General features: G+C 43.7%; 2 protein-coding genes across 2 annotated transcripts; both read left to right on the top strand.

The window, feature by feature from the left end:
- Positions 1 to 1,111: 1,111 nt before the first annotated feature.
- Positions 1,112 to 48,081, top strand: LOC307225922 (V-type proton ATPase subunit S1-like; the record flags this gene model as incomplete). Its single annotated transcript, XM_079994325.1, has 10 exons — positions 1,112 to 1,513; positions 12,796 to 12,925; positions 13,037 to 13,105; positions 15,433 to 15,626; positions 21,743 to 21,783; positions 22,707 to 22,792; positions 36,268 to 36,515; positions 40,479 to 40,532; positions 44,355 to 44,592; positions 47,872 to 48,081. The coding sequence occupies exons 1-10, from the start codon at positions 1,401 to 1,403 to the stop codon at positions 48,079 to 48,081; spliced, it is 1,383 nt and encodes a 460-aa protein (XP_079850451.1). The 5' UTR covers positions 1,112 to 1,400.
- Positions 48,082 to 55,990: 7,909 nt separating this feature from the next.
- SLC13A1 (solute carrier family 13 member 1) lies at positions 55,991 to 143,900 on the top strand. Its single transcript, XM_079994230.1, has 16 exons — positions 55,991 to 56,156; positions 93,353 to 93,477; positions 102,884 to 103,012; positions 103,951 to 104,087; positions 111,872 to 112,059; positions 112,173 to 112,230; positions 112,319 to 112,376; positions 116,591 to 116,754; positions 125,544 to 125,663; positions 127,378 to 127,476; positions 127,575 to 127,676; positions 135,158 to 135,261; positions 136,728 to 136,837; positions 139,590 to 139,751; positions 140,558 to 140,695; positions 141,754 to 143,900. Exons 2-16 carry the CDS (start codon positions 93,379 to 93,381, stop codon positions 141,889 to 141,891), a joined length of 1,806 nt encoding a protein of 601 aa, XP_079850356.1. The 5' UTR covers positions 55,991 to 56,156; positions 93,353 to 93,378; the 3' UTR covers positions 141,892 to 143,900.
- Positions 143,901 to 144,179: the final 279 nt, after the last annotated feature.

Here is a 144,179-nt window from a genome sequence, read left to right as displayed (position 1 = left end):
TGTTGAACTGTATTATTGTACACAGGCTATTGTGGGACATAGGAAGAGCTTTATTAGATAGGACTCTCGGATAGTGACCCAAACAGTAGCAGACAAAATTAAGGTTACCATTAAGGTTATCGATAATTAAGGTTATCCATAAAGGTTGCCTTTATGGATGTTCTGGTACCCATACAGACATGAGATAAGAACTGGCTTCACCCTCCTTCACAAACAATAGGTTACTTAAATCAGTTCTATGTCTTCAGCTGATAAAAGCTTGCATTATTCTCTTTTCATCGCCACCCACAAGGAAGGGTGTGGTGTACAAATATATGCCATAGTTTCAACTTGCCAACATCCAAAATGTGTGACATGAGCTTTTGGAGGATGTGTGAAGGAGAACAAAAATACAAGAATAAACTAGAAATGAGTTGAGTTTAATTTCTGGAACCAAAAAGGACGTCCCTGTTTTCATCAGAGAAATGTTGGAGGGTATGGAATAGGGCACCCCTATTTTCTGAGAAATGTTGGGGGGGGGGTTGTACTTCAAGTAAGAAAACGATTGCTCAGCTGAGCGATTTGTGACTGTGAATGTTAAAAATCCAACAATGGAGAATTTCCGTGGTGTCCCTCTTTCCCTTGATGGCCCTAAGCACGTGCTTATTTTTCTCAGTAGTTAATCCAGCCTTGCCAATGGCTCCCAGCAAACTCTGCTTAAGTTATAAGGTAAAGGTAAAGGGACCCCTGACCATTAAGTCCAGTCGTGACTGACTCTGGGGTTGCGGCGCTCATCTTGCTTTATTGGCCAAGGGAGCCGGCGTACAGCTTCCGGGTCATGTGGCCAGCATGACTAAGCCGCTTCTGGAAAACCAGAGCAGCGCATGGAAACGCCGTTTACCTTCCCGCCGGAGCGGTACCTATTTATCTACTTGCACTTTGACATGCTTTCGAACTAGGTTGGCAGGATCAGGGACTGAGCAACAGGAGCTCACCCGTCGCGGGGATTCGAACCGCCGACCTTCTGATCGGCAAGTCCTAGGCTCTGTGGTTTAACCCACAGTGCCACCCACGTCCTTGCTTAAGTTATAGCTGTGGGAAATTCAGACAAGGTAAGCATGAGCCTACTAACTCAAAGCAAACTACTAACTGCTGCCTCCAAAAAATGTATGTGAAGCCGGATAGAATAACACTTTCCCTTGACGTCAAAGTGATCTGAAAGTTCACACCCACGTTAGACCCGGTTTGCTTTCTCTTGTTATCATACAACAATTCCACCTTTGTTGGCTCAAAACAGTCCTGCTGGAAGCCAGAAGCTTCAGTACCCAGCCGTGTCAAAATCTCCCTTCCTTCCCTACCTTCTCTGACTGGCTATAGTTTCCTGTTCAAGCAGCAAACCACACACAAACCCTGCCGGCATCATGGCAAGATGCAGCGCTGTTTCGTGGATACAACTCATCTGCTTCTCCAGCGTGCTTTGCAAAGGATTTTTGTCCTTGGGTCATGTACCAATGCTGCTCTGGTCGACACACAGGTGAGACTTTCTGATTAGCCTCAGTACAGTCCATTTTAGAATGCTGCTCCTTACCTTTAAAAAAGGCCTAAAACTAAGAGGTGAGAAATTGTGGTCCTCTAGATGTTGCTGGATTCCAACCCCGCAGCAACCTCAGCTGGCATGCCCAATGGTCACAGGTGGTAGGAGTTGGGAACTAGCATCATGTAGAGCAGGGGTAGGCAACCTAAGGCAATGGGGGCCGGATGCAGCCCATTCGCCTTCTCAATCTGGCCCACGGATGGTCCAGGAATCCAGCATGTTTTTACATGAGTAGAATGTGTCCTTTTATTTAAAATTCATCTCAGGGTTTTCTGTGGGGCATAGGTATTAGTTCATTCCCCCCCCCCAAAAAAAATAGTCCGGCCCCCCACAAGGTCTGAGGGACAGTGGACCGGCCCCCTGCTGAAAAAGGTTGCTGACCCCTGATGTAGAGGACCATAGGTTCCTTACCCCTAGCCTCAACTGTTTTAAGGCCAGGATATTTGAAGGTCTTAAATCCCTTCCTCTGGGCTTCTGCCTACCTTGACCATTCAGCTCTTTAGCACTGTTTCATGACAAAGGTTTGGTTGGTAGGTATGCAGGAGAGGGGCTCTGCAATGGCATGCAGTCTCTAAGGCTATGCTGAGGGGGAATCTGTTTATCCCCCCCCCCACCTTGTGCTGATGGCCTTGTTCTAAGACATTTCTATTATGGCACGTTTGATTCTTGAGCCCTGATAATTTAGTATCTGTTTTGGCCAGATGGCTGCCCCGCCCCCACCTCCATTATGATGTTTGTGTGTGTGTGTGTGTTGATTTTAATCTGGCACTACTATTCAGTCACTATATGCACTGGTAAGGTATCAGGTTGGGTAGATATACAGTGGTACCTCGGGTTAAGAACTTAATTCATTCTAGAGGTCTGTTCTTAACCTGAAACTGTTCTTAACCTGAGGTACCACTTTAGCTAATGGGGCCTCCCGCCACCACCATGCGAATTCTGTTCTCATCCTGAAGCAAAGTTCTTAACTCGAGGTACTATTTCTGGGATAGCGGAATCTGTAACCTGAAGCGTCTGTAACCCAAGGTACCACTATATGTATATATTGCCTTGGACCCCATATTTTCAATGGAAAAATGCATCGGAACTGGAAGAACTGAACGTGTGATTCCCAGGAGGTTCTCCATCCTTGCAGTTCTGAAATGAAAGGGACAGTCCCTTTCAGTGTGGGCAAGAGGGGTTCTGGATGCCTGCCAGAGCTCCAAGGCCCCTAAGAAATAACTAGATGGGGACAAAATGCCATAAGGAAAGGGGTGTATCGCTTCTTCTTTCTGCCTCTGAAGAAGGACGCTTCTCCTCTGTGGAGACCTCAAGCACAGTGTGTGCTCGCAGGAGGATACGTTTTCTGGAAGAAAGCTAATCAATACTTTCTCAGGATTTGTGGGGTGAGGGGCTTGGGTCTGGCACCTTCCATGGGACCCCTAAACCTGGAACACAGAGGGCATGGCAGCATAATTTTATTAAGCTGTATTGACTTGCCTTCTTTGGCACGTTTGGCTGTTAACCAGAATACATCTTCTTAGATATTTTCTGCAAAATGGAAATATTAACAACTGTTTAGGGCAATGTGCCCTCTGCTGGTTTGGAGGCCCTGGAAAATGGCTTACTTAGCTACCTGATTGAGCCAGCCCAGAGCTTGCTTGTGTGTGTGTGTGTGTGTGTGTGTGAGAGAGAGAGAGAGAGAGAGAGAAAGAGAGAGAGGCTAAGTGCATTTTTTAAAAAAAACCTAAGTTCTGTAATTTTGAAAGAAAATAGTCAGTTGGGAAAAACAATAATGTATTCTGAAATAACACTGCTTATTAAAAATGAAAATGCTTTCAAGTCCCCTTCGCCCTTTATCCTTATCTGATAATGGCTGCACCTGTTGTCACCACAAACAGGTGAAACAGGAGCTCTTCTCTGTAGAAATAAGATGACCTAGAATTAGAAAACTTCAGTTCATGCAGGTAATAAAGCCAGGCTTCTCCCTGAAGAAAAGCCAGAAACTTGCTCCGTGCAGTTTCTTTCTCCCCGATTCCATATTAAAGCTGGTTTATGTTTGTAGTGTGATGTAATCAGGAATCCGTGAACTTTGAATTTCAAGAATCCAACAGCCTGACCTAGGAGGTGTTTGACAACAGGAAGGGGGAAGGTGAAGAAGGGTGTGGTTGTCCTTGAAGTATCTCCTCTATTATGGTGTCAAGAAGCTCTGTTGAGATAGGAAATGACTGCTGTGGTTTGAACTGTGATTGTGGGTTGCACAACCATTTCGTGCATAGTTTCAATGTGCCCATAATGCAGGTCTGGACAGAGGATGTCCAGATGTCCTATTTCTATTTGAAGACATTATTTAGAAGTGGCCTGTGGTCCTCCAGATTCTTTCGGACTCCAGCTCTCATTATCCCTGGCCCACATGAAACATCTGGAGAGCCACATGTTCCTCATCCCTGCTCTGTTTGAAAGGCCAGTCAGTCCTAAATCTGGTTCCCTAGTTGGTCAGGGAGCAGATTGGGGCAGAGAAATCTTGTTGGGTCAAGCAAGGGAAAATCAGCAGTTGAAGACCTGCCAGATTCATGCATCTTTCCTCTCTTCTCCTTCCATCACAGTTTTTTGTTTTTTTTAAATCCCTTCCAATGCTTCCAATGGAAGGGGATATCGTTATGCCAGCTCCCCAGCTGTTTGGGGAATGTGGCAGGGAAATTAAATAAGCCACACTAACCCCTCCCTCAGAGCACACTCACACATCCTTGCTGTTGGTGCAGTAACAGCAGAGTGGCAATAGCTGCAAGTCCTTTTCATGCTACCTGGGCAAAGAGGATTCTCCCTCTACTACCATGGCCACAGAGATCCACAACATGTCATGGCTCCTGAGGGACCACAGAGTTGCACCCTTAATTACTTTTTTGCAAGTACCTTACAAAACCAGCAGAGAGCATGCACCACCTGAAAAGAGGGGGAAGAAGGAATGCCTTTTTAAAAAAAATCTTGCATGGTGAAACAAACCTGGTCTGCCATCTAAAACAACAACACACATCTCTCCAGAGGCAAATGTGTGCAAATTCAATCAAATCATTAAGCAGCTAAAACTCATACGGTTCATTGACTAAGGTCCCCCCGCCCTAGTTAGATAGCAGCTCTAAGAAATGCTCACTACCACTTCTTGCTCAACCTAGAAAAGGTCAGTTTGTTTATTTTTTAAAAATGCTAGTTTGCTAGCAAGGGCGGAGGAAGGGGGGGGTGAGGTGGGTGTGGCCCACCACGGGTGTCACCACTGAGGGGGGTAACAAAATGATGGGTGGCGCTCATTGCGGGGCCTGCAGCATGCCTAAGCCATGTGTCTCTCCTGGAATAGATGTGGAGGCTTGGGCGTGTGCAGGCGCCACACTGCCCAAGCGGTCCGCCCGCTGCCTCTCCCCCTGTCATGGTCCGGTTTACGGGCAGTCAAAGTCCTGGCGGAGGACATCGGGACTGGGGGCAAGACAGTGGAGTAGGAGCAGGAACAGGAGTCTGGAAGCCAGGAAGCCAAGGGTCCGAGATCCGGAAGTAAAGAAGCCAAGGGTTCGAGGATCAAGAAGCCAAACGTAGCAAGGCAGGAAGCATGTTGCTGTGGCAAAGAGCCAAAGGGAAATGCTGACCTTATATCCCTTCCCGGCTCTTGCAGCCAGGTGCTGTGAGTTACCAATCGGCCTCACCTGTGTGGCCGCGCCTTGTCTCTTGAGAACAAACGTAGGAAAGCCCCTGTCCTGCGAAGCCCTACTGGTCACAGGGCCTGGCTTCTGCACGCACTCCTGACACCCCCAGCCCTATGGGTGGCTTGCACCGCCCCTGGGTGTGCCGCCCCAGGTGCCCGAGCAGCTTCCTCCACCGCTGTTTGCTAGCCATAGAGTAAAGGTAAAGAGACCCCTGACCATTAGGTCCAGTCGTGACCGACTCTGGGGTTGCGGTGCTCATCTCACTTTATTGGCCGAGGGAGCCGGCGTATAGCTTCCGGGTCATGTGGCCAGCATGACTAAGCCGCTTCTGGTGACCCAGAGCAGCACACAGAAATGCCGTTTACCTTCCTGCCGGAGCGGTACCTATTTATCTACTTACACTTTGACATGCTTTCAAACTGCTAAGTTGGCAGGAGCAAGGACCGAGCAATGGGAGCTCACCCCGTCGCGGGGATTCGAACTGCCGACCTTCTGATCGGCAAGTCCTAGGCTCTGTGGTTTAACCCACAGCGCCACCCGCGTCCCTCAGCCAAAGAGTAGGTAGGAGCAATTGTAAGGAAGGCCACATGCCTGTTCTTTTGAAATATCAGAGGAAACCTTTGACAGTTTGTATAGTGACAGCCGGCTTTTGTGCCCAGATTGGGAGTGAAAGAAGCTCGTAAATGATTTCCCCTGATTTGACAGTGCCACTCTGACCAATATTTTCCCCTTCCTGCTTAAAAGAGAGATGTGGGCTGTTTTATTTGGCATATGGAATGATCCGGTGAATACAAACAAGGTGAGCTTTCTGACTGCATGGGCAAGAGATTTTTCTTTGAGGAATCAGATGTGCTAAATTTGAAGATGACATTTCATATCAGACCATTGTTGGGTTGCCACTCCAAATAAAATTCCCTCGGCTAGAAGTGAATTGGGCTGTCACAGTCATATCACTCAGCGAGATGTTTCGGCACCTGTTTGAAATTCCACTAAAGCAGCCGCTGGTTTTAATTATGTAGCTCCAACTGCCGCCATCGGCAACCAGAGCATCTTCCATCGGTTTCTAGCAGCTGAATGCAGATCCTGAAATTGTTTTAATTGGGGCATCTGTTTACATGAGACCGAGCAGGAGAGGAGTCTTCTTGTTTGTTGGCCTCCTCCTGGTTGAAAACCATACCAAAAATGATCAAAACTCAACAAATCTGCCACTGTTTGGGCTGATAGATAACTTGTGGGCTTGCAAGCTCTAAATGTTTGGTTGGCAAATTGTTTGGCCCGAAGTGACTATGGACAGTTGCAGAATGGGACAGTGATGGTCCTTACCTTTCAGCTGTTTTCTAGATGCCAAGAATAGTATTCCTTCTCCTTTTCTCTCAACTAAAGCAGGTCTGCAACCAACATAGATCAGCTTTCCTCATCCTGGTGCTTTCAATGTGTCTCTGCCTACAACTCCCATCAACTCCAGCCAGTGAAGCTATGCTCTCAATAGCCTCACTATCGTATGCCCATGCTGGCAGTGGCTCATGGGCGTTGTAGTCCACAGCATCTGTCAGGGGTGGACTTTAGTAATCTTTCATAATATGGAGCCATGCAAGACAAAAACTTGGCGCCCGCAATATGGATCTTCTCAATTATGGATCTTCTCAATTTTGTATCTTCTTGGCTGGGCACCCTGTGGGGGAGATCACCTGCACCACCCAAAATCTAGAGGGCACCAAGTTGAGAAAGGTTGACCTGGAAATAACAACATGGGGGGGGGGAGGTTGGTGAAGATTGGTTCCACCATTCGTCTCGAAAATGCAAAACAGTTCTGAAAGAAAACCAATTGTTCTAAGAGAAGGATTCTAAATAGGCCATGAACCCATGAGAAGTAAAATGAGCTGCATTTTAACAATGAATCCTAGCTTTCCAAAAGTTTTCTGTGCTCATATCCCTTCGAATGTAATGCCATTTATTATTTTTGTTACATCTAATTAATTCTGATTCATGTTTCACATATTATTTTTAAATTAATAGCAGATTTTTTTTAATTAAATAAAAAACCCTTGGAAAAATCCATCTGTGAGTATTTATTTCACACAAACTTGTGCTATTTTCACACATTATTTAAAAGAAAATAGATGGGTGTTTGTTCTCTACAGAATCATTTTAGGTGGTGTTTATTTATTTCTCTGCTCTGATGTGAACCACGTAGATAATTTAACAAAGCCAAAAATGCTCAAAACACCAATGAGCCCTCAGAGATTCTGCTAATTAAATTAAAGGAAGAACTTACATCGATTTAGAGAGCTTATCAGATTTATAAAGCCACTTACAGAACCTGTAAAATATAATTATATTATTCTAAATTATATATTTTTAGGACATGCAGATAAACATAATCCCATGTAACCACATATAATTAGCTCCTTCAACCTGAAATCTTATACACATTTAGGAGTAGGGATGGCCGAACTAATTTCAGTTTGCCTCAGTTTTTTTTTTTCCCCATTTGTTCATTCTTCAGTGCTGTTTGCCACGTTTTTGCATCTGTTTATTTTATTTTTTAAAAAGAAACCACACATTTTCATGTACATTTCTCCCGCTAAACAATTTCCCTATATCTACAGATTTTTTTCTAAGCATTTCCCCTCAATATGATGCATTTTATTTGCTTTCTTTTTGGAGAAAGTGTGAATTAGATAGGATGTCACAGAGCAAGCTTGCCAGTAAACCACCCAGTTCAAAACTAGCGCTGACTCTTTATTAGCGAAAAATGATCGCCACAGACTTGGCTGAGTGTCAGGCCTTAAGGAGCACAGCACCTCATGCCCTGTAGGCCCTACGCCATGAAATCAGTTGCCAAGATTAAAGGTCCCTGCCTCTCCACAGCCATCTATGTCTCCTCCTCTCTTTCCAAGCAGTCGGAGAGTGCACCTGCATGCCTGTCTTTGCTCCTCGCATTTCATGCCTCTTCTGGTTCTGGGAGTCAGTCAGGCAAGTAGGGGAGCTTGTCACAGTGGGGTGTGGGAGACACCCGTGACTCTTCACCAGCCTCTCTGCTTCTTAACCTCCTTCCTTCCACTCACCTGCTTCAGCTTCTGCCTCTGATTCCGGACTTCTTTCTGCCACAGGCTCTCCCAGCTCACTAAACTCCGTTACCCCTTCAGCTTCCAACACCTCCTCTTCCTAGTCTTCTCCCTCTTCTCTCTTTGACCACTCATGTGCTGAATTCTTCCAGGAACAATGCATGGAGAATCAATTCTTCTTTCTTTTTCCTTTAAAGTACTGTGTCAGTTTCCTAGATGTGACCATTTCCACCAAAGAGCCAAAGGGCGACCTACAACAGAACTGCGGTGACATGATATATTGAAGGAAGTCTATCATACAGTCCATTTTTGAGTGAAGGCCATGGCTCCTTCTTCCTCTAGCCCCAGAAAACAGCAAACTATTAAAATCCAAAGGCTTTATGTGAGCAAGCACAGATGTGAAAGCTGAATAGATTGTAAAGAGGATTATTTCCAAAAAGAGCCCAAGTGTACTGACATCCAGTGGTGTCTGTGAATAACAAGAAGAGGACTTTGTGGGTGCCATGCTACTGTATGTTTCTTCTTCTTCTTCTTCTTCTTCTTCTTCTTCTTCTTCTTCGGTGACTACTCGTAGCCACGTAAGATTGTCTTCCATGAACACGGTTTTAACAGTGAGTCTATAAGTGAATGTGGAGGCCAATTCTGGATCCACACATCCTTCCACAGTGGGGACATTGGTTTCCGGGCGCGATCTGATCATGGTGAGGGTTTGCCAAACGTGCCTTCCTCTTAGCACATTTCTCCCTTTTGTCCTCAGTTTGAGCGTCTTCAAAGCCCATGACACCTTTGGTAAAGGCTGTTCTCTAATTACAGCACTCGCAGGCCAGTGATTCCCAGTTGTTGGTGTTTATACTACATTTTTTTAGATTTCCCTTGAGAGAGTCTTTAAACCTCTTTTGTTGACCACCAGCATTACGCTTTCCATTTTTAAGTTCGGAATAAAATAGTTGCTTTGGAAGACAATAAGCAGGCAACCGCGCAACATAACCAGTCCAACGAAGTTGATGTTGAAGAATCATTGCTTTGACACTGGTGATCTTTGCTTCTTCCAGTACACTGGCATTTGTTTGCCTGTCTTCCCAAGTGATGTGGAATTTTTTTTGGGAGACACTGTTGTTGGAATCTTTCAAGGAGTTGGAGATGGCATTTATAAGCGGTCCATGTTTCACTTTGTGTATGCCATGCTTCTATATGCAGAGGAGACCAGACTGTGTTATAACTGTAATGGGTTGAGAGAGAAAGTTTGACTCTTTCGCCCTGTTGCAGCTCCCCCCCAAATTGTGTGCAAACACACCCCAAAGCTGCTATTTTACTTGGGGGTGGAGCCTCCACTGGCACCATGCAATAGTTTAAGAACCCAAAGTCAGCATCTGGCTGCTTAGTAAATGGTGAGATCAGCAGGGCTTGGCAGATTGTACTAGCTGAAAAATTAACATCATTTGGTAGTTTGATCAGAAGGTTAATGAAGAGAAATCAGTTCATGGCTAAACTGCTCCCATTCACCACATGTAAGGATGATGGGACAACTGAATGTCTGCCACCAACTTCTTTTGGGACTGAGTTAAAACAAGAATATATTAACCAAACTTACATTTCTAATACACAGAAATAATGGTGCAGCCACAGGAGCACCTGTTATAGGGATTTTGTTTTGTTTTGTTATATGCTGTTATTGCTCTCTGGGCTTTCATTTTATACAAAGCTTAATTTTAAAAATCAGCTTGCTTCAGTCTCAGATTTGCTTCAAAGATCAAGAGATTAACCTAGCCTTTGTCAACCTGCTATCGTCCACATGCTTTGGACTACAATTCCCATCAGCTCTTGCCACCACCTGCTGGCTGGGGTCTACAAGCATCTTATCCAGAGAGTGGCAACACAAGAACGGACCTTTTCTTCAATGGCTCCCCTTCTGTGGAATGGTCTTCCCAGGGAGGTTCACCAGGCACCAGGCAAAAATGTTCCTTTTTAACCAGACCTTTCTTTGTTTGAGATCCTATGCCCTTTTAAAATGTGTGTGTGTGTGTTTGTGTGTGTTTTATTGGGTTATTTTTTGTTGTTGTTTAGATTATGCATTTTGTGGTTTCATATTCTGATTTTATCCTGTGAACTGCCCTGACACCTTTGGGTATAGGGCGGTATACAAATTTAATAAATCACCATCATCATAGAGATTCCTTGCATTTTCCTCTGTAACCAGTCACTTAACTATCTGAAGCTGCCTCAAGAGTGCAATGAAGGAATGTTTTCCTTCATCCTCGAAATGACGGATCAGGAAGAACGCACAATAGCTCTCTGCTAGGAAAGCCCTGGTGTATTTTCTCCTTACTCTCCTGTGCACTGGGGGGGGGGGTCATCCTTATGCAAATAAAGCTAATATATGGTTTGTACATTGATTAAGCAAAATGTGCTTTGCAATACCAGTTGCATAATGTTCAACAGTTTCTTCCGTTAAGAACAGAGAGCAAACAATTCAGAATTATGATGGCTTTCGCTGGTGAGATTTTACAGGTTTATTTATATCTTCTGCTCTGAACACTGTGATAGTAGATGTTTCTTTGTCTGCAAGTTCTAGACATAGCTCTGAAGTAATTTCTAATCTCATGGGCTATGTATGTGCCTATTTAATGTCACCTTCAAGACACAAATGAATTTGCAGACGGTAAATGGAACATGTTTTAAAATGCTTATGGAAGCAGCTCATGAGAAAACAGCTTCATATTGTGTTACGTAACTCCCCTTGCACCCTCACATTAAATGGCTGGAAATCATTTCACCAACAGAATCAAAAGAAGATTTACAACATTATATGCATTCATGTTTTTTTAAAAAATATTAGTTTTTCAAATATATAAATAGTGCTCAGCTTATGCGTTTGTTTTCATGGATCCTGCCACAAAACTAGCCTACTTTAAAGTTGCACGATGTGTGTGAGAGAGGGAAAGACATACCTGAGCAGAGAAGGAGACATGGATTGTATGGTTGTGCACAAGTAATGAGAAATAGGGAAATGTATGTGTGTCTGCAGTCTCTGTGTATGGTGAGTGCATGTGTGTGCTCTCTGTGTGTGCAGGAGAGTGTGTGGAAATAATAATAATAATAATAATAATAATAATAATTTATTTATATCCCACCCATCTGGGTTATGTTGGGTGCTCCTGAGAATTGTGGGAAATTTAAGATGGTAGGTGGTTTTCTGCATTCAGTTGATGCTCTATCTGGAAAGCACCAACATTGTGAACCGCCCTGAGATCGGTGGCTGTAGGCATACATTATTATTATTATTATTATTATTATTATTATTATTATTATTATAGCACCAACATTGTGAACCGCCCTGAGATCGGTGGCTGTAGGCATACATTATTATTATTATTATTATTATTATTATTATTATTATTAAATATAATAATAATAATTTATTATTTATACCCCACCCATCTGGCTGGGTTTCCCTGAGTGGCTCCCAACAGAATATTAAAAACACAATAAAATATCAAACATAAAAAACTTCCCGAAACAGGGCTGCCTTCAGATGTCTTCTAAAAGTCAGACAGTCGTTTATTGCCTTGACATCTGATGGGAGGGCGCTCCTCAGGACAGGCACCACCACCAAGAAGGCCCTCTGCCTGGTTCCCTGTAACCTCACTTCTCGCAGGGAGGGAACCGCCAGAAGGCCCTTGGAGCTGGACCTCAGCGTCCGGGCTGAACGATAGGGGTGGAGACACTCCTTCAGGTATACTGGACCAAGGTCGTTTAGGGCTTTAAAGATCAGCACCAACACTTTGATTTGTGCTCAGAAATGTACTGGGAGCCAATGTAGGTCTTTCAGGACTGGTGTCGGCCACTCCCAGTCACCAGTCTAGCTGCCGCATTCTAGATTAATTGTAGTTTCCGGGTCACCTTCAAAGGTAGCCCCATGTAGAGCGCATTGCAGTAGTCCAAGATGGTTGGGCATCTTGTATATTTTCTTTGGTACCAGGAAATGCTCCCTGTTGTTAATAGGTGTCAACAGCATCAATATTTTGTGATTGTGAAGACCCGCAGGACCTAGTACTGACTTCCCATGGTAGTGGAGCTGTGGCAAGCACCAATGACTCTCTCATTTTGTGCAATCCTCTATCCCCGTGACAGACATTGTGTACTAGGCCACACACCTCACGGTGGCCATTTTGTGACTGGGACCCTTGGCACCGGTCTCAATTTTTAAGTCTTTATAGCTCAAAGTGATAAACATCATCTCTAAAATGTTGTAAATAATATTTTTATTGTGTAGAATTCAGTAGAGAAGCGGAAGGGGCAGCGGTAAGAAAGCCATTTTCTAATTTATCAACATGCAAGCATCTGCACCTCTCTCTCTTTTACGAAAAGGAATACATACACACGCACTTCACAAACATCACACACACGTACAAGCTGCTGTGCGAAATTTTCGATCCCGTTAAAATAAAAGTAAACAGCCCTTTGAAAAATTAATTTCTTTCAGATCCTTCCAAGACTTGGCAACCACTTTACATGAAGGGCACGTTATCTCAGAGCAGGAGCTGCATGCATTGCTGAAGCAAGCTCTGGCTTCTCCAGACCCCAGAAATGTCGCCTTGTTTCTTCAAGATGCGGTAGGTGTCAGCAATTTGTCTTGTCTCATAGCCGAGGAGTGCAGCTTGTGTCTAATGAGCCGAGATGTCCCCCCCAGCGACCTATGCTATCTTTTGGTTTTTGTTTTTCAGCTTAGTGTGGATGACTTCACACATTACGCCAGCTCCTCTGGAAATGAGACACCGTTTCGCAATGTTCAGGCAAGCATAACTATCTCATATGGCATCTCCCAGCAGTTTTCAAAAGCAAAACAAAACAACACCTGAAAGGAATGACAGAGACATTGCAATTCTGGTAACAGGCTGAAGGCTCTTTCCAGCTTGAGAAAGCAATAGTCATAAAATAAACTTAAGCACCTGCAATTTTCAGGAAAGTGTTTGAGGTTACCCAAGACTTGCTGTTTCTTCTGTGTGTGGATCTTTGGCAGTGTGGGAGTTCCTCGGCTTCTGAGGGGTGGTTCAGTTAAGGAGATTCTGTCAGGTTCAGGGGAATATTTTGTGAACTAAATTATAGGTGATAACTAAAGGTCGTATTCAACTTAATTTTACTCACGGTAGACCCATTGAAATGAATGAATTTACTCTGAGTTGAATACCTACCTATGAATGATTGGTAGAAGAATTCTCATTCCAGCAATAGGGCATATGTTAAAAAGCAAGCAAACATGGATGATAAGCAATCTAAATGCTTTAAGGAATGCAGTGATGCTAATTATCCATTGATTTGATGATGCTCACATAGCCATTACCTGAGAGGAAACAGATGGCTCTTTGATCTCCTTTTAATAAAGAGTACTAATGGGTCTGTGTTTTGGAAAATGAACATGTACTGTAACTAAAATACTTATAATCAGGAATGGGGAACCCCAAGCCACGGCCAGATTTCATAGGGATGTATGGATCCACTCCTGGCCATCAGTTGTACAGTGCGGAGCAGATTTAAAAGGAAAGGACTTTGCTGTTGTAGAATCATAGGATTGTAGAGTTAAACAGGACCACAATGCCCTGCAATGCAAGAATCTTTCACCCAACATGGGGATTGAACCCATTGCCCTGAGATTAAGAGTCCTATGCCCTATCAACTGAGCTATCCAGCAGTTGAGGCTGGATAAGATCACCTGCGATAAATGTCTCAGAGGTTTTGTGTTCCTTGTAAATATGGAAAAAGTAGTCCGTGCATTTTGCAAGTGCATGCAATTTTGGGGATACAATTGCATCCTGAAGCATGAGGCTTTAAATACAGTAAAATAGGACCTGGGCCAGAGAGATGTGGAGATCTGTGTTATCACCTGAACCGCAGGTCACTTCACTGCCTGATGACTGTAATAATCATCGTGAGAGAATTACGTGGCGAGTACCCGCCTCCCCCCTTGGAAAATAAAGACACAAGACACAGCATTTAAGGTTAATGGGCAAAAAAAGGCCACAACTTTATTGATTGCAGGCTTAGGTATTGGTCCTATCGACTAACCGTCTTCAGCCTGATTGCTTGAAGGGTTAACCGCCAGCAGGGGGAGTCCTGCTGATGTATATCAACTAGGAACTCCCCCAGGGTCACCACTCGGGGGCGTGCCTTAGGCCCACACCTCCATAGTCTTCAGACAGGGCAACGCCCCCCGGAATCCTTTACCGGACCACCCTTCAATTTGGGGGAAGGTGATGGCGCTTCCTCCCCCCCCATCTGCATAACAATACCCTTACCAATGCCGAGGAAGTTGTGACGATTTGCTATGAGGTAGGTGAAAAACCAAATGGCTGGTGCCAATTTGCCAAGTGGAAAAAATTCCTATCAGGCCCCTTGATGGCGACCAACCGAAGTCCATTGCAATGTCAGAGAGCCAAACCTAAGGGCGGGCAGGGTGGGAAACCGGAGCAGCTGGAATGAAGAAGAGAGGGAAATCCTCGGCCGTGCCAGCCCTAAATTGCCCGGGCCGATTGGCTGGCCAGGGAGATGACGCGTCCGAGGATTCCCCCAGTCTCGCGAGGGCTGTTACTCAGCCCCCGCACACGTGGGGAGGGTGTGGAGCCCGCAACCCCACCTCCTCTCCAGCTCAGAAGTGGCTTTGTGAGGCTTCCTTAAAACTGCTAGTATGCCACATCATAGGACAGGACCATTCGTAGTTCTCTCTCTCTCTCTCTCTCTCTCTCTCACACACACACACACACACACAATATTTTAAACACAAGGTTGACTTTTTCATCAACCTATAAACTGCTTGCAAATCAGCCAATTTTCACATGTACACACAGAGATTAATTAACCCCCACGCCAATAAAAACATTCAGAAAATTGTGAACACTTGAACATTTTTTGTGTGTGTTCAGCTTGATGATGATGATGATTATCGGGTTGTTTATATAATGAAATTGCATGTCAAATTCTTGTTGAGGATAACAGAGTTTATTTTGCATAATGGAGGCTCTAAAAGACTGTAATCAAGCCTATCAGAGTAAAAAAGAAAAAGAAAGCAATCATTCCTGCTTTAATCATCCAATTCATAATTAACTGTGCTTTGTGCTTACTACAGGAACTTCTGAGGACTTCATCATCTTCTTTAGTCTTGCCAGCTGTGGACTGCCAGGCCGTGAGTCACCTTTCAGGGTACCTCCAAGAAATGCTGAACTGGGCCTTGGTAAATGTAGACGGCAAAGAAACATCCCAGCTGATGGTTAATGGATCCAAACCCAATGTGTTTGTGATAAAGCTACCACTGACCAGCAGGTATGAGGCTATTATTATTATTTATTAAATTTGTATGCCATCTGTAGAAATAAGGATGGACGACGCGGGAGTTGAATGCATGTGAGCTGTGCAGGAGCAACCAAGCAACCAAGCTGCTGGCTAGCTTTGCAGAGCCTCTTTTTATTAGCAGAAATCAACAGTTGGAAACAGTAGTGAAACCACTCTGAACTTAACAAATTTCCAGCAAGGCACATTTCCAGTGTTAGCGATTTACATGTCAAACCAGGTGCTTCCCCCAAATGTTCCCTTGATACTTGATAACAGCTGCTTCAGCCAGTGTGGTGTAGTGGTTAAGAGCGGTAGACTCATTATCTGGTCAACCGGGTTCGCTTCCCCGCTCCTCCACATGCAGCTGCTGGGTGACCTTGGGCTAGTCACACTTCTCTGAAGTCTCTCAGCCCCACTCACCTCACAGAGTGTTTGTTGTGGGGGAGGGAGGGAAAGAAGAATGTTAGCTGCTTTGAGACTCCTTCAGGTAGTGATAAAGCGGGATATCAAATCCAAACTCTTCTGGTTCTTCTTCTTCTTCTTCTTCACTCGTCATGCTCCAGCCAAGTGGAACATTAAGCAAAGCTTTCTGTGAGGGAGGCAAAGGTCAGAGACTGGGCATGGCGGCTAGACATGCTGTGGCATGTCTTATGCTCAGGTGGGGGTGTGCCCCCATGCTGCATCCGCCATCCCCACATCACCCTTCATCCAGAAATCTCAGGGAGTTCACAGCACTCTTGCATGCATGTACAAAACTCTTGTGGCTTTTTACGCAGGCCTTATGTAAGAATCATACATGTAGCAGACTCACTGAAATGAATGAAACTAAGTTAGTCACATTTATAGGCATTTTCTGTGTAGGACTAGCATTGGATACAGCTCATAGATACAGCATCTCCACCCCCTATTGTTCAGCCCGGATGCTGAGATCCAGCTCCGAGGATCTTCTGGTGGTTCCCTCACGGAGAGAAGAGAAGCTACAGGGAACCAGAAGTAAGCACTCCAATTGGAGAACAGCCTTTACCAAAGGTGTCATGGGCTTCGAAGACACTCAAACTCAGGATGAAAGGGAGAAATGAGCTAAGAGGAAGGCACATTTGGCAAACCCTCACCATGATCAACTCCCACCCAGAAACCTACACTGCCACTGTGGAAGGACGTGTGGATCCAGAATTGGCCTCCACAGTCACTTATGGAATCACTGTTAAGATCGTGTTCATGGAAGACAATCTTACTCGGTGACGAGTGATCGCCAAAGAAGAAGAAGAAAGACAGGGAACCGGGCAGAGAGTCTTCTTGGTAGTGACACCCGCCCTGTGGAACACCCTCCCATCAGATGCCAAGGAGATGAGTAACTATACAACCTTTAGAAGACGTCTAAAAGCCCAGTATACCTGAAGGAGTGTCTCCACCCCCATCGTTCAACCAGCGCCAAGGGCCTTCTGCGGTTCCCTCACTGCAAGAAGCAAAGTTACAGGGAACCAGGCAGAGGACCTTCTTGATAGTGGTGCTTGTCCTGTGGAACGCCCTCCCATCAGATGTCAAAGAAATAAACAACTATCTGTCATTTAGAAGACATCTGAAGGCAGCCCTGTTTAGGGAAGTTTTTAATGATTGATGTTTTAATGTATTTTTACTCTTTTGTTGGAAGCTGCCCAGAGCGTTTGTGGCAACCCAGCCAGATGGGCAGGGTACTACTACTACTACTAATAGTAATAGTTTATATGATGATGATGAAAGGTTTTGACCACCAGATACTGCCTCCTATGATGTTCCAAAAGTCCAAGACTGCCGCACATTATGTTATCACTTCTTTAATTAATGTTAAGGCACTCTGGTTTCTATATCCTGGGGTGGAGAACCTGTAGCCCTTCAGGTGAGGTTGGATTCCAACTTCCAATTCCCATCAGCCAGCATGACCTCTGAGCCAGACAACTCCCATCATTCTTGACTACTGGCCATGCTGCCAGGGGCTGTTTAGAGGTGTAGTCCAAAACATCTGGACTACAAGTTGAAGAAAGCTGATCAAGGATTTTGGGAACTATAGTCCAACAAGTTCCAGAGAGTCACAGGCTCCTCCAGTCTGTGTTATGGTGTAGACATGACCTTTGAGAATCATCTTTCCAAGCTTCCTGGAGATGACGGATATTGAACCTGAGTCCTTGCACATGCAAAATTTATGTGCTATGATTGATCTATGGGCCTTTCCCTAAGGGGAAGAACCCATACCACTGAGGAACAATGTTAGGAAAAACAACAGCCAAACACATTCCATATAATTAAATTTTCCAAGTGCATCATTTGAATAAAGCTGGGAGGTGAGCCATTCATCTTGACTCCTATTGCCCGACACCAAGAAACCCGCAAAAATAAAATAGGTGGCACATTTGCAAATGATAAATGGATTTTTTTAAAAAAAGGAACCCTGAGCAATTCTGCGAAATCCAGTATCGTCTGAGTAAACAGAAAAAAAGATATTGATATAATAAAAATGTTTTAGATGTGCTGTGTCTCTTTCATTATCCGTAACCTCCTAAGGTTCTGTTTACCTGACTTACGCCATCATTTGTTGTATGTTAAAAGTCAGCACAGAGCGATTTTTCACCTTCATAGTAATATGGTGAACCTGCCTTCTCAATATTTTATCCTCTGGGACAACCACAGAAAAATGAAAGCACTCCAACCGGCGGGTAAAATTATTGCCTTATCATGTAGCATCATATTCAGAAGACAATTTCATGTCTCACATTTTCTTAAAGGCTTTTTGGAATGAGAATTCACACACACATGCATGTATGCTCGCATATACACAACTCTGAATGGTTTGAGAGTGTTTCTTGTGATTTTTATCCAAATGCAAAGCAATCGCTTAAAAACCTCACCTATGCAAGCAATTCCACAGGTATTGCCCTCTACCATATCCCAATGCACACGACACACAGATACCATACAGCCGGTTTCCTCCAGAGACACATGAATATCTAACATGCGTGCTAAAATTCAACAACATCCTGTGAGCACACAGCACAGGATCCTCACCTCTGGCTCCAAGAAAAGGCGGCACAACTTGAGAGAACCAAGTGGCAATTTAATGCATCTTTAGCATGAGGTCAACTTGGCTAAAGTTTGGCAGTTTTGCTCCCCCAAGCAGCTTGGCTAGACCTGGCTAGTTTGGGAGGTATGCTTGGGGATAGTTGCATTGTCCCTTTCGGAACAACTCATGTAGTTTCGGTGGCATGTGGAGAGGCATTTCAGCGCCAGTCTCCCCTTTACAGAGGACAGCATTTCCATTGCAAGAGTTATCGGGAAGTGCAGTTCTTGATCTAAAGTCCAAATATGGTTTAAATGTAGAGAACTATAAGACAGGAGAACAGCAGGGGCCTTGAGGTTACTAATCAACAGGACACCTACCCAGCGGTGGAGGAAGCCTCTCAGGCACTTGGGATGGCATGCCCAGGGGCAAGGCGAACCGCCCATAGGGGCGGGGTGAACTGCCCATAAGGATGCCCATAGAAGAAGAAATTTGGATTTGATATCCCGCTTTATCACTACCCAAAGGAGTCTCAAAGCGGCTAACATTCTCCTTTCCCTTCCTCCCCCACAACAAACACTCTGTGAGGTGAGTGGGGCTGAGAGACTTCAGAGAAGTGTGACTAGCCCAAGGTCAACCAGCAGCTGCATGTGGAGGAGCGGAGATGCAAACCCAGTTCACCAGATTACGAGACTACTGCCCTTAACCACTACACCACACTGGCTCCCTCCCACAGGGAGGGACAGGATGGGCAGCGCCCATAGGGACGTATGGGGCACACGGCACCCATAGGGATGGGATGGGACGGGGGTGTGGTGCCCATAGGGACAGGGCATGCCATGGGGCCTCAGCTGTCCTACATCTGGGGGTAAGAGGCAGTGGGCGGACAGCATAGAGTGTCAAGGTCCAGTTTACAGGCGGTCAAAGTCCTGGCGGAGGACGTCCGGACCGGGGGCAAGATGACGGGGTGGGAGCAGGAACGGGAGTCCGGAAGCCAGGAGTCCGGAAGCCAAAGGTCAGAGAGCCGGGAATCAAGAATCCAAAGGTGCGAGGATCAGGAAACCAGGAGTCAAGAAGCCCAAGGTTGGAAGCATGTTGCTGTGGCAAAGAGCCAAAGGGAAATGCTGACCTTATATCCCTTCCCGGCTCTTGCCACCAGATGCTGTGAGTTACCAATCAGCCTCACCTGTGCAGCCACGCCTTGCCTCTTCAGAACAAATTTAGGAAACCCCTAGTCCTGCAAAGCCCTACTGGTCACAGGGCCTGGCTCCTGACATAGGGCCCGTGGGCACTGGAGACTCATGGCTTGGGAGTGCTGCAGGCCCCACAGTGAATACTGCCCGCCATTTTGTCACCCCCGTCAGTGGTGAAACCCAGGGTGGGCTACACCTATCGCTCCCCCTTTCTACGCCCCTGCACCTATCTGTTCAAGGGCGACATCATGGCCCCTATTTTTTTTGGACTAGATAAACTAAAATTACGTATTATGCAAGATACCTAGATTGCATTGAACGGCTCTGTTGGACTACCCTGAATGGAATTGTTAATCTAATATAGACATTTCTGCCTCCCTGTCTTGCTCTTCAAACATGATCTCTCATTATAGGCTGTCCTATAGGTGTTGTCAATAGTCACATTACGTAAAGTCATTCAATGGAGGCATAAATTATTGAGTCTGACAAGGATCTGATTATCTGTCTTATCCAATACCAGCTTGTTCTTCTGTCAGTTTACCCATCGTTGGATTTGTTTTTTAATCAGCTTTTCCTTACTCAACAGCAAATTACCCTGAAAACATTAGATCTCTTAGGAAGGCAATCATTGTTAATAACAAATCTAAGTTTTAAGGGGCCAGCCTAAACACAACACATTCATTGTTTTTCCCCATGGAAAATTTTATTAATTTTTTAAACAATAAAACAAAAATTGCAAGGCAACCATTTCATCAAAAACAAGAAATCTGGTATTAACATTTACATCCAGTTTATGTAATTTATGGGTTGTGCAACTCTTTCTACAATATGTTATCCATAAGAGTTATCAATGTACATATCCTCTCCACAGGCTTTATTGAGATAAGGGGGGAGAAAAAGACCCCCCCCCTTATTAACATATGCAAAAAAGGGAAGCCATATGTTGCCAAAATTGCCATTTTTTGTTATCCCTTTCCATACCCTCCAACATAAAACAAAGGAAAATCGGGGTGCGCTTTTTGGGGGGCTGTGCTCCTGTGTAAGTTGTGATTTTTTGAGAATGCACCTCCACCAATTGCTCACATGTCGGGGCTGAGTTCTCGTGGGAGCCAGGTGACTTGTGTGAGAGCACGCCCCAGACCCCAAAATAGGCATCTTGGAGAGCTGTGCTTTAACAGGAGACAAAACAAGACATCCCAGGATCCAATCAGAAGCCAGGATGGCTCCTGTAATTCCAGGGTGTCAAAGTGCAACAGTTGAGGGGCATACCTTTCATAGCTCTTCTATGTCACAATGTGGCATGAGGGAAAAGGTTAGCCGCTCTTCCCAATGCCATGGTCCCAATCTGGATAATCCCCTCCCCTCACTAAATAGCCTTGGGACCGTGATGTTGGGGGGCAGGGGTCATTAACCCTTTATCTCTCCCCACTGTCCAGTTCCCATTTTGTATTCTCCATTTTGCAATCTCTACCCAAGACAACTGGCATCTTTCGGAATTAAATTCAACCGCTGATTGAATATTAGATTTCCAGCCCTGGAGTTATCCTTGCATTCTATATGTGATCTGATTTTGCAGCCCGACCCTCTTTCTGGAATACTGTTCCCTTACTGAGTCCCCTGGATGCTTCAGTTTGGAACATGCCCTGTCTAGGAAAGCTAAAATCCTTAATTAATTTTTTTTTTTAAAAAAAAAAAACACCCCCAGAGCTACCGGTAAGTTGTCCAGTTGTTATATTTCTGTGCTGTTCTTTTTTATTTCCTGTGTTTTCATTTTCATTCAAATCATTAGTAGTATTGTTGTTTCAACTGCAAGTGGTAGGCCATGTCAGTATTCTTCCCCTTCCAACATTTTCATTTTCTTTCTTTCTATGTTTCCCATGTAGGACGAATGACCTATCCACTCGAAAGGAGCTCCTGGAAAATGGTAAGTGAAACAATCCACAAGTGATCCAGGTTGTTATTAACAATTAAGCATGAAAGATCAGCATTCAGGGGGGAAAGAGGCTTTCATGCATATTCCCTTGCTAGAGAAGGAATAACGTGTACAAAGTGAACAGAGATCTAGTTGCAGTGGATCCACTGTGATCCACACCTACTCTGTGGATATGTGTCCCATAGCTGTCAATGTTTCCCTTTTTTACAGGGAAATTCCCTTATTCTGAATAGGATTCCATGCAGGAAAAGGGAAAAGTTGACAGCTATGATGTGTCCTCAGATACCATGGTTCTTATAAAAATCCACTAAGTTCTTCTTGGGGTCATATGCCAGTTGAGTTCAATAATAAGCAATTGTACTTTTATTTAATTAATTAGTACATCAATATCTCCATCATAGAGCTCAAGGCATGAAACATTACAGTTTCCAAAAATTCATGGTCAATAGTCAGTGATGTCAGAAGTTGTAGACCAACAACATATGGAGGAATACAGATCTCCTCTTGTTGTAAAGGAATTTTTAAACCACTTCATGTGTTATCACCCCAGTTCACATGTCAACCAGATTCATATCTTAGCAAAAAATTGAGCTGCCTGAATAGTATTTGGGCATTGCTGGTGGTCTGCCTACTTAATCTAATCTTTCCCTCACTTCAACTTACTTTTTAATAACTTTCAATAGTCACTAACCCTCTGGACCTTTTCTGAAACATTGTTTTGATCGGGGAAACTTAGATGTCTTACTTTGCTTTTGTGATTTGTCAAGTACATTGTTTAACGGTTAATATTTCAATATAAATGAGCACGGACACTTCTTTACTACCTGAGAATTGTTGCCTTCCAAGATATCGTAGCAATTTTGGGTGAACTTAATGACATTGTTAAGCAGTTATAATAAATTTTATGTCTACAGACAAAATAATCGGAGAATATACTAAGTCTTTGCAGCAACAAGGAATTGAGTCTGTGGCCATTTATACAGCAAGGCGACCTTCAAAGGTGAGTACTTTCCAGAGCCCAGAGTCCTCAAATGTTTGTCATGTGGTAAGATAGCAGATATAGTGTTTGATTTTCCCCATTTCACAAGTGTTGTGTTCGCTGTATATTATTTTGCTCAGCAAATGGGGTGAGACTCTGTGCTTAAAGTCAAAGCAACCTAGGCTTCTAGCAAGAAACTTAGAATATGAATGTTACTAACAACGATGAACACTTTAAATATAGCACTAATGTTCTGCCATAAGGATTAGGCAACTGTTATGTTTTGGGTGAAGGGACAGTCCCCATGTCATAACTTCAAACAAGATACAAGATTTGGTAAGAAAAATGAAATAAGATGGGTTATGTTTTTACACTGGTAGGGTTATTGGCCACTGGAGTGCTCTCAGACAGAAAAACAGATGGCTTCTGATGTGCGCACACAGCTGTGTGGAAACAGGAGCCGCTCGTTCATTTAAATATTGTGGAGACAACCATTCACTCATTGCCGTATTGTAATGCGACATTTTATGAAGTTAATTGGTTAGGCCAAGGCTGGGCTCCCTGATGGATATCCTCCCATCCTTCTTTACCATTGATGATGATGAGAGGTGAAGTTCAACAACACTCGGAGGACCAAAGATCCCTCAGCCTTGAGCTGGGCCCTGATCCTGCAGAGTTTCCTGTGCTCATTATAATATGCAGAATTCATGGATTTAGCAACTTTCTCTCACCCCCTGTTTTTCACTTGTCCTTCTGCAAACCTGAAGGTTTCCCGAAGCCTGCTGGTACCTCCATTTTGTACATAGATGGTGCTGTTTTGTTTTTCTACATAAGGATACAGACTCAGAGTGAATTAACAATTCGTCTACAGCAGCATTCTCCAACCCAGTGCCCTCCAAATGTTGGATTACAACTCCTATCAGCCCTAGCCAACATGGCCAGGGGTCAAGGATGATGGGAATTGGCGTCCAATAAAACTTTGGAGTCCATCAGGTTGGTGAACTTCAAAACCTGCAATGGATAATCCAAAGTAACACACAGTACAGTGGTACCTCGGGTTACATACGCTTCAGGTTACATACGCTTCAGGTTACAGACTCTGCTAACCCAGAAATAGTACCTCAGATTAAGAACTTTGCTTCAGGATGAGAACAGAAATCGTGCTCCGGCAGCACAGCAGCAGCAGGAGGCCCCATTAGCTAAAGTGGTGCTTCAGGTTAAGAACAGTTTCAGGTTAAGAACGGACCTCCGGAACGAATTAAGTACTTAACCCGAGGTACCACTGTATCTGGTTCCAGAGACCTAGTAGTCTCTTAGCAGAAATCTCTCAAAAAAGGTTGGTGGTCCTTAATTTAAGTGATACTGCAATGGACGGAAACCAGAACCTTCATTCATAATCCATTACTGATGTACATATTTTATTTCCCCTTCCGATGAAGGCATTGTTCAGTGCCTGAAGAATTGGAAACGCAAAATTAAACTTCAAGTCTTTGGTTAAGTGATCTTTACTGAGCATCACAGACCTCACAAATTTTATGTGCAGCTGAGGTCAAGATGGGCATGAATCGTCTGATTCGTGGGTCAAAGATAATGGATTAATTCCAGAGTAACAGAGTAGCATCATGGAGAGCTGGTGAGGTGACTCTCTGTAGGCTCTTTGAATATACTGCAAAGAGTTCTGCAGGCATATATCTGCTGCTGGTGATATTTTCCCCAGTAGTGTGATATGAAGGTGGCGCTGTGGGTTAAACCACAGAGCCTAGGACTTGCCAATCAGAAGGTCGGCGGTCTGAATCCCCACAATGGGGTGAGCTCAGTCCCTGCTCCTGCCAACCTAGCAGTTCAAAAGCACTTCAAAGTGCAAGTAGATAAATAGGTACCACTCCGACGGGAAGGTAAACGGTGTTTCCGTGTGCTGCTCTGCCAGAAGCGGCTTAGTCATGCTGGCCACATGACTCGGAAGCTGTACACCGCCTCCTTTGGCCAATAAAGTGAGATGAGCGCCGCAACTCCAGAGTCGGCCATGACTGGACCTAACGGTCAGGGGTCCCTTTACCTTTACCTTTAGTGTGATATGAGACACCCGAACAGAGCATTCTGAGGGTTGATTGAAGGGAGGGCAGAAGTGGCCTTCAATCCACGGGGTTTAAAGCTTCTTCATCCCTCCAACAGGCCCCAAGATTGGGCTTATCACCTACATCAACTTGTAGCTGTCATAGTTAATTTATTAGCTTCAGTGGGTGTGAAATTTTAAAAATGAGATCTTATGGGGCAAATAAGAAAATCCCCACTTCCCATCCTGGTTAGCATGACAGCCAATCTGCCACTTCCCTTTCCTATGTACCCCTTTGGTTTATTCTGCTGATCAGTACAATTTAGTTCTCATTCAAAGGTGGGTGGGGAAGCCCCATTGATTTCAGTGGGAACTATGCGCTTACAATCCTAAGCATGTCTGCTAAAAAGTAAGTCTTATTTAATTCAGTGGGGCTCATGCCCAAACAGGTGGGGTTAGGATTTCAGCCTTAGTTTGGCTCCAACAGATGCAAGGGTAATTCATCTACTGTTATTTTCAAAGCATTATAAGTACTGGAGGGGGGAAAATGAATGCACGGAAGACAGACGAAAGGGAACAAGGCATCCCATCCATCCCCCAGCTTTTTTTCTGTTTTCCTCTCCATTTGAGCACTGCTTTACATTAAGAAACTAAATTTTAACTTGTAGCTGTAGACAATATACTTAATTATTTCCCAGCTGGGTCAGCCAGAATCCTACATGCAAAACAAAACAGAGTTTAAAATAATTACAGCAGAACTGCTTCAAGCTGGCTGAAGCTAGCTGTGCGTTACTCTGGGGAAAGCAAACATCAGTTTGACTAGATAGTAGACGGAACGGCGCAGAGACTGTGAAATATGCTTGTTAGTAGTGTCTTGTTATTCATTCTGTGTGATAGTCCTATACTTGGTAAAAGGAAGAGCACTAGTTTCTGCACTTGAATTTTGTTGTTTGTTTTTCTGAAACAGCATCTCTTTTGATTTTGATAGTACCTTGGTTTTCTTACAGTGATAAAGGGGGATTTTATACCCATTATGCCACCGTACTCTTATGAAGGTTAGAGACAAAATGTACACAAATGGGTAGGCCAGCAATGACATTTGTTCTCATTTCCTAGCATGACACCCGAAAAAAATCCAGAGCGGATACTAAATTGGGGAATTTGTCACTATAGCAAGGAGAAGGTTAGAGACAAGGTCTGCTTCCAGATGAGGGGCTCTTAATTGTAAGCTACACACAGGATTGCAATAGACTTTCAACACTTTCTCCAGGAGTGGGGAATCTTTTTCAGCTCGAGGTCCACATTTTGTTCCCCGACAGGAAACGTGGACAGGAAAATGAATGTAAATTGGAGCAGTAGGCTAGTTTGTTGTTGTTTAGTCATTTAGTCGTGTCCGACACTTCGTGACCCCATGGACCAGAGCACGCCAGGCACTTCTGTCTTCCACTGCCTCCCGCAGTTTGGTCAAACTCATGCTGGTAGCTTCGAGAACACTATCCAACCATCTCGTCCTCTGTCGTCCCCTTCTCCTTGTGCCCTCAATCTTTCCCAACATCGGGGACTTTTCCAGCTAGTTTTACACATACTCAAACAGCCCTCTCTGTCCAGGGCTGCCTTCGGATGTCTTCTAAGGTAAAGGTAAAGGTAGCCCTGCCCATACGGGCCAGTCTTGACAGACTCTGGGGTTGTGCGCCCATCTCACTCAAGAGGCCGGGGGCCAGCGCTGTCCGGAGACACTTCCGGGTCACATGGCCAGCGTGACAAAGCTGCATCTGGCGAGCCAGCGCAGCACACGGAAACGCCGTTTACCTTCCACCAGTAAGTGGTCCCTATTTATCTACCCGGGGGTGCTTTCGAACTGCTAGGTTGGCAGGCGCTGGGACCGAGCAGCGGGAGCGCACCCCGCCGCGGGGATTCGAACCGCCGACCTTTCGATCGGCAAGCCCTAGGTGCTGAGGCTTTTACCCACAGCGCCACCCGCGTCCCATAGCTTGGATGTCTTCTAAAGGTTGTATAATTATAGTGGTACTTCTGGTTGCGAACGGGATCCATTCTGGAGGCCCGTTCACAACATGAAAGGAATGCAACCCGCGTCTGTGCACGCGCGGGTCGCGATTCACCGCTTCTGCACATGCACGTGGCATCATTTTGCGTGTCTGCGCATGCACGTGGCGAAACCTGGAAGTAACCCTTTCCGGTACTTCCAGGTCGCCGCGGGACGCAACCTGAAAAAACATGAAGCAAACGTAACAAGAGGTATGACTGTACTTATCTCCTTGGCTCGGGGGTCGCATAAGTCCGTACGCTCCAACATTTCTCCCATGATAATAGGGATGTCCTTAGCAAAATTGGAACATTCGGGGATCAAATCAGAAACTGGGACGGCTTCTGTAAATCTTGGAAAAATAGGGACACTTGGAGGGTCTTTAAGAAGCTTTGTCAGAGTTCAAGGACATATTTAAACCAGGCAAAGTCACTCAGGGAGATGCAAAACAGGGCTTCTGATTAGCGTAGCAGAGACAGGAATATGGTCTGAGGACCAGAGTCCAGAAGTCCAGACACAGAGGGCTGGAGGGCCACATCTGGCCCCTGGATCGGAGGTTCCCAATCCCTGGTGTACATCCCACTATGTTCTGTCCACACCAATGGGTGTGATTTAGGCTGTATTCTTTGAAAGCACTATGAAACCACTTCAATCAGCCATGCCTTTGCCCAAATAATCATGAGAGCTGTAGCTTGTTAAGGGTGCTGAGGCTTGTTAGGAGACCCCTATTCTCCTCATGGAGCCCCATTTCCCAGAGTTCCCTGGGAACAGGGATTGGTTGCTGAGCCACTCTAGGAATTGTAGCTTGGTGGGCGGGGGGAGAAGGGTGTCCCAAGAACTCTCCGCACCCCTAACAGATGACAAACCCAGGGTTCTTTGTGGGACTGATTATAGTGGTATCATAGTGCTTTCAGTGAATGGTGTGACTCTGACCTTAGTTGCTTTGAAACTCAGCACACTATAGTCATTGCTGTGGGTGGCATTTTATGACACCCCATCACAGATAGGAGTTGTAATTCAGCAGCATCTGGGAGGTCAAAGTTTCCCCACACCTGATGTACACCTGACACACATACAGTCATACAGGTGCAGAGTTTGATCACAGAATCTACTGAACTTAATAATAATTTTATTATTTATACCCCGCTCATCTGGCTGGGTTTCTTCAGCCACTGTGGACGGCTTCTAGCACATAAAAACATAATAAAACATCCAACATTAAAAATTTCCCAATACAAAAAGGTTGAAGAAGACTGGAAGAAATTTAGGATTTATCTACAAAAACACTGTAATTTGGTTGAATGTTAAGAAGGATGCCAGATCATAAACAATCGAGCACCACTAAATTAGATGTAATCTGGATGATAAATGAGATTGAGGGAAATATAAACTTTTTGGAGAATTATTAGACTAAATTAAATGAATGAGACTTAAGAATCTAAACAAGTTGATAAATTGCTGGAAATAGTTTTACAATGATGCAAGTGGGAGCGGGAGACGCGAGGGAGTCCAAATAAGCTTTGAAAATATGTTATGATACATGTCATATTGTTTATTATTTTTGCATTTTTGTATTTAAAAAATCTCAATAAATATTTATTAAAAAATAATAATAAAAAAAATTCCCAATACGGGGCTGCCTTCTGATGTCTTCTAAAAATAGTGTAGTTCTTTATCTCCTTGACATCTGCTGGGAGGGCGTTCCACAGGGTAGGCGCCACTGTTGAGAAGGCCCTCTGCCTGGTTCCCTGTAACTTCACTTCTCACTGTGAGGGAACTGCCAGAAGACCCTTGGAACTGGACCTCAGTGTCCGAGCTGAATGATGGTGGTGGAGACACGCCTTCAGGTATACTAGGACGAGGGCTGAAAAGGTCAGCAGGAACTATCTGAATTGTGCTCGGAAACGTACTAGGAGCCAGTGAAGATCCTTTAGGACCAGTGTTATATGGTCCTGGCAGTCACTGCTAGTTACCAGTCTAGCTGACACATTCTGGATTAGTTGTAGTTTCCGGGCCACCTTCAAAGGACATTTGCACATTGCAGTAGTGCAAGCGGGAGATAACCAGAGCATGCACCACTTTGACGAAACAGCCTGCGGGCAGGCTGGTAGAAAGCTTCCGTGGTACTGATAGACAGCTTCTGTGGACACAGAGTTGACCTGTGCCTCCCTGGACAGCTCTGGGTCTAAAATGACTCCCAGGTTGCGTACCTGGTCCTTTAGGGGCACAGTTACCCCATCAGGATCAAGGAGTCCCCCATACCTGTCCCCCAAAACAGTATTTCTATCTTGTCAAATTCAACCTCAATCCATTGGGGGCTGGGGCTGCCATTGTGATTCCACTCCATCTGAATGTACATGGTTGTCTGAACCAGGTTGCAAGGTATTCCTGAAAGAATAGTATGTGGTTGTTTGGCCAGGTCCTGCTCATAGTAAGCATGCAGAACAAGAAAAACCCAGACTGGAATGCCTCCGGATTCCAGTATTGAAAAGAAAATGATGGCATTGCCTCATGACGCATGGTGGAACAAAACTTTAAGCACTGCAGCCAGGCGCTGAAAGGGCATCAGTATTGTGAGGTTTTCACAATATTAAATAACAATTCGATCACCTGTAGGCAAAGATGACATTCTCACAATGCAAAATTGCTTGGAAAAGTCATCATGCTTTCTGCACGCCAAGATTAAAATCTTGAGCACGCTGGCTCATGAACAGGCCTCGTTGGAGGCAGCAGAACTTCCTTCTGCGTAAACAAGCTTAGACTCAGGTCACCAAAGTTGTTAACACAAACCATGCTCCCCCCACAAAAAAACCCCCAGGGAAAAAAGCATGAGCTTTCCCTCAATACCACACAAAATTCTGTTTTCAAGGAAGTGATGAGAGGCACTATGCGTAGGCATGGGTGAAAGGATGTACTTCCCAGATCCCCCACCTGAGAAAAGTCACACTCATTTATTACTGCAGCAGTTATTTTTTGCAGCTTTACACAGTTGCAAAGCATGTACAAGCCATGGCGTTAGCCAGAGAGGCCTCTAATGATTTGTTACCGGCTGTGATCAAAGTCATCCATGAATGTGAACGAGTGCATTTTTCAGAAGAAGCACATTTCCTGAAAGTTTCATTTCATCTTTGCGAAAAGTCAAAGAGCCCATTCCAGTTTCAACAAGTTAAGCTGAATCCTGTTTTGAAAATACGGTGCCTGCTGTGCACTTGTAAATGCAACCACTGCCTCAATTTTCTCTACTTTCTTCTTGTGAATAGGCTGTAATCTAAGGCTCGCCAGCATCCTCCTGGCTCGTTGATCCATACAGACTGCTGCAATTTCATTTCCTTGTGGCTCAAGTCCTCTGCTTTTATGGATGTGCGCTCTCACCTAAATGCTGATTCCTATACATTGCCACGCCAACCATGTCTTTCCATGCAACAATCTTTTTCTAAAAGGGTATCTTCCGCAGAATCTGGAGTTTTTAAGGCTGCATATTGTTAGCTTTAAGACCATACGTACATTTTTTTGAAGGGAGATATCAATCTTTAATTATTATTTTCTTTCATATTTCAAATGCTCTTCAGGTTCAGCGTGTTGATTTTAACGGTACAAAGAGGTAGCTTGTAGGAATAATAAGACAAACTTTGCATTCTGTTTGGCTAAGCAAAAGGAAATTGCAAGTAACTACCTGGAAGACATATACCTCTCTCTGTTTTAGCTGTTCAGTCCCCAGTTCGCTCACCACAGTAAGCCACAGTTAACTTATCTGGAATATTTTGCTTCTTTCCACTGGTGCAAGGAGGAAACAAAACTGATCCCTGGATTAGTCTTATATCCAAAACCACTGGTTTTGATTTGTTTCACTTTAACCAACAACAATCAGTTACAAGCCCAAAACAAGTCTTGGCTCCAGATCATGGTTTGTTGAGAGAACAGCAAACCATGATTCCTGAATCAGACACAATGCTAAGCCACTTTGTTTCTTCCCACCTCTAATGGGAAGGAGCCAGTTGCACATGACTGGCTTATGCAGTATAAGTAGGGATTGGTGAATAGGTCAGTATCTCCCTGTTTCTCCTTTTTCTAACCTTCACTTCTCCACGTTTCTGTATCAGCTTGCAGTTTTTGTTTTGGAAGGAAAAAGATCTCATGAACATTCACCAGCATTTTCGTGTGAATTTCTCCTACTGTACTTGAATCTGCATGTGATTTTCCTGACTATACACATTTTTGCAAACCTATCTCCTCTAAATACATATTGCCTTTTTGTATGCTATTTTTAACTACTACATGTGTTTATGTACACACTTTACCATAGCATATGCGCTTTTCCACACACTACTTGACTGGAGAACAGCATTACAAAATTCAGATAAGTGTTTCACATTCGGATAATAATTTTGAAGGGTATATGTGTGTTTTGAATTGCAAATGGTTTCAGAAAATGCAGACTTGGTAAGTTTACCTTTAAATATTTCTTCCCCAACTCTAATGTGTTGACATGCCCTCATGTTCAGAAATCACCATATATAAATTCTCAGCCAATATCCCTCCTTATTTCCACTTCCAGCCTTTCTCATTTCCCAAGCTGTTCTTGTATTGGCAATGTTTATTTTTTACAGAGATTTTTAAAAAGTCCTTTCAAATACAATGCTTGGCAGAGGCATTCTTTTAACAAATTTAGTGCTATATTTCATTTTCTGGTTACCTATTAATTCAACTATCCACCTATAACCCCCAGACAATGTCATGGGGGCACATGTCTAGTAGTGCATGGCAGTTCTCGGTTTTCTGCATATATTTCAAAGACATTAACTCCCATCCCCTAGTTTTTGCTTTCAGCTAGCTAGTAGCATCCAATAATTATATACAGAGAGATGAGTAGGTATTAACATCAGTTTTCATGGAACTAAGTCAGAGACTTTTTTTCCTCACACGCTTTTGTTGCCCATATTTTTCACTCTTGTGCAGAGCTGCCAGTGGGCCTGAAAAGACATGTCTTTTTGTGAACTGTTTTGAAAGGTTTTGTAACGTATAAATCTCCAATTGTCATTCCATTTATTCTGACAATCTCCAGTGCTTTGAAAGATAGGCTACATATAATTTGGCCATCTTTAACTATGCCCTCTCTCAATTTTAATATCCCACTTAAGGTGTTATAACTGTTGCCCCTTTATCAAAACTCAAGGAACCACTAAAAAGAAAGAAAGATATAAACTACGCAATAAAATGGTCCCTCTTGTTCATTTTTGCATTTATTGCCCACTCTGTGAATATTGTGCCTTCATTAACCCTCAGAATAGAAGCCAGAAAATAGTGTATCATCAATTCCTGTATCATCATGATTTCATCTGATCTCAACAGCAAAGAAAAAGATAGCACCAAGAATGCATAGCCATTGATTTAACATGTGATGAAATAAAAGAATCTCCCTCCACATGTCTTAAAGGACAAAATGCTCTAAAGGGATGTAGCATTTAAAATGAAGGCTTCATAGTAGGGGTAGGAGACAAATCCAGTTCGGTTTGCATTTAGAGGTGAGCCTACAAAATTCACACTTTCTGTAACGAGACACAAAGCACAATCCTTCAACATTTTCGCTTCCATGAACTTTGCAGTTCCTTTTTCCAGCCTAGTAATGTGTACAAAATCCCACTAGGGTAAACTGTTGAGATTTCTATTCCACCTTAAGGAGCAGACGTGTAGAACTGTTGCGTGTCACATGTCTGTTTACATTCCAGCACAGCTTGCTGGGAACTTCCATTGTGTGTATAGCTTTTCCTTTTCCTGGTCTTTCTGAGAAGACGAAGAGAGAGATGACATGTTTCTTTGTCCTGATTTATGATTAATAAATCTGTAGTTATAGTATGCTTTCACAAGCCTCACACCTATTTTGTGTGTGCAGTTCGATCTGCTGATAGTGTGCCCTGGCTTTGAAGCCCAGGTCACTGATTTATGTTGGAGCAGAGGCCGATGGGTCTTCGCAGCAGACAGCTAGAAGGAGATGGCCCAGCTGGCCTCCTAGCCCTCTGCATGTTGACATAAACATGTATATATTAATAAAAAGGGCATATAGTTAGGGAACTTGTTTTGTAAAAATGTGTATATCGGGGGGGGGTGCACTATAATGCTGGCAATTTTTCCTGAGGAATAATAATAATTTAAAAATTGCAAACAGATGTGGAAGTGAATTTAGGATTAGAAAAAAGAAGCCGAGAGAAACTTAAGTCAACAAAGTAACCCATGCCTACTTCGTAGCATTTCAGAGGGTTGCATGAAATCAAATTCTTTTTCTTACTTTTGCAAAATAATGCTAATCATCCTCACTAGTTGTCAAATGGGACTTCAGTATTGAGATGCATTGGGTTCACCTGCCTATGAAGAAAGCAGAGGTAGGTTTATAGACAGAGAGAGCACCCCTCCCCAGATCTGCAGGTAAATCCTAGCTTTTCTTTTCTTTCTTTCTTTCTTTCTTTCTTTCTTTCTTTCTTTCTTTCTACCTGCTCCCAAAACTATTTGAGGACAAGTGATGCATATGGAGCTCAGGCAGCAGTGGAAAAAAAATTCCCAAAATGACTGCATTTCATTTCTGTATATTGCAGCCACAGGAAGGCTCCATCAGGACCATAGTGTATGGGTTAAGCCTTTCCTTCCCTGTGACCATAACGACTAAAATGATTGCCTCTCAAAGTTATTATTCCCTTCCCCCAGAAATGTTTGCTCCTAAATTTGCTGATGATAACTCATGTCTGAGCAGCAGCAGCAGCATATTGTGGCTTTCAAATGGTGGTAGTAGTTTTTGTGCAACAGCTGGGTTGTTCTAGAAGAGCCATTGCATACTGCAGCTACAGGGAACTGAATCTGACTAGAGCCTTCGCTCCTCCACTCCCTTGAGTCGGGTTTGACCTACCCACCTGTCTATCACCTGAGGTCACCATGACACCTATTTGTTTTTGCATAGCACTGTGCACAGAAGTCCGGATGATCGGCTGATAGTTGATCATATATGATCATATACATGAGATATCTGAAGGCAGCCCTGTTTAGGGAAGCTATTAATGTTTGATGGACTATTGTATTTTAATATTCTTTTGGGAGCCGCCCAGAGTGGCTGGGGAAACCCAGCCAGATGGGCGGGGTATAAATAATAAATTATTTATTTATTTATTAGATGTTAAGTGTAGGGCAGGTGTTTGTGGCATGGCCAAAATGGCCTCTCGGGAGTAATCATAAAGTTTACCAGATCTATGTGCATTGGTGTCCTCCTCTTCTGAAGAAGCATGATAAAAACTGCAGCCATGCTATGTTGTGCAGCTTAAATTCTGCTAACTTCAGTGAGCAGCTTGTGTGTGGGGTTCCAGCCAGCACCTCTAGTTAATCAAAAGTTTGTAATCAAATAGCACAAATCAAAAAGAAGATTAAGCCCTGATTATTGTCATACTGTGCTTTGAAAATAAGTTTCAGTCTACCATTGTCTGCCTTGTTTTTGTGAAATCAAAATTACTGATTGCCAGCACAGCAGTAATGAAGATGGCAAAGAAGTACCGCTTATGTGTTACCCTGCGAAATGATGATTTTCCTAGTTTGACATAGTGAAAAACATGCAGAACTGCGTCTGGAACCTCTAGTTTGGGTACCTAATTATCACATGCACTGACAGCGATTCAGCAATGACCTGAACAGAGCTGCCATCTTCTCCAGTTGCTTGAGGGGGCCCAACATGACATCCTGACATCATGCTCGTGATGTCATGTGATGTCACAAGGAGCCAAGGAGCAGAACTGAACACCCACTGAACATTGAGGGGGTCCAGCCCCCTGAAAAAACATGAGGGGAGGGCATGAGCGAAAGATTCCCAGAGCAATCCTATATAGATTTAGTCAGGTGTCAATCTCACCAAGTGCAACTGGGAAATGTATGCAGGATTGCAGCCTTAGAAAGGAAGGGGATAAATAAAAACAAGACTTGGAGTCTGAATGGTGCAGCTAGACTTTTCCCATAGAGAGGTGCCAGGTACATTCTGCTTTAGGCAGCAAAATTCCTTGAGCGGGCACTATTTTATCTGGATAGGTTCAAATAGGAAGAAACAGGCATCTCGGTATTGCATATCCAGTTGGAGTGGCCACATAAACACTAAACTCTCTCCCTGACTTCCAATCAAACACACACACACACACACACACACACACACACACACTATAGGACGTTGTGCTAAGTATTGTGAACATCACTTTCACAAGATGAATTCCTCTATCATCCTCTCTGCTGCAGCCAATCAGAAAATTTAAGGAGAAAAAGTTTGTGTAGGGATGCAAAACACTTGGATTTGGCAGGAAAGTGCCCTTAGCAGAAATAGCCAAGAATTTAATCTCCTGCTTATTGATACTTCCTGCATAATCCGCACAGCTTTCACTTTTTCGAACGATTTGTTCCCTTAGGTTATACCTGTGTTCAAAGAAAAGTTGTGTTAAAACTTGCTCTCATTTTCTTATCTGGGTAGCTATTTAACCAGACTCTTCGTACTCAGCCAGGATTACTCAGTGCTAGCTATTGCAGAAATTTAAATATGCATCATATACATTCACACATTTGCCAGGGATCTTATTTTAATCTGGTTACGTGGCTACTCACTTCACTTTTGCATGCCATATAATTCAATAAGAAGAAGTTTCATGTAATGATTTTATGTTTAATTGTTTTATTGAAGGGTGGGATACTTCTGGCTAAACTTTGCTAGAGGAGTTGTGGCGCAGCTTTTGGATTCCTGAAAATCTGTTCTTGACTTCATTCTTTCTCCAAAATCAAAGTATTCCCCATAGCTCAGTCATCAGTTCCTCCTACAAAATCTTATTTCTGTTATTAGCATTATGATTCTCCCCAGACAACGTGCTAGCCCCAGTATCCCTTAACATACAGACAATTGATTAAACACAGTATAATTTAGTCTTCATAAGCTTTTCCTTGTGTGAAATAAAACGGCTACACTTTGGGAGGAAGAAGAGAGATTAATTTTTTTAATTAAAAAGTGAAATACTTAACGCTTTTCTTTGCGATATATTGCTTTCTTAAAGGGAATGTTTTCTTCCTTAAAATACCACATTCTGGCAATAATAGTTGCAACTGTTGTTGTTGGCACCTGTCTGTCTCGAGAGACAATGGAGTGCACCTGCAGGGGTGAAAAACTGCTGTGTTAATAGCACCAAAGTGACCTCCCTGAGGCACAAGTCTGGGCAGTGCATATGGAGGTCCTGGGCTGCGCAGATGACAAGACCCCCACTTTTGGCCTTGCTGAAGTGATCCAAAGGAAAGCAGAGCAATACGATCAGCATGTGAACCGCCAGCTTTGACTCAGTATCTGTGTTTCACCTCAAGGTTTTGTTTTCTGCTGAAATAATCTGCAGAATTCTCTTTTAGGTACCAGTGGGACCTGATGTAGAATGGCAGAGCAGAAGGCACCTAATGTCTGTTGAAAAACAAGAAGCTAATCTGTATGCCCCAATAAATATAACCAATGGAACAGGTCCCAATGCCACGTGCATCCTTTTTTATGCCACAGATTTAAACTTTACAGCCGATGGCACTGTCATGAATCTAACCCATCGCACATTTGAATCTCACGAAGTGGATACCAGCAGTTCCACTTGTTCGGGGACCAATGCCACGTGAGTAGCCTGACTTTCACTACTAATTGTCTTTCATGGTACATTGACTGAGGAAGCTGATTTTTTTTGTTCCCAGATAGCATTACCATTTAGCTTTGCCAAGACTTGAAATCAAAGTCCTAGAAAGATCAGATTAAGGTACAGTCATGAAATTGCATAGCTCTCATAGCTTTGGTTATCTCTGTTCTTATGCATTTTAAGTGTCCAAAATGCTTTACAAGCCTTCTTATTAATTTACTCCACGAAGTAGGCTATTAACTACTTTGCAGCTGGAGAACTGAGGCTGTCAACTTGCTAAAAATTAGAGATGGACAAGCTTTCCCCAGCAAATACCTTTTTCAACCCACTGACATCCAGCCTTGCTCATTAAGATGTAGACGTTTTTGGTACAGCCTAAAGATATAAAACTTGCAGTTAATGGATTTTTTCCCCTGTTCAGTTTTCAAGAGAAACAGAATTTTGGGAGGAAATGATAGTTTTTCAACATTTTACAGATCAAAAGTGACTTTCCTGCATTAGAAACATAGCATATATTATGTATAACTTGATTTGCCATTAAATGACCATCTTTGTAACATTTAAAGCACGGTTTATTCGGACAATATTTACAAGTTGAATTAATTCCTTTCCATTTTGGTTACAAATGGAACTACAAGCTGTAGGACTGGAAAGAACCTAGTCTCTCATTGGTTTTACCAGTTCATGAGGAACATGCAAAGCACAATAGAAGCAGGAGAAACCATCAGCATTATAGGAAAAGGAAACAATGTATTGGGGGGGGGGGAGAATAATTCTGAAATACTCAGAAAATTATTATGTCTCCACCAGTGTTCCATAATGCATAAAGCATTTATTTCCACAAAAGGGTCTGGAAAAAGGAGGGAGGAGCACCTGGTTTGTATGCAGAAAGTCCCAGGTTCAGTAGGGCTGGGAATAAAATCTGCTCCTGGAGAGCAACTCCCAGTTAGTGAAGACAATACTGAACTCGATGGACCAATGGCCTGGCTTGCAATATTTTTATGTAGTAAACAGCTGTTGTTCACCTCTATGGGAACAAATAAACAGGGCATGGTTTTGATGGGGAGAAGATCTATCTAAACCCCCTGACCACAGGTGGTCTGACCTAATGGGATGCTCAGGCCATTGTTTGTACCTCTCCCATCATTCTCACACTTGGCATATGTGTGGAAAGGCTGTATGCAGATACTCACCTATGTCAGTATCCTATGTATTCCTGTGCCATTCACAGGAATCGTATCGTTATTATTTATTAATTTTCTATACCACCCTTCATCTAAAGATCACAGGGCACTTTACAATATAAAAACACAAAAATGCATGCCATAATAACAAACGGAAACAATAACTCCCTTCCGTATATATCATAACACTGTAGGAATGACACCTGTGTCAATGTTGGCTTCATTTTGTTGATGTGGATTTGGTACCCCAAACGTTGTCATCCTCTAAAATGTGGCACCTCGTATTCTGAGCTTTTTGAAACCAAAACCAGAATTCCACATGCATTCTGATACGCATCCAAACTTTTGTATGAATTGTGGTCCTTATTCAGTGGCGTTGCGTCCTTTATTGTGCCCGGGGCACGTGAGTGCACCAGGTGGGTCCAGAGGCTGGGCCTGGAGGGTGGACAAAACCCGCTGAACCACCCGAACCCTAGCCACTGCCAGTGCCAGGTGGCCATGGGGCACGGAGGGTTCTTGGGGCCATGCTGTGCTGCTGCCCGCCCACCAGCACAGAGGGAACCTGGTTCACCGATGTGGGCCAGGGGTGCAGCAGCAAGACTGGGCTCTGGGGCCCAGAGACCCCCAGGGGCAGGCAGGGCAGGGATTGTGAAATTCAATGTCCGGTACGCTTCCACTGTGACTCAGTGTTGTCCCGGCATTTAGCAGAGACTGCGCACAGCGGTGTGTGTTCTGTGTGGAGATATTTCAAGCATGCAGAAAAGACTCTGTACGCAGCTTCTTTCCTAATCTAAGAAGCGTTTATTTACAGCAGCAATTAATCAGCAATCTGGGAGAAAACAGCATAACATAACATAACAAAGCAGACAAAACCCCCGTATGTGGGCACCCCCCTCCCAGCATCAGGACGCACACTCTGCGCTATTAACCCTATAAGCTCTGGTTCTCCTCACAGGGATCCCTGTGTGGGGGTACCTGACTCACACCTTCTCAAAACCATGTCCCCGAGGCTACAACCCCCTGGCCCTCCCCATGCTATGCCCCTGTCCTTATTCATATCAGTGCAAGAGCCAATTGTGCAAAGAAATCTGTACATGGACTACCCATTCCTTTTGGTTCAGCCAAAGAAATACCATGCCTTAAATCTCGGGCCGCCACAGCTTGTCACTCCTCAAACCAAACACAGCGAGCAAGCCATTCCTTGTGTTCCATGCTCAGATAGTGGAGTGTGTAGCCATCAGGCATGTCAGTGGTAGGGTGTGCAGCTAGATCACAGATCCCTGTGAAGCCGTGTGTGTGTGTGTGTGTGTGTGTGTGTGTGTGTGTATTCATCTGAATTCTTCTCTTACGTCAGGGAGGCTGTGCATTACATTGGCCTAGGCCTGTCCTTTCCCATTGAAACAAGGAGCATTTCCCTAGCGAATAAAGAGGAGCGTGAACTTCAGAACGCACAGGGTACTTTCCCTTCGAAGCACATACTGTATTTTTCGCTCCATAAGGTACACCTGATCATAAGGCGCACCTAGTTTCTAGAGGGGGAATTCAAGAAAAAAAATATTATTTAAAGGGAGCGCTGAGCAGAGCCTGTATGCATCCCAGGCTCTGCTCAGCACTCCCTTTCACAAGCCGCGTAGAGTGTGTGTGTGGCTCTTGGGGGCTTTTCCTCGAGGAGGGAGAAGGGCAGCCCGTCAGAAGCCCCCACCTCCCACAAAAGCCCACAGGAGCCATGCACCCTTTAAAGAGAGCACTGCTTTGGGGGGCTTTTCCCTGAGGAGGGAGAAGGGACTGACTGGCTGCGTCAGTCCCTTCTCCCACCTCGTAGAAAAGCCCGCAGGAGCCGCTCTCTCTTTAAAGGGTGCATGGCTCCTGTGGGCTTTTCTACGAGGTGGGAGAAGGGACTGACGCAGCCAGTCAGTCCCTTCTCCCTCCTGGGGAAAAGCCCCCAAGAGCCGCACGGAGCTTGAGTGCTGCTCTTGGGGCTTTTCCCGCCTGCCTCCCCCCTGCATTTGCTCCATAAGACGCACACACATTTCCCCTTGCTTTTTAGGAGGGAAAAAGTGCGTCTTGCGGAGCGAAAAATACGGTATCTCCTCCCAGCTAGCTGCTATTTCAGAGCGAAAAACACTGTAGGGCCTTTTTGTACCCCATTTCCAAACTCTTTCTCATCAAGCCAGATTTGTGTCCAGATCCATTATTTTCATGGAAAAGAAGAAGAAAGCTAATAAGCAGTTCAGCTTGTATGTATGCATGAGGTGCAAAAAAGAGAATTGTGCCAACATATAGCTGCTTCTTTTGTCTTCCTTTCATTGTTCCTTTCCAAGAGAATAATTATGCATGACTTCTATTCATCCACATGTCTTCTCTTACTGCCGCGCTCTCTCCTTGCCTGTGCCCTCATTTTATTCAAATGTCTTGGTCCCCACAACCACCATCACGATCAAAACTCCCACTAACATTACGCGAGGCAAAAATTTCATTGTAAGGTGTCGTTGCGGGGAATCCTTGCCACCACTTAAATTTAAGTGAGCTGTAAATAATGCCATAGATCAAGGTCTTCAATATAGTCCCCCTTTTGTTTGAAAGGGAGATAAGGAAACAGCTTTCTGCTCTGCAATATTTTCTGCTCCGCCATCTCTTTGTCTTTACCTACCAATTTAGATGTGCTCCTATATTTTAAAGAAATAATGAAAAAGGTTCATATGAAAATTATATGATGTAACATTTTCTTGCATTTCTCCCTCCTCCCCGACCCCCTTGTCAGGTTGTCGTTAAAATACACCAACCCTGTGAAGGGCATTGAGAGTCTGGAAATCAGGTATGTTTAAGAATTAATTTACTTACAAAAAATTTTAAATGAATGTTGAGGTGCTTTCCACTTACAGAATGGGACATCCTCTTATCTCTCCACAAGTCTACAAAATCCCAGGCAAACAGAAACTAATGGCAATAGTCTACCCACTATTGCTTGTATTCAAGTTTTATTCATGATTAAGACTTGTGATGATTAGTCCAAATATCATTGTACCGGTTGTGGAAACATGGAAGCAGGGCTGTGAGGAGGACCTGCTGGGTGATTATATCTGCAACGGAGCCAGGTGATGTAGCGTACAAACAAATGCCCTGTATACCTGGAGGAGCATCTTCACCCCCATCATTCAGCCAGGACATTGAGGTCCAGCACTGAGAGTCTTCTGGCAGTTCACTTACTGTGAGAAGTGAAGTTGCCGGGAACCAGGCAGAGGGCCTTCTTGTCAGTGGCACCCTCCCATCGGATGTCAAGGACATAAATAACTGTATACAGTGGTACCTCAGGTTACAGACGCTTCAGGTTACAGACGCTTCAGGTTACAGACTCCGCTAACCCAGAAATAGTACCTTGGTTTAAGAACTTTACCTCAGGATGAGAAAAGAAATCGCGTGGTGGCGGTGCAGCAGCAGCCGGAGGCCCCATTAGCTAAAGTGGTACTTCAGGTTGAGAACAGTTTCAGGTTAAGAACAGACCTCCAGAACGAATTAAGTTCTTAACCTGAGGTACCACTGTACAACTTTTAGAAGACATCTGAAGGCAAGCCCCATATTGGAAATTCTTTAATGTTTGATGTTTTCTTATGTTTTTATATGTGTTAGAAGCTGCCCAGAGTGGCTGGAGCAACCTAGCCAGATGGGTGGGGTATAAATAACAAAATTACTACTACTATCAGTGGCGTAACGTGGGGGGTGCAGGGGGGGCGGCCGCACCGGGCGCAACATCTGGGGGTTAGGGAAATCCACGCGTTAGGGGGCGCAAATCCACGGGTTAGGGGGCGCAAATCCATGGGTTAGGGGGTGCAAATTACTTGCCTTGCCCCAGGTGCTGATAACCCATGCTACGCCACTGACTACTACTACTACTACTACTACTACTACTACCCAAAGCCAGCGTTTCTTCTTAAATCACTCTGAATAAGGATGTATTTCACTTGATGTTAGTGCCTCTACGTGTCCTGGGTCTTCAACCCTGCCTCAGAAGGTGCCTTAGCAAATGGATTATACGGTACTTCAGGGAAAAGACAGTTTGGGATTAAGGTCAAGCTAGAATGTCTGGCCAGAAATTTGTAACAAGTAATAAAGACCATCTCGGGTATGAGTAAATAGAATAAAACGGAGATGATTTCAAATTAAAAAGCTTAAATCTTTCCTCACTGCGGTTCAGAGTGCTATTAACCGGGAAGCGAATGGTTCACCAAAGTAAGCAATGCCGTATCACAGCCTCTTCCACTAGAATAGCCTCAGGCACCAGGCCAAATGAAAAACTTGTAATCAACACAATACGATCCTGGGGAAAATAAGTAAAAAAATAACCCTCTGCCGACAGACAGGAGAGCTTGTCCATTGCACAACTCACATTGCAAAAAGTATCATGAGCTGTAAACAGGCTCCTCTAAGCTGGAAAACATGATTATTGTGTTATTTATTACAAATCCACTCTAGCTACCTAGGTTTCCAGTCTGCTGGCCAGGGTGGGGTGGGGAAGCAATGCCTGCCCCTACGTGCTCAATCAAGTTATTCCCTTCACATTTAACATACAGTATATGCTCCTCTGTTTTCTGTTAAGATAAACTTATCATCCCATTTCTTGATTTGGTATAGACCCCCCTGATAATTTCAAAACAGGTGGTGGTTTGTGCTTTATTGCATACAATCACATCAAGTCAGTTGAAAAATCCCCCCCCCCCAAAAAAAATAAACAGAGAAGGGGAGAAATGCAACAGCAGTTGATTTTTTTAATATAAATATTTATTAGAATTGTCAAATTAATACAAAGAAGAAGAAAAAGAAAAAAGAAGAAAAAAAACAAAAATACACAAAAAGTAACAAAAATACAAAGATACAAAATTAAAAAAACAGTTAAAACAAATATAGTTTCCGTTACTTATTTCCATTAACTTGTTTCCCAGACCTCCTCTCACCTCCCCCTTTTGTATTCCAGTTCAAATTCTTAACTCAGCAAATCCTTATTATAACTTATTATAACTTATTGCTCAACCTTTACATTACAGCTGGTAACCACTTAATTTCTGTCCAACATCCCTCTAATGTCCATTAATTTTACAATGCCTCTGCAAATAGTCCTTAAATTTCTTCCAGTCTTCTTCCGCTGACTCTTTTCCCTGGTCTCGGATTCTGCCGGTCATTTCTGCTAGTCCCATATAGTCCATTACTTGCATCTGCCATTCTTCCAGAGTGGGTAAATCTTGTGTCTTCCAATACTTCGTGATGAGTATTCTTGCTGCTGTTGTTGCATACATAAAAAAAGTTCTATCTTTCTTTGGCACCAATTGGCCGACCATGGTCGGAAATGCAACAGCAGTTGAATCATGCAACCAGTGCTGCATGCCTTAGGAACAAAAGAAGTTGCCTTATAGTAAATCAGACTATTTGTTCATTTATCCGACTATTGCCTGCTCTGACTGGCAGTGCCTATCCAGGATCTGAAGGCAGAGGGCTTTCCCAGTATCTCTTACCTGAACCTTTTACTAGAGGTGCCTGGAACTGAATCTGAGGCCTTTGCATCATCACTATTATTATTATTATTATTATTATTATTATTATTATTATTATTATTATTAGCACCATCCAGCCAAATGGGCAGGGTACAAATAATAAAGTTGTTGTTGTTGTGAAACTGCAGGATCGACGACAAGAAATGGGAATCACGTGGCAAGGCCAAAATTGTGCTGCAGTTCTTGGAGGCTTATAAAAGTGCCATATTTTTCGTTCTATAAGATGCAGACCATAAGACGCACCTAGTTTTTGGAAGAGGAAAACAAGAAAAAGAATATTCTGAATCCCAGAAGCCAGGACAGCAAGCGGGACCGCCGTGCAGTGATCCTGCTTGCTGCCCTGGCTTCTTGTTTGGCCGCACGCAGCCTCTCCCGGGCAAGGGGAGCCTTCATTCCCTGCCTGGGAGAGGCTGCACGTGGCTAATGCTCCCCCAAGAGCCGCACTCCCCTTAAAGAGAACCCCCAAGAGCCCCCAAAAGCCCCCGAGAGCCGGACACACGTTCCACACATCTCTTTAAAGGGAGCACTTGGCAGAGCCTCCCGCCTGCATTCGCTCCATAAGACGCACACACATTTCCCCTTACTTTTAGGAGGGGAAAAGTACGTCTTATAGAGCAAAAAATACGGTATTTTCCTCTTATGTTTGGTTCATTCCCGCCTCGTGCACATTCTTTCTTGTGCTTGCCTCAATGGCTTTTCAATGAATTTATCCAGATTTGTATCCGTATTCACACATGGCCCTTTCCATTAAGGAACAGAAGCCTGTTTTCTTCTTCCCAAGGAGAATCAGCATGTTCCCTTCTCTCCATTGCCCTTCAGCAGAAGGCTCAAACCCAGAAATTCTGTAGCCTCTCTGAGAGTATATCGCAGTATGAACCACTGAACTCCACCCTTGTATCCTTCATTTGCTGCAGCACGCGAGACAACCTGGGGGGTCTCATTGTCGCTGCTAAGCCGAATGGCACGTTTGAAGAGACATCTCTTAAACCCAAATGTGCCTCCTTAATCCTATCTCACGGCCACCCGGTAATTCCTAAAGGAAAAGATGCCAACGCAGAATGAATCGATGCATTCTCTGTTTCTCCTTTTTCTAGTTTTTTGATGACCAACAAGAAGTACGTAGGCTCTGCTCGAGAGTGGTTCACTTTAGATTTTGTTCACATTCAACAAGACAACAAGGAAACGGCCATATTTACTGCCCCTTCCATCTCTGGTCCTGCGGAGTATTCATTCCATTGCCAGCTGGTGGGAACAAGCGACCATTATGGGGCAACGTTGACTCCCAGCAATGCTGCAGCGAAAGAATGGCAGGTTGTCATCTCTGAGTTCCAGGTGAGTACACAGTGCAGTTTCAGAGGCAATTCTAAGAGCTATTAGTTTGCTGTCGGAGTTTCTGAAAGGTCTGCCTCACCACTTACTTTCCCCTTCAACCCTAAGAGAAAGTTTTAACCAACACTCTTTTTTGGATCCCCAGTGAGCTCTTCAGTAGCGTGAAGATGAAAGATTGACAGGGTTGGGGCAGCCTATAAATGGGGAGAACAAGGAAAAAAGAAGATTCTCCAGAAAGCTATCCATAGAAAGCAACAGACCAACACCAATCATTATCCATTTTTTATCCAGTCAAACAGCTAAACAAATTATACTGTATTTTTTCGTGTATAAGACGTCCCCATGTATAAGGCAAATCAATATTTTAAACACCCAATATCACCCAAACTTGTTGAGTCCCCCCCCCCAAAAAAAAAAAAAAATTGCAGAACGAGCAGCTGAAGCTCTGGACCGTATTTTTCCGTGTATAGGATGCTCCCTGTGTATTAGATGACCCCCTATTTTGGACTAAAAAAAATAAGCAAAAAAGATTGTCTTATACATGGAAAAAGATGGTATTTTGCCACTTCAGTGAATGGGGTCATTTTTGCAAAGGTATGATGTGTGACTCATGGCTTAGTAATAGAGTATATTCAATATACATGAAAAGCCATAATCTTCGTCAATTTAAAAGTTATTGGGGTGAGCTCGCCGCTTGAGATTTTGGAAAGGTGATGGCACAAGCCAGAATTCTTTTATAAAGACCTTGAAAAATCTTCAGTGAGTTACAGACAAAAAGAGAATATTGTTTTATAGGCTTTTCTTTCTTGTCAACAACAGGATGAGAGGTGGCACATCTTTATTTTATGAGTGGAAGACAACTGCCCCCTACCATTGCTGTGGCAAAATATAAGCAAGGATATTGCCAAGTGCAGAAATTACAATAGGTATTTTTAAAAACTAGAAAGGCACATTGAGACAGTCAAACTTCCAGACCGAAACTTCAGAAGAGACATCTCAGACTGGCGTGTTGCGGGTTTATTTTATTCTTTAAAAAAGATCAATATTGCTGTACCCTGCAAACATTGTCTTCCCACCTTTAGCCTCCTCAGTCTGTTTCAGCTAAAGTACTTTAGCAACATCAAAGCCTTGATACATGCTTCAAGCACTTTGGCACCGAGAACGGTATCGAGTCTGTATTATTTCATAGCCACTCAATGCTCTGTGGGAGCCATAACAACATTATGCAACCTCACCATTTTGTCAGCTAGCCAGCCAGATAATGTGTGTCTTCCCTTTGCAACTTTTGCCTGAAGCCTGAAGAGAACAGACCCTCCATTTTCCATGGACAGTCTCGGATTTACAGAAGCTATCCCAGATTTTTATTAGATCGCAAAATCTCCCGCTTTTCCTTAAAGGTAAAGGGACCATTAGGTCCAGTCGTGACTGACTCTGGGGTTGTGGTGCTCATCTCACTTTATTGGCTGAGGGAGCCGGCATACAGCTTCAGGGTCATGTGGCCAGCATGACTGAGCCGCTTCTGGCGAACTAGAGCAGTGCACGGAAACGCCGTTTACCTTCCTGCTGCAGCGGTACCTGCACTTTGCACTCTACTTGCACTTGGATGTGCTTTTGAACTGCTAGGTTGGCAGGAGCAGGGACCGAGCAGCGGGAGCTCAGCCTGTTGCGGGGATTTGAACCGCCGACCTTCTGATTGGCAAGTCCTAGGCTCTGTGGTTTAACCCACAGCGCCACCCACGTCCTTCTACTTTTCCCTAGGATGTCCCTATTTTCATCTGACAAATGTTGGAGGGTATGGAGTTATGCGACTCCAGAGCCAAGGAGATACAACCTTTAGAAGACATCTGAAGGCAGCCCTGTATAGGGAAGCTTTTTAAAAATGCTTAATGCTTTGTTATGTTTTTAGAATCAAGGGAGTGGGTGGTGCTGTGGTCTAAACCACTGAGCCACTTGAGCTTGCCAATTGGAAGATCAGCGGTTCGAATCCGTATTGACCGAGCGAGCTCACATTGCTCTGTCTCAGCTTCTGCCAACCTAGCAGTTTGAAAGCACACCAGTGCGAGTAGAGAATAGGTACCTGCTGTGGCGGGAAGGTAAACGGCATTTCCATTCACTCTGGTTTCCGTCACGGTGTCCCGTTGCTCCAGAAGCGGTTTAGTCATGCTGGCCACATGACCCGGAAAGCTGTCTGTGGACAAACAACGGCTCCCTCAGCCTGAAAGCCAGATGAGTGCCACAATCCCATGGTCACCTTCGACTGGACTTAACTGTCCAGGAGTCCTTTACCTTTTCCCCTTATATATCTATATCTATCTATCATCTATCTATCTATCTATCTATCTATCTATCTATCTATCATCTATCTATCTATCTATCTATCTATCTATCTATCTATATCTATCTATATCTATCTATCATCTATCATCTATCTATCATCTATCATCTATCTATCTATCTATCTATCTATCTATCTATCTATCTATCTATCATCTATCTATCTATCAATCTATCTATCTATCATCTATCTATCTATATCTATCTATCTATCTATCTATCTATCTATCTATCTATCATCTATCTATCTATCTATCTATCTATCATCTATCTATCTATCTATCTATCTATCTATCTATCATCTACTATTACTATTGAATAAGACATCCCTATTTTCACTGGAGAAATGTGGATGGTATGAGAGAAAGTAAGCAACGAAATGAAATGATTTTGCAAATGCAACCACGGCCTAAATATACAGGCTCCCCCCCCCCCCCAAACACACAAAATGGAAATAGAGTTGCTAAGCTGTGAGTAAACACTCAGCCTGCTTATTTCCTACCCCTGTTTGAGAGGTGCCTTAGCTTAGTGGGAGACCCCCAACTTTGTGTCAGATTCCAAGTTCAGCCTCAGGCATTGTCCTAAGGAGTCTTCCTCAGATAGAAGAGACCTTTGGAAAATCAACGGAGCTGGGTTCAAAGGGCAGCTTGAACTATCACTCTGTGGAGCTGTTTTGTTTTGTTTTTGGTGGAAGAAAAGTTGTTTAGCTACATGAAGGTGGCCTAGCAATGTCTATGTGCAGAAGTTAATGGATGTTGCTTTGCCGTTCTCCCCAGGGCTGTATCCTTAGAATACCCCTCGATTTTCCATCCTTTTAACTTATATCTTTCCTATGCTTCAACAAACAAGATGGGCGTGTGGTTAATGAACACATTGTGAGTGGACATGGGACATAAAGTACAGATTCCTGGCGGCTCAATCCTCTCCCCCCCCCCTTCTCTTTTGCAGATTCAAGCGTTTAGCGTTGAAGGCCACAAATTTTCCTATGCCAGTGACTGCACAACCTTCTTCACCCCTGGAATTTGGATGGGTTTGGTATCCTCGCTAGTCTTATTACTGATCCTGACCTTTGGGATCCACATGATTGTGAACCTCACAACCAACAATAGGTTTGATGACCCCAAAGATCAACCTCTGTCAGTCCCACAAGGAGAATAGCAGATGTGACATTTGTCACGTGGTTGGGCCCTGCTGCGCAAGCCATCTTCATCTTCATCATCATCATCATCATCATCATCATCATCATCACCATCACCATCATTATCATAGCCAGCTGCAGGGCATCCAAACTGGATCAGGTCCATGGCATGATGGGGGTGCTACTCTAATCCTTTTCTTCATTGTAATGAAGGACATCCTTTCCGTCTCCTTCCCATGGGAGAAAAGTTCCAGTAGCATCAAACTGGAGATTTTCTCCCATTGTGAATAGCAGGTGAGAGCCTCCAAATCTGATCAGACCACAGCATGGGGCAGGGGGAAAGGATTAAAGGCTTATCCTTCTTTGAATCATAGAACTGTAGAGTTGGAAGGGACCCACAGGGTCATCTAGTCCAACCCCCTGTGATGCAGGAATCCTGCTCACACCCATTCCTGGGTGGGCTCAAACCACCAAACTTCTTGTTAACAGATGCACTGACCCTCTGCACCTCAGGAGAGCTCTGTCATGGCTGCAACCCAGCTAAGCCCTCCTACACCAGCTAATTGCACACCGGGGCTAACCAGGTGCAACATCTCAGTATCATACCGTGTTAAACAGTCACGGCTTCCGCTAAAGAATACGGAGAGGTGTACAGTCATACCTTGGTTCTCAAACAGAATCCATTTTGGAAGTCTGTTCGACTTCTGAAAACATTCAAAAACCAAGGCGCGGCTTCCGATTCGCTGCAGGAGCTTCCTGCACTCAGTCAGAAGCTGTGTCAGACATTCAGCTTCCGAAAAACCTTCACAAACCGGAACAAATCCGGGTTTGCGGCGTTCGGGGGCCAAAACTGCTGAGTACCAAGGCGTTTGAGAACCAAGGTACAACTGTAGTTTGTAAAGGGTGCTGAGAGTTGTTGGGAGAGCCCTATTTGCCTCAGAGAGCTACAATTCTCAGAGTGGTTTAACAGTCAATCCCTCTTCCAGGGCATTCTGGGAATTGTATCCCAGAATCAATTCTCAGCACCCATAACAGTTCTTAGGACTCTGTGGGGCAAGCCATGGCTGTTTAATGTGGTCTAATCTGTTTAATAGAGACACAGGTGGTGCTGTGGTTTAAACCCTAGCCACTTGGGCTTGCCGATCGGAAGGTCGGCGTTTCGAATCTGCGTAACGGGGTGAGCTCCCATTGCTTTGTCCCAGCTTCTGCCAACCTAGCAGTTTGAAAGCACACCAGTGCAAGTAGATAGACAGGTACCACTGCAGCTGGAAGGTAAACAGCATTTCTGTGTGCTCTGGCTTTCCTCACTGTGTCTCGTTGTGCCAGAAGCGGTTTAGTCATGCTGGCCATATAACCCAGAAAAGCTGTTTGCAGACAAACACTGGCTCCCTTGGCCTGAAAGCAAGATGAGCGTCACAACCCCATAGTTGCCTTTGACTGGACTTAACCATCCAGGGTGCCTTTACCTTAATGTGATATGAGACTGCTTTAAATGCATAGTGCTTGTACTTAGGAGAACTGTGAACTTCAGCTGTATTAATGCAGGAGGAAGCATTGACAAAATCAATAAAAGATGTAAGCTTTTGTGGCAATGAAATCTTTTCCTGAAAACAGGAGGCTTTGGCAGCAGTGTTTATTCTGTCAGCTGTTCATTACTTCTTTTTTAATCACTTCCTAAATGAAAGCCCTCAGGTAAAGCAGAAAACAGCCACAGATGTTGCCAGACTTTAAGAAGACTGGTAGGTGCAGCCAGAAGCTTCACAAATGATTAAAAAATCAAAATACTATTTTGGATACAGTTTGCTAAATAAAGCTTCATTAAGAAATTCCATATCCTTGAGACATTTTTTAAGGTGGGATAAAAATCTTTCAATAAATAGGAAATACTTTTTTTAATTAAAAAAAATCAAGCATTTCCTCCATCAGATAAAGTACAGGGAAATGATCCTCAGATTAAACAAACAAAGGAACGGAAAATATTGCCTAGTTTGGCTCTAAGAGAATATAATTAGTGCATGCTATGCATCTACTGGGACACGGGGGGCGCTGTGGGTTAAACCACAGAGCCTAGGATTTGCCGATCAGAAGGTCGGCGGTTCAAATCCCTGCAACGGGGTAAGCTCCCTGCTCCTGCCAACCTAGCAGTTTGAAAGCACGTCATAGTGCAAGTAGATAAATAGGTACCACTCCGGCGGGAAGGTAAATGGCATTTCCGTGTGCTGCTCTGGTTCACCAGAAGCGGCTTAGTCATGCTGGCCACATGACCCGGAAGCTGTACGGTGGCTCCCTCGGCCAATAAAGCGAGATGAGCACTGCAACCCCAGAGTCGGTCATGACTGGACCTAATGGTCAGGGGTCCCTTTACCTTTACCTTTATGCATCTACTAAACGGCTTGTGCATGAGAAAGTTGGTCATACCTTATACCCACCCACTCAATTATTATAAAGGATAAACCACACATTGCACTAAATACATCACATGTGACTGTGTTTTTTATTTAATTTATTTAATTACAGATGTGGTTTTCAGAGGGAGCAGCATGTGGGGAGGGGAGTTTAAAGCTTTCTCTATCTAGTTGTGATCCTGTCAAAAATTGGCTCCCTTCTGGGTTAGAAAAGAAGTTCCCATTGGCCTGCAGGGGAGCTTTTATTGCTGGGAAGGAAATAGTTGAAACTGTTCTTCTTGCATACTGTGGGTCTGAGAGAAGTCCCCTTGTGCCTGTAATTAAACAAACCAAATCCTAGTTGCTCGCTGCATAATAAAAGTAACTTTTAAATGGAGATTTCCACAACTGGACTTTGCCCTTAACGATTTTCCTTAGCATATTTGGTGTATGCTGAACCTGTGCTTAATGTATATTGAAAATTCTGGCGTAAAAATAAAGTCATAAGCATCATAGTTGATTGTGTTTTCATGGCTTTGCACACCTTATTGTGAGTTGCTGCGAACACTGTCAGTAGAAAGAGAGGACAGAAGAGTTTCAAATGAATGAATCGTGCAGGTGGAAAAACCACATCTCACCAGTTACACGGAGAACCAGGGTTTCTTAAGTGAATGTAGAAACAAGCCCTGTTAGGTTGTTCAGATTTTTGTTAAATAAATGTGAATGGGGCTGAGGAGCATTGCAGTGGAAGATAATGTCCCAGCTATGCACATTCCATCCCTATGCATATATTGGGCTAAGCAAGACCTTGGCTAGATCATCAGGAGTCCTGTCTTTGCTATACATATCTATAGCACATCACTCTCCTATATGACTGGAGCGAATGGTCAGGGGTCCCTTTACCTTTACCTTACTCCTATGTGCATTCTCTCAATGTGCTTCTGAATGACTGAACAGAGATGATTATGATGATGAATTTCTTTTCTTTTTTAATTTTTATTTATAATTTTCAGGTTTATACATTTCATTAATTTTACAATCATTTTAACATTTCAAAACTTGACTTCCTTCCCCTTCTTCCTGCGGTTCCTTAAAGTTATTTTTTAAATACCTTCTGCATATCCAAATTCATTTAATTTGCTCATTTATTCATCTACTTTAAATATATAGTCTCATGAAACTGCAGGTTATTACAACAATCCTGCCCATGTTTTTATCTGTTTGCAATTTATCTGTAAATATTCAATAAACCATTTCCATTCTTTTATTTTAAAAGAACTTTGTTTTCTTGATTTCTTATTCTTCTGGAGAGTTTCACAATTTCTGCATATTCCATAGGTTTTTGTATCCATTCTTCTTTTGCTGGGACTTCTGCTTCTTTCCATTTGATTATGATGAATTTCAGCAGCCTAAACAAGTTCTCTGACCAGTTTACACCAATGATAGAAATATAAAGGGTTGAATCTAGTGAAATTGCCCAGTTTGCATGACATAACTTTCCCTCCCTCCCTCTCCTCCCCATGTGCGTTCCTCAGATCTTTTCTGAAGGTTTCCCCAAGCATCTAGAGCAGATGAGGGAGAGGAGAGGGAGAATATCTGCTGCAGATGTTCTTGTGCGAACTGATGACTACACAAACGGATGACTTTGTCGGGTACAACCCAAAGTACAATTCCCACTAAGAGTTAATCTATGTCACAGTTGTAAACCTCTTTAATGATTGCTCCCTCTTCCCAGGTGATCCTGGGAATTGTAGTTCTGAGAGAGAGGTGTGTGAAGGATCTGGAAGAAGAAAAGCCCAGCTGACTTACCAAAATACAACTGCCAGGATTCATTTGGGGGAAGCATAAAGGGCAAGTTGAATGGAATTAAACCAATTTATGTTTCAAAGCTCCCCAGGCTAGGTAAAATCAGTTAGAGTGAGAAAAAACTACAACTAATATCAGCAGAGAACAATTAAAGGTAGCATAAAACCCAAAGGGAACTATACTGTATATACTCAAAACTATACTCAAATAAACAGGGTCAGCTTAAAGGAAAGGAGTAGTGATTTCTGGCTGAAGTGCGTAAGTAGTAGTAGTAGTAGTAGTAGTAGTAGTAAAACAACAACAACAACAACAACAACAACAACAACAACAACAACAACAACAACACAGTCGTACCTTGGAAGTCAAACGGAATCCATTCGACTCCTACAACATTTGGAAACCAAAGTGCGGCTTCTGATTGGCTGCAGGAAGCTCCTGCAGCCAATCGGAAGCTGCAGAAACCATGCCGGATGTCCGGCTTCTGAAAATTGTTCAAAAACCGGAACACTCACTTCCGGTTTATGATCGTTTGGGAGCCAAAACGTATGACTAACAAAACGTAATACTACTACTACTACTACTACTACTAATAATAATAATAATAATACAGTGGTACCTCGGGTTACAGACGCTTCAGGTTACAGACGCTTCAGGTTACAGATTCCGCTAATCCAGAAATAGTACCTCGGGTTAAGAACTTTCCTTTAGGATGAGAACAGAAATCGCGCGGCAGCAGCAGCAGGCCCCATTTGCTAAAGTGGTTAAGAACAGTTTCAGGTTAAGAACAGACCTCCGGGACGAATTAAGTTCTTAACCCGAGGTACCACTGTAACAATAATAATAATATGGCATTTCTTATACCTCAGCCATCAGACTGGGTTGCCCCAGCCACTCTGGGCAGCTTCCCTCAAACATATAGAGTGGGGGGGGGAGAGGAAAAGAAGAAGAAGAAGAAGAAGAAGAAGAAGAAGAAGAAGAAGAAGAAGAAGAAGAAGAAGACAGAGAGCATGAAATGCTGCTCAAATCAGGGCTGCCTTCAGATGTCTACGAAAATGAAAGACAGCTCTCCCCTTCAGGTTTCTCTTTTGTCTGACCTGACAGGGAGAGAAAGAGGCAGGCGACATGTGTGAGTGGCTTGAGCGGGTTGTGTGCTCTTTAACCTGACCATTAAAATTCCACATCCCACACAACCTGTCATTAAAGCTTCAGTGGAAACTCGCCAGCCCATGCTTGTATTTATTATGCATCAGCAGAGCTGTGTTTGTGAGAGGCCTGCAAAGTTTAGGCTCAGTGCAAGTGGCTGAAAAGTATATTGTGCTGTATAATTGGATCTCCTAAGAGTGTGCTTTAACCACTGCAGATTTGGAAGAGCCTGGTTGGACACTTCCACTTGTTCCGTGTTTAGAAAGTGTAGGTCCAAGCAGTTTTCTGCTTGCCTTGCTCCTTTCCCAGGGAAAACCCACTCTTTGGTGCTAAATCGGGGCAAATGTCAATCTGGAGAAAACCCACGTTGCTGTTTGTTCTGACTGAATGCCGAAGAGCAGATTTCCCTGGGGGGGAGCAGTGAGAGTAGTAGTCGTTGTTGTTGTCGTTGTAATATATTTATACCCTGCCCATCTGGCTGGGTTCCCCCAGGCACTCTGGGCAGCTGCCAACAGAATATTTAAAACACGATAAAACATCAAACATTAAAAACTTGGGCGTTCCACAGGGTGGGCGCCACTACCAAGAAGGCCCTCTGCCTGGTTCCCTGTAACCTCACTTCTCGCATTGAGGGAACCGCCAGAAGGCCCTCAGAGCTGGACCTCAGTATCCAGGCAGAACAATGGGGGTGGAGAAGCTCCTTCAGGCAACATCAAACCATCTAGACTTGGGTTATCCACATCCCCACCAGTAGGTGGCACACAAATAACACCTGTTATGGATACCTAGTTTATTATGCAATGTCTCCTGTCAACTTTTGTCTCATGAGCTCAGGTTTGACAGAGGAAGAAATCCTGCAGATAACCAGCTCGTTCTGACGTGGAAACCTCTGCTGAGGAAGGTGAGGCAGATCTTGTGCAAAGCATTTCCTGAGATGTATCTCAAAATCAAAGATGGCAAGAAAATGGGGGGAATGTAGCGGCTGGGACTCAGTGGTGACTGGAGCCTGCTGGGTCTTGGTAGGATGAAAGGCATGGAGCCCAACTGTAGGTGGTGCCAGAACCAATGACAGCAGACACAACAAATTCTCATCTCCTTCTCCTTCAACAAATTCTCCTTCTCCCTGCTGAGTTCTAGAAGGGCAACACTGAGACTGAGAAGAAGGAAGCTGGCAGGTGGTGCCACCTACATGACTGTCTGTAAGTAAGGAGGCATGCAAGTTGACGCTGGCTTAAAGCAGATTGTTCTTGGTGAGGCAGTACCCCACTCATCCTGCTTGGCCAACCTTCAGTGCTGGTATGGTGAATAAGGATGCATTTTTTATCTTTTTCTTTTTTTTTAAAAAAAAAATCTGCTTCAGAAGATAGCCTATTCTCTCCTGCAATGTTGTCTGCGAATAGTAGAACACTTGTAGAAGCTGAAGACCAAAACAACCAAGGAGTAACTACTCTCATCCCTTCTGCATGATGTACAGTAGGAGGAGTCTGTGCATCTACAGTGGTACCTCGGGTTACATACGCTTCAGGTTACATAAGCTTCAGGTTACAGATTCCGCTAGCCCAGAAATAGTGCTTCAGGTTAAGAACTTTGCTTCCGGATGAGAACAGAAATTGTGCTCCGGTGGTGCAGCGGCAGCAGGAGGCCTCATTAGCTAAAGTGGTGCTTCAGGTTAAGAACAGTTTCAGGTTAAGTACGGACCTCCGAAACAAATTAAGTACTTAACCCAAGGTACCACTGTATTTAGGTGGCCGAAATTAAGAGCCTTTCCCATCTCTAGTTGGCCCTAGGATGGGGGAGCGCAAAATGAAAAGCAAAATGTATCGGACCCCATCCATTTACAGAAAACCACAAGCTCAGGGTAACATTTAAACCATACCCTCCAAACGTTTCTCCAATGAAAATAGGGATATGTTGTTGTTGTTGTTGTTGTTGTTGTTGTTGTTGTTGCATTTATACCCTGCCCATCTGACTGGGTTGGTCCGGCCACTCTGGGCTGCTTCCAGAACATATAAAAACATAATAGAACATTAAAAATCTTTCTTACACAGGGCTACCTTCAGATGTCTTCTAAAGGCTGTATAGTTACTTATTTCCTTGGCTCAAGGGTCACATAACTCCATACCCTCCAACATTTCTCCAATGAAACTTGGTATGTCGTAAGGAAAAGCAGGGCATTCAAGAATCAAACCAGAAACTGGGACAGCTTCTGTAAATCAGGTACTGTCCCCAGAATTTAACTAAGGGCCCTTTAATTACAGTGGGTCTAAATAATCTTTAAAACCCAAGTAATCAACTTGAATTGCTATGTGGATCACAGCCAAAACAAAAAACAAAAGAAAAAACCACTCTGTTCCCTTTTGCCTCATTGTCCAGAGCACTTGCGTTCTGCAGTGATCAGAGTAAATTGGGTACAACAAGCCATTGCCTGTTATGAAGTCAGAAGCTGAAACAAAAGACGTACTTGTTCAGAGAAGCTGACTTTTGGAGGAAGAGAAAGAAAATGGAGCAACAACTTACCAAGAGGTGGTTCCCTCTTGTCCTAGTTTGCCTCTACCACACCTCTCCCTTGACACATAAACCAACCTCCTATTTAATCTCTCTCCCTACGTGGTGGAGACTTCCCTCAAAGACAGCCAAGGCAGAAGCACCTGCTCTTGGTTTACTACTCGGTGAAGCTCTTGTCATCACAGAACAAGCTTCCATGGACATTTCATAAACCTTCCTCTTGGATCTAGCTCCAGATTGGGTCAACTTCTTTGCTGGTAAGTTTCTGAACTTCCTCCCCTGCCCTGTGTGGCTTCAGTAATCTGAATCCCAATGGCTTTCCTATCTACAGTCTTTTATGAGCTAGGAAAGATAGTTAGCTTTGCATTTTATAGTCTCTTTATCTAAAATATCGATTTTCTGCAAAATAGTTATAAGCGGCCGAGAAAGAGCCAAGAAAGTTGTTCCAACTTCGAAGTGTTTGTGTTCAACTGTGCAATCTGAACCATGCTTACACAGAAGTCATGGGGCTTACTTCCAGGTAAGGGGAGTTAGGATTGCAACTAAAACTCAAGATCTCGAAGGGAAGCATTTTTTAAGATCAATGGTCATTCAGCTTGAGCGCAAAGAGGATGCATGTGGTTGGAAAAGAACAAAAGAACCCTGTTTTCCTTAATGAGTGGTGCTTAACCCTACAGAGTTGCTTCTGAAACAGGCTGAAGGATTCAAAAAGATTTGTCATGAGCAGGATGAAGGCACTGCCTCATATCTTAAAAGCCTCATATCTTAAAAGCTTCTCCAAACTGGAAATGGCTGCATTCCAGAATGAATACCCTGCAAGAGTCCCGGAAAAAGCGGGACATCCTGTTTCCCCCCTGCAAGAGCATGGCAGCCATTTTGCGCTGAGAACTTGCCCCAGAAAAAGCACTTTTGGGGGGGGCACGAACTTGTGTGGCACCCCAAAACAGGCATTTCAGGGGCCCTGAAAAAAGCGCCTCTTTGGGGTTCCATGATTTTGTGTGTGTCATGTGACTTCTGCAGACAGGAAGATGCATGTCCCAGTTTTGGAACTCAACATGTTGGAGGGTATGAGATTGTCCATTTCTAATTGAGAATGAGTGAGCAGAAACTGTCGACAGAGGTTATAAATCTTTGCCCACTACCTCTAAAACAGGGGTTGAGCCCTTTTCAAACTCATAGATCAAAGTGGTAAGCATTTTGTGTGAGAGTTCCTTTCCTGACCCCACCCTGTTCCTCCCCACACTGCCATTTTTGTGATGCGTTTAGGGACATTTTCAGGTTACCTTAGGGTTGGAGCCGTGTGCGATTGTGGGTCATTCGACGCACATTAACCAGTCATTGTCTATACTGCAATGGAGGAAGCCACACAGCAGCGGTGTGGAACTAAAGGCCTGGACCCTCAGGCCATGCCCTCACCAGGCCATACTCCTTCCCTCAGGTCACAACATTCCTCACCCCTGATCTGTACCTTCCTTTAATGCTTTCTTCCTTGAATGTTAAAATGTGTCCATGAAATATTGTAATGCTTGTTCCTTTCCTGGATGAAAGTGGAGGGGTGTTTGTAGCTGTAGAAATCTCCGGCATGCAGCCTCCCATACAAAAGTAAGAGCCACATCCATTGCTACACCCACTTTTGTCTGTGGTCAAACCCCTCCCTCCATACACAATTGCCTCAGGCCCCAGCTACAATGGGCCTGCAATCCCCTGAGAGTTCAGTTTAGTCTGTGGCTGAAAAAAGTCTCCCACCCAGAGCAATCTAAAGATAATTCCAAAGATGTATGTCTTTTTATGCACATAGATCCATAATTGAACTAAGGGCTAAAGGAGAGCATGATAATTTATATCTAATGTTAGGTAAAGGTAAAAGGGAAAGGACCCCTGGATGGTTAAGTTCAATCAAAGGCAACTATGGGGGTTGCGGTGCTCATCTGGCTTTCAGGCCGAGGGAGCCAGCGTTTGTCCACAGACAGCTTTCCGGGTCACATGGCCAGCATGACTAAACCACTTCTGGAGCAACAGAACAGAAACCAGAGCGCATGAAAATGCCGTTTACCTTCCCGCCGCAGTGGTACCTATTTACTTGCACTGATGTGCTTTCGGACTGCTAGGTTGGCAGGAGCTGGGACACAGCAACGGGAGCTCACCCCATCATGCAGATTCAAATCGCTGACCTTCCAGTCCCCAAGCCCAAGAGGCTCAGTGGTTTAGACCACAGTGCCACCCACGTGCTTATGTTAACCCTACTCAGAATAGATGGATGGATGGACAGAAACTTTATTTGCAGTAGCCAATTGCCATAGCACAAAGATAAAATATAGTGGGGATAGACATAAATAGTTAGCTACTCAGAGTAGACCCAATGATATTAATTGGCATGATTAACTTAGGCCCATGAATTTCATCAAACCTACTCTGATTAATGAAGAAGTTCTCTCTGCCACCTTTGGGAAATGTCCACATAAATATTACTCTGGAATTAGCTTCCGTGGAACGACTGGGCTGGTAAGCTGCAGGGTGGATTACATTTTCAAGTACCGCATCAGTGTAATCATTATGAGGCACACACACTTACATGGCAATTTCACTGCAATCTGCCAGAAACCCTCCAGCTCAAGGCAAGAACAACCTTTCCTTATCACCCATATTCCTTAACAACATGTTTGCTAAAAAAAAGCAAACCAGGAAACGGATGCTGAAAGGCAATTAAAATTTGGCTGAGCATATGCCTAAACTGGATCTGACAGTTCAAAGCTGAGGATTCAGGAAGAAGTTCCAAAAGAGAAAACCACAAGGCCTGAAATCATTTTGATATAGATGTGTCTTTGGCAAACCCAGTGCTGTTTTTCTAGAAAAAGAGGTGTTGGAACTTGCCATGAATGCCTCCCTTGTTCTCTTATAATGGAGAGCCAACCTGAGAGGCGGCGGAACTAAATTCTGGTGAGTTCCAATGGAAAAAAAATACCTGGGGAAGTTCATGACTAAGATGAAGGGGAGATGGGACTAAGCAAGCCTTAAGTCAGAGATTACTGTGAGAATGGTGAACGTTGGCTATTGAGGAACAAATGCACCTGATAACAGCTTTCTTTCTTTTTTGTAGAATTAGTGGTTAGGTTAGGGAACTTGTGGCCTTCCAGGTATGTCGGGTTCTTGTTCCTATCATTTCATTAAAAAATATAAATAGATACATTTCTATACTGTTCCTTTTTATTTTAAGAAAAAAATTCCAAAGAGGTTTAGAGCCTACATCAAAGCATCAAATCAAACAATCTGAAATTTAAAAAATACAGAAGGAAATCAGATACAGAGCATGAATTCAAAGCCACATAATTAACAGGAAACTAAAAATGTTATCTTAAAGATTTCAAAATAAGACATAACAAAGGAGGTCCAGCATAGAATACACATTTAACACAGCAAAGTTAACACAACTAACTTTTTTAATGTTTGATGTTTTACTGTGCTTTTTTATATGCTGTAAGCTGCCCAGAATGGATGGGGAAACTCAGCTAGATGGGCAGGGTATTATTATTATTATTATTATTATTATTAATAATAATAGAGTTACATTTGTTGTTTGTTGGCATCCATCTGTCCTGGAAGACAACGGGAGAGTGCACATTTTGGGGTGAAGAAAAATTGTTGAAAAGTTGCAGTGCCCTTTGTGGTTGTAGAGGGTCAAGTACCGGGGTCAAGTATAGAATACACATTAAATACAACATAGTAACCCAAAAAACTTAACAAATATTTCAAAATGAAACACTACTAAAGAAGTCAGCTATAAAATACACATTTAAAACAGCATAGTTAACAGGAGAATAACATATTATCTTAAACACAGAACATATCTGCTGCTGCTGCTGCTGCTGCTGCTACTACTGCCAGTGGTGGTTCATGGTGGGCAGTGGCTGTGGAAGTTCGGGCTCAAGGACCTGGGTTTACACTAAGAGACCTGGTACCTGGTGGAGTAGCAGAGGGAATTCAGGGTGATGCTAAGAGTTGCATGTGGCATGTCACTATTTGCTTGCTTGCTTGCTGCCAATCTGTCTAGGTTGCCCCAGCCACCCTGGGCGGTTTTCAAAAAATCAAAACAGCCAACACAGTAAAACATCAACCATTAAAGGCTTCCTTATACAGAGCTGCCTTCATACGTCTTCTAAAAGTTGTATGGTTCTTTGACATCTGATGGAAGGGTGTTCCACAGAGCAGGCACTACTACCAAGAAGTCTCTCTGCCTGGTTCCCCTTAACTTCACTTCTCGCAGTGAGGGAACTACCAGAAGGTCCTTGGAGGAGAACCTCAGTGTCTGGGCTGAGCGATGGGGATGGAAACGTTCCTTTGGCCATACAGTGGTACCTCAGGTTACATAGGCTTCAGGTTACAGACTCCGCTAACGCAGAAATAGTGCTTCAGGTTAAGAACTTTGCTTCAGGATGAGAACAGAAATCGTGCTCTGGCGGTGCGGCGGCAGCAGGAGGCCCCATTAGCTAAAGTGGTGCTTCAGGTTAAGAACAGTTTCAGGTTAAGAACGGACCTCCAGAACGAATTAAGTACTTAACCTGAGGTACCACTGTACAGGGATACCTTTCACAGACACATCTTCTATTTCAACAACTCTGTACATTTCCCCTCCCTTCTCAACTATAGAACAAACCGCTAGCATGTCCATTGCTCCACTAACTTGTTCCCCTGACCCCCCACCCATCCCTGCCACGCAGCCCCCAAACGATTACACAGAAGGGCTGAAAAAGGTTCTGCAGCTCTGATACGACTATAACCACGCAGCGTATCCAAAAGCCGCCGCCAGAAATACAGGGGCAAAATAATTCAACGGGGAAAAGCCAGCAGTCAGCTCAATAAAAGATGAAAGCGTGGCTTTAGCAGCAATACTCATGTAACCCTCCGAGCTAAATAATAAGCAAGGCTACCGCTTTCCGACATCAATGACCCATCATGTCACAAACCCTTCCTTTCTTTTAAATCTATTTTTCACTGAGGACTAAGTGTTCTCTTCTCCAGCATTAGAGGTTTAGAGTGAACAGCTCCTCATTCCCCTTTTACTGTAGTTACACAGTTAATAAGTTGGAGGGCAGCTTTAAAGCTTAGCATGCCTTGGCAGTTAAATGCTTTGGTCATGAAAGTGATATTGAATTTGTACGATTCTAGTAGGACTGAGACTTCTGAATTCTTCAGTACAGAAGCTGACAAAGGGAAGGGGTGGAAACCAACTGAGGAGAGGGTAGAAGTGGTGTCCCCTTTTTTTGGAAATGCATCCTTTTCAAATAATTTATAGGAAAAGCTTTGAGTTAAAATACAGCAGGGTTTCCCAAACTTGGGTCTCTGTCTGTATTGGGACTACAGTTCCCATCATCACTGACCACTGGTTCTACTAGCTAGGGATGATGGGAGTTGTAGTCCAACAACAGCTGGAGACCCAAGTTCAGGAAACCCTGAAATACAATGTGAGTTAAAATACAATGGACTGGATTTAATATTGTTGATAATGTAATGAATGGCTCTTTAGTTATAGATTAAATCCTTTAGCAGAAAACCCTTTTCGGGGTATGGAATACAGTAATCCCTCCTCTTACTGTGATGGCCTGGGATTCGGATTCGGATGCTGAACCTGAGGAATCCCAGCCTGCACAGGATTCCCCGCCTCCAGAACCAGCTGAGCCGGGCCTGGGGCATGAGCCTGAAGGGTCCTCACCTGTCCTGGATCCTCAGGTGCAGGCACCAGCTGAGTCTGCTCTGGCTCCTGAGGGGGTGGAGGACCCATTGCCTGCAGGTGCTCCACTCTCAGCCCTGTCAGGGGAAGCTGAGGTTGCCTCTGGGTCCGGTAACCCTCCAGCCTCTCCTGAGCTGCAGAGGCTCGGAGCAGAGAGGCGGAGGGAACTAAGTTCCTGCAGGAGGAGTGTTCACCTCCAGGCCAGGAAAGGCGAGTCACCTGAGGATCAGGGCCACCCTATGCCTCAGGGCAGATAAAAGCCAGCCAGCCCCAGTCCCAAGTTGCGGGAGCAACATTGCTGGTTGCCAGATCCTGCCTGAACCCTGCCCTCCACCCAGCTTCAGCTTTTATGGACTGCCTCCATATTGCACCTTCGACCACCGACTGGACTTGGACCTCACCTCTAGGTGACCAGCACACTTACACACATTTGACTTGCAGGATTTCAACCATATGTGGTTGATGGTGGGCTCACTGGCAGAGGAAGAGGGGGTGGGGGAGCGCACCGCCCCTGGCAGCGCGATCCTGGTGGGGTTCCATCACGGCTGTTCCCCCGTCCCTGGGACTTGCGCCAGCCCTGCCCCCGCCTGCTTTCCGCCCCCGGTGCTGGAGCATGAATCTTTGCCACTGGTTGGGTTGGTCGAAATGGTACAAGTCAAGTCACAAGTGAGTTGGGGAGCTTGGAAGCTCTTTGCACTGGGCCCACTTGAGGTTACCTGCTACAAACGGAGTTTTTAAGTCCTCTGCCTTGCTTGCCGGTTCCGGAAGGCTCTTGTGAGATCTCACGGGACAATTTGACTTCATCAGAGATCTCACACCTTCTAGAGCCTGTGCACCAAGCAGATCTAGCCTCATCAAAGCAAGGCTTTTTGTGCCAGGTCACCCAAGCAGCCCCAGAATCAAAAAAGCTTTTTCAAGCTCCTGGTTTTGCTTGCTGAGCCAGGAGCTGGTTAGATGCAGAGGGTTGCTGGGAGGAACCTCAGTAAGCTCTCCACCTTCCTGACTCCCAGAATCAGGAGAGGCATGAAATGGGAGGCACAAAGACAGGCACATGGGTGTGGGTGGGTGTACATGTTGAAAATATTATTTAAATTAAAGCAAATATTAAAAATGGCATTTAGGAAAATCATTATTTACTGGGAGGAAGACAGCAAAGGGACAGGACGACAAAGGTGCTTCTTGTCTAACTTGGGATACCATTTGGTCTGGGGATGGTGCTGATTATTGGGCTACAGTTGCACATCTGTGCTAGTGATCTTGCTTATATCCCTGTTAGACCTTTGGTTCCAATAGCTCAGGAGTGTCCAAGCTGGTGCATTCCAGATAGTTTGGACTACAGGCCCTATTAGCCCTGCTTGGCAAAAGCTGCAATAGCTGATGTAAATAAATAAAGAGTTTTGATAACCCCCCCAAAGCAACAAAATAAATTTGGGTCAAATACAATGCCACCTTTTGTATATCCACATTTTTGTGGCTACCTCCAGCTCTTGGAACAAAAGCTGAGGTAATTCGAACCTTGTTGATAGAAGTGAGAGTGCTGCCAAGATACACGTTCGATCTTCTATGCTTCCTTATTAGATTACGGAAAGAAGTTGCAAATAATTACTATGCTTCCTAGAAGGGAAGAAAGGGAAGAAAGAGGAGATAAATTATGGTGATACAGTGGTTAATAACTCTGGTTAATAACTTAATTCATTCCGGAGGTTCATTCTTAACCTGAAACTGTTCTTAACCTGAGGTACCACCTTAGCTAATGGGACCTCCTGCTGCCGCCATGCCACCGCCGCGTGATTTCTGTTCTCATCCTGAGGTAAAGGTCTTAACCTGAGGTATTACTTCTGGGTTAGTGGAGTCTGTAACCTGAAGCGTTTGTAACCCGAAGCATTTGTAACCCAAGGTACCACTGTACTTGAAATATCAAGAGGTTGCAAAACCTCTTGCTTCTCTTTTCATGAAGTTCAGGCCATCTGTCAGTGTCCAAGTAAGCTATAAATGTGGTTTGATGAGATGTCTGGTGCAGTCCACAGATGATTCAGACAGATGAACCAGAAAAGCAATTTGGTTCTTAGCGATGTGAAGCTGAGGCTTCGTATAGACGGAAGAATTGGAAGATAACATTGAACTGGCATCGCGAGCAGCCAGAATCAGAAAGCAGGCAAGGAAATCACCCACCAGTGTAAATCTGTGATGGGGGAAATTGCACCAGTCAAAGTTACACCACCATTAAAGGTGAAGGTGCCTTGCTTTGAATTCAACAAATCTGTTTAAAGAATGTGCCAGAAAATCCAATGTATTAAAGGAAGCACGAAAAGAGTCAAAGGAGTTTTTGAACAGTGTTCCGAGTTCTGGGAAAATGCAAAGTAATCTGAATACTGCACAGGGAGAGTTGCATTATCTTACCATATACTGGTTTGCCATTCTGGTGCGATCAAATGTACCAATGCGGCTCAGTGGTAGAGCATATTCCTTGCACACAAAGATTCCTCAGTTTGACTCCTGGCATATCCAGGTATGGCTGACGTAGACCCTCCATTGAAACCCTGGAGAACTGTTGCCAGTCTGGATGTAAATAATACTGAACCAACAGTTTGACTCCATGTCTCCAGGTCATGAGTTCAAGCCCGATGTTGGGCAAAAAATAAAATAAAAATTCCTGCACTGCAGGGGGTTGGACTAAATAATAATAATAATAATAATAATAATAATAATAATTTTTTATTTATACCCCGCCCTCCCCAGCCAAGGCCGGGCTCAGAGCAGCTTACAAGCAATAATAAAAACAAGATGAATGATTACAAACTTAAAAACAAAAATAAAACACAACATTAAAATAATGGAACATTAAAATATTAAAATGTAGCCTCATCGCAGGAGGAGAAGGAAAAGAAGGGGAAAAGAGAGAGAGAGAGAGAGAGAGAGAGAGAGAGAGAGAAAGAAAGAAAGGGAGGGAGGGAATCAAACTGGCTCCAAGCCAAAGGCCAGGCGGAACAACTCTGTCTTACAGGCCCTGCGGAAGGAAATCAGATCCTGCAGGGCCCTGGTCTCATAAGGCAGAGCGTTCCACCAGGCCGGAGCCAGAGTTGAAAAGGCCCTGGCTCTGGTCGAAGCCAATCTAACTTCCTTAGGGCCCGGGACCACTAGGGTGTTGTTATTTATGGACCTTGAGGCTCTCCGTGGGGCATACCAGGAGAGGCGGTCCCGTAGGTACGAGGGTCCTAGGCCGTGAAGGGCTTTAAAGGTCAAAAGCAGCACCTTAAATCTGACCCTGTACTCCACCGAGAGCCAGTGCAGCTTGAAAAGCACTGGGTGAATATGCTCCCATGGCAGAGACCCCGTGAGGAGCCTCGCTGCAGCATTCTGCACCCGCTGGAGTTTCTGGGACAGCTTCAAGGGCAGCCCCGCGTAGAGCGAATTACAGTAGTCAAGCCTGGAGATGACCGTCGCATGGATCACTGTGGCCAAGTCAGGGCGGGAAATGTAAGGGACCAACTGCTTGATGCGGCGAAGGTGGAAAAATGTCGCCTTGGCTGTTGCTGTAACCTGCGCCTCCATGGAAAGGGAGGCGTCAAGGATTACACCCAAACTCTTAACGGAAGGCAATGGCACTAATTGGGCCCCCGCAAGAGAAGGGAGTTGGTCCCTCATCCCCATGCCATCCCGACCTAGCCATAGGACCTCTGTCTTCGAAGGATTTGGTTTCAATCGGCTCCCACGAAACCATCCAGCCACAGCTTCCAAGCATCTGGTCAATGTGTTTGGGGCTGAGTCGGTGTGGCCATCCATCAGCAGATAGAGCTGAGTGTCATCAGCATATTGGTGACAGCCCAGCCCAAAGCTCCGGATAATCTGGGCAAGGGGGCGCATAAAGATGTTAAAAAGCATCGGGGAGAGAATTGCGCCCTGCGGCACTCCACACACCAAGGAGTGGCGCGACGACATTTCCCTCCCAAGTGCCACCCTCTGTCCCCGACCAGAGATAAAAGAGCACAACCAGTTACGGGCTATGCCCTGTATCCCCACGTCTGCGAGGCGGTGGTCCAGAAGATCATGATCGACCATGTCAAAGGCTGCTGACAAATCTAAATGACCCTCACGATTCATTCCAATTCTGCAATTCTAGAATTCTAAGATTCTAAGGCTGCGTCCTACGTTCTTAGAGTTGCTGCATTTCACAATTCAAGAAGACAGGAAATATTTTCATGTATGTGACAACAGCAGCACGGATGCTATTAGTCCAGAGATGGAAAGAAGACAAAGTGTCTACCAGAGAGGAATGGCAAATTAAGCTGTTAGACTACACTGAAATGGCAAAACTGACCGGAAAGCTCAGGGACCAAGAATACAAAAGTTTCAAGAAAGAATGGGGGAAATTAAATTATTACTGTAAGCAGAGGAAAACATTAGCAGGATTTTAATCTCGCTTGAAATGTTACAAATACTATGGACAATATGGATAGATATAAAATATAGACTATGACATAATATGCAGTTGAAAACATTGACATTAGAACCCATGGAGGGGATGAGGGGGGGAAGTCTCGAGAAATATCTTTATATGGATATGTATTTGGTTTTGTTATAAATTTATATCTGTAAAATCAAATAAAAATGATTTTTAAAAAAGAAGAAGACAGGAAATAGACAGTGCAGGCTACCCAGGCTGTTGTAGAGATTGGGTGCCAAAGACAGCCTTGTTTCTTTTCCCCGTTGTGGAAAAGATGCCTTCTTCTGAAGATAGTTGTTGTTGTTTAGTTGTGTCCGACTCTTCGTGACCCCATGAAGGTTAGCTCAACCATAGATACATTCCTGAAGAGGTAGCACTATGTACTTCTAGATGGGCTTAGAAACTTTTGGTCTGAAATCAAAGCGTCAGAAACAGTATGGGAACATAATGACATAGTTAAAATAATGGGTAGAAACAGCTTATTCACTGAGCTTTGTAGTACAAATTAATCCATCTAAGATAAGATGGGAATTCAGATGCTTGCTCAAAGTGAAGGAGCCTTTGAGTGCTTTCCAGGTGAAAAGTGGTGAAGGCTTCAAAGGCATTCCAAAGGTGGAGACTTTGACCACAATCTGAGTTGCCTACCTCTGCCACCACCTTCCGCTTTCAGTACCCAAACTTATCCTGAGGGATTGGGAGGAAGCAGGAGAAGTAGCAGAAAAGGAGGCCAATCTGTGAATCTGGGATCATCTAAGGAAGCTGAATGGCGGGAGACTCAAGACAGATTCAAAGGCTTCTTCATAAAATAATACATAATTAAACTATAGCAAGGTATAGCAATGGCCGCCATCTTGGACAACTTTAAATGATTAGTCAAATTCATGGAGGATAAGGCTTTCAATGGCTGCACAGCGTGTCTCTGAATATAACTTGCTAGGGTATATGATTGGGAGAATGCTGTCAAGCTCTTGGTCTTGCTTGTGGGTTTTGGATAGGCCTCCATTTGGCCACTGGGGGAACAGAACGTTTTCCTAGATGGACCTTAGGTCTGATCTAGCAGGTTTCCTCTTATGAAATCACTTTCAGATGTTTTATAGGAAGCAATTCATAAATGGAACCTAAATAAATAATAAAAATATTCTCGTATCTTTTTCTCACTGGGCCTTTTCTTGCCTGGAAGAAGAGGTAAGGCATAATCTCAGGCCTCAATGGAGCACCTTTGTCTACCAGGGATTGAGATTAGGACTACTGCTTCCTCCATCCATCATTTATGCCAGAAAGAAAGCCCTGGAGGAAAGGATGCACATAAATTTTCTGCCAGGAATTTTATAACTGGCTGTCCTAGTCCAAGTCTCTGGTTGAGCCCTGAGACTGTACACTACTTCATCTTCCCCTCTGTGCTCCTAAGTAAGGTTCTGTAAAGGACTGGTTGAATGGCGAAGAGCAGTGGGAGACGCCAGCCCAAGGACCCCCCCCCCCGGGATGACACAGACGAAAAAGACTTAGACCCAGGACAGTGGTGGTGAGACACTGAGGACCGGTCTGCGGAAGGGACAAGCTGGGAGGTGATAGAAGCAGGAAGTTTCAGAAGAAGAAAGCCATTCCAGGACAGGGTTGGGTGCTGAGGGTCACAGTGTGAGCACAGAATCTGACAAGGAGGAGTCAAATGCTGCTTCAGTTGCTCAGCAGCTGCACAGCTCCTCTTCAGCTAACTCTCCTCCTTCACTGACACTCAGATCACATTACTGAGCCAAACAGGCCCTGAGTGGGATCCTTTCCCCTCACCAGAGTTTTTGGCTGCTTGTGAGGAGTCCTGAGGGAGAGGGCTAGAGAAGGAAGGAAGGAAGGAAGGAAGGAAGGAAGGAAGGAAGGACCAGACTCCAGTCCAGCAACATCTTCAACTAGGGCAGATTAGCCTAGATGAACTCTGTTGCGTTTTTATTTTTGTGAATAAAAGCTGATTGCACTTCATGTCTTGAGTCCTCTTCCTGACCTGTGGATGAACTTTCATTCCTGACAGCCCCTTGACAGGTTCTGGGCATTGGGACAGAGGATGCAACCGCAGTTTGTGAGCAGGACGGCATTGTGCTTGCTCTTGCCCACAAGTATTTGAGCGGGGGCGACTAACATATGTGAGGATGCTCCCGCCTGAATATTCGCAACCCCCATAAGATAAGTATGCCTGTTCCCACACCACTGTAATGGTCCCTACAGGACCACAACAATGTCTCAGGGGCACCTCTGCCCCACTGCCCTCCATGATCCTTATTTCTAAGTAATGCATTTAGAATCAAACGTGTTTCATATATCCTTTGGCTATGAGGCCGCTGGTTCTTTGCCACACATGGCAAAACACTTGCTATTGACTTTAGCAAACACCTGCTCCTCTCCCTTATGCAAGATCAGGTGGCAGAACAGCAGTCCACTGGAAGCTGAAGCATAAACAGTTATGTTAATATTTCTGGCTCCTTCACCCTCCCTTTCCTCTTTTTGATGATCTAAGAGCTTAGAGTGGCCTAAGAGCTTAAGAGTCTGTCGCTCCAAAGTCACCAGGGGACACAGAGCAGGCGGGAGAGCTGCCTAAGTACCCTTTATACTCCCTTCACACAGGGATAAAGCTGCTTGGTTGCTTGGGAAATAAAGGTCAAAAAGTTTAAGTTGTGTTATTTCAGACATTTCCATGGCAACAGGCTCGAACAAACGGGGCCTGAATGCAAAACTGAGGCATTATTTTAAACACAGTATTAATGGTCCACCCCACCCCCCCATTTGCAGTGTAATGACGTCCTTCTTTCAAGAATGTGCTCATTGTTGCAGCATTTGGGTTCCAGATCTGGGCTTCTTAAATCCTGCAGACCCTGGGCCCAGCGACAGTCCCAGATTTACAGAAGCCACCCCAGTTTCTGATTTGATCCTGGAATGTCCCGCTTTTCCTTAGGACACCCCTATTTTCATTGAAGAAATGGTGGAGGGTATGGAATAGGACATTCCCAGGGCTTTATTCCAGCCAGAACTCACTGGAACTCAGTTCTGGCACCTCTCAGGTGGGCACCATTGCATTATAAGAGAACAAGGGAAGCTTTCATGGTGAGTTCCGGCCCCTCTTTTTCTAGAAAAATTGCACTGAACATCCCTATTTTCATTGGAGAAATGTTGGAAAGGAACATCTCTATTTTCACTGGAGAAATATTGGAGGGTATGGAATAGGATGTCCCTATTTTCATCCGAGAAATATTGGAGTGTTTGGCCAAAACCAACTTTCTTCCTGTAAGATATCTTTCCCCAGTCTGGTGTCCTCCAGACTACAAAACTCCTATCGTCCTTCACCAATGGCCATGCTAGGTGGAGCTGCTTTGGAGTTCTGTTCCTAAACATATGGAAGGCACCAGGTTGTGGAAGCTCATTGGATGGGACAATCACTATTGAGGAGAATGTAGCACTGTGTGGGTGAGGAGTTACTAATTTCTTGACATTTCTGTTGAAATAAGCTGTGCCCAGCCTAGACAGCAAGCTCAGAATCTGAGATCTTGACCAAACAATATGAAAGGCTAGCAGAACTTCTCCACCCTCGAGCCCCGATTTGCACCCAATCCAGCCTTCTTTAGCCCCAAACATGCTATCTGCAACTTTTTGTAACTTACTCCTCCAGACCTTTGTTTCCTCCAAAGTCTTTGCCTATCTTCCCCCATATTTTTGTTTGTTTTCACTTTTAACATAAATCACTTATTGAGCCTACTTCAGCCATTGCCACCTGGAAATAATCTAATCTCTACAATGGCAGAGAAGAAGCATGACGAAACTGAGATGGCCATGGACAGGGAGTTACAACTTGTTAGCCAACCTCTTGACATAGCACCTTGTGGAAACAACTTTTACACTATTTCTACCATGTGGCTAGGTTTAAACCTGTGCTAAATGCTGCTACAATTAAAAGATGCCTGCTTCTTGGGAGAAAGGTGATGACAAACCTAGACAGCATCTTAAAAAGTGGAGACATCACCTTACTAACAAAGGTCCGTATAGTTAAAGCAATGGTTTTCCCAGTAGTGATGTACGGAAGTGAGAGCTGGACCATAAAGAAGGCTGATCACTGAAGAATTGATGCTTTTGGATTATGGTGTTGGAGGAGACTCTTGAGAGTCCCATGGACTGCAAGAATATCAAACCTATCCATTCTTAAGGAAATCAGCCCTGAGTGCTCACTGGAAGGACAGGTCGTGAAGCTGAGACTCCAGTACTTTGGCCACCTCTTGAGAAGAGAAGACTCCCTGGAAAAGACCCTGATGTTGGGAAAGATGAAGGGCACAAGGAGAAGGGGATGACAGAGGATGAGATGGTTGGACAGTGTTCTCAAAGATACAAACATGAGTTTGACTAAACTGTGGGAGGCAGTGGAAGACAGGAGTGCCTGGCGTGCACTGTGGGAGGCAGTGGAAGACAGGAGTCCCTGGTCCCTTATTGATGATGTCCCTTAAATTTCCCGGGTTTCAAAGGAAGCAGCTCCTCTCCCTCCCTTCCTGCCGGCCAGGGAGAGGGAGGCTCCAACTGTGTTGCTTGGCTGCGTTGCTCACCCAATAAGGAGTCTAAGAACGACTGGGGGGTGGAGCTTGCATGCCTTGTGCCGATCAAATCGGCTGTGTTGCCTGGGGACTCGCTTTTGCTCAGCGTTTCCCAGCGGAGAGGTGACGGTGGTTTTCCTTGCTGCATCCCCTTTGCTGGGTTGCTGCGTTGTGGGAACCACCGCTTGAGGCTTCATTTGGCTGCTGGCTGGGCTTTCTGCCTTTGGCACGGAGGGGCTCAGAAGTTGACATACCTGTGCTGGGAAAATCCCTTATTTGGGCTGCTGATCCCTTATTTTGGAGGCTGCTGGTCCCTTATTTTCAAATCTGTAAGTTGACAGCTATGCCCAGAACACTTGATAAAAGGGAAAGGCTTCCAATCTAACTCTCCCCTCCATGCTGTTTTTTTAATATGCGGGGATTGTTTTTTGCCCTTGGGTGAGCTTTCTATCACGAGAACCTTCAACTGCAGTCAAAGGTGGTGTGTTCCAGATAGAGCTTCACTATAACGTCTGCTGTTTCTGAGATCTAAATCCAACGGACAGTTGTTCCTTCTCTAGCCCATACGGGGAAGTTCACACATTTTTGTTTTCTGTGTGGGCAACATACAGAGCATCTATCATGCTACTAACATCTTACGTAGGAATGAAATGGTACAACCATCTTGGATTTTGTTTTTAGTAGAAAAATCATTGTTTTCTGTTCTTGTTGGGAGGTTCAAAAGGTCAGCCAAGGAAGACTTAAGAGGTGGTGTAAAAGCATGCCTATTATGGGGAACTTAGACTTAGAAAAACTCTTATTGCCCTTCTGGTAGGCTGAGAGGTTAGGTTGTGTGTGTGTGTGTGTGTGTGTGTGTGTGTGTAAAAAAAGTGTATATAAGTGAAGCTAGCAAACAGAGACAGTTGCTTGGGAATTCAAGAAAGCATTTTAAAATCCCAAGAAGAAGCCAGGACAGAGAGCGTTACAGAGGCATCAGATGCCAGGGATAAAAGAAGTTGAGCCAGAAGCTGCACTGCTATTAGACTAGGATGAGCTAAAATTGTGTTATTGGCTTAAGCAGGAAAGTGCCTAGATAGAAAAAAGGATTTTTCTATGCTACTTTCATATCCAAATTGCTTATTAGAGTAAACTGTATGGAAAGTACCTTCTAATCTTATGTTTCTTTCCTTCTGTTCCTTTTCTCTTGCTTTCTCTTTCTTCTCTTTCCTTTCCTTGTCTTTTCTTCCTTCTGACTTTGTTCCATCTTAGAGGCAGAGGGCCTTCTCGGTAGTGGCACCTGCCCTGTGGAACGCCCTCCCAGCAGATGTCAAGGCAATAAGCAACTATTTTACTTTTAAAAGACAAGTGAAGGCAGCCCTGTTTAGGGAAGTTTTTAATGTTTGGTACGGTATTGGTTTAAATATTCGGTTGGAAGCCACCCAGAGTGGCTGAGGAACCCCAGCCAGATGGGCGGGGGAATAAATAATAAATTATTATTATTATTAAAGTAGCTATTTTTTCTCAGTATATTATAAAAAAAGATCCTTTGTAATGGGAATGTGTTTTTGTACATCTTTGAATCAGTATCGATAAATACATTTTTTAAAAAAAGAAAAAGAAACGAAAGTGCCTTCCAATCAAAGAAGAGGAATTGCAGATTTCTGCGAGAGGGAATTGACCAGCAAAGTCATTGTCATTGGATGTGAGGGCGATCTGGCTGCGACATCTGTCACCCCATTGATCACCAGGGTTGATTCGGCTGATCTGGCTGGCTAGGTGGGTGTCCCCTTCCTCCCTCACCGCTCCATGTGCATCCCTCCCGAAGCTGCGCGCTCGGTGGAAGAGGACGACCATCCCAGATAGAAGGAGTGTACCGTTCTTCATTGTCCCGAGATATTGTGATAAGCCATTATCTTTAAAAAGAATGATTACCAAACTGCATGGGTGATACGGTCTTTGCTGGCTTCTGGTTACAGCAGCCAGGAAGTGCAACCTCTATATGATACCTTATTACCTGGTATCGGCAGTAGATATCTCCATCATAAAACCTGTATGTCAACTTCCCATTTTGACATTTTGCTGACCACTGTCAGTTGATGTAATTAAGTTGAGCTACCAGGAACATTGATCTAACCCAATATGGCAGCTGACATGTCCCCAGCTATAATCCAGCTCTGAAACAAAAAAAAAGTTTTGGCTCAGACTCTCCCCAACAGCAGATCCAATTAAACTAAGGGCTGAAAAATGTTCCATCAAGTTTATACCTTAACTGAATTTTGCTGTGATTAAGGGAACATTGTTCTGTTTCCTGTTTATTCATCCTTCCTTATTACCTTTTCCCTCATGAACTCCTGATTACTCAACACCTAAAGCCTCTAATATGCTTGTGTTGTTTATTCCCTTTAATTTGTTAAATGTTTCACTGCTTTTCAGAGAATGAATGTGAAAACTCAGTCAAAGCCACCCAAGGATTGATGTGCATTGCTTCTTTCCCAGCAGAGACTGGCTGGCTGGCCAGATCACAGAATTTTAGGGACCCCAATTGTTATGTAGTGAAGTTTCACCCTAGGCCAGCAGGGGGATACTGTATATAGTTTTCACTCAGGTCTGTAGATAGTTTTCACTCAGGTCCACGTCAGTTATTTTAGGCGGGAAACGCTGGACTGTTGTTGTTACAATGTTGACAGCCGGCTGCCTATAAAAGCAGGCCGGCTGAGCTGTTTGTAGTCAGTTCTATTCCAGCTTACAAAATAAAGAGCTACTTGGAGAAATCGCTGTGTGGTCAGAGACTGGATGGCTGGCCAGATCACAGAATTTTAGGGACCCCAATGATCATCTACTCCAACCCCCTGCAATGCAGGAATACACAGCTACCCCGTACGGGGATCGAACCTGCAACCTTCATTATCAGCGCCACGTTCTAACCAACTGAGCTATCCAGGCTGACATACATCAGCTAGCTTTCTATCAGGTTTCATATTGTCGCTCTTCCACATTAATGGAACTAGGTGCTAATAAAGCCATACCAAAGGCTGCCACCGAAAATGACACAAACAGCCTTCATGTGTTTTTCACATTTTGTGTCCTTTCCCCCCTCGTTCAGCAGCAGTAGTACTGAAAAAACCATTTCAACTTTCCCTGTGATTTTATTATTTCCCAATTGCCCTCTGCGCATCAAGATGGGCAGTATCAAAACATCCCTCGTAGATCATGTTTTGTTTTGTTTTCCTAGCATAAGGCATTCCTCATACGATACGGTTCAGTGTACTCTATCAGATAATGAATGAAACAGGGAGTGAAAGAACATTTTATCTAGTAAGATCGCAAACATTCTTCAAGTGCGTGGAACATTTCTCTTGACCCATGAGAAAAAGGAGGCTGTGCAAACTGTCGTTGATTTAGCTCTAGCAGCCACAAATCTATTTTTTTCTCCTTTTGTCTGTTTAGTACTGAAATGTGCTTGGATAGTGGCTGTTGAGTGAAATATGTAGACAATTTCCTTATATCATCAGGCTAATTTTTCAAGAATTGTTTTTTAGCTGTACTTTTAGATTGGCCATCTGCATGGATTCATATATTATTTTTGTCAGGCCTTGGAGACAGGCCACACCAAAAACCTGGTTCCAACACAGGTGGAAAGAGAGCCAAGCCTGATCAGCAGCATCTCCTGAAGAGATTGAGGGGAGTAGCAAACTTAGATGGTTGGATTTTATAGGGCAAGGTTTGCCAGTACCTCCAACAGCACCCACGAAAGAAAAGATTCCCTCAAAACTCCACGAGAGCCTGCTTTCTCTTCCTGCTCGGTTTCTCTTTGACCAGACTCAGCCTCTCCTACATTGAATTATGACCCTCAAAACATGGCAGATGATGCCCCCCCCCATGATGGGGCAGCAGTTAAGGCGGGAGGAATGCCCACACTATTTTGTGGTCCTGTCTCTTTCCCTGCTCTTTCTGATGTGGCAGCCATTTTGTTTTACGCAACACACACTGCATGGCAGCCATTTTGTGACTGGCACCCACAGGGGTGCCAACTTGAATAAAAATGGGGGGGGGCAGGTAAATGTCGCCCTGCATAATGTGGCATGCACACAACATGTGCATGCAATGGCCATCAACTGGGGGGGGGGGAGCTGTTATGTATTGAAGGGCTCACCCTGGCCACCAGGGGTGTTGTGTATATAGTTTTCACTCAGGTCCACATCAGTTTATTTCAGGCGGGAAACCCTGGGTGTTGTTGTTACAATGTTGACAGCCGACTGCCTATAAAAGCAGGCCGGCTGAGCTGTTCAGTTCAGTTCAGTTCAGTTCCAGCTTACTTATAAATAACTACTTGGATAAATTTCTGTGTCGTCTGCTTTGTCAACCCACTACTTGATAGGAGCCCTCTCAAATATTTTATTGGGGGGGGGGGGGCAAAGGGACCTCAGCCCCTAGGAGTTGGCTCCTTTTTTTATATAATAATTTTTATTGATTTTAACATATAAATTATAAAATGTACCACGAAACTTATCACTTATACAATCTTTTTTGACTTCCATCAGCACCTCTGATAATCCATCGTCTTATCCACTTCTTATACATTTCTTAACTTTATATTGCCTTTAAATCTCTTAACAAATTATCCTTCCCCTTATCTATTTTTGCAATACTTCCAATAATTCCCCCCCAGCAAACCTACAAACGTCGTCTGATCTTCACAAATACTTTTCAAATAGTCTGTAAATTTACTCCAGTCTTCCGTGAATTTCTGGTCCCACCGGTTTTGAATTCTTCCTGTTAGTTTATCTAATTCTGCATAGTCCATTAACTTCATCCTCCATTCTTCAATTGTCGGTAATTCTTCTTGCTTCCATTTTTGGGCCAATAATATTCTTGCTGCTGTTGTTGCATAAAAAAGAGCTTACATTCTTTTCTATTTATATCACTCCCAACCATACCCAATAAAAATGCTTCTGGCTTCTTTATAAATGTATATTTCAACATTTTTTTCAACTCATTATATATCAACTCCCAGAAGCATTTCACCTTCTTGCATTCCCACCACATGTGATAAAATGTTCCCTCTTTTTCTTTACATTTCCAACATTTATTACTGACTTTATACATTTTCGCTAACTTAACAGGTGTAATATACCATCTATACATCATTTCCCTCACATTTTCTTTTAGAGCATTACATGCAGTGAGTTGGCTCCTATGGGTGCCCGTGGTGATTTTCTTCAAAATTCCAGCTGCGCCAACTGGTCCCAAATGGTTGGCGACCCCTGTATGTAGATTCAGGTTGGTCTTGATTAGTCCATGGGGTGATCTGCCAGTATGCAGGCTGAGGTATTATTGGGCCGTATTCGGTTTTGGCGTCACCTTTGCACTGCAGCACTTAAGCAGCATTTATGCTGTGAAACAGAGCAACTATTTCACAACCCTCCCCTCACCCCCAGTAAGTCTATTGCATTTTCATTGCTGGGAAGATGTGGTTTGACTGTTGGAGCAGGAATTGTCAGGGGAGGCCGTCTGGTGTGTTGGGTGTTAAAAAGTAATTTGACCACTGCCAGAGGCGGCTCTTTGGCCGTAAAGCTTGTTTAAAGTTCATCTAAGTGTGGCAAACATTCCTCTCTGCACTTTCATGGGCTTTGGAGAAGAAAAGGACCTGCAGTAATAAAATAGAAAACAAGATGTAAAGTCTAGCTTCTGTGCCATAGCATTTTGTGAGCAAACAAGTCCTGGAATAAATAGGATGCGTTAACATCTCTCACAGATTTTTGTCCCTGTTGCTGAGGATTTGTTTTCTTCAAAATTCAAATCACACTTTAGGCAGGGACACTTTTGCCATGTGGAAGCTTAAAACTTTTACATCTCCATTTGATGCACATCTGTTGCGAAAATTGCAGGCGAGGACTCGGGAATGAGAAATGCAGAACGATTTTGGCCGTTTGTAAAAGTCGAAAACCAACTGGATTTATTGTTTGGCCTCTCTCTGCATTGCTACACCTGGGAAACATCTAGCGTAGGAACGTATGCCATTCTGGAAATGGGTGACAAGCTATATCTCACTTTAACACCTTGCAGAACAAAACAGCCTAATCGTGATGGCCATCTGAAAAACAAACAGTCAGCTCTTGTGCCTTTTTGCTACCCTCTGTTGAGGTCCAGCTCACCTACCAACCTCTCTCTGCTAAACGAATAAGACAGGAAAGCAGATCAGGGCAAGCCTGTCTGGAGAATTCCTCAAGACCTGCACTCACTGCATAAATTGATAATCTGAAATTTTGTACCCTCCAAGTGTCCTGATTTTCCAGGGACAGTCCCGGAATTATGCAAGCCATCCCAGCTTCTGATTTGATCCCAGAATGTCCTTATTTCGCCTGCCAGTGCCACTCCTGCCACAATTAGAGAAGAGGGTGAGCCGGTTCTTATTCTGAATGGTGGCGGTGAGGGAGCATCCTCTTGCCTCTGCATGGTTGCTGCTGCCGCCTCCCCACAACCTTGGGCAGTTCATGCCAGCCTCTGGAGAACAGGCAAGAAGAGTTTGGATTTGATATCCCGCTTTATCACTACCCGAAGGAGTCTCAAAGCGGCTAACATTCTCCTTTCCCTTCCTCCTCCACAACAAACACTCTGTGAGGTGAGTGGGGCTGAGAGACTTCAGAGAAGTGTGACTAGCCCAAAGTCACCCAGCAGCTGCATGTGGAGGAGCGGGGAAGCGAACCCGGTTCACCAGATTACGAGTCCACTGCTCTTAACCACTACACCACACAGGCAAGGAGGAGACAAGGCTGCTGCCACAACCCCATGTGATGCACCAGCTCTGAGGGGCAGGCAGAGGGCAGGGTCACTCTGGCCAGGGACAAAGCGGGAGCAGAATGGAGCATGAGGAATCTTGATAATTTATTTTAAAAATGTTTGGTGAGTCCATGTCTAATCTTGCCCCTTTCTAAAATATATTCATTGGTGTGTATTTTTCTTTTTATAATTTGACCAAACCGGTCCTTAAAGACCTACATTGGCTCCCAGTACATTTCCAAGCACAATTCAAAGTTTTGGTGCTGACCTTTAGAGCCCTAAATGGCCTCAGCCCAGTATACCTGAAGGAGCGTCTCCACCCCCATCGTTCTGCCCAGACACTGAGGTCCAGCTCCGAGGGCCTTCTGGGGGTTCCCTCCCTGTGAGATGTGAGGATCTGAGGGAATGTGAGGAAACCAGGCACAGGGCCTTCTCAGTAGTGGCTCCTGCCCTGTGGAATGCTCTCCCATCAGATGTCAAGGAAACAAACTCTCTGACTTTTAGAAGACATCTGAAGGCAGCTTTTAATGTTTGAAGTTTTATTCTGTGTTTAGTGTTCTTTTGGGAGCTGCCCAGATCATAGCTGTCAACTTTTCCCTTTTCTTGTGAGGAATTCTATTCGGAATAAGGGAATATCCCTAAAAAAAAGGGAAATGTTGACAGCTATGCCCAGAGTGGCTAGGGAAATCCAGGCAGATGGGCAGGGTATACATAATAAAAAAAAATTATTATTAAAATACAATTGGGATTATGAGGTTTTCTCAGAAGAGTGGAGGGTTCTGTGTCCCTGACAGGAAAAGTTCTGCAGGAGGGGGGGGGGACAGTAAATGCAGGGTCGAGGAGGGTCAGTTGGAGAGGGCAGAAATGTCCCTATTTTCAACTCTGGAATGTTGGAGGGTGTGAAATTTGTTGATAAAAGAGCATGCAAAGATATTCACAAATAGTTCCAAAGGTTAGTCTTGCTAAGCAAAGCTCCCTCTCAGATGTGCACGTATCTTTTGACATTGATCTTTTCAGAGAGATGTTGGCAAGATACGCTTGCTCTCACTTCCTGGATCTGTGAAATCTTGCCATTCCTACTACAGATGCAGTCCTTAATGTAAAACCCATTTGGGGGAAAATATATATATTAAGGTTGCTGGCGATTCCCAGCAATGAATCATGCTGAGAGTTCCTTGAGGTGCAGTTATCTTTATTGTTATGGAATAGAGGAGGACACACGTGGATTATTTTGGCCACTAAGGCCCCTTTTAATGGCAATATATATCTGCCAGGGCCATTAACACATCACACTGTAGTCTCTCTAGCTTTATTAGAATTAACGAAGTGATCCTATAGAGGGGTGAAGATTGCTTAGTGGAGAAGCTGCCAGTTCATAAGCCCTGCCAGCTCACACCAGCCAAGGTTTTTAAAGCATTGATTGAAGCTAAGCACATGAACGTGAAAATATAGTTTCTCCCAGTTTCTCATTTTGTTCTAGCCTTACATTAAGTTCCTCACATTTCTGCATCAGTCTTGGGGAAGGGAAATTTACATTCTCATGGAAATCTGCCAGATTTTAGTGCACATTTTCCCCAATATACAAGTTAGTTGTTGTTGTTTTAAATACATTTTTATTAAATTTTCACTTTAAACAACAAACAATAAATTTGCATATTCATCTACACAGCTCATTTTCCACAGGTGTGCTGAGCAATGACTTCCCTTCCTCCCGGCCACAGGCTTTCTTTTTCAATCTACATCTCACAGTTTCCTCTCCTTTCCACAAATCCATGTTGTAAGATTTATTTCAGTCCTGCTAATGTCTTCAAACTTCTACAGTTATCACTTATTAGTCAATAAATTTAATCCAATCTCTTTGGAATTTTGATTCTTCCTGGTTTCAGATCGTACAGGTCAGTTTTGCCAGTTCCGCATAATCCATAATCTTCGTATGCCACTCCTCCAATGTTGGTAACTCCTGTAATTTCCACTTTGGGGCTAATAAATTTCTCGCCGCAGTCATTGCATACATAAATAGTCTTTGATCTGCCTTTTGCAATTTGCAGTGGGTGTGGGGGTGGGCCAATATACACGTTAGTTAATGCAACTTTGCCTGGTGTACACATTTTTGCAAGTAATTTCCCTAGCACAATGCATTTTAGGTGTTATTTTTCATGATTATATGCATTTGATTGGGTTGGAGAACTGCAAACACCAAATTCAGAAGAGTGCAAATTTCAAGGAATAGCTGTGCTTCATATTGCACATTGCTTCTGAAAGTGAGAATCAGGTAGGTTTGCATTAAAATCTGAATGGAACCATATTTCTCCCCCAACCATAGCATAGGTGCATCTAATGAAGTTGGAGGGCCATCTGCTATAGATGTGTTAGCTGAGATTCCTGCACTGCAGTGGGTTGGACTAGATCAGTGTTCCCCAACCTTGGGTCTCCAGCTGTTTTTGGACTGCAATTCCCATCATCCCTGACCACTGGTCTTGTTAGCAAGGGATGATGGGAGTTGTAGTCCAAAAACAGCTGGAGACCCAAGGTTGGGGAACACTGGACTAGATGACTCTTGGGTCCCTTCCAACTCTATGATTCAATAGTAATAATAATAATAATAATAATAATAATAATAATAATAATAATTTTTATTTGAATTTTATTTGTTGCCCACCCTCCCCGGCCAAAACCGGGCTCAGGGTGGCTAACACCAAATATATAATACAGTGGTACCTCCGGTTAAGTACTTAATTCGTTCCGGAGGTCAGTTCTTAACCTGAAACTGTTCTTAACCTGAAGCACCACTTTAGCTAATGGGGCCTCCTGCTGTTGCCACGCTGCCGGAGCATGATTTCTGTTCTCATCCTGAAGCAAAGTTCTTAACCTGAGGTAATATTTCTGGGTTAGTGGAGTGTGTAACCTGAAGCGTATGTAACCTGAAGCGTATGTAACCCGAGGTACCACCGTACATTAAAAACACAAAATCAAACAATTGGTTAAAATAGAGTTCTAAATCACATTTAAAATCAGAATAAAATTAAGTGGGAATCCAGAAATCACAACCCTAGGGGTAAGGAAATGTCCACCAGGAAATGAATAACTTACCCTCAGAGTCCATGCTCAGCTCATTCTTTCTCTCTTTGATTGGGAGACTAGCAAAGCAAGGCACAAACTGGCAACATATCCCTGCAGCAACTTTGTCCTCACATCTCCCCAAACAGATCCAAACTGGATAACTTCAGCCATACCATCAGGGCTCATTCAGTTCCACATCTGTCAGTGTGATACTCCATCATCTGTCAGAAATACCCGTCTACTCTGTCTATGTTGATCAACAGGGCAGGCTTTATGCAAGATCCTAATATGAATGCACACAGGCCAGACATTTTTTAAAAAGATAATATTCAGAAAACTGTGACATGGCATTTTGCTGCCAGCCTTGACATCACCATCATTCAACAACAGCATCTGAAAGGAGAGCTCCAGCATGAAGCCACAGAATTGGCATTCATTAGCATTTTTGATATGATGGAACTGGGGTTCAGAAGAGACTTTGGCCACATTCTCAACAAACACTTAATGTGCTATGATACCACTTTAAACAGTTATGGTTCTCCACCCCAATAATTCTGCGAGTTCTGGTTTGTTTATACATTCACTAATTTTATACATTTCATTAATTTTACAATCATTTTGACATTTCAAAACTTGACATGCTCCTCTTTCTGTGGTTCCTTAAATTTATATTTAATTCTTCTGCATATCCAAATTAACCTAATTTGCTCATTTATTCATCTTTTTAAAATATATACTCTTATGAAACTGCAGGCTATTACAATAATCCTGCCAATGTTTTTATCTGTTTACAGTTTATCTGTAAATATTCAATAAACCATTTCCATTCTTTTATAAAAAGTTTGCTATCTTGATTTCTTATTCTTCTGGTAAGTTTTGCCATTTCTTCATATTGCATCAGTTTTTGTATCCATTCTTCCTTTGCTGGGACTTCTGCTTCTTTCCATTTTGGGGCAAATAACATTCTTGCTGCTGTAGTAGCATACATGAATAAGTTTCGATACAATTTAGGTAGTTCTGTCCCTATAATTCCCAAAAGAAATTGAGAATTACAGAGCTACAATTTCCATTTTAACAGTCAATACCTCTGCCTGAGGAACAAGGGGGAATTGTCACCCTGTGAGTGGAATAGTGGGGCCTCCAAACGACTCTCAGCACCTTTAACAAACTACAGCTCCCAGAATTCTTTGGGGGAAGCCATGATTGTTTAAAGTGCTATCATAGTGTCTTAAATGTAAGGTGTGAATGTGACCTAGGAGTTAATCTGGCTTTGAGGTGTGGGAAGCATTGTCCCACTTTAAGCATTTCAGTATTGATTTTGCTAGGACTATTTTGTCAGAAATAGCTCAGAATGTGTCACACTGAGTGCATTCTCCCTGCATGTCTAAACATAATATGTAAAGGTAAAGGTAAAGGAGCCCTGACAGTTAAGTCCAGTCACAGACGACTGTGGGGTTGTGGCGCTCATCTCGCTTTACAGGCTGAGGGAGCCGGCATTTTATCCGCAGACAGTTTTTTCAGGTCATGTGGCCAGCAGGGCTAAGCCGCTTCTGGCGCAACGGAACACCGAAACCAGAGCAGCGCATGGAAACGCCATTTGCCTTACTGCCACAGAGGTACCTGTTTATCTACTTGCACTGGCATGCTTTCAAACTGCTAGGTTGCCAGGAGCTGGGACAGAGCAATGGGAACTTACTCCATCACAGGGATTTGAACCACTGACCTTCTGATCGGCAAGCCCAAGAGGCGCAGTGGTTTAGACCACAGCACCACCCATGTCCGGCTAGGCTACAACCTTTTTCCTCTAGTTTTACATATGGAGGGGATTTGTTATCATCTAGAAGCACCCAGATGTGAGAACACATACCCAGTCTGAAGTGGTGCAGTTCATGCAGAGGTTAACTTTCCTCAGTGAAAATCAGAGCAGCGTTTCTGAAAGGCTCAGACAGCAAACATGAGGATATTTCCATGTATCACTACAGTTTTCAAAGATATAAAAAGGGACGATATATATATATATATTTTAAAAAACCACTGCAGAAATATTGAGACGGCTTGGTAGAAAAGTTTTTTTTTGTGGTTTCAGATATATGAGGCCACAGAATTACTGTTCACCTCACCAGATGGATGACCTGCTCAAATTATGTTGGGGTGAGGAACATAAAAGGCTTTCCAGCCCTATGACAGCTCATATCTGACCTCCTAAGACTTTTGCCCCAGACAGCAGAGCTGCCATGTGGTAACTTATCTATGGCCAGCTGTTCTGGGAGAAAGAGGTGGCTGGGAGACTTCTATTATTATTATTTCCATAGCCCTAGATGATTTTCGGGGGATTTGAGAGGGATGCCACATATGCCAGGAATTATTGCCTCATAATCCCCAAAAGCCAAGTCAAAGATTTAAGATTCCTTTCCAACACGTTCATCAGATCTGTTTGGGCCTCTTCCCCTCCATGCAAATATTTTTGCATGTGGGATGATTTACTATTCAAACCAGCTGAGGCTAACTAGCTGCAGTTGCCATCTGGCCAACTTTAACCCAGCCTGAAATGGACTGTGTGTGCTTGTTTTAAATCTTCTGGCTGCATCTTTTAAAAACAGAGGCAGAAGTGACAACCTATCTGTAGCTCATAACCACCGCTTATGACGCATGTGAGCAGGGCCGGATTTAGGTTTGATGAGGCCCTAAGCTACTAAAGGTAATGGGGCCCTTTCTATGTCCAGCTGTCCTTGTAAACAACCAATTGTCACTGTTTTTTGTGTTGAATGTATACTATATGGTAATTTATGTACCTAATAGGTATCTAAAGCCATTCACACATAACAAAATATGTACTGTATTTTTCGTCCCATAGGATGCTCCATCCCATAGGATGCACCTAGTTTTTTTTTTTTGGGGGGGGGAAATAAAGGAAAAATTTCCCCCCTTTATTTCCCCCCAAAAAACCAGGTCGGGGAAACCAAATCAGGTTGGGGAACAGCGGTATGGCGGTGCTGCGCCTCCCCGCTGTCCCCCGAGCTTGTGGGGCTGGCCGATGTCTGCCCGGTGCACGGGGCTCCCTGCTTCAGGGCGCTCCGCACGCTGGGCGGCAGGCTGCTATCCGCAGCCTAGGGAGCCCTGCGGGAACTCCCGCGGGCTCCCCAGGCTTGCTGATAGCTTCCTGAAGCCTGGAGAGCGAGAGGGGTCGGTGCGCACTGACCCCTCTCGCTCTCCATGCTTCAGCGAAAGCCTGTATTCGCCCCATAGGACGCACACAGATTTCCCCTTCATTTTTGGAGGGGAAAAAGTGCGTCCTATAGGGCGAAAAATTCGGTATTTTATCAAAGTGCATCCAGGTTTTTTTCTTTACATTTCTGGGGGCCCCCAAGGCAGTGGGGCCCTAAGCTATAGCTTGTTTAGCTTATATGTAAATCTGGTGCCTCATGTGAGTTGAAAAGGAAAACTAGCAGATCAGCTTCTTTCCAAACCTTTCACAATAAATCATAGAATCATAGAATCATAGAGTTGGAAGAGACCACAAGGGCCATCGAGTCCAACCCCCTGCCAAGCAGGAAACACCATCAGAGCACTCCTGACATATGGTTGAATTCACATACCTCAGGTGTGGTTCTCCAGGTGGTGCCAAACTACAACTCCCATCATCCCTGGCAGTTGGCTGTGCCTGCTGAGGCTGATGGGAATTGCTGTTCAGCAAAACCTTGAAAGCCAAAGGTTTCCCGCAACTGATATACCTGCTTAGGGGCAAGTTCAGTCTTGTTGGTGGCATCTGTCTGGTGTGCGCCTCCAGGAATGAAGTCAAACCACTGTGCTAGCAACACCAAAGTGACCTCTCCAGAGCACAAGCCTGGGCAATTTGTATGGAGGTCTTGGACTGTCCAGACAGCACGATCCCACCCCCAACCTTGCTGATATGGTCCAAAGGAAGCAGACCAATATGTTTGGCACCAGAATGGCCGCAGTTGATGTGTATACAATATACGATATATTTATTGTCATTGTCCCATACAGAACAATGAAATTGAAAAACTACATAAAACATGGGGTTCATGGATGCCACGATAGGGGTTTCAGGTATATTAAATGAATTAGTCCACATACCCTGTCCATGTTTAATGTGAACTGTCTGTACTGCTATAAACCAATGCAAGCTAAAGCACTTTTCCCCCCTCCACATGTGATTTAGGGTCATCCTGCCAGTTTAGAAGTACAGACCAGTCACAGAATATGAGGAAACCTTTATAAGAGGTGAGGTTCACAGGGAGACCTGCACTTAGAGAGGCCAATAAAATTCCAGTTTGCTCAGACAAGTTTTCCATTCTATGGAATGTGGCTCTTTGCACCTTCTAAGAGCAAAAGGTAGAAGGCAAAAATATATTTGTGCATCTGGGCTTCAGTTTGGCTCATTACTATTATTACCATAGGGTTCCTCACCATTTCAGTGGAATTATCTGTGCAAGGAACCTGTATAAATAATTCCTCTGAAAGCATGGGGAAGCTGAGCCTATTAATGACTCGCTCAAGAAGATGAGCAGGAAGTCAGCCAGAAAACCGGTATTCCCTGTCTGTTCTGTGATGTCGCCCATGAACCTATAGCTATCTCTGTGTATATCTCTACAGAGGGAGAAACTGCATTGTGCAAGGCTACTCTTGAGCTAGTGTGAGTTTCATTAATGTGCAAGCACAACGCTAGATTGTGCAGAGATATAGGGAATGCTATTCCAGGAATGTCTCAGGAATGACTCCCAATCATTCGCCTGAAAGTCTCAGCAGAGCTACATGCATGCAAGTTCCTGTGTATAGTTCAGGAACTATAGAAAAATCAGTATCTCTCATTGCTTGTACAGTTTTATTTGAAAAGACTCAGTTTCATATCTTGGAAATAGGAACAGGGCTTGCAGTCCAAATCCATCTCCCCTGAATTCTCTGAAGGTCTATCTGCTCACCCAGGAACAATTTCACTGCACTTCCAGGCCACTAAAAGTTTGTGCATTTCGGTGCAGATGCCTGAAATCTTCATGCACAAGCTTTTTGTACACCCCCTGCTTTAGATTCTTTGTTTTCATTCCCCATGATTGCAAATTACTATCTAATAAAAGAGTCCTCTCTAGGTTTCCAAGAACTGAACCATAGCAAAAGGAACCCATTCATTTTCTATTCTGTTTTGACACTCCAAAATTAATGCTGCTATATCAAAATTATACAGAGAAACCTGTTACACAATACATTGCTGAGTTCATTCATTGTGACAGCAAGTAAAACAGCTCTGGAGAGAGAAAAGAGCAGTGTGATCTAGGTTATAGTCTCTGCTTTGCATAAGCAAGATTTTTCCCCTCTTTGGTGCCAACTTGTTTGCACAATAGCTCAAATTGGTACAGACAGCCCATTAGATTTTTCATATCACCAGGCTAATAGGAATCTAACTTTAGAAACCATTTTATAATCTGGGGGATGGGGAAGCGCATAGTTTAGTGTAGACATTTTCATTACCTGTTGACAATTTATACTAGCCACAGAATTGTGATCCTCTAAAAAAATATTTTGAAGGCAACAATCTCTTTATTTTCCTACATTCTGCTCTAGTTGGCTGCTTGGGTTGGCCTATCCTAGGAATGAAAATGTTCTATGAATGATATGCTGTGATTTTCATTCCCACATCCCGAAGCACATTACAGGTTTAGCACTCATAGTGACTAATGCAACAACAAACCATGTAGCAACAAATTGTTACAAGGAAAGTAATACTGTTACAAGAACAAACACTTCCTCCTTCCAATCTGTCTTTCTTTGAACATAAGGCGAGGAGTTTAGAAGCTCTTGGTTCTTGTTTCTGGTAAACCATAGACTGCTATTTTGTTCAAAGTGACAAACTATGGTTTCCACTAACTTTTCCATAGTTTGCCTTCAAAACCAGATTCCAAACCATGGTTTGATCCTGATTTGACTCCTAGCTTGAGGGTGACCAAAGGTTAGCACAAACCACAGTTCCCAGCATTCTGATTAAATGGCAAATTAGGAGGCGAACTAATCACTCAAACATGAAGGAAGGGCAAGAGGAAGAAGGAATTATTTGAGCTCAAGCCTTGCTGCTAATCATTCTTGGAATAGTAAACCATGGCTTGTCTTTATGTCTGAATTAAGTGTGATTTCCCAAAGTAACTTAGTTAAGCAAATCCATTCTTTTAGTGTATTTCTATATACATGAGTATATAATTTTTCAACCAGCACACTAGAGATATTTCCTTTGGAGGGATGCAGATAATCACTTAACACATGCATCTATTATCATGACTAAGAAAACATAGATCAGAAATTCTCATTGCAAAATGCTTTCTCTTCCACCTTCTTCAGTTATTCTGATGGTAGTCAAAACTATGAGTTACAGCTATGAGTGATAATATAGGAAGAGCTAAAATGTTGCATGGAGATCCCACATCACCATGGCAGAAGCCTTGGGCAAAAGACATGTTTGCTGCCGATGGCACAACCACCACCCACATTAATTAGAAGATACCAGTAAGACACGCAACAAAGTGTTGCAGTGTACCTCTGAACAAGGAAGGATTCAAAGAGTTTCCTCTGAGCCAGGAAGAGAGCAGGAATATCTGCTTGACCTGGTGCCCAGGTTCAGATAACCTCACAAAGCAGGGAATGGGTTCCCCATGTTGTAAGGGTGTTTGAGGTTGGGTGGCAGCGAGGAAGATTTCCCCATAATTCTCTGAGCTGCGGAATCTGCTCTGGTTTCAGGTAGCCAAAGTTCTACAAGAGCAGTCACTTTCTATCTTGTGCATGTGTGCTTGTGCCACTTATGGTGGCTTGAATTTTATCTACTTCTTCATAACTGAGGGTTCTCCCTGGTATGTAGTGCCTTGTATGACACTGGCTTTCATCTCATAGTGACTGGCACAGGCCACTCAAGTTCAATGCTGGAGTAATGTTGACATACCCTCCCGTGTTTCTCCAATGAAAATAGAGACCTTCCCTCCGACATTTCTTCAATGAAAACAGGGATACCCTCCAACATTTCTCTGACAAAAATAGAGGCACTCGCGGGTGGCACTGTGGGTTAAACCACATAGCCTAGGACTTGCTGATCAGAAGGTTGGCGGTTCGAATCCCCGCGACGGGGTGAGCTCCCGTTGCTCAGTCCCTGCTCCTGCCAACCTAGCAGTTTGAAAGCACATCAAAGTGCAAGTGGATAAATGGTACCGCTCCGGCGGGAAGGTAAATGGCGTTTCCATGCGCTGCTCTGGTTCGCCAGATGCAGCTTAGTCATGCTGGCCCCATGACCCAGAAGCTGTATGCCTGCTCCCTCAGACAATAAAGCGAGATGAGCGCCGCAACCCCAGAGTCGGCCACGACTGGACCTAATGGTCAGGGGTCCCTTTACCTTTACTTTAAGGACCAGCAGGACATTCCGGGATCAAATCAGAAACTGGGATGGCTTCTGTAAATCCAGGATTGTCCCTTGGAGGAGCTGCATTGAATATTTCTCACATAGAATAACTAATTTTATTTTGATAGGAATCTTAAACACTTTTGCCTTTATCCATAGAGATGAAAGATCTGGTAATCAAGTGACCAATTCAGGCAAATATAACTATTAGTGATGGCTATCAACCCGGATGACTTTAAAAAGAATTAGACAAATTCATGGGAAGACAGGCAGGCAGTGGCAACTAACCCTGCTGGCTATGTTCTTGTGGCTCAGTGCTAGCTGCACCAGCAGAAAAAGGGTAGATGATAATTTGACAAAACTACCACGCAAGTGTTGGCAGTGGATCGATTTACAGCAAACGTGTAAAACTTGGAGTGCCAGCTTCACCCGCTACAATATGATCAGGGGATGTTAAATATTGTCAAGTATCAAAGTCAAACAACAAACTGAAATATCATCAGATGTGCTATTGCTATGAAAAATTCAGTGAATATCCTGCAAATGTTTGAAGATGCAGAGAACATCTGGCGAATGTTTGACATCCTGGTTTGCAGAGAGAGAATTTGGGGAAGTAAATTCATTACAGCTGTGGGTTGGGAGAGCGTAACATGAAAAGTGACTGTAGGTGTTTTTCGGTTCTCACCAAAACTGAGGGAATGGCGTTTAAATACTGCCAGCAATGGCTGGATCTATGCTGACCTGTTTAACGTTATTTCCCATTATTAGAATATTATTAGATATGTTGTTCTAAAACATCACAGGGCATACTTGTTAATTAAAAGGTTTTTTACCTTTTCCCTCCCGTCAAATGTACCCAGGTAAGATCCTCCCCCTATAGTGTGGGCAGGGTGCTCGCTCCCACCACCTGGCCTGATCACCTTGGCAACACCTCCCCAGGTGGGATTGGGCAACTGACTGAGGTAGGCGGAGACCTCCAGGTATCCCACCTGGGGAAGGTGAAGCCAAGCCTGTGCTAATGGGAACTGCATAGGGTCCAGGGGGCTGCGTGTGACCACGCAAAGGGCCTCCCCCCATTTAATGTGGGGAGTAGTCATTCCCATTATTAGACTAATATTAGATATGTTGTTCTAAAACATCACAGGGCATACTGGTTAATTAAAACGTTTTTTACCTTTTCCCTCCCATCAAAGGTAAGTAATACCTGGCCACACCATTTCCCAAAATACTGTTTCTTTCCCTGCTGCTGGTCGCTGTTTGCTCTGCTCCACCCTCTGGTGTTACATTTTAATCCTCCCTCCCTCCCTGCTCGAATACCATAGGAGGGGTGTCAGAGTTTGAATGCAGTAAAGAAAGGTAAAACACTGCATAGGGACATATGAGCAGTGTTTCACCGTTACAGTCATACCTCGGGTTAAATATGCTTCAGGTTGAGCGTTTCCAAGGAACGCGTTACTTCTGGGTTTCACTGCTCATGCATGCGCAGACGCTCAAAATGACATCATGTGCATGTGCAGATGCGGCGACCTGCACATGCGCACATGCGGGTTGCCTTCGCTTCAGGATGCGAATGGGGCTCCGGAACAGATCCCGTTCGCAACCATAGGTACCACTGTATAGCTGCATAAAACAATTAACAACAACAATTTACAGTGGTACCTCGGGTTAAGTACTTAATTCATTCCGGAGGTCCATTCTTAACCTGAAACTGTTCCTAACCTGAAGCACCACTTTAGCTAATGGGGCCTCCAGCTGCTGCCGCGCCGCTAGAGCAGGATTTCTGTTCTTATCCTGAAGCAAAGTTCTTAACCTGAAGCACTATTTCTGGGTTAGCGGAGTGTGTAACCTGAAGCGTATGTAACCCGAGGTACCACTGTATTACTTTCCCCAGCCATTCTGGGTGGCTTCCAACAGGAGATTAAAAATACATTAAAATATCAGTCATTAAGCATTAAATTTATTAAGCATTAAACGCTAAAAAAGCAAGGTAATAACGCATTGTGCATGTAAAAAGTAGGGCGTCATGTGTCCATGTACATTAGCAAAACCATTCCTTAACCCCTCCTTAACGTTAAAAACCATGAGTGTAGACCCACCATATATTCAGTGAAAACATTGTGGCTTGGATACATGCTGAAGGAACTGCATGACTGTGTAAAACAGTGAGCGTAGAATCACCCAGAATGGTACAACATGAGGAAGGGACTTTGGGTTGATGCTCGTGGCATCGTTCAGAGCCCTTAATACACTGCAGGATAAAAGAACCTGTCCACCCCCAATATTGTTTGACTAAAACTTGCAACATCCTTGGCCCATGACCTTTCTGGCTGGAGATCACGGGAGTTGGCAGTATGTGTCTGAATATCAGTTGTTGGGAGAGTTCTCTTGTGCTCAGGTCCTGCATGTGGGTTTCATGTAGTCACTGTGAGAACCGGATGCTGGACTAGAAGGACCATTGGCCTGATCCAGCAGGTAATAATAATAATAATAATAATAATAATAATAATAATAATTTATTTATACCCCACCCATCTGGCTGGGTTTCTCCAGCCACTCTGGGCGGCTTCCAACGGAATATTAAAATACAATAACCTATTAAACATTAAAAGCTTCCCTAAACAGGGCTGCCTTCAGATGTCTTCTAAAAATCTGGTAGTTGTTTATTTCTTTGACATCTGGTGGGAGGGCGTTCCATAGGGTGGGCGCCAATACCGAGAAGGCCCTCTGCCTGGTTCCCTGTAACTTGGCTTCTCACAGCGAGGGAACTGCCAGAAGGCCCTCGGCGCTGGACCTCAGTGTCCGGGCACTTATGTTCTTACGTTGAAATCCGAAATCATCCGAAAGACCACTCGTACGATCTGTCCTGAGCAGGACTGGTCAGGTTAAGATGCTAATCCTATTAGCCTCAGACTTGTCTGGGTCACTGCAAACTACTTCAGCACAAAGAAATGGCTACCCTGGCTGAAATGGGCACTTAATCAGATTAATTAACTTTTTCACTTCCCACTGCTTTTTGTACTCACTGCAGTACATTTTCTTCAGAGGAGCACGAGAAGTTCAGCAGTACAAAAGAAAATTACATCAGCGGCTATGGTTGGCAAATAGTCGTGGGTCAGTGAGGTTGCATGTTTGCAGGGTAATTAAAATCTGGATCAGCTGGCAGGCCAATCCAAAGTTTGATGACTGAAGCACAACTGATTCTGCAATGTATGACTGAGGGTGGGGAGAGTGGACTAGCAAGATGAGGAAACTGAAATCAGCTGACTGGCATCTCCTTTAGTTTGGGGTACTTGCCAGGGATGGTTTGTACAGTTTCTTTTTCTTTTTCTAGTTGTCGAACAAGATACATATGCAACAAATCTATGTGACTCCCACATTTAAAAACTGCAAAGCGTGAAGCAGCCTTTAGTCTGTCAAGGATTGAAACCCGATATAATAATTAATTGTACGGAGGGCACGCTTCATGGGACTGATGAGAGTTATAGTTCAGCAGCATCTGCAGGACCAAATGTTCCCCACTCCTTATTAAGGAGTCCAAAAACTTTGTCAGACTCTTCTTCAGGCTGGATCAAGCATAAATACGAAGTGGGCTGTGGCCTTCTGGGTCAAGTGCAATGGAGTGCATGTGTGTGTTTCTTGGGGCATCTTAGGAAAAAACCCCTCAGAGCATGCCATGGCGTTGTTTCAGAAATGTAGAAAATGTCATTTCAGAATTAGAACAGAAAGTTCCCTTTCATGACTCCAGAGAATTTCTGCATTGGGATGGGATTGTGATACAGTAGTACCTCGGGTTAAGTACTTAATTCGTTCCAGAGGTCCGAACTTAACTTGAAACTGTTCTTAACCTGAAGCACCACTTTAGCTAATGGGGCCTCCTGCTGCTGCCACGCCACTGGAGCACAATTTCTGTTCTCATCCTGAAGCAAAGTTCTTAACCTGAAGCACTATTTCTGAGTTAGCGGATTCTGTAACCTGAAGCGTATGTAACCTGAAGCATATGTAACCCGAGGTACAACTGTATATGTGTGGAAGGGGCCCATGCCACAAGTTTGTGTTGTCTGAGTCCCTAAAGTATGACTCTCATCATCTCTGACCATTGGCCATACTGGCTGAGTACAACAACATCTGGAGGACCACAGATTAGCCCAGGGTTTCCCAAACTTGGGTCTCCAGTTGTTTGTGGACTACAGCTCCCATCACTCCTGACCATGGATCCTGGAAGCTAGGGATGATGGGAGTTGTAGTCCAAAAACAGCTGGAGACCCAAGTCTGGGAAACCCTGGGTTAGCGGGTGCAGTTTCATAGGCTGGCTCCAGGTCTGAGGGGGTCTTGAGCAATGTGTCCCTCTCTTCCTCTTCTGTCATTTGGCTGTGGTGAGCAGGAACATTCCTGGCTGCAGTGACAAGCAGTGTTGGGTACCTGGGTTTAGCCACCATTTGATTTCCTGGCAACTCCTAAGAGGTTGAGCGTGTTGTGGGAAATGGTGACTCAATTCAGCTGCAGGAAGAGGGCAGAATAATGGGGCTGCACCTCCAGGAGGCCCTGGGTGCTGATGCCAGTCCTATGCTTTCATCATAGCAAGACGATTCCTGCACATCATGGGGATATTTTGATTGACTCAGCATTTCTGCCATCATAGCATGCTTCATACATTACTCAGACAGCTGAACTCTGCACTCCCCAGGCTACAGTTAAAAATGGGAACTGTCAACAGGCAGCAGGGTGAGAAAACACATATAGACATGGGAAGCAGCTAAAGACTGCCACATTATTATTTTTCATAGATAAAAAAAGTTCAGAATCGCACACACCGGCCAGTTTCTGTTTTGACTTGGAATGTTCATTTTGCGCTTCTCAGAAGTACATAAAGGCAAGAAGCGGGCAGGAGGAGCTCTGGCCTGTAATGGCGCCCACCTGAGAGGTGCTGTGACTGCACTCCGGCACAGGTCACAACACAGTTGTGGTTCAGAGGCATCCAAGAACACTGTGCTTAAATTATCCCTTTCTCACTGCTCACAAGTAAGGAGGAACACCGGTATGGTGTTATCAGAGTACGAAGCAAGAGTTCTGAACATTTACATTTCAGTTCACTTTCCACTGTACTTCTGAATTTAACCAAAGTAGCTTTGAAACTTGAACAACCCCCTCACGAAGTCTCAGGACTCAGAGAACACACGCCCCACCCAGCTTGTCTTCAGGCTTCATGAAAGGGCAGGGTGAAGAAGAAGGCTTCTCAACAGGACCTGGGTGGGTTCCTAGATCTCCTTCTGGTATAACGGAAGAATAAAAAAGAGTGCAGTCAAGATAGAAAGTATTTCATATCTTCACCGGGAAAGGCACCTCTTATCTAATGGTAAGACACTAAAACAATCAAGAGCTATATTTATTTTTAACTTGGCTTGACTGAAGGCTCTGTTGCAAAGGCTAAAGGTGATAGTTTGGAGAAATATTAATCAGACACTTCTACTTAAGGTTCGATCTCTCTTTTCCCTTTTGGTTTATGGTTTCCACAGAAAAGAAGAGCCTGCAGCCCACCGCAATGAAGGTCATCAAAACACTCTTAGTCTACCGACGTTTTCTCCTCATCTTCTTCACTCCCCTCCTGCTTCTCCCATTGCCTCTCGTCATCAGAACCAAAGTAAGTGAATAATAACTGCTGCCCTACATCTTTATGTTTCCAAAGCCTCACTGAAATGTTTCATCTTCCTCTCAGTTATTTTTTTCCTTCAGATTGGTCTCTTCACAAAACTCTGCTGCGCGATACAGATTGAAAGTGATTAAAAAAATCACAGAGAATCTTCCGCAAAGTCTTCCTGGTGTGTTCTTAGCAGATAAAATGGATAGGCTGTCACCCAGACAGTTTTAAATATTTTAAACATTTCACTTCCGTACCAAACCCTGGGCACTGTCAGGAGTATAGCTTTAGTGTGCTTTGTCATTATAGATATGAACAAGGTGTCAAGAAGATCTATCTTTTAATTGCCTTTTTAATTTGAGAGGGAGAATCTGTGGCTAGCTTTATGGGAGATATAATTTCAGTAATGACAGTTACTTGCTGCAGTATTTGGAGAACTGGAACAAGAGAGGGAATGTCAACATTTCCAGCTGAATGGAAGGAAATAATTGATAGGCTGATAATCAGTTACGTTCTTGCTATCATTTGCTCCATTGCTCTGCATTATACATTTAAACCGGTGTCATACCAGTTTAAAAAATTGTGAGGGGCACATGACAGTTGTGCTGCCAACAGATTAAGATTAATGTGCGTGGCAGCTTCCACACAGCAAGTAGTCATGAATCTTTTGTGTGTTTTAATAAAGGATCCTGTACTTGCACGTAAATTCAGTATTTTACATTAAAGGCCTTCGTGTTGATCACAGAAGGCCGAAGTGAGCAGAAATTCATTATTTCTTTGTCACCGGAGAAACATGGCCTTTTATCTTGCTGCCTCATCAAGACATATGTCAGAAGTTAATGGTATTAATGGGTGAAGTATTGACTCCACAAAAGGCAAAGGCAAAACTCTCGTTGATTTCAATGGATCTGCCGCCTTTCATCTTCTTCAGAAATGATGCCAATTTTGATGTCAGTGTACTTTCACGGAGCTACTCTGCCTACAAATACACAGAATTGTATCCCCCCCCCCGCTCCCCGCCCCTCATTTAGGGAGGAAACAAAACTCTTGTTACTATTGTGTGGTTTCTTGTCCTCATTCAAGGACATGTTCAAAGGAAGTATTTCTTTTCAGAACAGAGAATAATAGAATCTATGCAGATTCAAAGGTGAACCTATGACATGCAATTGATTCCATCCTCTGTTGTAGCTCACACCACTTATAGATAGATACATGTCCTCCAGCATCAGTATGTGATATGTATTGTCTGGCACTAAGATACACACCACTGGAAAGCAATATCACTGATTATTTATTTTTAAAGGCATGTGATAGTTTTCCAGCAGCACGCATGCTGATCTATACACAGACCAGCATACCTCGAAAATCATCACACACCCTGCTTTGACATGATAATGCACATCTAAATCTGTGTGAAGCAGAGAATCCAATTCTATATTTGGGGAAAACTGGTGTTGTTTCGTTGTTTGTGTCTCCAGCCACTGATTGAAATCATCTTAAGTCGAAAGAAAATATGACTTAGATGCTGTTGACAGGCTAAGCATGGAAGCTTACAAATGGCAGCCACACCTAGGCTGGAGTTAAAACGTTTGGGTCTTTTTAGGTTACCCAAAAGATGGAAATTGGCAGGTATTTACGTACAACATGGCGAATGAAAATCGGGGTTCTTAAATGCACAGGGGAACCTACACAAGTAGCGCAAGCACCCTGCTACAGATGGTCACCTCCCAAGTCATGGAGGACAACCAGGAATGCAATAGGAGAAAAGGGATGGATATTCTAATCCTTGCACCATGTGATGGAGGAACAGAGAGAGCCAGAGAGCGAGTTTCTATTAAAGGGGCTTACCATGAGCAGAACACTGCCCATTCTTGTCCATTGGAAAGTTTTCCCCACTCTGTTTCTGATTGTGGCAGAGCGCAGGGGAAATGAATGAGGAGATTTGTAAAATGGATGACGTTCAGGCAAATTCTCCCTTAGCATTACTTTACAGTACAGCAAAGTTATGGTTCATAGAATCCCAGTGTCGTTGCCTTACAACTCAACACACGAAAGTGTGTAGCAGATTTCAGGGCTGGTCGCTGTTTGGCCACTCTCTAGAATTATGTGTGAATGATTACAAAGGAAAGGGAATGATTTTGAAACCTGTGAGACTCCAGCATCTCACAGCATGGCTATAGCTGACTTTGACTTCACATCTAGGACAAGATTTGAGATAAGTTCACAGATGGGCTTTCTGTGTTCTCCTTTTTCTTCTTTGGCTATGTAACTGTGTGAGAATGCGGTTGAATATGAAAAGATTTGATGAAATAAATCACAAGCAATAAAAGTTAGAGGTGAATAAATTTCTCTTGTTTACAGCCTTGTTGAAACGTAGCCCTGCCTAAGAGATGGATAATATAGTTTCAGGCACAGAGAACTAACTCTGCTCAACCAGTTATTTTAATGACTAATCCTGGTGCTAAACTTCCCACTACCATAGGATATGTTACAGATAGGTAGCCGTGTTGGTCTGCCATAGTCAAAACAAAATAAAAAAATTCCTTCCAGTAGCACCTTAAAGACCAACTAAGTTAGTTCTTGGTATGAGCTTTCATGTGCATGCACACGAAAGCTCATACCAAGAACTAACTTAGTTGGTCTTTTAGGTGCTACTGGAAGGATTTTTTAATTTTGTTTTTACCATAGGATATGTGCAATATGATCCTTTGAGGCATCCTTCAAATGGTGAAGAGAGACTGGCTACAGAACCTTTAATATGTATATAATGTGTCTCGGCTTTGCCTTGCTTGCAGTTGGCTTATGACTTAAATGATAGCTCGAGCTGGGTAATAACGTCTTCCATGGTTATTACTCCATGGCAAAATCTATTCCGGATGACTCAGAACATAAAAAAGTAGGCAGAGCTGTCCATCCCAAGCTATTGCTCCATCACACTCATGCCACACAGCTGCAGAGAAATCAGTTTCCCAGGATGTTAAACAGCTCTTGGAAGCCAGGTGATGTGATGACTGGATTGGAAAGATACATCATTAGAAGGGCGATGATCAGATAGAAAATGTTGTAAGCCATGAGGCTGCAGACCACAACCAATTATGAACCCAGCTTGAAGAAGAAGCTCCCAGGTGACTGTGGGTGTAAATCATAGTTTCCCAAACGTAGGTCTCCAGCTGTTTTTGGACTACAACTCCCATCACTCCTAGCTAGCAAGACTAGTGGTCAGGGATGATGGGAATTTTAGTCCAAAAACAGCTGGAGACCCAAGTTTGGGAAAGCCTGGTGTAAATGAAGAAGGCCTACATATAAACTGGGTTTAAATCAATGAACTTTTGAGGTTTCCAAAGTCTGAAGTTGGAAACACGCAGTAATCTCTTAAACTGCAGAGCAGGACTAGCCACTGTGATGCCCTCCACATGTTTTGACAGCAACTTCCAACATCTCTGACCATTAGCCATGAAACTGATGGGAGCTGGAGTTTACAATATCAGTGGATACCATGAGTGGTTGTAGTCCAGATACATCTGGAGGGCCACAGGTTCCCCATCCTTGTTCTATGACTTCTCCCAAGTAGACCCTTCTTCTTCAGGAGATCTTTGGTGATAACATCTCTTGGCAACATGAATGGTTCTACACTGACTCTGCACTACCCACCAGGCCTGTTGCTGCTTCTGCTCTTGAGGTCCAGCTGGTGAACAGCAAGAAATAGTGGGGGCAAGGTAGAGTGCAAATGGTGATCAGAGAGGTTGTTGGGGGCCAGGTGAGAGGTTTATGAGACCAGCTTCTTTGACTTGTCATAGGACAAGAGCAGGTTCTTTCAGGTTGCCAGCTGGGGGTTCTCTGTGGGATTCCATGCCTCTTCCTCTGATGAAGTCTCCCCAAGGTCCTAGTCAGACAGGACCCTGACATTTGTGGGCAGGTGTGGAGGATTCCCTGGTCCTGAATGGGGTAACTGTGCCCCTGAAGGACCAGGTGCACAGCCTGGGAGTCATTTTGGACTCACAGCTGTCCATGGAGGCACAGGTCAAATCTGTGTCCAGGGCAGCTGTTTACCAGCTCCATCTGGTACGTAGGCTGAGACCCTATCTGCCAGCGGACTGTCTCGCCAGAGTGGTGCATGCTCTGGTTATCTCCCGCTTGGACTACTGCAATACGCTCTACGTGGGGCTACCTTTGAAGGTGACCCAGAAACTACAACTAATCCAGAATGCGGCAGCTAGACTGGTGACTGGGAGCAGCCACCGAGACCATATAACACCGGTCCTGAGAGATCTGCATTGGCTCCCAGTACGTTTCCGAGCACAATTCAAAGTGTTGGTGTTGACCTTTAAAGCCCTAAACAGCCTCAGTCCAGTATATCTGAAGGAGCATCTCTACCCCCATCGTTCTACCCGGACACTGAGGTCCAGAAGCAAGGGCCTTCTGGCAGTTCCCTCACTTTAAAGCCCTAAACTGCCTCAGTCCAGTATATCTGAAGGAGCGTCTCTACCCCCATCATTCTACCCGGACACTGAGGTCCAGCAGCAAGGGCTTTCTGACAGTTCCCTCACTGCGAGAAGCCAAGTTACAAGGAACCAGGCAGAGGGCCTTCTCAGTAGTGGCGCCCTCCCTGTGGAATGCCCTCCCACCAGATGTCAAACAACAACTACCAGACTTTTAGAAGACATCTGAAGGCAGCCCTGTTTAGGGAAGCTTTTAATGTTTGATGCATTACAGTATTTTAATTTTTTTTTTTTGGAAGCCGCCCAGAGTGGCTGGGGAAGCCCAGCCAGATGGGTGGGGTATAAATAATAAATTATTATTAATAATAATTATTATTATTTGAGATATTTGTGCAAGGATGGCCAATGTGGTACCTTTCAGGTGTTGTTGGAATGCTACTCTTCATTATCCCTGACGACTGAAAATGCTGGCTAGGGCTGCTGGAGTTGTGATGAAGCTGGCTACCCTTGTGTTTGTCACAATCAAGATTCAAGGCCAATGAATTGGCCCAAACTGTCGTATCTCATCAACAAACGTACCTGTGATGTGGAGTGTGCATACACCTAGCAATTTTTTTACACTATATAGCAATGCATCTTCTTTGCTTCTGCCCTGCACATAGACTCAAGCTGCACCAGAAGTTCGAAAAGATCTTGAGAATTTTCCTCCATTATTTCTGCTGTGGTTCTGTGGACCACCGGAAGGTTCATTATGGATCATCAATGGTCCACAGAATTACTTTTTTATGACAATCAGAGAGTTGATGCAGGTTGTAAATGTGAGGAAGTTATAGACATTCCATGCACTCTGATATCGGACGGATCCGTTGGGCCTCTTTCCACCTGCCGCATCAGTAAAATAACAACTCAGAATGTTTCACAGTCAGAAAGATGCAGAGAAGAGCAAGATTAAAGATATGGCAAGTTTTCCACACGTCAAAGCTTCTTCAAAATAATTTTCACTAGATTGGAATGAACTGAAAAGGGCACTTTTCAACCATACAAAGAGGCATTTTTATTAACCTTTACTTAAGAGAGAGAGAGAGCTATAGCAGATATATCTTAATATCAAACGTTCATCATTTAAAGATGTTTACCATCTGCATTTTTGTTGTTGTTGTTTCTTTCTTACTCCTCCCTTCTGCACCACTGCTTTGCGTAACATCAAGCCTGTTGAAAGGTACTGGGAAAAGCTTGATCAATATTATATGACAATTATGGTTGGTCCTAATAATGTTTCAATTACTGAGGTATGTGGAGAAATTGATGTGTTCTATCATCTATCTATCTATCTATCTATCTATCATCTATCAACTATCTATATCTATCTATCATCTATCTATCTATCTATCTATCTATCTATCTATCTATCTATCATCATCATCTATCTATCTATTATCTATCTATCTATCTATCTATCTATCTATCAATCTATCATCTATCTATCTATCATCTATCTATCTATCTATCTATCTATCTAATCTATCTATCTATCATCTATCTATCTATCTATCTATCTATCTATCTATCTATATCTATCAACTATCTATATCTATCTATCTATCTATCTATCTATCTATCTATCTATCTATCATCTATCTCTATCTATCTATCTATCTATCTATCTATCTATCTATCATCTATCTATCATCTATCTATCATCTATCTATCTATATCTATCTATCTATCTATCATCTATCTATCTATCTATCATCTATCTATCTATCTATCATCTATCTATCATCTATCTATCTATCTATCTATCTATCTATCTATCTATCTATCTATCTATCATCTATCTATCTATCATCTATCTATCTATCTATCTATCTATCTATCTATCTATCTATCATCTATCTATCTATCATCTATCTATCTTCTTTGCTCTACAATGCAAATGAGGGATTTCTCCAATGAAACGGATGCAATAGATGGGGGAGAGAAGGAGTGATTTGGAATACACAAAGACAGTTTGCCCCTCAAAATATTTCCTGTGACAAGTCATGGAGGCTATACATTCTTGATAAGAGCACAGCATGTCTGGGGGAGGTAATCGCATCCCTAAGGAGTTCTTAAGATTGTGATGAATCCAGCACAGTAGGGCTTAAGCATCCCCAGTGCTTGAGTAAAAATAAACCCAACCTGAAATTGTCCCTGCCATATATGTGCTGGCTGGATGTTTTGTCTGAAACTTCTGTTGAGCAATCAAATGGGAAAACAGTCTGCAATGATTATGTGTCAGCAGCACAGCAAGTTGGCTGAAATAGTGTGGCTTTTTATTCCTCCTCTTGAAAGCTGCTCTGCCACGGTGCACCTCAGACCCTTCTTACATGACCTTGAGAGAGCCAGTGTGGTGTAGTGGTTAAGAGTGGTAGACTCGTAATCTGGTGAACCGGGTTCGCGTCTCCACTCCTCCACATGCAGCTGCTGGGTGACCTTGGGCCAGTCACACTTCTTTGAAGTCTCTCAACCCCACTCACCTCACAGAGTGTTTGTTGTGGGGGAGGAAGGGAAAGGAGAATGTTAACTACTTTGAGACACCTTAGGGTAGTGATAAAGTGGGATATCAAATCCAAACTACTACTACTACTACTCTTCTTCTTCTTCTTCTTCTTCTTCTTCTTCTTCTTCTTCTTCGTAGCCTGAGGGCTCCTTCCCAAGCTTCTTCCTGCTGCATTGCTTGGGTAGCAATAGTCTCAGACCACACAGCCACACAATAAAATGCTGCTGTTTAGGGGTGGGAAATGATGTTCATTCCCTTCTGGGTAACCTTCCCAGGGCCACATCCCTGTGGTGGGCAGAGTCAGAAGCCCAGGATATGTCCCTATTTTCACCAGAGAAATGTTGGAGGGTATGGAACAAGGAATGTAATTTTGCCTTATAATCGGCTAGTTTCTACAGAAACTTACACACCATTTCCTCCAACTAGGCAAGCAAGAGCCATGACCCAAGTCCAAGGGCCCATTTCAGCCCAACAAATAACGCTTTGTGTTATTTGTGAAGAGTGTGGCCTGGAAAGAGTGCTGAGGGCTAGGTAGAGAGGCCCTTGGACCATGGCAACCAAAGGCTTATCTCTTTACTCTCCTGCCACAAATGGAATGAAAATCTGCCCACCACGTGTGGACTGAAGCCTGAGGGAAATGTTCCCAGAGGGTGTCACCAAACTCCCCACACATAAGGAACTCAGATGGGCTTCTGTGTACAGTGGCAAGCTTTCAGATTTCAGTGGCCCCCTGTACGATGCCAAAATTTGGTGCCTTCTCCACCTCTTGCCTTCCATTCTAAGTGATTATTGTGGGGAATTTCCTTTCTGGGTGAAGAGTGAAGAAATAAGTGTTTACAGTGGAATCACCTTCCCCCATGCCTGTTATTTAATCAACCAAAACTTAACTAAACACTGCACGTTAAGCACAGCGTGATGCGTAGTTTGGCCAAGACTCAATTTCAGTCAATAAATATCTTGACTTCCTTTTCTTTCCTTTCCTTTTTTTGAAAGCCTTGGCCTGTAACAATCCACATTCCCAGATTCTGCCCCCCCCCCGCCCACCCCGGCAGATGATCAAAATCAATTTTGCATTTAACTCTGTGTTGGCTTCTGCATTTCATTTAAATATCTTGAGGCAAAATGTGGGGAAATGTCCCGCTAATTCAGAGATGGCTATGACAGTCTGTATGGTTGTCCTCCACACCCCACCTTAAATAAATGAGTACAGATGGTTCAGGATCAGTAACTTTCATATTGATGTGCTGATTTGGTATTAATGAAATACATATGTTAATGGAAAACTCATACCTGGCATGGATGTGGCTTTCACCAGATGAAATTCTGAGCATGGGAACATTGAGTTCCAATGTCCCTGAATCTCAGTAGAAAATTCCTATTCTAAAGGGCTGTCATCAGAGGGAAAGGAGGAAATAATTATTTTTCCAGATGTATCAGCTGTACCAGCAACTGGACTGGAAACATACCCTCCAACATTTTTCTGATGAAAAGAGGGACATCCCAAAATTTCTCTGATGAGAATAGGGATGTCCTAACATCTTTTCATATCATTTTAAAGTTAAATGTAGATGTCTCATTTTGGGTGAAAATATTGCTAATTCAAAATAAGGCTACGCATGAGTGTATTCACAAAATATTGTGACATTCACCCACCAGCGGAATCGCCAGTCTCCTCACAGAGAAACGATCCCCGTTTCTCGCTATTATTGTTCTGAGGTATTCAGGTAGGTGGCAGGTGTTGTGTTTCCCACCATGTTCCTCCAGAGGAATCTGAAGTAACATTTTTTTGGCCATAAAAGTTGGGTGGAAGAAGAGTGGAAATGGATATATAGCTTTTGACAAAGCGCCAAGACTCTTTGGACAAAGCACAGTCTTCCACCTCACATGAGGCCAACAAAGGAATCAACTTTATTCCGTTGCTCTATCTTAGTTCAGTATTGTCTACTCTGATTTCAAGCAGAGGTCTTTCGCTACCTTGTCCTTTTAACTGGCGGTCTCCGCCATCGAAACTGGAACCTTATTCATTCAAAGCACCCTGCTCTTTCATTGAGATGCAGCCCCTTTGCAACGCAGTGCCTCCCCTCAAATGTCTGTTCCATTGACAGTTTGTGGAAAACAACGAATAAATAAATAAAACATAATATTTAGAAGTTGAAAGCAAAGGGCCATGGCAGATAGCTATTATTTCGTTCTTCAGGTGATCCTTCTTGGAACATGACTCAGAGAACAGAAGTTTCTGCTATATCAGCAACATTGTGAATGTGACTTGGGAAATCGCTGGATTCTAGTTGAAGAGGAGAGTCTCCCCATTATATCTTATCGTCCTTTCCAGTCAGGGGTTATAATGTTTTCTGTCTGATTGCTCATGTTGTACTACAGAAATCTGAATCTGATTTTCTTTCATTCTATTTTCTCTTTTCAATTCTAGGAAGCAGAATGTGCCTACACGTTATTTGTGGTGGCCATCTTTTGGCTCACAGAAGCATTACCCCTGGCCGTTTCAGCGTTACTTCCTGCTTTAATGTTCCCATTGTTCGGAATTATGGCTTCCAAACAGGTAAATTTCCTGTTGTTGTTGTTGTTGTTGTTCCATTCCTTTCCCTTCCACTACTCCAACTGCCTATATATTTGGTAGCCCAAACATCAAACCATTTGATTGCTTTATTTGCTTTCTTTAATGGTGAATTTATACAAATCCTAATGCCCTGAGGCCTGGGACACACTCAAAGCATCCCTACTGAGCCCATTCTGGTGGGCTGGGGAGACTGGTGCTGTCTAGAAGTACAGATAGGGAATCACAACCACTATGCCTCTTGCTACCACTTTGAAACACAGGAGACAACAGTAATGAAACCTGAAATTTCACATCCCATTTGCCCTGAAACCTGATACAATCTGGGACAAAAGTTCAGCTTTTCCAACTTTCTTCCAAGCACTGGCTACCACTCCCTTTATGGATACGGCCTGCTCCTTTGCAGAACCCTTTCTTCACTGGAGAAATTGGTTTCATTGCCTTCTCATTCTTCTGAGTTTCTTATGGCCCATCACCAGGCTGGTTCCCGTCTCCCATGCCTTCCACCAACTCCCATTAGGCCCATCCAAGTCCAACTGTTGCACCAGATTTGTAGACATCTTGACTGGGCAAAGCTGGAGAATACGAGGAGGTGGTTGAACTCCATATTTTGGATTTGCTGCTGGGACAGAGAGATGGTGCTAGAATCCAGGTGTTCCTCAGCATGGTGCTGTCTATGCCCCCCCCCCGAAAGACACCCCATGTTTAATTTTAGTTTAATTTTATTCCTCTAGTAACAGCAACTCCTGGTTTCAAGAGCAATCGTGAGGATTGAAGTCCCTGTTGTTTCTCTTTATACATCTAGGTGGTTTCATTTGTTTCGATTTTCCTCCACAAATTGTACAGCTCATTATTTTCCTGAGATGGAATCATGGTAGCTAAATAGCACACATTTAGCTAAACAAAATGAATTTTGCTTTTAGGTGGCATCTGCTTATTTCAAAGATTTTCATCTGCTATTAACGGGAGTGATTTGTTTGGCAACGTCAATAGAGAAATGGAATTTGCACAAGAGAATTGCCTTGAAAATGGTGATGCTGGTGGGTGTTAACCCTGCATGGTATGTAGCATACTGACAAAAGAAACTGATATACTGAAAACCCCTTTGGCTCTGTTGTGCAAGTAGACTTGCCAGCTTTTTTCTTCACCTGTCCTTTATAAAACTGCACAATAAGAAGAAATTCTGCAGATGCTACTCTCCCCAGCACTCTAGCTCCCTGGCAATAATAGAAGCTTCACCCGATGGAATTTTCAGTGTTATGTAATTGTGATTGGAGCACAACAATTCAAGTAGCAACTTTTGGGCAGGTTGGGCGGGTTTGTGTGCAAAGTATCACAAAGTATATGGTGTGTGTGTGGGAGGAGTAGAGGGGCTGTTTCCCCAGGTGCAAAATTTTGGGGGTGTGTGCAAAATTTCAAAAGAAAAATAAACTGCTTTGAGGGTGTGTTTTTTAAACCAATCAAGTAGTGTAAAAATTTCATGAACTAAACAATAACAATAAAATAAATGGCCACCACTGGTCTCCCATCCCCAGCTTTTCTCTCACTGCTGGGAAGACCCTTCCCCACCTCCATCACTGCTGCCCAGCCCTGACAGGAACCACAGGAACCCTAACCCTTGCCCCAGGCACTAGCAACCCATGCTACACCACTGCCATTTAGAAGCCATAATTACAGTTCTATTTGGTTGCTAAAGAGATTTGCTAAGACCAGCCTTTTGCCAAAATTGAATTATACATATCGTTGGGATGAGAAGACGAGTTTTACACGAAACACTTCTGTTATTGGCAATAGTGGCGCACGGCTCAGAACAAAATAGCAGATGAATTTGTGAACAGCTCTGACTCATACTTCTTAATGACTGGTATTAAGCAACTGAGAGATCTTTTGTACATTATCTCATCGTTAGTATTCCATCCAAAGCTGAGGTAGTGCTAAGCAGTTTTATTGCAGACAGATAAGAAGACTAAGCCCACCCCTTCCACCCCCCAAAATATTGCTGACAGCTGTTACAAACGAGAAGACAGGAGAAATGAAATATCATGTTGTGCTCCTTTTTATTGTTCGTAAGGGGTCAGGTAGCCCCTGTCAATCCAATCAGCTAGACCAAAAGCAGTTTGCCAGCATTGCAGGCTTTCTGGTTCTTGAATTGTCAGATGCTGCTGTGATAGGGGAAGCAAGGAGTTGTCAGTTTCTCACTTGATGATGGTAAATTAGCACAGTTAGGGAAAGCAGAATGGGTGAAACGGGAGACCTCAGTGAACCATGAAGACACTGAGGACCATGCTTGTGTGTACATCCCTGCCTGCAAGACTGATCACAGTTTTGGTTTGGAGTATCATTATTTCTTCACCTAATAAGATCTCATCATGATTGTAAGGTGCCAAAGAGCTAAACCTGGCCATTAGGAGTAACTAGAAAGCTAAGATAGGAGATGGGAAAGAGATGATGAAGCCACCCATTCCGTAAATATGGAATCCACAAATATATCTTACCTAACCTCTTCATCAATAGTCTGGCTGGTTTCACAAAATGCAGGGAGGGCAGAGGAAAGCCAGAGAAAAGCCCAGCACATGAACAGATCAAGACTGATTTCACTCTGTGTGTGTGTGTGTGTGTGTGTTTTCTAAGCCCACAGCAAGATGTCAACAGTGTTGTGAGGAAGGTGTAGACTGTTGCTCCAGATTTTGTCTCTGCAATTGAACGTGCCCATCAAATGATGAGTGGATTACCTTGGTTCCACCCTGTTCTCTCATGGATTTGCTCATCCTTTCCTCTGATTTAACATGGGCATTTTCTAAAATTAATTCCGGAACGGGCATAGTTTGCTGAAGCTTTATTTTCCTTTCATTTGTCCGCCTCGCTTTTCTGTCTTTCTTACTGATCTGCACAAGCAATCCAATGGATGAGCACCCCTTTTCACTGTTTTAGCAATATGCACAGGTGGTAGGTGGGGTGAGAATTAAGAAGATTAAAGAACCAACAGAAAGAAATTAAAATTGTTGCAGGCTGAGCATTTGAAGTGGCCTCCATGGAGCCTGAAAATAAAAATAGAAGATGGCAGCTTCCTTAGGCATTGGTGGGGCTTGCAAACTAGACCAGATGATTCAGAAACCCAGAAACCAGAAAGAAATTTGGATGGGGAGAATTTTGTAAGCATGCCTGCCTGCCACCCAGTGGTCACCTGGCCTCCTGTAATAATATATTGTACTTTAATACGCAAACACTGTTTTTGTTTTTAAAAAACAAGAACAGCAAAATAATTATCCTTATTACTACCTCATCAGACAGGCCACTGATGCCATTTGGTTTAAAAGGGAAAATGAAGACTGAGAATGTTTGTTGTCTTCACCGCTTGCAAAACCACCTGTGTGGCAGACAGAAGTATAGCAGGTGAAGCTTTTCCTGAAATGGTGGTGCAGTTAGTTTCACTTGGTGACATTCTCCTATGACACAATGTTAAGAATAGGTAAAGATAAAGGGACCACTGACTGTTAGGTTCAGTCACGGACAACTCTGGGGTTGTGGCGCTCATCTCGCTTTACAGGTAGTGCATGGAAATGACATTTACCTTCCTGCTGGAGCGGTACCTATTTATCTACTTGCACTTTGTGCTTTTGAACTGCTAGGTTGGCAGGAGCTGGGACAGAGCAACGGGAGCTCACCCTGTTGCGGGGATTCGAACCGCTGACCTTCTGATCGGCAAGCCCTAGGCTCTGTGGTTTAACCCACAGCACCACCCACGTCCCTTAATGTTAAGAATACTGGAACCCTAAAATAAGCAACGGTACTCAAGAGTTGCCACAGACCTGAACCAAGAAGCAAGTCAAACAGCAATTCCAGAATCTGCTTTAGAACAGGGATCATCAGTCAGTTTTCAACCCGCAAATCTATTGGGAATAATTTTACACTCTTGGGTACATAATGATCATTTGAATGTTGGTTTATAAATTGTTTGCTATCAGAAAGAGATTGCAATAATGCAGTTCCTTTATTTCCCCTTCTTCTTTTCTGAAGAATTCTTTTTCTTCTCTGCAGGCAGTTTCTGTCCCTCCCCCTCCCCACCTTTATTTTTTAAAAAATAAAAATCAGTTTATTAAAATCTCCCATTCCACTATAGGACTGGCTAGCCAACAAGCACATTCATATATTCACTGAGGTTCCCGGTTCCTGTTCAAGGCCCTGGCCCCTAAAGATCACTGGGGTCACTCTCCCACAGAGGCCAGACTGCTTATAACCTCCCCACAAATGCCCTACTACCATCATCTACTGAATTGCAGAGACAAGTAGGACTCTGCTTTCAAAAAGCCCAAACCAGCATATGTGATGAGAAATGGCTTCCTAGAATCCCCCATTTTATGTATATAGGGGGGAAAACACAGAACAAGGCATTGCTGCATGTAAAATAATAAATAATGCTTCTATTTAACATCTTTGCCCAGGGATGCAAAGCATGCAGGTGTAGCTGAACTACAGCTCCCATCATCCCTGATCTTTGGCCATTCTGGATGGGGCTGATGGGAGTTGGAGTCCAGCAACACCTGGCGGGCCATGGGTCCCCCATCCCTGATAAAACAAAGCACACTGACTACCCTCTTCAGCAGTTATCCTGACCCACCAGTCTTTTCTCCTCTCTCCTTCCTATCCATTCACTCCTCTCTTTATGCAAGGCCTTCGACTGTCATTCTCAGATGACTTTCTCCACCTCTTACTCACCCTGATTCCACTCATCATCTCAGCACCACATTCCACTGCTGTAAATCATCCTTGCCTTCATTATTTTGTTACATACACACAGCGGTAGTGTATTTCCGCCCCCCCCTCAAAATAGAGGGGGAGAAGTATGGAATTTGCCTTCTTACGAGATGTTTACATCCCCTATCCTTCCTTATGAAATCCAGTCATATCCAGATACCTTCTAGAATTTGCAAAGTTTCCTTTGCCTAGTTCTAGAATTTACAAATCCCAGAAGGGGCTGGATTTCATAACCTTATCCCAAAAGTGGAAGAAGCATGGACAGGTTGATCTGCCAATTTCAGCTCCTTTGTGTTTCTCATTTTTCAAATCTTAAGTTCAGTTTACACGTTGAGTTTGTATTATATTTAAAGTATGGCTTTTTGTATGCCCCCCATACATACTTTTTGGTATGCATTTTTGCCTAATTTCTGCATTTTTGCCATGTCCCCTGATAATATAAATTTTTACTTATTAATAATATACCCCGCTTTTCACGTCATTTAGGTCTCTAAGTGGCTTTTAAAATTTATTTTTGCTAAAAAACAAAGAAGTATGAATTTTTTGGTTGGATAAATACATCATTTGGAGATGCGAACGGGTTGGATTTCTCCCCTGTTTCTGGAAGAAGCAAGGATGCTGCCTCTGGCAAGATTTTGCTAAACTGGCAAAAGGCTGAGAGTTCTGTTCCTAACCAAAGTTTTTGTAGCAGGATTGAAAGTGCCTCAAATTTATTTGCAGGACATTTTGACCATCACATTCAGAACTTCAGAATTACCATTAATAGTCTATGTTTAGTCTGACCTTAAAATAAATAAACTGGTTCAATTGGGCTCATCTAGAGCCTTTTGCAATAATGACTATCATCCATTTAATAAGAGGTAGGCATAATAGGCAGAAATTATCCAGAACTGAAATGTAACCTGATCACAATTTGGTGCCCCTATAATGTAGGAGCAAGCAACTTTATTTCAGAGGAGATGAGATTTCATCAGCCAGGATGTGGGTCGTGCCACCCAAATAACTTGTAAAGTCATTTTGCATTTTTCAAGGAGCCTGCCCTTACCTTAAGTAATCATTAACATTTATGCAATGCTTTCCATCCACACCGATTCCAAAGGTCTCTGCAATCTTTGTAAAAATTATCCAATCTAGGACCACTTGTTACGAAGTAAAAATGCTGTAGGTGATGCATGTACCTCGTAGTCGTTTCTTACGTAGACAAGGTTGTGCTTTCACAAGTTAAAGTTTGACCAAATCATTTTTCACCATCTCCAGCACTGTGCTGTGGGAGCAACTTCAGCGAAGTATGCAAGGTTACCAAGTTGGCAGCGTCAAAGAAATGAGTATCCCATTTGGAAGGGTTTGGGGCACATGGAATTGGCAGTGAAATCTTAGTGAGGAAATAAGAACGGATACTAATCTATCCAGAAGACCTAATAGCATTGCTGAAGATAGCTGATCCCTTTAATATCCACTTGAGTCTCTCCTGGTATGTTCACCCCCTAGATAATAAGGTGGAGAGCCTCCTCTTTGGTGGCCCCATGGTGATGGAATTCTCTTCCACTGGACCAGTGTGAAATTTCTACACTGCAGATTTTTGGGCTGGCCCTAAATACCATCCCCACACCCCTTCCAAGATTGACGTTTATTAGATGGGTACCGGTCTGAGTTTTGCTATTTCCAGGGTGTGTGTGTGTGTGTGTGTGTGTGTGTGTGTGTGTGTGGAGTGATTGTTTAAAGTTTTAAAATGATGCTCATTTTCTTTTGTTGTTTTGGAAGTTTGCCCAGAGAAGCAGCCTAAAAATAAAATAGAAATGGCTGGAGAATCTTTACAGAAAAGGCTTGCTTGGATGGGGGTGCAAGGAGGAGAGAAGCTGAAGCAGCAGAGAGCAGGCAGGAGGAAAACAAAATAGAAAGAGAAACTTATACTGGGCTAAAAAGGTAAAGGGACCCCTAACCATTAGGTCCGGTCATGACCGACTCGGGTTGCGGCGCTCATCTCGCTTTATTGGCCGAGGGAGCCGGCGTACAGCTTCCGGGTCATGTGGCCAGCATGACTAAGCTGCTTCTGGCGAACCAGAGCAGCGCACGGAAACGCCGTTTACCTTCCCGCAGGAGTGGTACCTATTTATCTACTTGCACTTTGATGTGCTTTCGAACTGCTAGGTTGGCAGGAGCAGGGACCGAGCAACAGAAGCACACCCTGTCATGCCGACATTCTGATCAGCAAGTCCTAGGCTCTGTGGTTTAACCCACAGCGCCACTGGGCTACAACAACCACAAATCCTAGTCCTTGGCCATGCTGGTTAGCGATCATGGAACTCCAGCTTCTTATGAAGGCTACAGATTCCCTACCCTGTTACACAGCAAGAACATGGAGTCAGTGAAAGTATAGTTCCAAGTTGCACATATGGGGTGACTATTGCAAAGGAATGAATCAGGGCACTGGTTTGGGGAGTAAAGTAGATCCCCATTTAGCACTGTACTGCTGCCACACATACAATTGGAAACTGAGAGTGCAGGTTCCGTGCAACTGTTTTTCAGTGCCTACCTGTGTGGAGATAAACTGTCTCTTGGTTAGGTAAGAAAACATCAGCTTACCTGGAAGGACTTTGAGCCAGCAAGCTAATTGGGAATCTGATGAACTGAACTAATTTAGGATGTTCTAATGAGACTTGTCCAAGTAGCCATGCATTTTACACATCATAAATAATGAAGACACAGCCCTGGTCCCAGAGTGTCAAAATATACGAGAGGAGTCCATTGCACAACCTGCTGTCCTTCGAAAAGCCTTTTTCACTGCAAAAAAACAAACCATCAATTGGTGAAACTACAATTTTATAAATTTTCATAATTTGTTTTAATTATTGCATTTACCAGAATGTACTCCATAACTATGCAGTTAGTCGTGGTGTGATCTAGGGCATTTTTACTAGAGAAAGTTTACAAGGCTATTTTTGTTATTGTCTGAATAGATTGAACTATGTCTCCTAAAGATGAGCTCCATGGCCTGGTCCTCTGAGGTCTTGCCGTCCATTTTCTTTGTAACGGTGCCTCTCTGCAGATGTTACTAAGCTAAAAATCCCAACAGCCAATGGCTAAGGAAGATAAGAGTTGTAGTTCAGTAACATCTGAAGGGCCAAAAGTTCTCTACAACTGCCCTCCATCTTATTATGTTGTTCCTCCCATTGTTGATTTTAATTGGATGGGTGCATAATCTCTGGTTCCTGAGTACGGAAGGGCAAATAAGGTTATTCTGGAGCTTGACCATGTGAGCATAGGGAAGCATTGTAGCTCATTGAGAAGCACATGATGCAGAAGCTCCCTGGTTCAGGAAAATACTCTGTCTAAAACCCTAGAGAGCCAATACTAGCTACTATAAACACAAGACTGACTTAGATGGACCAGTGGTCTGACTTGAGATAAAACAGTTGTCTCTAACATTCCCTTACAAGACTCCTATGATGCTGGAGTGGCTGAAAATGCTGTATTAACACATGTATGTTGCAAGGAACTTGATAACCCTGCCTCATTCATCTGTCGTGTGTGTGTGTGTGTCACAGCAACCGGTGGGCCTGCAGTATATTATTTACCCCTGAATCAACTTTCAGCTCAGTATAGCCTGTTGACCAAAGTAAGCAGCACAAGTGTGCTGTGTCTGGATTTATTTTCCGGGAATTATTTATTTGTGTATGTATTTTTACACCGCCTTGCTTATAGCATCCCAAGGGAATGCACATCAGAAGAGAGTTGGATGATATTTTAAAGGAGTTACAACATTTAAACAGTAACAACTTCTTCAGAAATAATAATAATACAGCAGCAATCTGGGGCAAATTAACATTAATCAGGGACTAAGCATCAGTGGAAGCCTAAGAACACAGATAAATCTTTGAAAGGCACCAAAACACCAGCCGTGGTTGGCACATGTCTGAGCTCAAGTGGTTCCACATTGTGGAAAACTTCATTTGGTAGCAAACCTGTTAACTCAAGCTCTTTCATGAAGATGATGATAACTCGGTCTCATTCTGATGGCAAAGAACCATTCCTTTGTTTTAAGCTGAGGGCTGATTGTAGAATAATACATGGAGGTGCTTCTCATTTCAGGCTCACCCTTGGCTTCATGATCAGCTGTGCCTTCCTGTCTATGTGGCTTAGCAACACCTCCGCGGCTGCTATGGTGATGCCCATCGTAGAGGCAGTGGCTCAGCAAATCATCAGTGCTGAAGCTGAAGTGGATGGCTTGGAAATGACTCACGCAAATGGAGCCACCAATCACGCATTGGAACTCGATGGTACGCAGGGATGCTGAACGTTTCCCACCTTTACCTTCCCTGGGGAAAGACCAGCTAAACTGAAGCCCTCAAATTCAACTTTTCACCTCTCTCCCTCTCTCTTTTTAAAATAGAAGATATTGATGAATGCAAAGCAGTTGGCTGGAAAGAGAAAACAATGCAATCTAATGGGTAAAATTTATTTTTGATCACGTATATTATATCAGTTTGCTCAAGCACAGCAGATCACTTATAAACGCTGCATGTTTCTTTTTTCCAGATACAGCAACGGGTCTGCTCATGCGGTTCACACTGTGTGCAAGATTGAGAAGGAAAAGGTACTTCATAAGCAATCGTGGCATTTTAATTTTGAAATTATGGTTTGATATCAGCCTAGTAGGTCAAGGTCACTAATTTCTCTAGGTCCATTGACACATTTGGGTTTTTGAGAGAGTGCTGTGGGCACAACCCTCTCTGGTCACTTCTTTCAGGTCCAACAGAATTAATTTGAGCCTTGAAAAGCACATAAAGCTGAAAGAGGAAACGAGAAAGAGTGCTACTCTTCCTTCCAATTTTTGGGTTGCAGCAACTGGTTTTCTCTTCAGGTCATTCTCTTTAGAAGGATGAGCTGAAGAAGAGTCCCTGTAGAGATCCATTTCATACTGAGCAGCCGAAATATTATATTGTTGTTTGCCCTTTTGGCCCACTCAGATGCATAACTTGTTTTAATTACTCCGGCCGAGATCCTCATTCTTTTGTTTTTATATTGTTTTATGTCCTTTGTCCGTGTCGGGCTGCCAGATGATTTTAAACAATGATCTCTTGCAAGAGGGAATCAGAGTCTCATAGAAGATTGTGGAAACTTTTCAAAGCATAGCGTAATGGGTGCCCCTTATTACAGTCTCCACTGCTGCAAAATGTTCCTTAGTTATGTGTCGAGGTCCCCAGGTCCACCCCAATAACTCACACATCACACAGAATTTTTGTTTAAGGTTTTTGGCATAATTTTGGCCACAAATTTATTAAAATACAAAAATGTGAGTGGTTGCTTAGGCATTGGTTGTGACTATCTGCCCCCCCATGGGGGACAGACTAACATTCCCCACGATGCGAAAGTCAGAAAAGGGGAATACACTTGGGGGTAGCAACGGAGCAGGGAAGCTGCCCTCAGCCCTCCCCAAATGCAACCAGGAGCTTATTGCTATGGCCCGAGCCCCCTTGACAGAGTGGACAAGCAATAGTTTAGCCCCTGATTCCTTTAACAGAATCCCTTGCAGCAGCAGCATTAGAGAGGCAGACACAGCCAATCTATGCCCCTCAACCAACCAAACCATAAACAAATGACGAGCCGCAACCTTACAAGTTGTGATGATTTGCTACGCAGTAGGCAAAAACCAAATGGCCCCAGCCAATCAGCCAGATGGACAAAATTCCTACCAGGCCCCCGCTCCAAAGCAGACAACCCCATGACAGGCATAGCAAGGTCAAAGCGAACAACCCTAATTCTAGGGAGGGGGGGACAGGCAATCCATTGCACGGGCGAAAAGAGGAAGCCCTAGCCTCGTGCAAGGAGTTTAAGCATTTCTGGCTGTCAATCAACAAATGGCAACATTAACTTCCTCCCAACAACAAGGGAAGCCCCAATTGCATCAGCGGCCAACAATCAATTAGCCCGTCCCCAACTTTGGAGTGTCCTGGCAGCCCCTACCGCAACTCGTGCTCTCCATGATGCAGAACACGCTTTATAAAATCCTGATTAGACATCTCCCTTTTTATTTAGTTGAATTCCAAGTATGAGAAATGTTTTGTTGGCTTTTCAAATAACTAAATAATAATAATAATGTAGGTGGTCTTGTTGGTCCACTGGACAAAAAAAAACCCCAAAGTCTACACATTTATTATTTCTTTATTAAAATTATTAGTATCCTGCCTTTCAGGTAATCTGCATTATGGTATAATACAAAATTGTGAGTGAGCTTTTGAAGTCTCCAAATTAAAGAAAAGGATGCAGCTAGCCATGTTGATGAAATCCAAAATCTACATGGTGGTAATTAGGGACAAACAAAATGCCAATAAGTCAGGAGCAAATGTTAGGACTTGCTCATGACTTTCTGACTTTTCAGTTGGTCCTAAGAAAGGCATTGTCATACTATAGGTTTTGTTGGGTTTGGCAGGTTTCTTGAGCCCTGCCTGCTGCCCTTGTATCTCCAGCTGTTAATCCACCTGCTGCAATAATGGTTCCTGCTGCAATATTCTCCACTGGTTTCTGCATCCATGTTCTTCCTCGTCTTATGGGAATATTGCCTTAAACTGAGCCAGAACCTAAGTCCATCTAGCTCAGTATTGTCCACACTGACTGACAGCAGCTGTCCCGCCCTTCCTGGAGTTTCTGGGGGTAGAATCTGCAATCTTCTGCATGCCAAACCAATTCCCTCCCACTGAGATCCTTCCCCTAGATCTTCCTCCTTGGACTCAGTTCACCCCTGGCCCTAGTCTGACTGTGAAGTCGCTGGCAAGTCTTGGAACAAGAATTGTGGTGCAATTTGTAACTCTGCTTTGTAATGATTACTCATGAATTCTTATCTTGAGACTCGGATCAGCTTCATTAACCCCTGGCTCCAAGCCATCCCCCTGTAACTGGAGTCTTTAAAGTGCATCATGGATGAAAAAGTCGTTCCCTGACACGTTTCAGTAAACGGACATGACAGGGAAGGAGAAATGCACTAAACCCAACTAATTATATGAATTCATTTTCAGAAATCCATGTTTGGTTGAAGTTCTTAGCCTGGGGGCTCATCCACACTTTTCACTGGGCCCATATTTTGATTGTATTGTGCCCTGATTAATTCCCCCGGGCCTGAGAGCTTTTCTCATTGTTGCGCCTTGTGAAAATCTTACCTGCTGAATTGAAGCTCAGAGAAGGAAAATCCTTCCCTGAATTCTTTGCACATCTGATAAGTTCTGGTTCGGTGGGATTTTCACAAGGCACAGCTGTGGAACAACGAGAAAACCTCTTAGACCCAGATGAACTAATTGGCTCATGATGTGATCAAAATGCGGATCAAACAAAAGTGTGCATGAGCCCTGGGACATTAGTAGTTGAAGTCTGGGGATAGTGGTCTTAAAATTGTGTGTCCACACATTTTCCTCCCTCTCTTTTTCTCCCTGCACTCCAGGCTGCGGGGACCAAAAGTACAGCATCCACGAGTGCCTACCTAAGAGATTGATGCATTTTTTCTTTTAAATGTACACGTCTGTCACCATTTTGCTACAACCAAACCTGTCCCACCACCTGCAAACATGACTCTCTTCTCTTTCTACTTACCAGTATTCTGGTGTGAAAACCTGTGCATCAGACAGACTTTTTAACAGACCTTAACAAATATTTGATCCCTTTGAGATGCTCCATAATTCAGTCCCCATGTGAGATCGTTCAAATCAAACAAGAATGGGGTAGAATGGGTTGGATATCAATATCAGACCCCAAAGCTCAGAGCCAAGAGAGATGTTGAGCTACAGTGAGCTAAATTTGTCTCAAGAACTTCCAATTGCCATGCATGTATTTGAGCTGTCTTATTTTGAGTGATGTAGTTATTATTTTTGAATGCATCACCGAGCATTTGAGATGCAGCAGAGGTATGTCAATGCTTCACTGATAAAAAGTATGTTTCAAGGCTTTTTTTTAAAAAAAGGATATCCCCTCCTCCTGCCCACAGGTCAACCAAGTTGGACCTGTTCTCATGAGGTCTATGGGGTGGTGGGGAAGCCATTTTGCTGTGACTTCCAGCTACATGGGTTCATAATAAGGCCATCTTGAGGAGTTGCAGGCATGCGTAGGATTCAGCCCTGGCATGCCACCACTACACCCAAGCCAATGACAGATGCTCATGGTGACAGCCTCACACCACTCAGAGAGGGAAGAATAAGCCTTCTATGGTGAATACTTTTTCCATGCTGAATGCAGATTTTCATCTCCTGTGAGCGTTTTCCCACTACCTGAGCTGGAGCCCACCACAGTGAGACTGTTCGTACGGATGAAGAAGAATTTTATAAAATGGCACGGTTTAGAAACTCTCGCTCTCTCCTAGCTCAATAATCCCCAAGGCATTCTGAGCCAAGCCCCCTTCCATCTTGCCTCTGCTCATTATGGCTCAGTGTCAGCATCTTCCATCTGCCTCTTCCCCTTCTTCTGTCCTCTCTCATATTTTCACAAACTTACCAAGTCGAGAATATGGAGGAGGGGAAAGAGCAGCTGAGGCTGCTTCTGTTTCTGCAGGCCAAGCTGTTCTTGCCAACTTGAACTCTAGGATGTATTATTTGCTATTCTTCCTGATTCATCAACCAGGAACAATAACAACAAGTTTGAAAAACCTACACGCGCCAGAAATACACCAAGGGTTATTTCAAAGAGTTTTCACTCTACAATGTGTTTTATCTAAAACCTCCAAAAAGATTTGCAAAAATCTCAGCCCCTTCAATTTCTGAACAAAGATTTCACATGTCACTAGGCGAAAATGAAAATGTTTACTGTTCTTTTCATTTCTTATTTAAGGAGACTCCAGAACCAAGTGATACCGGAAGAAAATACCGAAACAAAAGGGACCACATGATATGTAAAGTCATGTGCCTGTGCATTGCCTATTCATCAACTATTGGCGGACTGACAACCATCACAGGAACCTCAACCAACTTGATCTTTGCTGAGCACTTCAACACGTAAGAAAAGAGACAAAACAAGTTCTTCTAAATCTGAAACCTTTTTTTACTTCCTTCCTTTTATAAAAGCACTTCAAACAACAACTGGGAATTTAAAAGATCGACACATACATAAAATCAGTTCAGATCCAAGGCAGATGCCAACTGGGTTGCGTGTCAAGACCCTCAAGCCAACCCCCATTAGAATAAAGTAATACACACAGACACAGAATTTTTGTTTAAGGTTATTGGGCACAATTTTTTGGCCAAAGCTTTACTGATTACAGGAAATGTGAGCGGTATTGGCTTAGGCATTGGCAAAAGACTATATCGGACTATATCGGACTATATCGGACTCCTGCCTCCTTTGCAGGAAGTCTGTAAGGGTAAACCACCCAAAGGGGAGCTACTTTGGGGGAACCCGCCTGCATCTCCCCCGGTGTTCCCAGAGGCCTGGCATGGCCCTAGCCCTTCAAGCGGACTTTGGACAAGATCCAGGCCCCAGATTCCTTTAACGGAATACCCTTGAAATGGAGGGGCAGGCGATGGCCGACCTCCCCTCCCCCACTCAACTATAAGTCAATGCCTAACAGCCAAACCTTACAAAGTTGTGACGATTGCTAAGAGGTAGGCAAAAACCAAGTGGCAAGTGCCAATTTGCCAAATGGAAAAAATTCCTACCCGGTCCCCATCCCAAGACAGCCCACCAACCGAAGTCCAAAGCAAGGCCAGAGGACACCTAAATTAAAGGGAGGGTGGGCGGGTGTTTGGCAGCGTGAAGCAGGTGCTTGGCACACATCACATTGCCACTTTTATACTTTCCCCCATGATCACCCTGTTTAAATTGATTGGGCAATAGCCCTGGGTAATCGTGGTGCCACCCTGGTGTGAGAGCAATAGCTCCACCCATGCCAAGGTGGGGGAACTGGGTTGAGGGCCTGCCCACAACCAGGACCATCTGTTAAGATGATCCCACATAAAGTTTTTATATCCCAATCCAGCTCTGTCCCCCAAATATACTTAAGAGCCTAGCCACGTGATGGTATTGTAGGTTAGTTGACCTTATTACTGCTGGGTCACATAAATCTCTCATAGATTAGCTAAACATTCAGGTGAGTCACATGATGATGCTCTTGCAGTTTAGCTGCCAACAACACTCCACTACAACTTCCACTTTACAAATCAATGATATTTTAACTGTGCAGTAAACAAAGAAGCAGAAGGCCAGAGAATTTCTGAACCACAATCACTATCTATCCATCCATGCTCTATAAAGAATTCCAAGCTTTGCAATTCCATTGTCTTTGTCCTTGATGTCCCAATAGTCAGTATCTATCCAGAAATTTTAAGGCTCATCGTTATTTCAATGGGAGACATAAACACACGCTTAAATTCCTCCTGCTGTAATCAATGGAACTTAAAGTATTCAACTTTTGCTGGACTATGCACTGTTATTTCCATTGTAGATGTAGTAAACTGAAGCTGAGGGGAAAGGAATTTAGACTCAAAGATCCTTGTCCAACCCCCATGAACTCACAGGACAATACAGCATTCAAATAGACACAATATTACAGCTGGAACACTTCACACAGGCCAGAAATGCAGAATGGAAAAAAAGGAAAATAATGTCTAAAAACATTACTCTGCAGGTTTGCTCTACCTCCTTTTAACAAACTCATTGAAATCACTGAGGCTGTCTTAGAAATGTTTTATAATTATAAATGATGGTGCCACAGTTTTGCCCCAAGAAACTTTTCTCACAGCTGAAGATATATGATGTTTAACTTCATGCTATTTCTGAGGCAACTGCAATTTTTACACTTGATACTAATTGACAACAACCGCACTATCAAGGATCATTCTGTCAGTTTCACTCTGCGTCCCAAATATGTCTAATCTGTTAAAGCGATTTCTAGTTGCCTGGAATATTGTCTATCTGCCACCTGTAATTTGCTAAAAATTGCATCATCCTAAACTGCATTTTACACAGGAGAATATATCATAGTTACTTTAAAGCAAATAAAATAAAAGCATACATATAATCAAATAAGCAAGGACACATTAAAGCCTTCAAACTTCATTACATGCAAGGCAAGGGAATAATAACCATACCAGAGGAAAACACATCTCCAACTAATTACCTATGTGATTCCACCCTGAACAACTAACAGTGCAGGCTTTCTTCTGAGGAAGCATGCCAGGAATTGATCTACAAAACTCCTTTTTGTTTATAGATGGGCATTTTGTTATGATCCCTGGTTTGATTACAGCTCCAGGATCATCTCTGCACTGACATGCAACACCATTGTTTTTGTTGGAGATCATAAGAGCTGCTTTGCTGGATCAGACCAAAGCCCAGTTCAGAGTGAAAGCCTGGTTTTTTCTTCCTTGGAGTCTCCTGTGCATGCCATAGAATCATAGCATTGTAGAGTTGGAAGTGAACAAAAGGGCCATCTAGTCCAACTCCCTGAATGACCGCTCCCCACATTAAATGGGGTGCACCCTTTGTGTGGTCGTGCACAGCCCCCTGGACCCTGTGCAGCACCATTAACACAGGCTTGGCTTCACCTTCCCCAGGTGGGATACCTGGAGGTCTCCGCCTACCTCAGCCAGTTGCCCAATCTCTCCTGGGGAGGCGTTGCCAAGGTGGTCAGGCCAGGTAGGGGGAGGCACCACCCTGCCTACACAAGCAGGAATCTTTTGCCCAATGTGAGCTTCAAACCCATGATCCTGAGATTCCCCATCCCCAAGGGTTGGAGAAGAGATGGGGTCATCTCAGGGTCCAAAATTACCGTCTTTTTCGCTCTATAACACACACCCAACCATAACACGCACGTAGTTTTTAGAGGAGGAAAATCCGTAGACATGCCACCCGTAGGCATTCCCTCCATAACACGCACAGACATTTCCCCTTACTTTTTAGGAGGAAAAAAGTGAGTGTTATGGTGCAAAAAATACGGTACCTAACTGCACCGCTACTCACCTCTCACTTTCAGGTGGTTGTGCATTCTCTGAGTTGTAATTAGAGATGAGTGGATCAGCCTATTTCCAACTCCTGACACTTTAACATAGTTTCATTAATGCTTTCCCACTTCTGCATCAATGTCACTTTCACGTGTTTTCATTCATAAGTTTATGCCCTCCCGCTTTTGCATCCAGCTCTAATTCCTCTAAAAAAAAAGAACCCTCCCCACAAAACTATGCCTATTTGTATGCATTTTATTCCCTCTGCCTCCACAAAATAGGCCTTTCCCAAAACATGCATTCTAATCTAAACTGTATATTTTTATATACACCATGGTAACTTTTTTTTTTTTGAGTTGAGCACCATCTCGCAAAATTCAGAATTGCATGAAAGCTGAAGGATTACTGCATTCTGAGCTGCATAATAGTCTAGGAGGTGTGAGTCAGGTCAGTTCACTTAGAAAATGTGGACTGAACCAAATCCCCAAGTCTTCCTAGTTGCAGCCGGCTGCCCATGGTATCTTTCAGAATCTAACAAACCACTTGAGTGAAGTGAAATGAAATGTGCAAGGAAGGAGAAAGGGAATCATAGAAAGCAGCTGAATTGGAGCCAGATGACGCAGCAACATGTGAAAAGGGCTATGGAATGCATACTCTCCAATATTTCTCTGATGAAAATAGGGATGTCCTATTCAGGAATAACAACAACAACAACCCGCCCATCTGACTGGGTTGCCCCAGCCACTCTGGGCAGCTTTCAACATATATAAAAACACAACAAAACATTAAACATTAAAAAAAACCTTCCCTACAAAGGGCTGCTTTCAGATGTATTCTAAAGGTTGTATAGTTACTTATTCCCTTGGCTCGAGGTTCCACAACTCCATACCCTCCAACATTTTTCTGATGAAAATAGGGATGTCCAGTGCTTTTTTTATTTTTAAAAAAATGTTTAGGGGTACTCTCATTTTCCTATTCATATTGAAATTCTGCCCCTCAGTGAGGTCAAACTTAGATTCACAAAATGTTTAGGGGTATGTGTCCCCCTGCTTCCCCCCAGGGGAAAAAAAGCACTGGGGTGTCCTAAGGAAAAGGGGACATTCTGGGATCAAATCAGAAACTGGGACAGCTTCTGTAAATCCAGGACTGCCCCTGGAATTAAAGGGGAGACTTGGTGGGAATGTGAATGCCCTCCCCTCACAGATTCATCTAGAACTGACCTTGCAGGGCTTTGGGTGCCAAAGCACACATTGATCCAAGCCTTTGACCAAACTGGATGTGGATTTGGGTAGCCTTCCCACTCTGGCTTGTACTGTTGTTCATTGTGATGATGAGTGTACTGCTTTATTGGTTTTATGTACCAGGATTTTATTGTGCATTATATGTTCCTGTTTTATCCTGCGCCCTGCTCTGAGATTATTTTTTAATGAAGAGTGAGCTAAAAATCCCCTAAATAAATAAAGGGAGGGATATAAAACATAAACACAAGCCAATCAGCAAAGGGAACATGACAGAGCCCAGAGTAAAGAGCTATCAAAAGGCAAAAGGCATTCATATTGTCAGCTTTTCGTGTTACAGCTGCTCCTCTAGGCTCCATTTCATTATGATTCAGAGTCACTCTCCATGGTGGTTTTGTGTGTTAATCTAACATAATATACAAAACCTTAAGAATGATCTTAAGATAATGAAAGCCCTGTTGAAGAGCAACAATCTTATCCCCAGGTCTGTCCTGATAAGCTTGGTCAAGGTCAGTACTGCAGGTATAAATCACTTAAATTCAAACATTTATTAATGCAGATTGCACGGCAACAGCCATGAGGAAGAAGGTGGAGATAGAAGGGAGCTGTTAAAACAGGTTATGCTGTCTTGTTTTTGTAGGATCCTATCAGTGTGATAAGAGACGCGGATGGCACTGTGGTCTAAACCACAGAGCCTAGGGCTTGCTGATCAGAAGGTCGGCGGTTCAAATCCCCACAATGGGGTGAGCTCCCCATTTTGTTTGGTCCCTGCTCCTGCCCACCTAGCAGTTTGAAAGCACGTCAAAGTGCAAGTAGATAAATAGGTACCGTTCCGGTGGGAAGGTAAATGGCGTTTTCATGCACTGCTCCGGTTCGCTAGAAGCGGCTTAGTCATGCTGGCCACATGACCCAGAAGCTGTGTGTGGACAAACGCCGGCTCCCTCAGCCTATAGAGCGAGATGAGCGCTGCAACCCCAGAGTCATCCGCGACTGGACCTAATGGTCAGGGGTACCTTTACCTTTACTATCAGTGTGATATCCAAATCTCTAAGGTCAAACAGATCATCTCCACAGTGTGTTTTTCTTGGGCAAAGAGGCTGCCTGAACAATCCTAGTTTGGGTATTATAGTTACATAAGCTTACGCTGCAAACCATCTTCATCACTGGGTAGCACAGCCTCTGTATTTTCAAGTACACAGGGCCAGTGAACCTCCTGATTTGGGGCTGGTGCATTCATTCCCACAACATGTTGTGCCTTCGTTTTTCACACAGTGATGAATATTTTCTCTGAATGCTGACACCTTTACTGTGCCCTGAAGGACTTTAGTTTTTGCTAGATCGGGAGGACACCATAAATCTCTGATCCCACACTGCGAAAGAACATTTCAGAGGAAATGTCAAGCAGTAGGAGTGTTGGCTTGAAGTCACATCGGAGTAGCTTTACCATTTCAAACATGAAACGGTGAGCAATGAGGAAGGAAAGCAAATTATTTTTCCCCCCCCCCCACCCAAGGAGATGTCACTTGCTTTGGCCACCGATGCCTTCACACAGTAAGGTTAGGCATGATCAATGGGCCCTTGTTACCAGGCCAACTAACGACAGTGAAATGAGTTTTTGTTTCATTGAAGGTGGAAATAGTATTAGCACAGGCCAGACTTTTTCTGTTGCAGCCAATTCTCACAGCCCATTGCATGGAAGCTGCAGCCTGACGGTGGATGCTTCCAAGTTCACCTTGGTATGCTGGGTGATTTCGGTATTCTGGATGATATTACTTTTGCTATCTGCCCTGGGAGAATCACATACAGATTCTCCAACAGAGCAGGGTCCCATCAAAGAAATTGCTTTGCCTATTTTGCAGCTCTCAAGTCAAGTCTGACACCTTTGTCCCAGAGAGAGCTTAATAAAATCAAACAAAGCTCTTGTCTTAATGAAACCTTTCCTCATTATAGAAACTCTTTATGTTTGTTAAGCTGCGCATCTGTATCTGACTTTGACATGTGGCGAGTTCAGGCTATTGCTATGCAGAGAGGGTTCTGTCACTCAAGGGAACTTGCAATGTGTAACTTGTGTCAAGGTCCTTGTATATACATCCCAGCCTGAGGAGGTTACACTGCAGATGTTGAGAGAACTGAAAAAGGCAGTCAGCAACATATTTTCTACTTTGAGCCCCATCCACACTATAAATTTAAAGCATTTTTATATCACATGGTTGGCCCCCAATCATCCTGGGGACAGTAGTTAAGGGAGCTGAGAGTTGTTAGAAGACCCCTATTCTCCCTCACAGAGCTATCTAATAATAATACTAATAATAACTTTATTATTTGTACCCTGCCCATATGACTGGGTTGCCCCAATCACTCTGGGCGGCTTCCAACATATATAAAAACATAACAAAATATTACATATTTAAAAGCTTCCCTATACAGGGCTGCCTTCAGAGTTCTTCTAAAGGTTATATACTCATCTCCTTGACATCTGATGGGAGGGCGTTCCACAAGGTGGGTGCTGCTACCGAGAAGGCCCTCTGAACTTCAAACTGTGGTTTATTGATTACTTAATTAACAATTACTTAATTATTAAGTGGTTTGTTCTGTTACATGGATAAGGTGGAGGAGGCCTTTTGTAAAATGCTGTAACATTAAATCCCGTCAGTTGAACATTATACTGCTCAATTAACTGAGCTCAATCTATTATGTACATGGAGCTGGAATGAAGCCCATTGAAGTGCTTCATGGTCCTATCTATCATGGTACATTCAGCATTCATTGGGTAGTTTCTGATGACTCAAGCTAATTCCCTTAGCCAGGGTGGATCAGGAATTCGTTTCATCGTCTGGAATGACTGATGTCTAAAAGAGCTATGTGAGGGCTTTGTGACACAGTCTTGCCCAATTATTTTTGGGTATAGCGGTTGTGATATGATGGATCGCTTCATGCTCCCTAGTTGATCTGATTCCCACCACTTGGTGGCTGCAGAAGTCAGTGCAAGGGAATGCAATCCTAGCAAACAAGAGCTCTAGACCAGCAGTATGGTGACATAAAGAGAGTAAACATCTCTTCAGTCTCTCAGTTCAGCCTCCATAAAGCTGAAGTTCCTAACACAATCAAAAGCTTAGACCATATTACAAAGAGTGTGATACTCAGTAAATAAATACTAAATAAATTAGCAGAGTATTGTAATACTGAATATCTTGTTTAGTTTCAATTAAACAACACAGTAAATTGGCAGTTTTCTTCTTAGCTTCAGAGTTCATTACTGTTAAAGAACAATACTCTTCAGAACCTGGTAGAAACTTCAGTGTGACCCCAGTACAATACAATCAACTACCAGTATATTTGCATTATAATATTTGATAATTTTCTGATCTTGTCATGAAATAAAAATATTTTGGATAGGCATAATAAAGGAGGTAAAACTCAGAACAGGATATGATGCATCAGTTGATCCAGTGGTGATATTGCATGGTTAAGTCAAAGACGTGATCATATCAGTGGATATGGAACTGGTAATTCACTTGCTGACTGCCGCACAAATAGCCATATGCTATGGCTGAAGAAAAGATGGTGACCCAACATCAGTGTCTGGATTCCGAAGCATATAGTGGAGCTTTGGAATGTTCTGGTGTAGTAAGACTCGAGAAAATATCCAACCTTGAAACAATGTCTGGTTTTTCAATATTTATATTTTCCTTTATATATCTATGTGTATATGTACATCTTCCTTGTGTGTATTTATCATGTAACTTTGCTCATATGACGGAACAAAAGAAAATTGCTGTCATTATAAGCCCTATTTGAGCATTCACTTCCTTTATGTGATCGTAATCACGTAGCAAAGAGGAGAGGGAAACTGGCAAGTCCAGCCCTTCACTGGTGCCTCACATTCCCCAACTGTACAGGCCCTTTACAATTTGAAGGGCAGACTTATGAAGTAGGGGGCCTCCTGTACTCATGCAAATCTCTCTCATGATTGAGAACCTCATCTGAATCCCTATCATGTAGTACAGCCTTTGTCCATCTGGCTGGGGCAGACGGGGAGTTGTAGTACAAAACTTCTGGAGAACACCAGGTTGATGAAGGCTGATGCAGCAAATTATGAATAGCTCTTGGGGAACAGGGGGACATTTTAACATGATTTTGAAACCTTCCATAAGATGGGGGAGACCACCAACTCCACCCAGAGTCAAACTAGATACCTGTGGTACTAATATGTCTCCCTCTCTTAAAAAGATAAGTGAGACCCCCCCAAAAAAGAAGGGGAAAAAAGGAAGCCATAGGAAGTCAAGCAGTGAGATCGGGAACTCAGTGACACAGGGCCAGTGAGTTCACACTATTGTTGTTAAATGTGCAATAATGCAGTTGTCATTCAAATCTACATTTGAGGTGAAGTCATATTCCATCTTCGTTTCCTGATAGAGCTGGTTTTCATATCTAAAACTGGACAGGGTGTGTGTAATACTTCAATACTTCAGTGTGTAAAACTGGACAGGGTGTGTGTAATACTTCAATACTTCAGCCCATCCCAGGGATCCTGTCTTAACTGGTATCTTGCTTTTCATATGCAATAGTGATGTCTTAACCTCAGTTTCTTTCTCATTTTTTATTCAGGCGGTACCCAGGTTGCCAGTGCATCAATTTTGGAACCTGGTTTATTCTTTGCATCCCCATCACTCTTATTATACTGGTTCTTTCCTGGGTTTGGCTCCTGTGGCTTTTCCTGGGTTTCAAGTAAGTATAAATGCCCAGTGCAATCCATGTGATGACAGTTGAGGCAGGGAGAATAGTATACTGTAGAAAATCATTTCATATTTTAGAATGAGAATGGGTGATTTCATTCATGAAAAGTCACTAGCAATTACTAGAGGCACACTTTCACTCATGAAGGCCAAAGGTAGCCTATGTGGTTGTGAACTTCAGATGTTGTGAACTACAACTCCCATCTTTCTGATCATTGACCATGCTAGCTGGGGCTGATGGAAATTGGAGTCCGCAACATCTGGATAGCATTACATTGGCTACATTTGGCTGTGACCCTCCAGTATGGCCAATTATGGGAACTGGAGTCCAACAACTTTTGGAGGACACAGGTTCCTCATCCCTGTGGTATAGAAATAGGCATGCATTTTGGAAACTCAAAACCAACCCAGTCCAAAATAATATTTGCATGTGGACTGATGGTGGTCATCATTCAGGACTTCTGCATATGCAACCCACACTCATCGGGTGAAACCAATATTTGTTCCGACACACCTTCGGGTGGAAAAGTCCGATTGTATAGCTGCTACAGTGAATAATCTTCTCAATGCTCTGGGCTGATAAGGTTTATCCCTCAAGTAAAGGGATAAAGATAGAGGTAGCTTGGACCCCAAAGAGGAATTATAATTCCAGATACCGTTCCCCAAAAAGATGTGGTAATGGAACCATGGTTTGCTCACAGTACAGCCTTATGCTGAAGTGGGCCAAACATTTATATACTGCTTGATTGTAATTAAGCATCAGTAAGTCACAACAAATGATTTATAATAAGTGACATTCATCCTAACAGCTAGAAGTTGCATGACTGCTTTTGTTTAATAAATAGCAGATACGGAGAGAATTGGTATCTGAATGAGGAACATATTAGAATATAGGTTTAAATCCACTGCCCATCACACCACAGTCCTGATTTGACCACCTCACCCCCCCAATCCACAGTTACTATTTACTAAACAAACAAACAAACAAACAAACAAACAAACAAACAAAACCTGAGAGCTGCACAGTTAATGTCACATCAGATTTGACCTTCAGCATAACATTGCTTTCCCTTTTCATATACAGATGTCACTAGGTGGTATAAATAATTTTCCAAGATTTTCAGCAGGGGTTTTGCTTTCGAGCACAGAGGTATTCAACATGGTGCCCTGCACCACTACCGTTCCTATCATCCCTGTTCATTGGCCATTTTGGCTGAGGGTAATGGGAGCTAGCTATTCTAGTTTATACAAAGGAAGCCCACCTGACTTCATGCCATTTACTGCCTCTGCTATAAAGTATGTGCACCAAAACACCAAATTTGCCAATACATTACAATACACATACCATACATGATACTATAGTTTGACATAACGCATTACGTTTCCGAATTACAAGGCATTGGTTATTTCTGTTCCAAGGACTGTGGCTTGGGTCCAGAAAGATGTGTAACCAGTTCCTCCTGCCAAAAAGGAGCTTTGAACTGCATTTTCAAAACAGATCCCCACATAGCAAGCCTCTTTTGAAATAAAACAGAATCTCCAAAGCAATTTGTGATACAAAATGGAGGGGAGTCACCTCCTGGTCAAAGGAAGGAAGCCAAAAAAAATCCCACTGAGCTCAGGCCTTTGGATCCAAGCCACAGGAAGAGAAACCCATACTTTAAATGTAAAAACTCCTTTACTGGTTATTCTTATTTCCATTTTAGTTTCAAAGAAATGTTCAAGTGTGGCAAGGAAAAGTCACCCAGGGAACAAGCCTCCGCACAGGTGATTAAAGAGGAATACAATAAACTTGGACCGATGAGGTAAGACAAACGGCTGAACCACAGGCACAATGTTACAATGATGTCAGAGCAAACATACTGAAAGGGCAATGTTGACACTCGCTGTTCTTCTGTTGCAGCTACCCAGAAATCATCACTCTTGTCCTCTTCATTCTAATGGCCCTGTTATGGTTCACTAGAGACCCTGGATTCATCTCCGGCTGGGCTTCATTATTTTCAGCGTAAGTTTATAAGCATCATTGTCCAGTTTTGAGGTGCTGACATTATCTCTTGCTTGTAAACGAATCCACGTTGATGGTAATGAAGATTTGTTTAGCTATTGTACTGGATGTGCTGACAATATCTGACTCCTGAGCCAAGGAGATGTAACTATCCAACCTTTAGAAGACATCTGAAGGCAGCCTTGTATAGGGAAGGGTTTTTTTAAATAAACAACAACAACAACAACATATTTATACCCCACCCATCTGGCTGGGTTTCCCCAGCCACTCTGGCTACCAACAGAATATTAAAAACACGCTAAAACATCAAACATTAAAGACTTCCTTAAATAGGGCTGCCTTCAGATGTCTTCTAAAAGTCAGATAGTTGTTTATTTCCTTGACATCTGATGGGAGGGCAGATGCCACCACCGAGAAGGCCCTCTGCCTGGTTCCCTGTAACCTCACTTCTCACAGTGAGGGAACCACCAGAAGGCCCTCAGAGCTAGACCTCAGTGTCCGGGCAGAACAATGTGGGTGGAGACGCTCCTTCAGGTTAAAATGCTTTATTATGTTTTCATATATTTTGGAAGCCGCCCCAGAGTGGCTGGGGCAACCCAGTCAGTTGGGTATAAATAATAAAGTTGTGGTGGAACAGGACACCCCTATTTTCATCGAATAAATGTTGGAGGGTATTCAATGCACCGAAACAGCACTGCAACAAAAATGGCCAGGGCCAGAATTGGGGGGGGGGGCTATCCCATATTCTCTCTTGTACACACACACATTTATACAGCATGCACACATACAGACTCTCCTGAGTAACAGAGTAGGAAGAGCTGCAAAATTTCAGAGCAGTGAGGAATTTGCGGCAGGCCTGAATTAGACATTGGCTGCTCTACATTTCACACATGCATGTACATGCTCGCATACACATATAACACGCAGCACAAATCACCCACAAAGAAAAAACCCCTAGTGGGCCTTTTTAGGCAACCCAGCACCACCATCAGTAATAGTGCCTACCATTTTTACCTAAGTCAGCCACAGCCATGGTGGTTATATCTGATATCTGTTTCAGTCTATGCCATCCCCACTTAGCCTCACAACTAGTGCACCACTTCTCATAAGGACAGATTTTTATTTATCCATAATGAACCCGAAGCACCATTATATTTCATTTTTGAAAACCCAAGAAGCCGTACCTCAAATAATGAACTGTGATGTGTGCCTAAGGCTCCACTCTGTACGTGGAAATCAGTTCTACTTCAAGTTAAACCTATTCGGGGTTGGAGCATAAATCACACCTTCAAATATCCTCAGTTCTTGTCTCCTTGTAATGTTTGCTTGGGTAGCACACATAACTTCTTCAGTTGTTTCAAATACCTGCTGTTTAGATATTACAGTCATTGGGCAGGACTGTTTTTGAGTGCTTCTGTGAGGAGGTTGCTGTACCAAATTTATCATTGCGTGGACAGGCTGAGTCCCCCAAACCCTGGGCGGCCCCCATGTGGAATAACGACTCAAGACAACGTGCTATGGGGTTAAAATTGGCCACAACTTTATTATGTTTCAGATGTGGGTAGGCTTTGGCTCAGGCATTGGGTGTTTATCCCTCCCAGTCCCCCGCCGGGGATCTGGGGGACATCAGGGTTATTCAGTGTGGGCTGGAGAACATATGTTCAAGCAGAGAGAGCCCGCCCCCGTTACGCCACTGTCGCAGGGGAGAGCAATGACAATCTCTACGTACAGCCAAAGACTCCCCTCAAAACAACCCCTTTAATGGGGAGCCCTGGTATCGCTGTCACAAAGAGGAGGGGGGCATGAGTCACCGCTACATGCCCACCCCCATTTAGGGAAGATAGACTAAAGGATTCCACCCAAGGCCTGATACCGCCAAAGTTGTGACATTTTTCTACGGGAAAGGCAAACCTGCCAATGCAGGAGAATTCCTTTCCGGCCCTTCAACAGTGACCTTGACGTAGCAGCGCCTGCGTACCTGTGGAGAAAAGGTTTATCTGCAAAAGAAGTCTTAACTGAGGGTGGGTAGGGTGGGAGAAGCCAACTGACGATTCCCAGGTAAGACCCTCCCCCTATTGTGTGGGCAGGTGGTCCCTCCCCCTACCTGGCCTGGTCACCTTGGCAACGCCTCCCCAGGCGGGATTGGGCAACTGGCTGAGGTAGGCGGAGACTTCCAAGTATCCCACCTGGGGGGAGGTGAAGCCAAGCTTGTGCTAATGGTGCCGCATAGGGTCTAGGGGGCTGCGTGCGACCATGCAAAGTGCACCCCCATTTAATGTGGGGAGCAGTCATTACTATATATGTAGTGTGACTGTATTTCTTGCACTTACTGAGGACTCAGCTACGTTTGTCAAAAAACAGTGTTTTGAATGAGTTGCAAACATGCAACACCAGATGGCGCTGCGAAGCACAAAGCATTTTTTACCTTTTGTTATAACGATTTAATTTATGACTTACAGTATTTATAGCAGGTCCCCCCCCCCGACTCCTGTGTGTAGATTCACCCCGAGTTGGCAGACCCTACAGTGCTCAAACATATTTGCTGTTCAGCATAACGTTCCAGCCACTCTGGCCTGAAAAAGTTTTAACCTTTGAACAAGAGGGGAAGGCTTCAACAGTTTCCCCTTTTCCGCTCCTTCATGGCTGAAACTTTTCTCAGCTGAGTCAAATGATTGGCTGGGGAAAGTGGCTGAGGCAGGATATAGTACTTTGCCTAAGAGGTGACAGAGAAATAGCTCTAATTGTTCTTCTCCAGCTGGGCATTTTGATATTTGCTATACAGTGGTACCTCGGGTTACATACGCTTCAGGTTACACACTCCACTAACCCAGAAATAGTGCTTCAGGTTAAGAACTTTGCTTCAGGATAAGAAAAGAAATTGTGCTCTGGTGGCGCGGCGACAGCAGGAGGCCCCACTAGCTAAAGTGGTGCTTCAGGTTAAGAACAGTTTCAGGTTAAGAACAGACCTCTGGAACGATTTAAGTACTTAACCCGAGGTACCACTGTATTGTCGGTCAGGGCAGACACCAATGAATAGTTCCATCACCTCAAGAACTTCTGTCTGTGGAATAGAACTTCCCCTCATTCTTCTTTCCCCATATACCTCCCCCATGCCCCCTAAATACATTCTGGGTTTCCAGTGGCGTAGCGTGGGGGTGCAGGGGGGGGGCGTCCACACCGGGCGCAACATCTGGGGGGGGCGTGCGCTCGCACTTGCAGCTCTCTGCCCCTACTAAAATCCACGGGTTAGGGGGCGCAAATTACTTGCCTTGCCCCGGGTGCTGACAACCCACGCTACGCCACTGTGGGTTTCCCCCCAACCTTCTGCAGCAGTTCTGGGTAGGGGGCAGGGGGCACAAGGAGAGAGGAGAGGGAGGGGCAAACAGAAATTAATGTATTTTATGGCTTGTTTCTTGGAAGCATAGAAGATTGTCTCTGTTTGTTGCCGTTTATTGCTACGCATTCTCTCAGTGGGCAAACCCATCTTCTCTTCAGTTTGCAATTGCTGATTCTCAGGCCTAACAGAATGGATTTCAGCACCTGTTGCCATCTTATTTCTAAGTATCAGTGAATTATTTAGGGACCATAAAAAACCCCACACAGACTGGCGCATTGCAATTATTTTATCTTCTATCTTCATTTCTGCTAAGTAAGAGCAAAGCAGTATGGGAGGTTGTCAGAGCTGCCCCTAGGTCCCAGCTCACAGAGGACCAATGCCCGATCGTCGTTATGTACAAAAGTCTTTATTGAAGTTCAACTTCCATTCCAAAGCCGCAGCGCGCAGCCCTACGTCTTAAACCCTAGACCGGCGAAGTCCCGTCTGAATCTCCTCCCCTCTGACACCAGTTTAAGATCCTAGCCCTGCTCCACCTTTTCCGTTGTTCTCTCCTCCTCTGGGTCCTCCTGCCCGCCGGGGCTTTCCCCTTTCTGGACTCTTCCGACGCTGAGTCGGCTGACTCCTCCCCCTGTCTCCGGCGGGCTTTAGGACCCGGTTCCCAATCCTCATTCTCTGCTGTCCCGCGCTCCTGTACATTTGAACTTGCCTCTCGCGCCAACCCAGTGACCTTCCTCCTGACCGTCACACTGCTTCTGTCACTGCTTCCCTCTTCCGGGATACTGCCCGGATCTGACCTCCCCTCCGTTGTCTGGCTCTCCGACGGAGGCGTGGCCAGCCCTGACTTATCTTCACTCCCTGGTGTGGAATCCTCTGCCCTCGATACCTGGGACTCTTCTCCCCCACTATGCTCTGGTGGGGAAGCTGGTCCTGATTTCCAACTGCTACTCTGGGAGTCCCTGCTGGCCCCTTGCTCCTGGAGTGTCCCCCTTGGGAATCCCCTTGCCCTGGCCACTGGCGCCCCCTTCTGTGAATCTTCCGATTCGCTGGAGAGGCTCATGGAATCTCTCGGGCCACTGTCATCTTCTTCTACGCTGCCCTCAGATTCTTCCCCTTCGCTCTCCATCTCCCCTCTTCCCTGTGCTTCTGCTCCTGAGCCCCTGACAGAGGTGTACGATCCTTGCCTGTTATAAAGCAGAGCCTTTAGAGAGAAGTCCTAGTGATTTATTCTGAGAAGGGAGAAGTCACTGACTTGGTCATCTCACATAACATTTGTAGCCTACTATGGATGCGAAAAGCTCTCATGGTAAATGGGCTTTAACAAAGCAGATGCTGCTAATATGAAAAAGCAGATATTTATTATTGCAATCTGTCCATTTTTACCGTAATATATATATATATATATATATATATATATATATATATATAAACACATATATACATACACATACGATCCTTTTGACTCTCTGCCAATGTTTTCCCCAAGTCCAGTTTCATTTGTGACTAATTGTAAGCATGCATCATTCTACTTTAAAATAAACCATTTTTATAGCACAATATATCCAGCCTAACCTGATAAAATCAGAAGCACTGCTGGCATAGTCTGAAGTCTGGTCCTGAGCAGTGTTTGAGTTGGTATTCACCCAGAAAGCACATGTTTGCAGCCTTGAGATCCATTATAGATGGTGAATAAATGCAAGAGAATAAATAAAAGATGCCAAGATATAAGAAATGGACATTTCCTTTCTTTTTCTTTTATGTTGTTTAGATTTTGTTTGCATCCATATGCCTGTGGTTACATTTAACATTTTTAATTTTCCTCAAAATATCTAAATGAGCTTTCATTTTATTAGCCTTACTGTGTAAACACCATTTAAATTTTGTCTGCGAGCTAAAGTTTCGCATGGAAATGGAAAGTTCATTCAAGTGTTTGGCACATTTCCCTGTATTATTAAATCTGATTAAGAACATCACACACAAACATATCATTTGCTGATTTCATTTTTAAATGTTATTTACATTTACTCCTGTAAAGTATAGAGTTACCATAGCAACACTTGAGATGGTAAGAACCTGAACAGAATAGTTCATGTGAGGCTTGCCATGACTCCTGTTTCTTGTGGGCATTTCACATTAACTCATTAAAAACAAATGCTTCAGCTAACTTTATGTCACTGCAATAGACGCAAGATAATATCGCCAAGGCAACTATCTGTAAACAAACAATAAACGCCCTTAAAAGTTAATTTGTTTCCAAAATAGGTTTTAACTTAAATAATTGCAAATGCAGTAAATAAAGAGCCCGCTGGTAATATATCAGTGGTTCGGTGTTCGTTTTTCTCTCTTTCCAAAATAGATTTTACCTTAAATAATTGCAAATGCAGTAATGAAGAGTCCACTTGTGATATATCAGTTGTTCAGTGTTCGGACGTCGCTCCAGTAATCCGACGTTTCGTCCCCAAAAGCTTAGTCATCAAGCTTTGTAGTAAAAAATATACAGTGGTACCTCAGCTTAAGAACTTAATTCGTTCTGGAGGTCCATTCTTAACCTGAAACTGTTCTTAACCTGAGGTACCTGAGGTACCACTTTAGCTAATGGAGCCTCCTGCTGCTGCCGCTGCGCGATTTCTATTCTCATCCTGAAGCAAAGTTCTTAACCCGAGGTACTATTTCTGGGTTAGTGGAGTCTGTAACCTGAAGCATCTATAACCTGAAGCATCTGCAACCCGAGGTACCACTGTACAACAGAAGACATTATATAAATGGCTTAAAGCAGGGGTATATCTGTCCCCGTTATCATGTTTCCTTCGGGAGCAACATAGAAAGAGGACAATGTCCTTCAGTTTGTTAACCCTCTTGAAGGTTGCATTTCATCACTTCTGTCTCCTGTTGAGACTCAGATATGGAAAGGAGGAGGTTTTCAACCTCAAGCCAGCGTCAACTATAGCTATATTATGGGATGCGGGTGGCACTGTGGTCTAAACCACTGAGTCTCTTGGGCTTGCCGATCAGGGTGAGCTCCCGTTGCTCTGTCCCAGCTCCTGCCAACCTAGCAGTTTGAAAGCATGCCAGTGCAAGTAGATAAATAGGTACCGCTGTGGCAGGAAGGTAAACGGCATTTCTGTGCACTCCAGTTTTTGTCACGGTGTCCCGTTGCACCAGAAGTGGTTTAGTCATGCCGGCCACATGACCCAGAAAGCTGCCTGTGGACAAACACTAGATCCCTCAGCCTGAAAGCGAGATGAGCGCTACAACCCCATAGTCGCCTTTGACTGGACTTAACTGTCCAGGGGTCCTTTACCTTTTACCTTTACAGCTATATTACCTGCACAGGTGTTGAGTTCTTCTGGAGAGGTTATTCTCTCTGGCCCACCTAATCTGATCTCAAGGAATGCCCTTCTGAGCAACGCTACTGAGATAGGGATTCCCTACCAAGGAAGGCTGATGATGACCTTTCACCCACAGGCGACCCCTCATTTATTTATTTATTTATTTATTTATTTATTTATTTAAATAAACCTCTGGCCACTGAGGTGACTTGCTTTTCTCAGCTGTTCTGTGCTTTGGTCTCATATCTTTTGCTTTTATTGTCTATTAATTGCCTGCCTTTTTTCAGAATAAAACCTGCTATTATTTATGTTTATATGGTTTTATTGTGCTATTGCTGGGTTATTTATTGTTAGTCAAATTGAGCATTATTTGTAAATGTGGAAAACAAAAATAAATAGATTAAGCGTACTTTGGTTGAATTTAAACTACGTTCATGGTGAATTCATGCTCTGTTAATCATTGCTATTTTGAAATATAATTGCAAATTGGCATATCATTTTAAATTAATGTTTGTGTAGTTATTTTTAAAGGGAAGCTTTAATCTGCCTTTCTGCTGGATCAGTGCCACCCTACTAGACCATGGCTCAGTGCAGTTCATCAGTTCGCACTGCCAATGGCAAGGAATTATGGGGAAACATGCCCCACAATATCTGCAGGGCCAGATGTTTCCCATCCCTGCCAAATAGAAATTTAATGTGTTTACTGTCACCTCAAAATATATTTCCAAACACTGGTAATGTCTGATATTATTGCTAAAGAATCAGAATTTTCTAGTGTGATATTTGTGGACCAACTGAAACATTGGCTCTTTCCCCAGATACCCAGGATTTGCTACCGATTCAACAGCTGCCTTAATGATTGGCCTCCTCTTCTTCATCATTCCAGCAAAAACATTGTCTAGAACTTCAAATGGAGAAAACAGTTGAGTATACATCCCTGATTTTTCCTCTAGAGCACAAGTATAAAGGCTCATCCACACTCCTGCTCAACCTGTGCCTAGAAAGCATGGGTACGAGCAATTGCCCCCTGGCCTCTCTCCCTTTCCCAGGGAAAAACCTGCTCTTTGGTGATAAATTGGAACAAACTGAAAAACCGAACTGCCATTTGCTCCAATTGAACACTAAAGAGCAGTTTTCCCTGGGGGGAAGTAGAGAGACAAGAGGAAGTGTGGATATAAACCCTAAGTAAATATTATAACTGATAGCAGATTATAACATAGTGATATTTTGAGCTTCTTTTCAAAGCCATCCAGACTTCTGCTGTTGGATGGGTGGGCTTGAATCATAGAACTGTAGAGTTGGAGGGACCCTGAGGTCATCTAGTTCAACTCTCTGCAATGCAGGAATTTCAGCGGAAGCATCCATGACAGGTGGCCACCCAACCTCTTCTTAAAAACCTCTAAGGAAGGAGAGTCCACCAACTCTTATGGGAGTCAGTTCCACTCTTGAACAGCTCTTACTGTCAGAAAGTTCTTCCCAATGTTTAGTTCTTGTAACTTGAAGCCATTGGTTCGAGTCCTACCTTCCAGAGCAGGAGAAAAGAATTGGCTTCCAGAAAACAATTACAGGCAGAATCCTGATGCATCCCAGGCTCTGCGTACATTGCAGAGCAGACGTGGAGCATGTAAAAGGTAAAGGGACCCCTGACCGTTAGGTCTAGTCGCAGATGACTCTGGGGTTGTGGCACTCATCTCACTTTACTGGCCGAGGGATCCGGCGTACAGCTTCCGGGTCATGTGGCCAGCATGACTAAGCTGCTTCTGGTGAACCAGAGCAGCACATGGAGATGCCGTTTACCTTCCTGCCAGAGTGGTACCTACTTATCTACTTGCACTTCACATGCTTTCGAACTGCTAGGTTGGCAGGAGCAGGGACTGAGCAACGGGAGCTCACCCTGTTGCGGGGATTCGAACCGCTGACCTTCTGATTGGCAAGCCCAAGAGGCTCAATGGTTTAGACCACAGTGCCACCTGCATCCCATAATATAGCTGTAGTTGACACTGGCTTGAGGTCAAAAACCTCCTCTTTTCCATATCTGTGGTTTAGACCACAGTGCCACCCGCGTCCCTTTTTCTCATAAGCATGTAGAAGAGAGTTCTTCATTCATTTTCCATGATGGTTACCAATTCCAAAACAGGAAGAGCCTGCTGGATCAGGCCAATGGCCCAGCTGCTCCAGCATCCTGTTCTCACAGTGGCTGACCAGATGCCTATGGGAAGCCCAAATACAGCACTCTCCCCATACGAACCAGCTCCTGCAATGCAAAGGCATGAGAGTCAGATGACGCAGAATAGCTCTGTGTGAAACAGTAGTAGAAAGACAGTGCAATGGGCTTTCCCTCCTCAGATCTTTACAGACATTCTTTTTTTTATTATTCCCCTCCTCTAGTTGTTTTTGATTACACTCCACTGATAACTTGGAAAGAATTTCAAGCCTGCATGCCCTGGGAAATTGCCATCCTCGTTGGTGGAGGGTTTGCGCTGGCAGATGGCTGCGAGGTAATACAGATTTTTGCAACATATTCAATCAATAATAATAACAACAATATTCTTAAGCTGTAGCTGGTTTGCAAGAAAATTGCAGAGGAAGAGCTGAAAAGATGTCCAGTGTTATTCCACTAGTAATATTTATCTTCTAATGGAACAACAGTTAAGCGAGAAATTGAAGGGAATTGTTGTTCGAGAAGTTAGGGGGAATTTGGAGGGTTAGTTCCTTTGCTTGGTAAAATGTTGTCTCTGAAAACGGTTTCGTTTTGACTGTTATTATCACCATTATCATTAAACAGATTTCTAGTCCACCTTCTGGAGTGTGTTGCTGCTTGCTACAAATCCATAAAATAAAACATTAGCACGTCAAGATTTAAAACAGCTGTAAAAACAATTGGCAGCATTAAAATAAAACTGTTCTTAAATATGACCATAAAATTACCCAGGTGCGGACCAGGATTTAATATAAAAGAAAAATTATGCACAGAAGTGTGGTGTGCTAAGGCTTATTCAATGAAGTAAAGAATAGTCTCAACTGCTTTGGGCAAACAGCTTTGGCTGTTTGGAGCTTAGAGGACCATCTCCTATACCGAGGGTGACTAAGTGTCACCTTCTGGATGTTGTTGGATTCCAGCTCCCAACCAGCCCCAACTAGCCTGACTAATGCTCATGGAACTTGTAGTTCAGCAAGCATTTGGAGGGTTTGTGCCTTGGTCCTACACCATGTCATCTTCTCCTCAAGATGAGTGCGTGTAGCGTGGACTTTGTTGTGGCCTCTTGCTTGGACCATGAGCACAACACAAACTTAGCTTCATAAGCCAAGATGATGACAAGCCTCTTGCACAAACATGTAGCCCCTCTGCTCCCAGTTTACTTCTCCCTTTGTGCAACTAACCAAATAGGCCATGAAGCCATAGTCAACCATAACTATAAATGGGAACTATGGCTAATATGATTTGTGCTTATGATGTTTTCAGGGTGGTTACACACTTGCAATACCATCTGCTCCTGCAAAATGTTTTGGGGCAGTGACTGCTGCTTTTTTGCAGTAGTGCATGTCCCATAAAGGTAAAGGTAAAGGGACCCCTGTCCATTAGGTCCAGTCGTGACAGACTCTGGGGTTGCGGCGCTCATCTCGCTTTACTGGCCAAGGGAACCACCGTACAGCTTCCGGGTCATGTGGCCAGCATGACTAAGCCACTTCTGGCAAACCAGAGCAGTGCACAGAAACACTGTTTACCTTCCCACCAGAGCAGTACCTATTTGTCTACTTGCACTTTGACGTGATTTCGAACTGCTAGGTTGGCAGGAGCACAGACCGAGCAACGGGAGCTCACCCCGTCACAGGGATTCAAACTGCCGACCTTCTGATCGGAAAGTCCTAGGCTCTGTGGTTTAACACACAGCACCACCTGTGTCCCGCATGTCCCATAGTTTCCTTCTAAAATCTGTTAACTTTTATTCTTCTTCTTTGGCTATCACTCGTAGCCGAGTAAGATTGTCTTCCATTAACGTGGTCTTAACAGTTTGTCCATAAGTAACTGCGGAGGCCATTCTGGATCCGCACATCCTTCCACAGTGGGGACATAGGTTTCTGGGTGGGAGTTGATCACAGTGAGGATTTGTCCTCCATGCCTTCCTCTTAGGTCATTTCTCTCTTTCGTCCTGAGTTTGTGTTTCTTCAAAGTCCATGACGCCTTTAGTGAAGGCTGTTCTCCAGTTGGAACGCTCACAGGCCCATGTTTCCCAGTTGTCTGTGTTTATACTACATTTTTTAAGATTAGCCTTGATAGTGTATTTAAACCTCTGTTGTTGTCCACCAGCATTGTTTACCTGTAATTATTATTATTATTATTATTTTATGATTTATACTCCACCTATCTGACAGGGTTGCCTCAGCCACCCTGGGCAGCTTCAAACACATATAAAAACATAATCAAGCATTAAAAACTTCCTGATAGTTCTGTAATGCAAGAGTGCCCATCCAGATGGAAATAATGTGGTAACATTGGGAAAGCATGGCAGAACTAATAAAACAGACTCCACCATTAATGCACTATTATTCTGTCAAAGGCATGTTACAGAATACTTCTGCAAAAAACAACAACAAAAACACACACAAAAACCAATCTTTTGAACACCCGCCTCAACTCTTTTGTCAACGGTTTGTGAATTCAGACACAACAAAAAACCAAAGTTGGCACAAACTCACCAGCTTCAGCCTGTAGTTTGATATCCTGTTTGGCAGCCCCTCACAAACCAACAATAAGTTCAGACATAAGACTAAAGCATGGTTGACCATGAATGCAGCTTACTCATACCCATGGTTGTGCTACTCAGAAGCCAACCTCAATTAGTTCAATGGGACTTACTCCATAGTAAATGTGTATAGGCTTTCACCCATAGCCATTTATATCAAGGGTAGTCAGATGTTGCTGGGCTATAACTCCCATCTTCTATGCCCACTGGCCATGTTGGCTGGGGCTGATGGGAATCCAACAACAGCTGGATGGCACTATGTCGGCTAGCCCCAATTTACATCGTGAAAATGTATTATCTGCCAGAAGTTAAGCATCTTGGCATGCGTTTAATATGGAGGAAAACACACTGAGGGAGCCTGGAATCCTATTAGAGTTCAGTTACTTACAGGTATCGATCCTGTGTATTGATAGGCTAACAGATTCTGCAAATGCCGTACTTGTGAAAAAATATGTATGCATTAAATTACATTGGCGGATAACTGTGCTAACGTTCCTTTTCACAGGTCTCAAAACTCTCAGAGTGGATAGGAAGTAAATTAACTCCTTTGGGATCGCTGCCCATATGGCTGACTATCCTCATTTCATCCCTGATTGTCACCACAATAACTGAAGTAGCCAGCAATCCTGCCACTATCACAATATTTTTGCCTATCCTAGCCCCACTGGTGAGTAACCCTTCCAAGAAACTGGTTTGGTTTGCCCATTCACAATTAAAGTGGTTAAAGATAAGTAAAAAGATGAAGTTTCCACCCTTTCAAAACGTGCTCTAATTGGGTGTCTGTGTGTTTGACTTAGTGAGCTGGAAATATCGAACCAGAGAGTGGTAGTTTAGTTAATTCTAGATTAAAGAGTATGATGGTTGTGTATAGGTGTTCTATGGAAGCAAGGAAATAATAATAAAAGATGCATATTTCCTATGGATAGCCATGCATCGAATATAAAGCATCAGTAATTATGTCCCACTGCATTCAAAGAAGCATGTGTTCCAATGCACAAACAGTGATACTGCATGGATCTTTATGTGTTCAGGGTTGCGGGTTTCTTTTCTGCGTGCCTGTATTCACTTTGCCTCTATAAATCCAATTTTATTTTTAAAGACTTTAAATCCCACAGATCATAGGATCATCGTGGCTATTTTAGCTATGGGCTCTTGTAAGGTGCTCTGCTCCTCAGCCTAGTAAAGTGGAGGAATGTATGTATATAGGTTCAGGGTCCTTTAAACACTTCAGTTAACATTATGTGTTCATGCAGGGAACCTGTGGACCTGCAGATCCAGCTCCTGACAGCCCCAGAAGCCATGGCCAATGGCCAGGGGTGACGGTGGATGTTGTAGTCTAGCGCCACCTGGTTCTCCATGTCTGCTTTGTGATCGCAGCCTTTGGTTCTAGCTTGCATTTTAATTCTGACTGTGTCAGATATGTGCTTCTTTCCGTGAAGGTGAACCATGACTTTCTGTTTCCTCCTCTAACAGGCTGAAGCCATCCATGTGAACCCCCTGTATATATTGATTCCCTCCACCCTCTGCACTTCGTTCGCCTTCCTTTTGCCTGTAGCAAATCCGCCCAATGCCATTGTATTTGCATATGGTCACCTGAAAGTTATCGACATGGTAAGTCGAGGGCAAATAACACACACCATGCTGACTTCTTTTGTAGTAATAATGATAATAATAATAGCATCCTTTTCCAGCGTGCTCAGAACCCTTATTATACGCCATCTCACTTATTCTTAAGGAAGTAAGAAGAGCCCAGTAATCTTGTCTTGTCCAGTGTCTTGCTTTCCACAGACACCAACCAGGTGGCTTTAGAAAGCCCATGAGGAAGACCTGAAGACAATAGTCCTTTTCTATTTTTGCTGCCTGGAAACTAGTATTCAGGTTCTGCACAGCCATCATGACTTTCAGCCACTCATACACCCATCTGTCGTGAATTTGTCTAATGCTCTTTAAAAACCATCTAGGATGTTTACTGTATTTATTTACACATACTGTATCACCTTCCCTCTAAGCAGCTCTAGGCAGAATACATGGTTCTCCCCAGTGGCTTGCGGTCAGTGGACTAGGCTAGTCCCCTAAAAGTTCCCGGTAAATCAGAGTAGAGAAGGAGGTGCGATGCTCCAAGGGGATCCAAAAGCCCTCCTGCCCACCTTCTCAAAGCCTGTCCAGCTTTGGGAAGGAGGTGCGATGCCCACATGCAACGTCTTCTCATCACCACCACAATTGCACTTGCAAGCTGGCACCTCTGACCCTAACTGTTCCCCTACGAAAAATTTCACTGCATGCCACTGTTTCTCTCGTCCTCTTGTCACAATAACTCTGTGAGGGAGATTAGACTGAGGTTTAGGCAGCCCAAGGTCACTCAGTAAGCTGCATGGCTGGGTACAATTTAAACTCATGTCTCTGTGATAATAGTCCATCCCTCTGATCCAGGAGTGTGCAACCTTTTTGGCTCTGTGGGACATCCTCTGTATCACATCCTTGCCTCATGAGAGACCTAGTGGCTTGTCTAAAACCACCTGATGGGTTCGTGACCACTCTGAGATTTGAACCTGGAATTTTCTAGTTTGCAGATTGTAACTGTGCGAATTGTGATTTTGCAAAATTTCTTGATCAAATTGGGGCTTGCTGTTTCAATTGTTTCTCTCCTTACCCTCCCCCCTTTCTTTTAGGTAAAAGCCGGTTTGGGTATCAATATCATCGGAGTTGCTGTTGTCATGCTTGCTGTCATGACATGGGGGGTGCCCATGTTTGAACTCAATACATATCCTAGTTGGGCACCTGCTATTGCTAACAGAACTGGACTTTAAGAATGGAGTAGCAGCTTCTTTTTCTCGATCCGCCTTCCCATGCTGTGCTTCTTGTTTACTCTTCCCAAGGATCAACACATCTGCACTGAAGATGGTAAACCAAGACTCTTGCAATCTCGATACTGCAATGGCAAGCGAGTCTGTGCAAGTGTCCCATCAGTTTGGATTTCACTCATCAGGGTTGGGAAGTTTGCAATGGCGGTTACGCACATTCATTACGAATGCTGATTGGCCCCTGTTTTTAGGGTCACCAAATAATGTAGGTTTATGACTATAGGGGTGCTGGGATAAGAGCGTGGTGGGTGGGTGGACAGATAGCTGGATCAATAGATTTTAAAATGCTGGAAGGCCATTATTTTAAGCTTACGGCCAATGTGTCTTCCAGTCCCAACATGTGCACTGAAGCATTCTATGAGTGCCTTATAAGTCAGAGCTACATGATCACTTCATGTGGAGCATGTTGTGCCATACACTTGTTCCACGTAAGCCTACTTGCCCGGGGATGGTTGCTGCTGGAATCTGATAGGAAGATCTTTTCCAAGACGATCAATGAATGACTGAAATTTCAGATGATCATGCTGTGGGAAGAACTACCCATCGGCCAGAGAAGAGGCAGCTTGCATCTCTGCCTCCATACCACTCACGGCTGCTGGGTTATGTGGGTTTGGGAATCACGTGTGTGCTCATTGCAATCTATTTTAAACTATTTTAAATGAGGAAGACCTAGGTGTGGTAACTAGCATGTTCTGCACTGGAAGCTAGACACAGTACCCGGTCATGGGCATGAGATGATGAAGGAAACCATCATGATCCAATGGGGAGTTTATATATTATTATTTTAAAACCAGAAGAGCTTACCACATTGTATTGATTCTGTCTGGATTAGTTCTGCCAGAATCAATCATAGTAATAAATGTGCCAAAGTGTGAGACAATAGGATCCTTATTGCTGTATTTCTTGAGCTAAATACTAAGCACCTTTTTCTATTATTCCAGGGGTATGGGACTTCTTTTAGCTTGAGAGGCACATTCTGCTGTGGCTAACATGTCAGTTAAGGGGGGGAGGGGGCCCAAAGTGGGCACAGCAATTCATGCGACACATACCCTTGTACTGTAGACTACATTCCAGCCACACAAAAGCCAAGTAGGGTAGGGCACACATACTGTATCTATCCATCACCTGCCCAGGTATCATTTTTTAGACTGGTTCCCCTCTATTGCCTCCATAATGATGGGAAAGGGCTGTTGCTCAGAGGCAAAGGCATACATTACTCACAAAAAGTCCAAGGTCTTCCCTCAACCTCTTTAGCTAGGGTTGGAAAAGACACCTGTTTAAAACCCTGGAGAATAGAAAATATCGACTTGGTCCAACTTGGTGTAAGGTACCTTAGCAGAGATGGCTGTTCTGCATAGCATTCATATTGTAGTATGTGGGGACATGGGAAATGGGATTGCTGGACCAGATCAATCCACTGTTAATGGGGCGGGCAGCAAAGAGAAGTGTAGCTTTCAATACACGAGGGTGTTGGCATTGCAGCAGATGTGATGCTTCTCTGGTTTGAGGCTCTGCTCACCTGGATCAGAGTCAGAATCAGGTATTTTCTGCAACAAAGATGTGGTGTGTGGAATAATGCATGCATGTGAATATTTTTATTTTTATTATTTTTACTGTTATTATTATTATTATTACATCTGTGTACCTCACTGTTTGAGAAGAAGTGGTTTGAATACTGTGGACTCAAACTGTTTTTAATCTTGCAACTCTCCAGGCTAATTTGCACCAGGTAAAAGAGTTCACAAACAACAGGAGCCCTTTATCATTGTCATCTTAGGTCATATCAGAAAGTCCTGTTGCATCACTTGGGCTTTTATAATGGACCAAACTTGCAACTTGCGATGGGGAGGATTTTCACACTGTTTTGTTTGGGTATGATAGTGTTTTATGTGCCATTTTACCTTTATGAACAGAGCAAATTATAATTGACAATAAAAGTGGAAATTCAAGTGAAATGTGTTGTTACATGTCGTTAGGGTGTTGTGTATTATTATTACTATTATTGTGCATTCTTCTTCTTTATTAAATTTGTATTCTGCCCTTCATCAAAAATCACAGGGCAATTCACAACATAAAAATACACAATGGGACACAAAATGCATAATAAAAACAAGAACAAAAGCAAAAACAAACCAATAAGTATCAGTGAGTGTAACCACATAAAGAGCAGGAAACCTCCCATCCATTTGTTCTAGGGAACCACCCACTAAAAGTCTTGTTTGGAATGAGCTTCA

The sequence above is a fragment of the Podarcis cretensis genome (assembly GCF_951804945.1).
Source record: "Podarcis cretensis genome assembly, chromosome: 10".
NCBI classification, from domain to species: Eukaryota; Metazoa; Chordata; class Lepidosauria; order Squamata; family Lacertidae; genus Podarcis; species Podarcis cretensis.
This window is presented reverse-complemented; position numbering and strand designations above follow the sequence as displayed.

Coding starts and splice junctions, on each gene's coding strand:
- SLC13A1 (XM_079994230.1), top strand. CDS start 93,379: ATGAAGGTCATCAAAACACTCTTAGTCTACCGACGTTTTCTCCTCATC. Junction 104,088..111,871: donor GTGGGTGTTAACCCTGCATG/GTATGTAGCATA, acceptor TTCTCATTTCAG/GCTCACCCTTGGCTTCATGA. Junction 112,377..116,590: donor GCAAGATTGAGAAGGAAAAG/GTACTTCATAAG, acceptor TTCTTATTTAAG/GAGACTCCAGAACCAAGTGA.